Source organism: Pogoniulus pusillus, chromosome 22 (assembly GCF_015220805.1).
Source record: "Pogoniulus pusillus isolate bPogPus1 chromosome 22, bPogPus1.pri, whole genome shotgun sequence".
Lineage (NCBI taxonomy): Eukaryota > Metazoa > Chordata > Aves > Piciformes > Lybiidae > Pogoniulus > Pogoniulus pusillus.
The window spans coordinates 15,508,315-15,642,716 of NC_087285.1; the positions used below are offsets into that span (position 1 = coordinate 15,508,315).

Sequence of the window (134,402 nt, forward strand, 5' to 3'; positions counted from 1 at the left end):
GGTTGGGGAGGAGGAGGAGTGTGCTCCTACCACTCTCTCCTTGGGTGGAAGTTGACAGTCCCACACCACAGCCATGCCCAAGCCACTGTGGGGGTAAGAGAGGCTTACATGTGTCTGTTTTTCCACCTCTATCTTGATTGTGTCCCTCCTCCCCATCCTCAAGTGCTTATACCATAGGCAGCAACCCCAGCATGGCATGCCCCTTGGTGTGCAGAGTCCTACACCAGCAGCTGTGCTGGCACAAAATCACCAACTTAAGGCCAGAAGGTGAGCATAACCCACACTGCTGTGAGCCAGAGCAGGTGGGACCCCCTCCCTGGTGCAGCAGGGAGGACAGGCAGAAAGCATCAGCGCAGACATGCTAGAGGCAGAGTTTATTACACTACGCAGGCTAAGAACCCTGGGCAAGACCCCACACGGGTAAGAATCGAACCAGCTCTTTATCAAAAAAGTTAATACTATCATCAACCCCATTCTCCTTTGGTCATTACGAAGCAAGAGAAATAGTAAAAGAAAGGTATTTATACACAGAGGGAAGCTGAAGAGATTCTGTCCAGCCCTTCCCTCCCACCTCTCTCTCCCAGCACATTTAGGTGCCTGGTGGTCTTCCAGCTGTCAGGAGCAGCAGAGTATCACATCTTGTGAAGATTTCAGGTTGTTGGGGTTTTATTATTATTGTCATCAATAAAAGCAATAGTTACCAAGAGCTGCCGTTCCTGTTCCTCCCCAAGGAGGGTGGAGGGGCAACACCAGCTCCCCTCCCTCTCAGCCCTCCAAGTGCAGGGGATGGCCGTGTACATGGGCTTGTGAAGACGCTTCCTCTTGCCAGTGCACACACGCAGCACAGCTGGCATAGGCAATGTGGTCTCTGATCCCTCATTTGTACGCAGTCTTTTAAAAAAAATATTGTATTATAATAATATGAATTTCTCTTTCCATTTTTGCGTCTTCTGGAAAAGTGTCAATCGTCCGTCAGGTCCTGCACAAAGAGGACTTCCGTGTGGCTGAGTCCAGCCTCCTGCAGCGTGGGTGGGTTGGGCCACTCCTCTGTAGGAAGGCAGGGCAGGACACGGCGAGGGAAGTTGGCCTCAATCTGGAACTTTTCAGGGCTTTCTTTCAAGGAGAACAAGAAGTCGTGGATCACCTGAGAAAGCACAGAAAAGAACTGCCAGCTGGGGGAGCAGTCACACAGCCAGACTGCATCTCTGGCATCTCATAGGGTGCCAATTTGGTAACTTCCCCATCACTGCATGGTAGACACAGGACAGCCATTTTCTTAGCATGCACAAAACAGCACTTGTCACAGTGTATCTGGGGAGTCCTGAGACTTTCTGGCTCTTCCTACACCATTATTTCATAGGGAGCAACAAGAGTCTCACCTTTTCAGAAGGGGAAAAAAAAATTCTTCCGTTCTTAACTCTCTCTTTTCTAAACTGGTGGGTCCAGGTCCCATGACACTCTCCTTACCCAGAACTACCACCTGCTGAGGCTCTCAGCAGAGGTCACCATTTATTTGGTCACCATTTCACGAAGTCCCATGGAACCAAAGCTTTGCTGAGCCACCTGACCCTCGTCTGCTCTGGGAAGTCCACCAGCTCTGCCCCAAGCTCACCGTCAGTGACTGTGTGAAGTGGAATCGCCGCTCCACTCTGGAATCGTTAGGCAGCTTGAACACAATCTTGACGCTCTCAGGGTCATCCGGATGTGGCTCGGGAGGAAGGCATTCAGACTTCCGCTCCTTCTCCTCCTGCAGCGTCTGCAAAGTAGGGAACAGGAGCAAGGGGCATGCACCAAACTGACCTCTGCTTGTCCCTTGCAGCACAGCCGCTCCAGGAAGCTCAGAGGACACTCAAGCCCCAAGCAAGACAAGCAGCCCCAACGTGACAGAAAAGTCCTGCTGCAGGCACTGCTGCTGCACAGCACAAACACCCCACAGGGCACAGCAGCCACTGCAGCAGGCAGTTTGCTCTTACCTGTCGTCGCCTCTCCTCTGCTAGCTTTTGCTGCTGCACTTCCTCCTCTTTCTTCTTCTTCCTTTCCCGTTCCTCTTTCTTCTTGCGCTCCTTTTCCTGGTCTGCACGTAAGGATGCCAGATATGCTTCATCTTGCTGCTGTCTCAGAACCTGGGTTTGGTTCCTCTCTTCCCTGCAAAGATGAGAAGGGAGCAGTTAAGGCTCACAGGCCCTACAGTAAAGGCACAGCGGGCCAGCTGAAGAGCTGAGAGCACAGGTACCGCCTCAGATTTGTAGGAGCACACACATCTAGGTAACACCACGAGCTCCTAAAAGGCAAGCTGAGTTTCCACAGTCCCTGGTACTTGAACTGTTTCCCAAGGCTGGGTGAAAATAAGCTGAACACAGAAGACTTCTCACCCACTGTAGCCTGACAGGGTGGACAGACAGCACCTAAGCAGTGCCCAGGATTTCTGCCTCATGCTTGAGAATTAAGGTTTTATTTCTTTCAGACAATTCCTAGCACATGTCAGAAACAAAAGATACCAAAATGTGTTACAGGGTCCCCCCTCAGAGACTATGGGGAAGAGCTGGTGGGAGTACAGAAGACCAAAAGGCATCATCCTATTTCAGAGAGCCTACAAATCCCTACTGAATTACCAAGGACTGGAGCTTGTGCTGGTGAGGCACTACCAGAAATGCAGTGAGAATTTTTAGCCAATAGCCCTCACTCACAGACTGCTTGCAATGCCTCTGCTCCCACTTGTCTGCCATTGGCTACAGTCCAGCCTTTACCTGCAAATGTCCAGCATGCTAAGGGTGTGCTCCTACTGCAGAAAATAGTAGAGCACTCACACCCTTCTTCCAGTAGTGGGCCTGTGTGGGCAGCACATCCAGCTCTCTGGCTATAGGGTGGCCTGAATTTACAGACCAATGATCCCACTGGGAAAAGGAAAGCCCAGTCCATGGGCTGTGTTACAGAACAGCAGATGCTGAGCTATCTGCTTAAAAAAGGTGTCTGGAGGGAGGAAGGCGGCAAAGCAGAGCTTGCTTCCACAAGGTCCTGTCATACCTTTCCAGGCGTTCGGACACCAGGTACGTCTGGTTGGCATCCATGATGAACATCAGTTGATTAATGAGGTCATCAGCCTGGATGAGGCCTTCTAGCCGCCCAACTACTGTCATTCTACGGTCCTTCAGCATAATCACAGCCAGAAAGGGGTATGTGTTCTCTCGCAGAGCCTGGGAGACTGGGAAACAGGCATGAATGGCACCATACTTGCCCCATCCAGAAGGCTGAGCAAGGGCTACAGCACAAGTGCTTTCCACCACCCACAGCCTAGGAAAGCAGCTTGCACAGCCACACTCTTCTTCCAAGGCAGAAATACCTCAGGCTCCATTTTGTTAACTAAAACCTATAAATTAGCAAAGGGAGGAAATGGCTTGGAACATAGAAACAGACAGGGAAAGAAAACAAGCCTCCAAGTAACCAAAAATGTCCTTTAATTCAAGCAGGAAGTAAACTGCTCTAAACTTCCCTTCAGAATGAGACAAAAAGACCTGGGTTTAACTGCAGGAAGAGAAACACAAGTTAAGCACAGGAAAACACTTGCTAAGATGATTAACAGTGGCTGGACTCTAGAAGGCACTGTCATGGAAGAGATGAAAGACCATCTATCCAAAATCAGCTTATTTCTGCCAGAGGCAGGCTCTGTCTTAAGGAAGGGAACAAAGCAGATCAGATTTTAAGTCACCATCCACCTGTGGCTGCTGACCACCTCTTTAAGACATGCATGGCCCATCACACAACATGGAGCAGTCATTACCAGCAGAGTCCTCCAATCTAAATTAATGAAATGCCACAATTCTTTCCAGCTCTGCTTTCTGGGCTGCGACTCCAAAGCACTGCAGCAGTGAAACAACAGTAAGTAAAAGAATATCTCCTTAGAAAGGCATTCTTACAAGCTGTTGACAGCTGAGAGCTGAACAATGAAGCCAAGAATGACCCTGAACTCTTAGCCCCTCATGCTATGAAACAGGAAGGGTCAGAAACGACACAGGAACTTTGGTAACAGGCTCCATTTGCAGAAAAACTCTACCAACATGCTGTCAGGCCCAGTATCAACAGCTCTGGAAAGAACTGTACTCAGAAAGACCTCACTGTGGACTTCTGAGGAGACAGAGACTGGGTGTGGAACAAAGGTGACTGTCTCAGGAAGGGAAAGAATGCACCTAACAAGTCACTCCTGACCTCAGGCATAATACAAGCCAGTGCTAAGGGCACAGCTTGTTGCTGAACTCAATTTAATCCTTGCACACACCCAAATCCCATTAGCAAGGCAGTGAAAAAAACCTCAATGCCCACAGCAGAGAGTACACAACCAGAACTGCCTAGAAACATAAGGCTCAGTGGAGGTTAAGAGGAGAAGGTATTTCCCTGTGTCTTGGTTCTGTCTGGGACAGAGCTAATTTTTTCCCTGGTGCAGCACTGCACTTTGGATTTATTGTGAGAATAATGCTGATAGCAGACTGATGTTTTAGTTGTTGCTAAGTAGAGCTTATCCTAAGTTAAGGATTTTTCAGTTTCCCATGTTCTGCCAGCAAGCAGGTGCACAAGGGAGGGCACATGGCCAGGATGGCTGACCCTAACTAGCCTCAGAACATCCTGCTCAGCATATGAGGGGAGCTAGCTGGGAGCAGACTGCTGCTTGGTCAGCGCATGGTGAGCAATTGCCTTGTGCACCACTTAGTCTTTTGTTTCTCTCTCTTGTTGTAATTCCTTTTTATTCCTATTATATTTTTTGTTACTGTTCCTGTATTTTATTTATTCAACTGCTCTTATCTGAACTCATGAGGTTGTGGGGTTTTTTTCTGTTGTTGTTTTTTTTTCTTGATTGTCCCTCCCATCCCAGTGAGAGGGTGGAGGAGTGAGTGAGCAGCTGCATGGTGCTTTGTTTCTGGCTGAGGTTAAACCACAACACCCTGGCATCCAGACAGGCCCTTTGAGATAATCATGTGGACACCAACACACATTTCCCCATGCAATCCTGAAATCTTTTTTGCTTGCACAAAAACCCAACAGTATGGTTTGGACAAAAATTTGTCAGAGAGCATTTGGCTTGCTCTCCAGGAAGGACACACTCACCTCTGTATCCCTCTGGTTTATTGGTTGAGCAAGCCCAGAAGAGCATCCTAGTGTTTATGAGGGTGATCACCTCAGGTACGCACAGTGTGTTGCTAGAAAATGGGAAGAGATTGTGTGAATGAAACTGCATTGGAAGTGTGAAGATAACTGTGTGGAAAACTCTCCTACCTACCGGCAGAACTCGTCTGTGTCTTGATGGTCGTCTCCATGAAGATAAACCAACAGGAAGCGCAGCTCCCGCTTGGCATCGTTCAGTGCCTTGGCATAAGAGCAGATGAGGTTAAGTTACAGGGGGGCTATGCTAGAGACTTGTGTAACACAGCTCAGAAACATTTGTATGGGCCCTTACTCTGCCACAAGTGAAGCAGTAGTGCAAGATGAATCTCTCAGACCTTCTAACTAAACCTGCGTTTAAGGGGTCTACAATGGTGTTCTTCCACACTACATTCAGTACGTGGCTTTGGAGAATACCAAACCTGGAGCAAAGCCAGACTCGGCTGGCAGTGAAGAGCCCTCCTCCACCCTCAGACTCTCAGCAGCCAAAGTTGGGCTTTCCACTCTACCCTCTACAGGGGACAATTTTCAGACCATATAGAATGCAACCATTACTAAAAAAGATAACTCAGTAATGCTCCATGTCCCAACAAGACAAAGCAAAAATCCATCATGAAATCTTTTTGCATCTAGTGCCTGGATTCCACTGACCTGAAAGCACTTCTTAACAAGACCACAGGGTAAGTGCACAATAGGCTCCCTGTTTCACTGCTACTCAGTTCTGGTAGCTTAACCATTCTGTGGTTATTTAAGTTTGGATTCCAGCAAGACTGAGGAGCCTACAAGAGCTGTGGAGGCGGGGAGCTCCACTGCTCTGCAGCATGGAGCAGACACAAGCTCCACATTCTTCTCTGGCATTCGGGAAGCAGTGCTGATCCAAATGGCTCGTGGGGTGCACTGCAAGAGGCCCTGCCGTTGGCCAGGCTGACAGAAGCTGCAGAAGAGGCAGTACCCATTGGGATGTCCCTCTTTTACAGAGGGCCACCAGCCCACATCTGACATATGGAACTCTCACATCTTATAATTTCTTCAGGGACTCCCTCTCAGTTTTGAAGTCACACATCAAGTTATGGAGTTGAATTCTAATAGAAGCTCAAGCAATCAGTCCCAGTTTGGGGAGCAGAACAGACTCTGGCATACCACATCAGTTTATAAAAACAAAGACAGGACTACAAAGAATAGCTGTTGGCTACAGAGCCATACAAACAGCTGAGGAACAGTCAGAGCAGCTTTGCAGGCTTGGCATATCATCAAGCCTGGCAGACACTGGTTTTCCAATCCACTTGTTTGCTAGCTCTCCATTACCCTGTTACAGTCTGGGGACAAATGCTGGGCTTTTAGAAAAAAAAAAGAATTTTGCCGTGTAGACCCTGATACCATGTGGCAAAACCCCCAGTCTCCATTTCCCCAGGATCTATGCACCAACATGTGACACTAACCTGGCTGTAAGTTCCCTGGTAGAAGACAGGGTGTATCCTCCCATACTTCTCCTCAAACATATGAATAAATGAAATAATGTCACCCACTGGGTCAGTGACCCGACTACGAGGATCAGGGCGTATAAAACGCAGAGCAAACCTAGGAAGGAAACAAAGGACACTGGAAATTCAGCTTGCTGACTCTTTGAAGAGCAAGTTTTCTTTTCCAGTCAGTGGTATTCTTAAGAAGGAAAACAAAGTAACAGCTGAGACACTTGAACATTTACAATCACAACCTAAACGGCCACCTGCTCCTAACTGGTAGCACTGCTACAACTCCCCAGTTAAATAGTATCTCATGAATCAGCAAGTATCTGCATTCTCTGTGATGAGCAGTTTAGGTTTCCTCTGAAGCATCAAACTACACCAAGAGTTTTGAGAAATTTAGTCAAAGACAGGCTGTTAAAAGCCATGCAGTTTTGTCCAGATAACTTTGGAAAGGGCCTTTCTGCTAATCCAAGACTAACAACTCTGAAGTGCAAAGAGTTGCAGAAAGGGAACACTGCAGTAAGAATCCAAATAAGACTGAAGAAAAGGTCATTCCTTTGAAGAAGCTTAACTACAAGATATCAAGGTTGTTCAGTTCTGATGTGCAGAAGTTATACTGAACACTGGAAATGGTTTTAAGGGGTGGGAAAAGGGAATACAGCAGGGGAAATTGAAGAAAATGCAGATGGCAGGGACTGCTGAATATTCACCAGCTTTCAACGCTCCCTTTTCTCTCTGTCAATACTGTAAGGAGGCAATGAACTAGCCCTTTGGGGCAGTAACAGAAGACACACCACTGGGGAAAAAGCAGAAGTGTTTTGCTAAGTAACATACAGGGATTAGGACAGGTTAACCTGCAACCCAGCCCAATGGGACTTGGATTCTGACTGAACTGTTCACTCAAGAACACCGGTCAGTCTGACACTGTCTTTCATCCTTCTTTGTGTAGCACTCAAACTATAAAGCTGCCATGAAGTTAGAACTCTGAAGTCAGAACTGTTTCATTTACAGAGCTAGAAGATGTTCTTTTTCTCTGCAATAAGATTTATTTCTCACTAAACAGTGTAAGAACTTTACAAGGCTACAGAAATAAAACAGCAAATAAATGGAAATTCTTTGTTGGATATAAAGATCCAAATGACAGATGTATAGCCAAATCTCAGCTAGAGTGTGCCTTGAAGAAGACAGTGCATGAGTCAGCATAAAATGGTACTTACCTAAATATATCAAGTAACGTGTAATAGGTAAATCGGAATGGAAGCATTATAAAGTAGTAACCCCATCCTAACAGGCCCTGAAATTACAAAACAAACAATTAGGCCAGCCTCCGCCCCAGGAACAGGCCTATTAAAGCAAAGTGTCCATCAAGCACAGAGCACACATGGGATTATCAGTGCTCTAGCCACTGCAAAAACACTCAGCAACATTCCATGGCTTTGCACACATCAAGTTTCAGTGACTAACAAGTTTTAGTGACTAACATTCAGCCTGAAAACTGGCATTACTGACTGTTTCAAGGATCAATGCTTTTTGCTCTGTGCTAATTTTGCTAACTACAGACATCACCAAGTTTAAAGGGCTCAGAGAACTTTGCTTGTGAAGTGTTAATACAGGTAACTGATTCTGTATCAAGTTAGACATTTTAGGAGTGCTCCAAAAGGAAAACTAGAGGGGACAAGTCCTTTGTCCAAACTGATCAAAAAATCTTTACTACACCAGAGCACAACATTCTATGAGAAAGAAGGTAATCTCATACTGTAAATCACACCATGGAGGAAATACCTGCAGTAATAGCATAGGCTGAAGAAATAGCAATATGTTTTGTTTTCAGAAAACAAGAATGTTTATAAAGGAGGTAACAGCATAAAAAAACCCAAAAAAACTCAATTCCTTTTCCTGCTTGCAGGTTTTGTTTTTCAGAGTTACCCAAGAAGCAGGACAAAATCCTTTGTAAGATAACTTGCCCTTGGCTGTGGCCTTGAGACAACGTAGCTGTAGATCCTGTGGTCGGCTGTATTGACCTGCAATGGCCGCGATGGAGGAGGATTAAAGACACTTGGGACACCCTCTTGCTCATTCAGTCGGTCCTGTACTGCTGCCTTTGACACAACAGCAAAGAGAAGTTATAAACACATAAGAAGGGAAGAAAATAGATTTTTTAATATTTTGGACACTAATATTAGATATTATTTGTCCACAGCCCCAGAGCACTAGATGAGCACAACTCATTTCAATCTGTAACCACCAATACTCTTTTCTGCCTAGAGAGCCTTCTCGACACCACCCTGCATGCACCACTACAGGAAGTTGCAGTGTGCCAAGTGACTGTTCACAGCCCTAACAACTCTGCTGGGTACTTCTGAAACTCCAGATCTATGAAGGTACTTCAATAAAGAGCTACTAGTGTAAATTCAGGGTTTGAAACATTAAATTGGTAGGGCCCCTCCTCCCCACAGAGTACTCTATTTAATCCAGGTACTTGGAAATCGCTACAAATCTTATTTGCAGTGGTACCTCTATGTTCCAGTTGTGCTGCTCCAGCGTGTGACGGCATTGGTCCATGGACTCTATACCGGTCAAGTCCTAAGGAAGGGGAATAAAAGCAGATGAGTGCTGGGGCAGCACTGTATTTTCACTGTTCTTTGCAAGACATGAGCACAGACAGGAGCTACCACAACACAGTACCATAATACTCTCTTGGTCTAAGAGCACAGCAGTGTGAGCCAACCCCAGCTCATAAACAGAGAGAAGCCTCAAACAGACTTTTGCCCTCTTCCAGCATGAGCCAATTACCAGCAGTGCTCAGGTCTGTTACAACTGCACTCAACCCAGTCAAGAGTCTAACACAATACTGTCCACAGGTTCCACTCTGGAAGGATATGCCAGGCCTACCACCTCAAATGTCACCTCAAAACATCAACTTAGAAGACAAGGAAACAAGTTCTGAAAACCTACAAAGACCATTACTTCACTCACTGCAAGCATAAACAGAAAGCTAAACCCACAGACAGCCAGGCTCTAGTGAAGATAGGGTTTTCAGCATCACAGGGGATTCTATAGTAAATAAAAAGAAAGTCTAGTCCAACAGATAGGACATGAAACAGCAAACACAATCCAAACACTCCGTCAGACCTCAAAGTCACTGGGCTCTCACATCAGATTATTTTAACCCCATGCCAACGAGAACTTCTGCACAAGAGATCAAAAAGTGTTTGTTTTTACAGCAAGTCACATCAGCACCTCTAGAACACAGACAAATCTTTACTGAAGTGAACATTGCTGTTACTGTGTCGCAGAAACATCTCTCCCCACGCCACTTGCTGCAAGGTGTTTCAACAGACGTTTTGGGATTGCATTCTGCTCCCACCACCAGAGCTGAGGCACTGCCCCAGGAAAGCATACAGCCACCAATGTGCTGCCACCACTTATTTAACATCCCTTTGAAATGGGCAGTGAAAGATCACTACCAGTGACAACTTTAACAGCACTGGCAATTTTGAACAAAACTACTGTTATTTTTTAATTAAAATTAGTAAAATAGTATTTTTTAATAATTGGGCTCCAGAAAGCCAAGAAAACAGCTATACCATCAGAAACATACAAGACAGAAGAAGCAATGACAATAATGACCACAAGCAGTGTAAAAAATTCACCATAATGTCCTGCTGATATAAGGAGATTGTTGAAATATGACAGTTTCTCCATCAAGGTCATTCTTGACAAGAGAACTCCACAGATTTTTGATGCTTCATGCCCTCACCTTGTGGATTTCTCCAGACCCATCCCTGTCCTGCTGGGATAACTCTACAGCAGGTGAACCAAGCTTAGTGAAGCAGCTGTTTTCCCACTGGACTGCTGCACACTGACAGGCAGAGCATGCCAGGCTACAAAGCTCCTGTGAGCTGAACTACAAAAGAGCCTTCCCTGCCCTCTGCCTGCTGGTCCCACAGACTCATCCCTGCAGCACCTAAGAAGATCTCAGCCATGGAAGAGTTTGGCAAGGACAGGGAACTTTGGCTCCCTGTGTCTGTCAAACAGCACAGGGTACCTTTTCTGCCAGGGACAGATGGTGATTGTGAACACTTAGCAGTGTGTATGCAGTTTCTACTACACCTTATTGTCTATCCTACTTAACTCTACTTATCCTCCCCATTACTTGCTTAATTTAAAAGCCCACAAGGCAGCGTTAACAAGATACCATTTCAGAATGCACTGTATTTTTTTTTTACTGGAGAGAGGTTGTGCATCTATTCTTTTGCCTGCCTCCGTTCATACATTCCACACACTATTTCCACCCGACTCACACTGTGGACAAACGTCCTATTCAATCTCTGGATTCAAACTTCTGAGCATTACTTGGCTGCTTCATCATGAAGTCTCCACAGATCCCTTCCTCTTCCCCAATTTACTGTGCAAAAATCACTGTTTCTTTCTGCCCCAGACTGTTCAAAGTGTTGATGACACTATGTGATCGCAGTTGCTCAGGAAAAGAAAGCGCACTTGAAGTCACTGACTAGTGGTGTATTAATATTTATTACAAAGTATGTGCAGCAAGCCTTGCAAAGAAGCACTACAGAATGGAATTTTATAGGAGAAATGAAGCTCTCTGAACTCAGCTGCTGTTGTCAGAATATCTTTATCACTCACCTTCACAATTTAGTGTTTCAGTTTATCTTTCTTTAAAGAAGTGCTTCAACACAGTAAAATTTATGTTTTATGTTTTTATCCCCAAACTCCTACAGAAGGCACTTCACAATCCTTTCAGAAGGACATCTTAAAAGGCACCTGCCATTTACTCTGTGATTTGATTTTACAATGCAGTCACAATGTGTGTACTTTGAAGCCTTGTAAGTCTGACCATTTCTTAACACTTTGCAAATTTTGCAAAATTTACAGGATTCACAAACTCATTCAACACCTTTGTCTTTAAATGTCTGGATTATAGCTTATGACTAATAAGGCTTGAAAGCGAACATCTCTTTTTTTAAATATGCAGAATGTTTTAGCAGTTTTAGGTCAGAAGGCAGCACCAGAGTAGCAGCATGTGGAACTATCAAGAAGTCTTTAATGAGCACTGCAGAATTTGCAAAACCTACTGAGTCCTACAGAGACAGACCACAGGTCAGATAAGCTCACCCCTTCCTGACCACCGGTACAGCAACAGGCTCACTGCTGATCAGATCTGTCTTCTACAAGAGCACCTCTCCACGGAGGTGAAGCTACTTTTTTCTTAGCATTTTAACACATTTGCTCTCAACATGAAGCAGAAGTGACAAAACCACCCCAGCAGCATCATGCCTACTGCTCACATCACTCTTCTGATCAACAGAGCTGCACAATTAAACATCACCAGAAAGATAAAATTACCATGTAAAGGCAGCTTCTAAAACCGAACACTTCTTTTGAGTGTTACTTTGACATGCTCCGTAAGACAGACACACTACAGCTCCAGGCTGTTCTGGAAGACACGTTTGTGTTCAGAACAACTTGCACAAAATGTAAGGAACTGCAGGAAGAACTGCAGTCCAACTGTCAGTTTTGACAACATTTGGTGGTGAACACTGATACTGTTCAGCAGCACTCCCAACGACCATTTCTACTGTTATCTCAGTAGCTTCTATGGTCCCTGCTGCACTTTGCTCACAGAAACAGACTAGAAACAGCACATCATTTAACTGCATCAGTTCTGGTAAATCCCATGGCTAGATGCAAACTACATTATTCACAGGCAGACAAGCAAGCATGTTCTTCATATCCTCACAGCAAAGAAAACAAACAATATCTTCAAAACCATCAGTAACTGCTAGTTTCCTACTCCCTATAGTCTGTCATCATCTGCTTCAAAGAGCAGATATCTTACAGAAACATAGTAATAAAAAGGTATGAGTAAGACCACCAGTACTTAAAAATCTATCCCATTAAACTAGTGCTCTTGAGCCTTCAAATAAACATAGATCCAAGCTCAAGACAGTAGACAAAATACTTGGAAAGCAAAATATTAAATATCACATATGCCAGAAAAATTTCAATGCTGCTTTCTCAAACACCACTCAAAGCAGAGTGCTATCCTAAAATGTACTGAAGCTGCTGCTGGATATAATTATTTACATCTCTCACCTTTGTGACTGCTTAGAACACTAAAATCTTCTCAATGCTGAAGTAGAGGAAGCTGCAATTCCACGCTTCAAAAGCAGAAGGAACACCTGAGTGAACAAAGGTTGCAAACTGGGCTTTACAAAACCATCCCCTCTGCAGATACACTCCTGTACTGAAACACAGCACAAGAGATGCAAATCCACAGGGCTGACTGGCACTGCTCTTAATTCCCAACCCACTGCCAGATTCCAGAGAATTATGTTTCCAAGGGTGAAGTACATATGACTTCAAGCCAAAAAAAAAAAAAAAAAAAAAAGAAAGCCTTTACCAAGAGTTTCTCTGCACATTACAGCAAATGCCCCTGTGAGGGTTTTGATCAACACGCAATACACTGAGGAAAGATGCCTGGAGTTTCTTGCTTGCTCCTTCCTCATTAAATTAGAGATGGGTTTGTCTCTGAGCATTTTGTTTTCCCCAGTGGATGTCAGGGATGGTATCATGAGTACTAACTTTTTGCTTTGCCAATAACACTCCATTACTTTACATTAGCATATTATAACATGAGACATCAGCCCAAGTGCAATGGGCACAGATCAATAACAAGATCCTACAAAAGCTTTGCTGCTATTTCTTTCCTCTACCAAATGCAATTTACCTCCACAGCTTTCTTAAGCTGATCACATCATGCTTCTCTCAACAGATATCAAGACAAGTCTTGACAGATGTAAAGGAATAAAAGCATTAAATTTTTCATTAGCCAATGCTTCAGCAGTAAATGGGAGACTGAACGTATGCAAAAGTGCTTTGTTGCTTTTACTCCAAGTTTATCCCAATCATCTCTTCATAGTGGTACTTTTGTTTCTTCACTCCATTAACCTGCTGCAGCGGAGTGGCAGTTAACTGCCCTATTTCAGTCCTGTCCCTAGGAATAAAGTTGCTACTTGCACCACTCTACCAGCAGGGTTGTTAATATGAGCACATCATATCCAAAACACATCAAACAAACATCACTAGAATTAACGCAAAATACATATTGAAACTGTAACCCTGACAGCTTGGGCCACAAACAGGACAGCAGGCATTCACCTTTCTACCTTGGCAGGCATAGTTTGCAGCAGCAGGATAAACAGCGTGGGGCAACAGCATCTTCACTCAGAACAGCTGTTTGTTGAGTGAGTGGCAGTCGATAGCTCTTGCTCAATTCTTCCTTCTGACTCTGGTTTAACTGCAACACTACTAAGGGCTTTCTGCTACTGCTTTTATCCCCATTCTCTTCTTTCCTAGTCCACTTCACTGCTTTACTCGTTCAGAGAAGCACAGAATGGTTTGGAAGGGATCTTACAGATCATCTAGTTCCAAACCTGCACCTTCCACTAAATCAGGCTGCTCACAGCCCCATACAGCCCGGCCTTGAACATTTCCAGAGATGGGGCATCCACAACTCTAGGCAACTTACTCCAGTGCTGCACCACCCTCAGGAAGAGTTTCTTCCTAAGGTCTAACCTAAATCTACCCTCTTTCAGTCTGAAACCGTTGGCACACTGTTTTCTGTGGAAGAACAATGCTATACCACCACAAAATTTTGCACAAATTACTTATGATAGTGCATCACAACAGAAGTGTAAACTTATATTTGAAAACATTTCAGTGTTTCCTGCCAAGACACCAGGAATCCCTGAAAAGTCTACTCGCAAACTATAATAGTGTTTTGCACAACAGCAACATACAAATGATTTCGGTGAGATTTAGATACTCAAACAGCAAATCTAGCAAAGTCCAGCTAAACAAAACAAGAAAAAAAAACCTAGGTGGAGCAATTTACTCTATCTCAAAGAAACAAGCACGACTACATACTTGAGTCTTTTTCAACCAAGTGTGAGGTATCAAAGGAGAAGGAACCACAAGTGAAGTGTGTCATTAGCATAGCCCTGGTAAAAAGCTAGTAGGGAACAGAAAAATAAAGACCCTTGTATCAAAGCATTCTGGACTACAGCTTTCATATCAAGCTCTGGACAGTAGCTGTCTTCTAACTGAAATAAATCTCCCCTTTATAGTCTAAAGAGCATTTTGCTCTACATAGCTTCCTCCAGCGCTTAACACAAAGCTGGACTAAAACATGAATCTTTCCTTCTGGCTCTGACTCCCTCTTGTCCAGCCCCCAGCGTACTGACCATGGCAACACCAGGTAGTATTAGGAAAGAGGATTCTTTAGTTTCACAGCTGCCCACAGGGTTTTGAAAATAGCAACAGGGACACTGCTAAGTGCAGCTGGTCCTATCTGTCCAGATTCAGTAGATTAATACATACTACAGTATCTTACAGCAAGAGAATGGGAGCTGTAGGACAGCTTATGCACGTGTGAAGCATAAGACAACGGCTAAATCCTCATACATTTAAGAGGGAAATGGTAATCTTGGGAAAATAACTGTTAACACTGCTCTGCCTCCTTTAAGTTAAGATTGTCCAAATAGCTTAACTTGTAATGAGTTAGAGGGGAAGTCTGTTAAAAAGTCTCTTCATAGTTACAGTCATGGAAAACCACTGTAGTTACTTCAGGAGGGTGTTGAGCCCCTCTCAGCTCTGAGGTAAAGGCTTGACAAGTCTTTGGAACGATAAGAAACACATGCACTTATCTCACTGTGGAAGGCAGGGCTAGCGGGGGGCTCTCTGAAGTCCCTTTAAGCCCTACCATTGTACAGATAAGTCACCCCCCCCCAAAAAATGCTAAGCACAGTCTTAAAAAAGACAATAAAATCAGACCAAACACTCTTGAAAGCAAATACTATATTTGTAAAAGAACTCTGCAATCCAAGGGACACCACATGATGTCCTACAATCAGAAACAAACCCAAGACACCTTTAGTTAATTTTCTTTGACCAGCATATTTAATCACTTCTCACTGAACAACACTAAGTATTTCAGCTCCACAGCACTGTTTTCTCCCCAACGAGCCACATCTGCAGGTTGTTTATTTCGCAATTATTCAGCTGCTGTACAGCCTAAGGCCTCAGCAAACCAAAGGTTAAGTGACCTAGCCTATGTTAGGCAGCAGGCATTGAGATTGGATCATTACAATCCCCAGTGGCCTCCCCTCGAATACTCATTACCAAAACGTGTGGGTTAGGAAATTTTTTTTGAGAAACCACGTTCCAAAGAACCCCACTGGCCAATCCTCCCAAGGCGCCAGAAAAGGCTCTCCCATTCACTGCTAAAGACAACAGACATTTTTGCAGGCCACCCGATTAAAATGGCCGGGCCTTACCAAGAAGTTTTTCCTCTAGGGAGTTTAGGCGGTTTAATCATCAGTCACTTCCTGCCTCCCCCATCAGCGATGACAGAACACCATTCCTAATGAAGCACTCAGGGCACGGATAGCACAGGCCAGCCCCGTAGAAGCCCTGAGCCCGAGCCCCACAGAGGAGCTCCGCTCGCCCTCGCGGGGCTCACTTTTGTCCCCATCAGGACCAGGACTATGTGGCTCTCTCCTGAGCCCTCGTTGAGTCCCGGCTCGACACCCTCACACCCGCTTCAGGCGGGGTTTACCCCGGTTCTCAGTGAGCCCTATATCCCCGGCCCGGCGCAGGCCGGCAGGACCCCAGCGCCGGCACGGCGGGCTCAGCTCAGCCCCTTCCGTGCGGGCGCCGCTTCCTCCGCTCCCGCCGGCCGGTACGGGCTCCCCTCGCCGCGGCACCTGGAACTGCAGCAGCTTCTCGGTCTGCTCCGCCGTCAGCTCCCGCTCCTCAGGTGCCGCCATCTTCCTGCCGCCTCTGACCCGCCGCTCCGTCACTCTCCGGAACTGACGTATCCCATCCGCACTTCCGCCCCGGCCGCGGGGCGCCTGCGCGGGAGCGCCGCCGGCGGAGCCCGGGGCCTTTGCTTCGGTGCGACCGGAAGCGGGGCGCGCCGCCGGCAGAGCCCGGGGCCGTTGCTTCGGTGCGACCGGAAGCGGGGCGCGCCGCCGGCGGAGCCCGGGGCCGTTGCTTCGGTGCGACCGGAAGCGGGGCGCGCCGCCGGCGGAGCCCGGGGCCGTTGCTTCGGTGCGACCGGAAGCGGTCGTGCGCGTTCCGGAGGGAGCCGAAATGCCCTCGAGCCTGTCCGGCAGTCCCCGAATGCCCTTAACGGCGCTCGCCGCTCCCGGCTGTTCCCGATGAGCACAGGGATTGCTCCCAAGTGTGATGAAAGACTTGCAAACGTTTCCGCAGCTCGACGGGAGGCGGGCGGTTGCCTTTGGCTGTTGGAGTTGGCCCCGCTAGTGCGGGTCTGGAGCCCGAAAGGAAACGTGGGCCGAAATCTCCAGAAATCTGTTTGGGCTTGCTGTCACCGGGGCGGCCTTTCAACTACGGGCTGAGTCCTGCCCGGGCGCCTCCCGTCTGCCCCGGCAGCGGCGGCTCCACCCAAGATGGCGGCCGGCAGCCAAGATGGTGGCTGTGAGCGGCCTCGCGATCGCCCCCTCGGGAGCTATGGGTGCTGGCGTGGCCGCCCACAGCGCGGGTGTCCCGGCACAGAGGGGCCGCGAACGCAGCGCGGGTGCCCCGGCACAGAGGGGCCGCGAACGCAGCGCGGGTGCCCCGGCACAGAGGGGCCGCGAACGCAGCGCGGGTGCCCCGGCACAGAGGGGCCGCGAACGCAGCGCGGGTGCCCCGGCACAGAGGGGCCGCGAACGCAGCGCGGGTGCCCCGGCACAGAGGGGCCGCGAACGCAGCGCGGGTGCCCCGGCACAGAGGCGCTGCGAGCACGGGGAGCAACAGTAGTCCCGGAGCCCCGCCCGCCCCTCTCCTGCGCCGGCCCGACAGCAGTAACGCAGGCACAGGACCGCAGCTCGGACCGGCGGTGCGCCGGGAGGCGGGGACGCGAACGAGCCCCGAGGGCCGCCCTGTCGGTGATGTCATGCTACCGCCCCGCCTGCCGCCGCCGCAGTGACAGCTCCGCCCGGGCCCACTCGAGCCCAACCCAGCCGAGCCGCGTAGCCGGAGCGGGAGCGGGGCGGGCGGGCCGGCTATGGCTGACGACTTCGGATTTTTTTCCTCGTCCGAGGGGGCCGGCGCCGAGGAGGACCCGGCCGCCGCTTTCCTGGCCCAGCAGGAGAGCGAGATCGCGGGTATCGAGAACGACGAGGGCTTCGGGCCGACCGATGGCGAATCGGCCTCCACCCCTGCCGGGCAGGCTGCCCCACCGGAACCGGGTGAGAGCCGCGCCGCGCTGGGCGGTCATGGCCGAGGGCCGTGGCCCTGTGAGCACGGAGGGGGCTTCCTCCCCCGTGGGGTCTAAAATAGGGCTCTGCCCCCTCTTGTCCAGAGGGTAGGGAGGGATTCCCATCAGGCTGCAACCCCCGTGGGCCTGAGGTTCCCCTGGGATGCACGGTATTCCCCATGGATGATAGGGTTTATGGTACAGCCGCATTGGGCCGGCAGCGGGGTCCCCCAGTGGACGAGGCCGGCATCCCAGCAAGGGATCCCCATGACCTGTACTTCGTCCCAGAGGGCATGACGTTGGGGTTGCCTCTCAAGCATCAATATGTGAGGTGAATCTTGAGCTGGGACTTGCTAGCCGTGGGGTGGTTTCTGCCTCACATGTGAAGACTGAGTTCCCTGGGTTGGATGAACCCTTGTCTCTGTGTCTCAGTACTCCCAGTGTAAAGAGGTATCCAGGTGGTGCTGAGGACCAGTGTCAGCCCTGCCCCCACAGACAGGAGAACCCTTTAGGATGCAAAATGGAAGGCAAAATGGGGACATTGTGGCCCTAAACCCTGCAGGTGAAAAATGCTAATCCTGATCTTTGGCCTCCAGTCTACAGAGCAGAGACGCAAGGTCTGCTCTCTGCATAGGCTTGGGTGCACTGTTGTCACAGTTCTCTGGCTCCTTCCGCTAACCCAGGCCCACGAAGCCTCCTTATGCTGGCTGTGGATCCGTGATTTCACCTTTCCACATGCAGGGCCACGGATGCAGATCTGGGCCAGAGAGGTGCTGACACCGCAGTGATAAATGCAGTCAGACAGGCTGGAGCTGGGTGCAGTCAGAGCTGCACCTTGGGGGTGAGCACTGTGTGGCTGGCTCTTGCCTGAGCTGTGCTGTAGTCAGGTGGCTGGCTCTGCCCATGGCTAGCTGGCTGGTAGAAACTCTGTGGTTGTCTCAGGGGAGAGCTCAGGGGCTTGAATGTGCCTCTTTCTGAACCTCCTCTGTCCTGGCAACAGACAGCCCTGCGTGGGGCTGGCCCTGGTGTGCATCTCTCTGTTCCCTGGGTCCAGGTGCCAGATAAGGCTGTGCCCCAGCTGTGGATGTCAGTGGGGCCTCGTTCCCAGCCCTAACCCTACATCTTGTCCCAAGGGCATCTCCCTGGGTGGGTTCCTGAGAACCTGCCCTTCTCTGATCGGGGAGCACACTGCAGTGTTTCTGTGGGCTCTGTCTCTGGCAGGGTTGCCTTTCCTTCTCAGCTCTGTGCCTCTGGGAACTCAGCCAACAAGCTCTAGGTCAGCTCTCTGCATCCATTGGCAGCCTCTGCCTGATACTTGCGGGTTGGAGTTGGTTAGGTTGTCTTTGTACAGCCCGATCACTTGCCTGTGTCCAGCCTTGTGCCTGGAATAGTTTCCCTAATCTTCAGATAAGATAAAACTCCAGTGAAAATACCATGAAGACATAAATACCCGAAGAGGCTTGTCTGGGGGAGATGCTGGCTAAACTCCACCAAGGACATGAGATCATGGGGCCTGGCCCAGATGTGTGAGGCACTTGCGAACAAATGTGTTGGGCTGAAAGTGGCACAGACAAACTCCCATGAACTGATGTGCTTCATTTTGATGAACATCAACCCCCTCTGTGCTCAGTTGCAGCTGCCATAGTTGTGTTTTTCTGTTTGTTTTTCTCTAGCTGGATTGCAGAATGGGGGAGCCACTGTCAATGGAGATGTCTTTCAGGTGAGAGCTCAGCCCCTTGCCCTAGCCCAGTGCTGCTAAGGGAAATTGGGTGGGTATGGGGCCACCATTCTGCTCTTCTGCTCACAGGATTGACCATAGTTTGCTGTGCAGCCACAGAACAGCTATGATCCTGCTGGAAAGGGCTGGGTCTCATGAAGGAGTCCTGATTGCTCCATTCTTCCACCTCTTTGAAGAGAGAATTGGTCCCACCTTCTATGACCTGCCCCAAATGTATTTGCAGGTGGCCTGTGCCCTGAAGGAGCACCAAGGCCCTAAGAACAGATGATAAATCCTCCATTCCTCACAGAAGCCTCCACTCTTCAGCCTGGATAGCTCCTGGAGGCCCCCAAGCCAGTCAAGAGCATCTCTTGGCAGACACCAGAGCCAGGATAGGACTGCAATGGAATGCTTGCTTTGATGAATTCACAGCATCTTCCATTAAACCCGCTCACCCCATGGCCAAGAGTGGTTTGTGGGGACTGCCCATGGGAGTCTTAGCTCACTCTGGGAGCCCAAAGTGCACCTCTGCTGGCTCCAAAAGTTGTGCCAGCATCTGACAAACCCTTTAAGCCACTTGGTGCCCAGCTGTGTGGCATGTGCGCTGCCTATACCTTGTTTGTGGGATGATAATCACATCAGAAACAGGACAGAGTTAATTAGATTGGGGATCTCAAAGGAAAGCCATAATCCTATTGCTTAGTTCGGTGTTAGGCTGGGCATCCTGGCCAGCAGAAGGTGTTATGAGCGGTGCTGAGACATTGTGGTGCTGGACATGGTGGGAGCTCTGGGCAGCTCAGCTCAGAGGACTGAGAGAGACTCTTGCCTGCAGGCTGGTATCCTGACAGAGCCACGGTACCTCCCTTGGGCCTGCCTCTCACCTGGCTTCGTTCTTTCTCTTGTGACCAAGCCTACAATGATGGGACCAGGGAAGCTTGTTGCTGGTGGGGAGCGTGTCACAAGCCTGGGGGCTGTCCTCTGCTGTGGGGCAGCCCAGAGGATGTGAGAGTGTGTTGGCAGTAAGCAGCCAGTCAAGAAGGGCAATGCTGGGAAGTCTTTGTGGGTGACAGGCCCCAGGACTAGGACAGCAGCTTGGGCAGTGCTTCAGGGACAACATCCCAGATGTCCTAGGCTGTCACACTCCTTACCTCCTATATTAGCTTGTCTTGAGTGCTGAGAGTGTGGAGCCCTGCTCACAGCTCTTCAAGTTGGCTGGGCTGTGGGAAGAGCTGGTGTTGATGGTGAGGTGCTCACATCCTGCAGGAGTCCAACGGTCCTACGGATGCCTATGCAGCCATAGCCAAGGCTGACCGGCTGACTCAGGAACCTGAGAGCATCCGCAAGTGGAGGGAGGAGCAGAAGAAGCGCCTGGAGGAGTTGGGTGAGACCCAAGGCCATGCATGGCCACATTTGTAACACTTCATGGTGTGGCAGTCAGGGCTCTTAGGGTGCCTCACCAGCAGGTGATCCTGGTGGGTGCCTCTTCCAGAGATATACTGCTCTTGGGGCAGTGGTGCCTTTCACACAGTACTTGTGGGGGCTGGAGACAGGTCTGAGGCACTGTCCTGCCTGCTGAGGGGATACCCAGCAGACCCAGTGTGTGCAAGTCTGGCTGATGGTGTCTGTTTCGCTCTGATGTTAGATGCAGCATCAAAGGTGACTGAGCAGGAATGGCGTGAGAAGGCCAAAAAGGACCTGGAGGAGTGGAACTTGCGTCAGAACGAGCAAGTGGAGAAGAACCGGGCCAACAACAGGTATGCTGGGGTCAGCATGGCCACGAGGGTTGCAACACAAGCTGCTGTGCACCAATATCTGCCTTCCTGGCATATCTGGGTGCTTCTTTCCCCGTAATAGGGTCTAGCCTTGCAAGGATGGAGCTTTGCCAGGCAACCAGGAATGCCCCAGGGCTTTGAGCAGCTCCAGTGCCTGGCTGGGCCCACTCTGGGATCTTTATGCCTCCTTTCCCCTCCATGGGCCTCGCATCAGGCAGAGTTGGAGCACTGTCTGTGCAGTCCTGCTGTCACTAGGAGGTTTTCCTGGTGCCGTCTATGCTGTGATGAGTGGGTCACGCTCTGCAGGAGGATGCTAACCCCCTCTCTGTTTCTCTCTTTCTAACCCTCTGCCTGCCTGTCTGCTCTGCGCTCTTTCTCTGTCTGTGCCTCGGGGGCTAGGATCGCTGACAAAGCCTTTTACCAGCAGCCGGACGCCGATGTGATTGGCTATGTGTATGTGCCTCTTACATATCCTGCCCTGCAGGGTCTGGGTGCACTGGCCCCAGTACTGGCTGCCCAGCCAAGGGGAGGGGGGATGCTGTGAGGTCCTCGGCCTTGGTGAGGTCCTGGAGGGAGGATTATGCAGCTGAACGTCTCTAGATGGAGTTTCAGGAGGCATGTGGAGCTCCTAGAAATGCCCTTGTGGGGGCTGTTTGAAGAGGCAAAGCCCACAGGGTCTTATGCCTTTTGGAGGATGACTCTGGGGGAGGAGAAGTCTTGGAAGCAGGCAGATATCCCAGTGCTCCTGGATGAATGATGTCTTAGGTGAGCGCAGCCCTGTGTATTGTATGTCTCTGGATTCCAGAAGACACTAAGCTCATTGGCTGGAGCAGTGGGAGAGGAAGCGGGGATGCAAGGGCTTCCTAGAGAGGTGGGAGGGTCTGCTTGGAAAAGCTGCTGTCAGTGACAACACTCAATGTCTCCACAGGGCCTCGGAAGAAGCATTCCTTAAGGAGTCCAAGGAGGAGACCCCGGGCTCTGAGTGGGAGAAGGTGGCCCAGCTCTGTGATTTCAACCCCAAGAGCAGCAAGCAGAGCAAGGATGTCTCACGGATGCGCTCGGTGCTCATCTCCCTCAAACAGACGCCCCTGTCCCGCTAGCTGCTGCCTGGCACAGCCGGGAGCACAGCAGGGCAAGGCCAGGCTCACCAAGCCGGGTAGCTTCATGGGGCCAGCCCAGGAGGGGCCTCATCCTGCCTGCCTCTGCTACCTGGTGCATGCCTCGGCTGTCAGTCACCAGTTGTAACTCTCCCTATGGTTTTCCTTTGCTTAAAAGGTGCATCAGTCTCTTTTTACACTTATTTATTACTGTGGCATTTCCCTAGGAAGCAACACTGGGTGGCAGAGTGGAGTTAGTGGGGGAGCCCCAGCAGGAGGTTGTGCCCAAGGGCCTGGCTGAATGGGAACGGAACCCCCACCTAGTGTTCTGCACCTCACCCCTGTGCTGAGAATAAATCTGCCTGTGGCTGTCCCAGTGCTGGGCAGCTGCAGACATGGCAGTCCTGTGTCTGGGCCTGGGTTCCAGGCCTGAGACAGTGATCTTAGTGGGACCCCAGGCTGCTGCCTGCCTTTCCCACGAGGTTTAGAGCAGAGCTGGCGCAAGTTGGCGAGGGTGGAGGAACGGCCCTGATTCAGCTCCACACTGTAAAGTCTTGCAGGAAGCACAGCTGCAGTGTGATGCTACCAGGCTGGTGGGGACTGACAAATGTGAGTGCAGACCTATGCTGGGGCAGGACTGCCCAAGGTTGCCCCAAACCCAGCAGAACTCTTCACAGCCTGGCTTTGCACTCCAAAAGCTGTTGCAGTATCCGTGTCCCATCTGTCTTGTGTGCCAGGCAGCGTGGTGGTGCAGAGCAGTGAGTGTTCAGGAAGTTTTCTGTCCCCCCTCCAAGACCACCAGCAGTGGGGAATGTGATGTGACAGGTTTTGGGACCCTTGGCTCTGCTCTGTTCCTTAGGATGGGAGATGGAGGCTGCATGGTTGCAGGGAAGGAGGTAGGAAGATCTAGCTGCTATAGGGCAGGTCAAGCTCCTAATTCCCAAACCCAGGGCTCCAGAGTAGGACTGGGCAGCTTGTGCTGCCCCTGGAAAACAACCTGCACATTTGTCTGCAGTTGCCTTGTGGCTTCTCTGTGTCCCCCACTAAATTTACAGACCTGTGGTATTTTGGCAAGATGCCTCCATCCCACTTGCTGCCCCACAAGGCACACACTTTCCAACCCAAACACCAGCTTTCTCTCCTCTGTTTGGTGGGATTGGCACCAGTCCCTCCAGCTCAGATGCACAGCCTTGGAAATCTGCCAAATTCATGGCTAGCTGGAGAGGGTCAGGCCCGCATTCACCCTGCTGTGGGGTAGCCTTGAGCTTGTGCCCCAGATCCGGTTTAGCTGGGACTTGGGAAGAGCTTGCAGCAGCAGGCTGGGGGGACATGGAGCAAGAACCTGCTTGAGCCTCCCTGAAGAGCCTTGCTCAGCTAAAAAGCAGATATGCAGAGCTATCTCGCCCTGCAGTGATGGTTCCACAAGTCAGGAAGGTCACTTGTCCTGCTGCTGCAGCCCTTGTTGAGTGACACAACACCCTTGATCTGGGCATGGGCTCAGCAGTGGTCTGGGAAGGGAAATGGGTGTGTAGGGACTCACTCGGTGTTGGGATTATGCCCCCTTGTCTACAGAGCTGATCGCTCCCACTGTCCTCCTGCGTTCCAGCATGCCTTTGCAGCTGTGCTGTGGTGCGAGATAGGGTCGGGACTCGGCTACCTGCCTTTCAGTGCGGGACAGCAGGAAGCGCCCTCTGTCTGCTTCTCGGCGGCAGGGAGCATCACTGTGCTCTGTCCCTCCAGCCTCCACAGGCAGCCGGGCCTCCGAGTCCCCCAGCTGCAGTGCCCCCGTGTCAGGCAGGAACAGCCAACTCCTGGGGAGCCATGCCCACAGCTGTTCTACATCCCCTCGGCTTTGGTATCTGTGACTGTTCAAATTACCTGTTACAATAAACCAACATCTCCAATCCTAGAGGGCACTGTCGTCTTTCTGCTTCAGCAGTGCACATGTGTGTGTTTGGGACACAAAGCCCCCTGCAGAAAGGAGGGGTTGGAGGAGACCCACAGTCTACATTAAAAAAAATAAAAGAGGAGCAAAGGGAAGAGGCAGAGGGATAAGGGGCAGAGGGTTTGCAGTAGGCCAGGGCAGCAGCACCTGGGGGCTCTGCTCTGCCCGTGGGGACCTGCCAGCTCCTGCATATCCATCCAGGCTGAGCCGCTCCCATCCAGCTGTGTCTGTCTCCAGGCTACACTCAGAAATACGACCACCAGCTGCCTCTCACAGCTCTGTCACAAGCTGGCCGGGCTGGAAGTGCCAGCAAGGCAGCCTAAAGCAGCTGCTTTGGGGAAAGACGAGCAGGCAGCAACTGGGCAAGGCAGGCAACATTCGCTGCTCCCCAGTGCCAAAGTGGAGCTCACTTTGTGATGTCTTGTCCTCTACCCTCGTGTGTCAGAAGTGACCTCTGGTAGGTGAGAGCCTTCCCTCTCTTTGTGCAGGCCCAAGAACACAATTCCCTAGACAGGACCAACCAAGTGCTTGTTTGTGGGCAATACTGGGTTTCCCTTTCACCCCATCCACCAGAACTGCCTGTAAGGGCAAACCAGGCTCAGTCAGCTGGAGAGCCACCATAGTACAGGGAAGGCCAGGGTGCAGGCAACAACATGCAGACATTCAGACAGTCTGGAAACCCTACAGAAACTTGTGACAAGGGGGCACAGCAGCAGTGTCAACAAGTGGTTGGTGCCCTGTCCCCTGCAGGCATGTGCTTTACTTACAGGTACAGGCTGCTGCAACCACACAATAAAGCAAGCCTATGGCCAGTGTCCTCCCAGCCCTGTGGCCTTGCTTAACAAACACTCTCACTATGATCCAAATGATTCAACAGTGGGACTTGGAACCACCCACCACGATGTTTGCCGTGACTCAGGTGAAGCAGATCCCTCTGGGAAGGGAGCACTTGCTCAGCAGCCAGTTCCAGCTCACGGTAAGCAGCAAGTTGTGCAGGAACAGGCTCCCCAGCTAAAGCAACAGGAGCAGCAGCAGCACAACTTGGAGAGCCCCATGTTTGGAAATGTGAGCTCCCACATTGTTTTCACAGGGAGCTGCATCTTTGAGTCCTGCTTGCCATCACCACAACTTCGAGGTGTCCACATCTGCTCCCTTTCCCTCTGTGATGGTTTGAGGCTAATTGGCATATTTTACTGGGAGAAATTAAATCCTTAGCTGTGAGAAGAAAAAAAACCAACAGTACCTTATATCACCCATTCTCCTGCTGAGAAATGCAACAAGTCAAAATATAGATAAGACACTTTTCACACACTTCTCAGTCAGCTCTCACTTCTGGCTGTGACTTCTTTTGGTCTGGTCCGTGTGGCTGTCTCTCTGCCTCAACAGTAATCAGACCTAAGCCCTTTTTTACTCTAACCCCCTTGTCATCTTTTTGACATCTCAGATCTCCAGATTTATCATATGAGATACACGTGAGTTGATCTGGTTATTTCTGAAGGGAGGGAAAGAGGGTTTGGGTCAGGAGACCTCCTAAGGACTCTGATTTCTAGGAGGGGTATTGTGTTTCTGTATTACTATTAACTTGTATATAACCATATAAATGTATTTGTGTATATATATGCTTGTAAATTGTGCTAAGCTGTAAATATAGCTTCATTCCTTAACTTCCATCTGGTTGAGTCTAGTCTGAGTAATTTTTCCTAAGTGTGTGTGTGGGGGCAGGTAGCACCCAAACCATCACACCTTCCTGCACTCTCTTCTGGCTTCTCAGTGTTCTGCAATCCAGTATCAGACACAATTCATTTTATTACTCACCAGTTGCAACCAAACAGATTACATATTCTCCCCAAACAGCTTGTCTGCTGCTTATGAACTCTATCCTACCAGGATCAAGTCATAAACAGAGCTGTTTCTTCCAACCCAGGCAGATCATTTCTCAAATGCTGGTGCAGCACCTGACTAAAGCCACTTCTCAGTGCAGACCATGACCTGCAGGACACCATTTTATGAGACCACCAAGCACAGACAAGAGGTCTGCCAGATGTGGAGAGCCTTAGTGAAATGCAGCCTCCAGTGTTTCAGGAGGATAAGCCCTCAGGGAATTAACAAATGCCACAACCTGTATTTCAGATTCATCACAGAGGTGTATTACCTACATTTACACTCCTCTGGATCACAGAGCTTCTCTGACACTGCCTCCACCAAGACATCACAAATGTCTCTAAGAAAACTCCATCTGCAGTCAGAATCCATGCTGACAACTGGGCACCAGCACATTACCCACGGCTGCAGCTTCTTTCTTGCCTGACTTCACTTCCTAGACTTCATGGCTGTGACCACCATGCCTCCCAGGAGGGCCACGAAGGTTAAGCCCTGGGCCAAGACACGTGCCCGCATCATCTGCTGAGACCGACGGATGTTGCCTCTCTTGAAGCTGATCAGCCCATAGGTCAGGACGCCAACAGTGCAGAGGCAGCCTGCAGAGAAGGACGAAGGGAAGACAAAAGGACGCTGAGCAGCTCAGGGGCTACGAGGACGAGCTTACACCTCCCTGCCACCTTCACCTAAGCGTAGCTGGCTCGTTAGACAACACCTTCAAACATCAGACACGACCTCCCCCGAGGGCAGCCCCTTGGGGTTGGGCTCAGGAAGGGCCGAACCCTGCTCCCAGCCCTCCCCCGTCACCCAGCTCGATGGCCCCGGCCTTTCCAGTCCCTCAGCCCTCACGCCGTCCCTTCCTCACCGAGAGGCACCAAGGGGTTCTCGCGCGTCTTGCGCAGGAATTTCTCCCCAAAGCCCTCCTCGCTGAACATCGGCAGGCGGCTGGGTTCCAGGGGAGGAGGCCCGGCCGCCATAGCTGCGGCCCGCAGGGAAGGTGACTACCCGCGGCCCTGTCCGGCCACCGTAGGCCGGAAGCACCTCCGCGCTCCCGATGCCCAATGGGAGAGGAGAACCGCTAACTCCCCTCCTCTGCCGCGGAGCATTCTGGGAGTTGTAGGCGCAGCAGGAGAGCCCAGGCGGCGGCGCCCCCGGGTGAGACTACACTTCCCGTGGTGCCCGCGGGGCAGCTGGGCCCAGCTCTCGGAGGCAGCGGCAGCAGCGTGGGTTCGCCATGCCGAAGGCGAAAGGGAAGAGCCGGCGGCAGAAGTACTGCTACAACCTCAACCGCAAGCGTCTGTACCGCAGTGCCCGCCGCCGCGCTGCTCCGCGCATCGCCTGGTGAGGGCCGTGCCGGTGGGCACACGGCGGGGCGTGGGTCACTGCGCGGGCCCTGGGTCCGTGCGGGATGGGTGTCCCGGGAGTCTCTGCTGCACGGCTCGGTGGGCGCTTGGGGGGCGCTCGCCTGTGGGAAGTGGAACGCGCGGAGAGGGCAGTTCACGATGTCCCTGTCTTTCCCCACGCAGCTCGCACATCCGCCATGCCTGGGACCCGACCAAGTCGGTGGCTCAGAACCTGGCCGAGATGGGCCTGGCCGAGGATCCCAACAAGGCCGTCCCCATCCCTAAGAAGCTGTTAGTAAGTGAACGCCACTGGGGAAGGGGCAGTGGGCCTTGACTACTGCAGTTTTTCTGGGGACGCGGAAGGTAAGGTCTCCTCCAGGACACAGAGGAGAACCACAAAACTCATCAAAGGGCAGGAGTACCTCCCTCGTGAGGAAAGGACAAGAGAATCGGTGTTGTTCTGCCCGGAGAAGGGAAGGCTCTAGGGAGACCATATCACCTTTTAGCACTTATAGGAGGCGTACAAGAAAGACTGGGGTAGTCTTTTTAGCAGAGTCTGTTGTGATGAGACAAGGGGGGACTGATTTAAACTAAAAGGGATGTTCAGACTAGATATACAAAACAATTTTTTTACAATGAAAGTGGTGAGACACTGGCTCAGGTTGCTCAGAGATGTGGTGGATGCCCCATCCTTGGATACATTGGAGGTCAGGTTGGATGGATCTTTGAGCAACTTGATCTAGTTCAACATGTCCCTGCAAGAGGATTGGACTGGGTGACCTTTAAAGGTTCCTTCCAACTCAAACCATTCTGATGTAAGGCCAGAATTGGGAAAAGCAGTGTGTAGAGCAGCCTGCCTTGGAACGCAAAGCACGTAGCTCTGGATCAGTCTCTGTGGGTGGATGGATTTCTTATCTTTATTTCATATGCTTTTCTTGGAAAGATCCTGTCATGGGAACGAGGTATGGTGTCACAAGGAAATAATGACCTTTGGAACAAGTATAAACTACTTCAGTCTCCTAGGACTTGCCAGAGAGGTGGAGTTGGTAACACTGCAGCTGAGTTGCTCCTGATAATAAGGAAAGTCTCTGCCAGTCTGGCCAGCATTGCCAGTCTGACTTCAGTGTATCAGTGGGCAACACTTCCAAGCAAAGGGTAGCTCCACAAAATGTGAGACTTTTAAAACAAGCAAAGAGAAAAAAAGCCAGCAATGACTTGTTTGGTGTTTGTCTCTGTTCACACAATATTGCTAGCTTAATGCCATAAGTAAGGCTCTGTTTAAGTCAGTCCTTGGAGTCACTGTATAAGCAGTTTGGAGTTTTGGGAGCAATATGTGGGTTCACAGATCACTTCTAAATGGGCTTTTTTTGAGTTTCCTTCTTTCTCATTTTGCCCAGAGGATGGAAGTGGAAAGTGATGGAGAGGAGCAAGGAAAGAAAATAGTGCGGAAGCCCTACGTGGTGAACGGTCAGTGCCGCTTCCATCCTGCCCAGGGAGCACTTCACCATCTGCAGCCCTGGCGAGTTTCCTGCTGAACCCCACTGCTGCCATTGCATTTGAGTCTCTTCTAAGTTTCCGTGTGTTATCTTGTCTCATCTTATGTGCTGACAGACTGCTTTAACTTGCTGTACTGTACCAGGAAGGCTGTTTGTTAATTCTTGTCCAGGCTTGTGGGTTTGTAGGAGTGCCCTCTCCCTGGCAGCAGTCAGATGGGTGTTCCCAACCAGGTCACAGCTAAGCCTGGCCAGCAGCTCTGCCATTCCCTTGTGTCCTCTAACTTAACGATTTTATTTTTTGTTGTACTTGTGCTTCCCTTTTCACAGTATTTCTATCTGTTCCCCGACAGGGGGGCACCAGTGTGACTAGAAACTGTCTGCAGGACTTTGTGTGCTTTAGTGATGGGCTGAGCGGCTCTGAACAGTCTGCTCTGCAGCCTAAACAGAAAGGCTCCACTCATCATGGTGTGAGGCCTGGATGCTGCAGCCTCTGGGAAAAACTATTGTCTTATTTGTTTTCCTGCACTATCATGCTGGGAAGCGGCTCTGTGTTTGTAAGCAGCCGAGCTGTACTGCAGGATCACCTCATTTCTGCAGTACTGGTAGGGCTTGGTCTGCAGAAGAGGCTGGGGGTCTCTGAGGTGCTGCTTGCTTTCCTCCCCTGCTTGATGTGGTCTCTGTTCTCTCTAGAGATGGAATATGAGGCCAGTCTCCCTGAGAAGAAGTCAAACACGCTCTCACGAGACCTCATTGACTATGTGCGGTACATGATACAGAATCACGGGGAAAACTACAAGGTAAGTACTGGCTGTGCCAGATCGAGGGGCACTCAGTCCTGGATCTTCTGCAGGATGGGAATCACTAATCCTCTGCCCCGGATCCTGGTTTAGTCAACTGATTGTTAAGGGGAAGCAGCACTGTGAAACTCGACTTGGTCCCTATCTGAGTCAGCAGTGATTGCAGCTGGCCTGGGTGGGCCTTAGGGGTGAAGGCAGACTGGTTTGATGTTTACTCTTGGGGCCACTCCTCTTACCCTCTTTTTTGTCACAGGAAATGGCTCGAGATGAGAAGAACTACTACCAGGATACCCCCAAGCAGATTAAGAGAAAAATCAATGTATACAAGAATTTCTATCCTGAGGAATACAAGGATTTCATTGCATCACTCAAGCCAGAAAAGATGGTTGTGCAGTGACTGCCCTTTTTCTTGGATTTGACTGTTAAGCGTAGGCTTGATGTGGCCATTTCCTGAACCATGTGGGGACTGACAAGCTGTGCCTGCAAGCTCAGCTGTGTAAAGCCTCTGCTGATGGAGCAAGGACCTTCATTAGGCAGAGACAGTTATAACCAGGCATGAAAGACTCTTGGCTGTGGCTTGTAGAATTTGGACTGTGTTGTGCCGACTGCCACACAAAGGTAGCAGCACTTCTTTTGCCTTTTTGAAATAAATTGCTCTTTCAGGCTGGTATGAATGATGTGTTCATGAGCTCTCACTTGCCACAATCCCACTTCACTGAGTTCCTGGTGCCAACGTGTGGGACATGGGCATCAGGTGCTTGTCACCCTCTGCAGCAGTGGGGTTGAGGGCCAGCAGGGTGTGGGCAGAACTTGGGATTTTGCTGGTTTCCCTGTAGGTAGCAGTGGTTGGAGTAGGGCCATATGTTGCTTCCTTCTCCTACAAACAACTTTCCTGCCTGGAGCTTGGAAGACCAGGTTGGGGGCCCCTTCCCTGCCAAGGAGCTGAGATCAGAGCAGAGCAGAGTGGTCAGCTGTCTTTATTGACAAAAGAAAGAAGTAACTGTACAAAAGGTTTCATAGCAGAGACCAGCTGTCACATACTCTATTTCCCTGATGTGCTCCCCAGCTTCTCAATCTGTGTTACAGGATCCAGTGCTCCATGGCTGAGCCATCAGTCTCCTGCCTGCAGGTAGGGCATACTGTGGTTCTTGAGATTGGCTCCTTCCCCATCTCCCTGAGGCAGCTGAGAGTGAGACCAGGCAGGGGGGAATGCCTACTGAGTGCAGTTCCTACCAAACAGCCATCATCTTTTAAGCAGGATTTTGAAGAGAGAGTTTAGGGTATTGAAAGCTGTGCTCAGCCCCAGCAGAGGACAGCCTGAGCTGGGTATTCCCACTGATGTATGCTGTAGTGGTAGTGCTGCAGTGCAGGCCTGCACACTGGCAGCAACTCCTCATGTTTTTAAGGAAGAAGAGCCCATCTCCTGGGAGGAGATGTTCATGGCAGTTGGTGAAAAGGCAAGCTTGTTTTTTCAGCCCCATTCGTTCAAATCCTGCTGCTATGAAGGGCTTCACAGGGCTGCTGTGAAGGTGTGGAGCCCTGCCCCGCGTTCCACTTTCCTGCTCATCAAGAAGTAAGAGCCATGTTTATGCCTCCGTCCCAAGGAGGATTTTGTCCCTGAACTGGGGGAGGCAGCTACCCTCTCCCTGTGGCAGAGAACAGAGCCTGCTGTTTGTGTTCCCTGAGGGCAGCTGTGCTACAGCTCAATCCAAAACCTTGTGGGATGCAGCAAACGCCTCAGCACTGGCAGCCTGCTACCAACAAGTCTGAACTCCAGAGGTTCAGCAGCTGCTTTTATCTTTGCACCATGGGCCCCTGAGAAGCCGTGCCAAAGGTGGAAGTCTGTCTGGCCCCGTGTGGGCTTAAGACTGAGAGAGCAAAGTGACCAGCAGGTTCTTCACGTGGAGGACACTGTTAGTGGTGCTTAAGCTGTCCCAGGTTGCACTGGTGGGCAGGAGGAAGATCTCCCGCTCACTGTTGACCGTCTGCAAGGCCAGCTCCTCCCACAACTCTGCCGTGCTCAGGGCATTGCTCTTGTCCTGCAATGGAGAGAGGCAGCTGCTCAGAAGGGGAACAGTGCTGGGAGAAATGCTGCCAGCTGGCAGGGACCCAGTCCTGCCTGTGTGGTCCTGGCAGAGACTGTGCTCAGCCAAGGCTGCCTTGCTCTCATACTGGAGTTGCTTTGGTGCAGGCTAAAGGGAAGCAGCACGAGGCATGTGCTTGGCTCCTGCCTGGGGAACATATTTCTCCTTGGGGATTTTGCATGCTGCTGCCTGGGTGCTCTCCTAAAACTCATTAGCTGGGGCACTGGTAGTGGCAGCTTTGCTTCCTATGAAGACTGGAAAAGACAGGCCCCAAGAAATAAGACTCTGCAAGAGATAGGGAGTTTTGGGTGTTAGTGTTTCACTTAGGGGCCCTGGGGAGGGACAGTTTAGCTGGGAACAGCTACAGTCATCTGCAGGGGCACACAGATGGACACCCACCTGCTTGTTGGCCAGCACGACCAGGGGCAGCAGAGGCTCAGCATCCAGCAAGGCGTGCAGCTCCTGACGTGCCGTCAGCAAGCGCGACCTGTCCACTGAGTCCACCACAAACACCAGCACGTGGGCCTGGCTCAGGTAGTGGTGCCAGTATGCTCGCATGTTCTGACTGCCACCCACTGTGGGAGATGGTCAGGATTAAGCACTTGAGTGAGGGTGAGTGGGTCTGCCACCACCCTGCAGCACCCTGGGGAACCACATCTCTGGTTTCCCAGGCTGCTCCCACCACTTGGGATGCTCTGCATCCTCAGCCTGGTGCCAGCAGGTTGGTGACTCTCTGGGCTGTGCTGGCTCAGCTCTGGGGGCACAGTGGGGGCAGGCCAGACTTACCCTCTAGTAGGTCCATCTCCAGCCCCTCTACACAGAGCTGGGCAGAGTTAAAGGCATAGGTGGGAGCGATGTTCTTCCTGGCTCTCTGGCTGCAGATGTAGTGCAGAATGCTGCTCTTCCCCGCTCCATCCAGTCCCAGCACCAGTACATGCCGCCAGGTCACCTGTGGGGAACAAAACAGTGGGGGATGAGATGGGTGGGGCACCAGTCTTGGGAGCCTCAGCCCCATGCTCAGGCAGCTGGTTGGGTGACCAGTCCAGAGCAAGGAGTCCTGCCATTGCCCACTGCACGTCAGTCTCCAGCCTGGTGGGCTCCGGTAGGGATTCAGGCAAAGGGATGCCTTGCCCAGTAGGACAGGCTGCAGGAGGGTCCCCAGGGGCCGTCATCCTGGGGAATAACCTGTGGAATACACCCTGGCCGGCTCCAGGGCGTACTGGCCCTGGCCCTTCCTCTGCCCCACGTGCTCGGGGGGATCCCGCAGGCCATCCAGACCCTTCCCGTGATTATCAGCTTGGAGATCCAGACCTCCGGTCCCTTCCCCGGCTGGACGATCTCAGAAATGTGGGGAACCTGGAGGGATCCCGACGCAGTGCCCCAGACACTCCCTGATGGGTTTGGTGAGAGCTCAGTACGGAGCTCCTGGTGTAGATTATCCCGGCAAGATCCCAACCCTTCTCCTGCCCCGCGATGAACCGGCGGTTCCAGTGGGGATCCCTCCTACCCCTTACCGTGTCACCAGGGGCTTCTCGTTCCCGCAGCTCTTGCAGCTCCCGCTCCCACCACCCGCTCCAGTCGGTGCCAGTAGCGGTGCCACGGAAGTAGATCTTCCAGGCGATGAAGAGAAGGGAGCCGAGGGCGGCCACCGCGGCCACCAGGGTCAGCGTCAGGTCCCGGAGGGCGCGGGGCGCACCCATGCGGCACCGGCACTGTGCGGCCGCGGCGCAGCTGCGTCCCCGCCACCGGCTGCGTCCTTAGGCGGGGCGCCAGCGCCAGCTGTGCCCGCCTTTAACGTCACTTCGGCACTTAAAGGGGCCGCTCCGGGGAGAGCGTGGTGGATGGTGGTGACAAGGGACAGGGAAAGAGAGAGAAGGAGGAAGGAAGGGATGGTTGGATGCGTGGATGGGTGGACAGAGAGGGAAGGGGAGCTGGAGAGATAGTGGGATGTTAAGATGGAGGGACAATGGGAAAAGGGAGGAATACAGCAGGGCGAACTCAGCAACTGTGCTGGCAGATAAGCCGTGCCTGGACCCACACCCACCTGGCACCCAGCACAGCAAGAACCCACGGGCCCAGGGATTGTGCCTGCTGCCTGTCAGATTTGTTTATCATCAGCTTGGGGGAAGTGGCGCAAGCAGCCCGGCGTCAGGCCAAGCTCCACTAGGAGCAGCTGCAGGATCTCCTCTGGAATCACTGTGCCCGGCTGCCAGACCCACTGCCGGCGTACGGGTGGGCTGAGCACACCTCGGAGGGACCCACACGTTTTGCTGGCACAGCTGGTGCGCTGTCAGGCAGGCGCAGGCGGCGGGTGTGCCGAGGTGGGCAAGTGCAGGCAGCACCGCCTCGGTGGGCCCGGCCCGCGGCAGCGGAGCCCGCCAGGACCGAGGCGCGGAACGCGCTCAGCCCTCGTGCCCGCCCCTGCCTGGCCCCGCCCATCGCGGCCGCCCCGCCCATCGCGGCCGCCCCGCCCATCGCGGCAGCCCCGCCCCGCGCGGCCTGGACGCCACCTCCCAGCGTGCCCCGCGCGCTGCCGCCAGCTCTCGCGAGGCCCGCGCGCCGATAAGGAGCGCCCCCGGGGCCGCCCCTGCGCCGCTGCTGCCGGTGGCGGCTTCGCCATGGCTGCGTTCGGACTGCGCGCCCCCGGCCCGCCGCCCCCCGCCCAGCCGCGCTAGTTTCTGCTCGGGTGCCGCCGCTATGAACTCGCGGCAACCAGATGCTCCTGGTAAGCCTGCTCCCCTTTCGCTCCCGCCTTTCTGCTTACCGGCCCGGTTAGGCCGCGGCCGTGCTGAGCGCTGCCCTCTCTGTTCGCAGCGCTGGAGCAGGGCGGTGGGGCCCGCCCGGGCAAGATGTCGCTGCCCGTCGGTGTGCCGCGTCGGGCCTTCAGCTACGACGATGGCCTGGAGGACACGGCGCCCATGACGCCGCCGCCTGCAGACCTCTGCGCCAGCGTCCTGTGGAAGGAGCCGATCATCCCCGAGCGCAAGTACCAGGAGCTCTCGAAGGTACGGGCCGGCCGGTTGCCGCGGCTGCCCTGGCCAAGGAGTGTTGCTGCAGCCTGGCTCGGCAGATCTCTTACCTGGCTTATGTACGGCACCGGGCAAGCTGCCCTCCGCCTGCTGCATCGGAGACCTGCTGAGTACTGGTAGCCCTCGGAAGATGTCAGGGATAAGGGTCAGCCTTGTTGCCTGGTCCTGTTATGGGAACGCAGAACTGTGTTAAGCTCAGGTTGTTCTGGGAGTATGCTCGCTATGGGAGACTTTTTATTTCGGTGAAAGAACTCCAACCAACCGAAATAAATCGACAAGAAAACCCCATCCTAAAACCAAACAAAACTGTAAGCAGGTGTTATTAAACCAGAGCAAAAGGGTAGACTTAAGATGAATGTGTAAGCAGGTTGCCTTGAGCAGCTGTGGATGCAACATCCCTGGAAGTGTTTAAAATTGGGTGAAATAAAGCTTTGGGCAATCTCATTCAGTGCAAAATGTCTCTGCATGAAGTAGAGAGACTGGATGGTCTTTGAAGATCTCTTCCAACCCACACTCCTTGTAGAATGACCATGGGATGCTTTAAAACAGCTAAGGACTAGCTGGTTTAAATTTAGGTACTGCTTTCTATGGTTGAAGTGAAGTCAAATGTTTTTTTAAGGGAAGCAATTAACTCTGCATGCATTTGAGTTTAAGCTCCAGCTTTTAACATAATTTGGGTTTAAAATCATTCTTGTGGAATGTGCTTAACTTGAAGTTGTGCTTTAGCATGAAAAGCAAACTGACAAGTCAGAGAGCAGCATTTCTTGTGCGAGGAGGAGGAAGTCCTTGATTCACGGGATTTCATTTCTTGTTTTCAAGCATTCATTTGCCCTCTGTTGCTGGGGTCTTGTGATAAGTGCTGGGGCTATGACCAGTAGATGTACAAGAAAGTGATGCAAAGGATAAGGGGGAAAGAGTATGGAAACACCAGTGTCTAATCTGGGTGACTGCTATGCTGTAAATAGCTGTTGAGCTCTGTGTGGGAGGGTGCTCTTGCCTAGTTGACCTTGAAGTCCAGTTTGCCATTAGGAGAATTGGATTAGATGCCTTTTTTGTCCTATGACCTTTTTGTACTTAAGCTAACAACTAGTTGGCTCTGAGCCCAGTATGTTCTTTGCTAAAAAAAACATATGTTTCAAGCTCTAAATGTTCCTGGGCTGTAGTGTGAACATTGTAGGGGTTTCTTCTATGGGATACAGTCAGCTTACTGGAGCAGTTCAGCCTTGTGTCTCACTTGAGTAGTCAAAGATGTGTCTTGGCAAGCTGCTGAGATGTTTTCTCATCTTTAACTGTACCCTGATTCTTCCCCACAGATGGAGGAAGGAGATGCTAACATGAATGCACCTGTCATAACTCCTTCATCATCCACTGAGAGTGTGAACAGGGTACCTGTGGTGAAGGCCAAGGCCACTCATATCATCATGAACTCTCTCATCACAAGTAAGAGCTCTCGTCTGTAGTGGGGTGCGGGCACCTTAGTAATGCCTGAAGGGAACTAACTACCAGAGCGCTGGGACAGCTTGTGGGTTCAGACCACCTCTGCTCTTGAGCTGTAGGAAGTTTTTTGGAGGATCCTTCTAGAAAAAATGTCAAGAAACTAGGGGGTAGGCCATTCTTGCTGCCTCTGTCTCCAGGTGCTGGGTGATGAGGGAGGAGTGCTGGGTTGACTGCGTGCTGATAGGACACACCATCTGTTGCTGCTGTGCAGAGGCGGCTGTTACACTGTTTGCTTATTAACTTGCTCTTTCTGAATGGCAGATAAAGCTCCAGAGCCAACTGGTGTGGAGAGCTGAGATACTGTGTGAAGAGGGCACATGCTGGCAGTTGTTACTTAACAGCAGAACAGCTGTCTTGCTAACAGTAACCCTTTAAAAACCAAACAACATACCTCATAAATCATGATGCTTTAAAATCAAATTGGGTCAGTTATGTTTGCAGAGAAGACATGCTCATTTGCAATGAGCAATTATTCATGTGTTAATCTGTCCCTGCTGCCTCTTCTAGCAGCTGGGATCTGAGCTTCATCATTTCCTCTGAGCTGTGCTTGCAAAGATGTCTAGGTATTTTTTCAGACCAGCATTTTGGATTAGATATATATTTGCACTTATTTCAGTCTTGGCTCAGAAATAACCTACACATCAGAAGGTAACATCTGAGAATATGGACTTTCTTCTGGAAAGCAGCTCCTGTTCTAGTCTAATGATAAAATGCTAATCTAGTTATAACTGTGCCAGCCTAAACATAGGGTAAGAAGTTAGGAGCTCAAACTTTTACCTTTCAGGAAGAACACCTAGTCACAAACTGGAAATAAGCAAACATCCTCTAGGTTTCTCCTGCAGTGCTTTATCCCTGCTAATAACTTCAACATTATTGGGAGGTGTTACTTATTTGAGAGACATTGGGCTTTTCCAGTAATCTTTGTGCTCTGCTCCCTTCTGATTTAAGTCATTAGGGAGTGAACATCTTATACTGGTAGTGGGGGGAGAAAGTGCCTTTTTTTGAGAACTGAAGTTGGTACCAGTGGTGGCTCTGTATTTGGCTGAAACAGCTTATTTCCCCTGATCTGGGATCACGGGGAGGAAGTCTTCAGCACCTGTTCTGCAGGGATGTAATTGTCAGATTAGCTAGTGTGGGCAGCTTTTCAGAAGACCCTTTTTTGCATTTTGTTGCCTGAAACTCCTTTTGAATCTAGAGGGTCATTTAAAGTCCAGATTATTGAGATCTCTTCTATTTAGGGAGTTGCAATTAGGAGGGATTCAGCAAGCAAGATGGGTTTAATTTGTAATACATCTGGTCTAGGAGAAATCACTTGCTGTTTGTTTGCCTTGACCCTATGACTCGGGTGTCAGAGCTTCATCTTTCTACCCCTATCAACTCCTCACAACATGTAGATGTGAATGATGAAAGGGAAGGTCTTGTGTTCAGTTATTTAAATTGCCTTTTTTACTGAGACAGCTTGTGATGGCATTCCTGGTGAGTATGTGCTCTTGTTCGTTCCAGAGCAGACTCAAGAGAGCATTCAGCGCTTTGAGCAGCAGGCAGGCCTGAGAGATGCTGGCTACACTCCTCACAAAGGCCTCACTACTGAGGAGACCAAGTATCACCGTGTGGCTGAGGCAGTCCATGTAAGGCTTTCAGTCCATTGTTAAAGATGTTACCAGCTTCCATATTAAAGTAGTGTTAGCCTTTGTAGTTTTGAAAGAAGTCATCTTCACAAGTGGAAACATCCTGATGGAACCTAGTTTTCTTGCCCTGTCTTTGAATGGTGCCCTGTAATTGGCTCTGGCAATTGATTGTCCCAAGGGAACTTGTAAACAATACATGTCTGATGTGGAAGTTAGCAGATGAAACTGGGCTTGCCTCTTACTGGAAATAAAAACAGAGGTCTTGAATTAACATGTTCTTGATGAGCTTGGTTGACTACAGTGATCTTGCAGCTGGAGTTTAATAGCAAACTCTCACAGTGTACCCCTGTGAGGTCAAAGTTTCACTGACAGTGTTGAACTGTGTTAGTGTAGCTTGGGTAGCCACAGGGAATGTTCTGAGCGGGTGCCTGTGTAGTTGGTGTTTGAACTGTAACTGCCCTTCAAGCGACTTCTAAGTTCATTTTGTACTGACTTGGAATGGCTTGGTTCACATACACCCACTTCCTGTTTATCTGCTGGCCAGGTGTGCTCCTCAGATGCAGTTCATCTCAGTGTATCTTCTGAATGAGGTCTGGTCTTGCCTTTATTAGAGAACTTGTAGGACTGAGAGCTTTGTCACTCAGTGCTGGAGGACCAGTCTTGACTTTGATGTTTAGACTTGCTACCAGGTAGCTGGACTGATGTGTAACCTGGCTCTGCTGCATCTGCAGGCTGCCTATGAGTTCTGGTACGGTGCAGAGGATTTCTGCAGTTGCTCTGAGTTGCAGAGTGAGCTGTAGCTGTTGTTTTACTTCCTGTATCCTAGAGGATGTCTTGAGCATACATTTCCTGAATGCTTGTATCTGACAGGGAAAGATGCAAGAATTGCAATACTGACTTTAGCTTTAGGTAAAATGGCACTTAATACCCACTGTCACCTGATATCAGAACTGCTCTTTGTTTCATATCTTGTATTTAAGATCTGTTGCTTCCATGTTCTCATGTCTCAACAGAAGCTAAAAATGCAGAATGGAGACATGACAAAAGATGACAAACAGACTTCTTCTGCTCAGTCCACCCCAAGCAGCACACCCCACTCCTCTCCCAAGCATAGAAACAGGTAACTGTCCTAGCAGACTGCTGCCTTATTTGGATTTCTCCCCTTAGTCTGTCCTTGACTGGTTGAGAGTTATTTGTAGGATTCACTTCAGCAGCCTGTAGCAAAACAGAGTGTGCTATGGATTTGCATTGGATACATCCAGATGTTGAAAGCTTTTGGAACTTCACCATACATATATTCATCCTGGGCAGCAAAAAATCTGTTAAGATTGTTTAAATTGTCCCTGTTAACTACATGAAGTGACCTCACTGTGCCAGGAACTCTGCAAGTATTCATTCTCATGCCTCATCTCGTACACATCAATGATTTTTCTCTAGGGGCTGGTTTAGTCAGGGATCCTCTGCTTCTATCACTGGCCCAGACTTTGCCATGGAAAAACCAGGGGACAACTTGCCATCTGAAAGATGGAGCTTTTTTGGACCTAGAGCAATCCAGAAATCCACCACAGATCCAGGTATGTCCTCTTAAAATCTTCTGACCTGCAAGAGCTAGAGGAGAACTGTCAAGACACCAAACCTGTAATTGTTTGTGGAGCCTTATCCTTCTTGCCTTAATACTTTTGAGGACCACCTTTGTGATCATATGATTTCTATGTCTGAATAGGCAAAACTTATGTTAAGGATATGAAAGAAGTAAATTGCACTGAGATGCAGTGGAAGGACAGGACATAAAGACAACAGCTTTTTACTCTGCTGTCAGGTGGAACCAGGACTGGAAGTGCCACCCACTGATGTGGGATAGTCGTTAGACTGAATGAAACTTCTGGGTCTTCTGTAGACTTTCTGCAGTGAGACTGTCTAATCCTGGAAGCAGTGGGAGAAGAGTTTGGCTAGTTTTTCTGGCTCACTCTTGCTGTGATTTCTTTTCTTATCAGGAGGATTTACCATCCAATCCTATAAAGGTGCCCAGAAGCCTTCCCCGATGGAGCTGATGCGTGCTCAGGCTACTAGGATGTCGGAGGATGCAGTCACATTCAAGCCACCCAAAATGGACATTCCAGTCACAGAAGGCAGGAAACAATCTTCACGTTCCCATAATATCAAACCTCGGGATCTCAATGTGCTCACTCCCACAGGGTTCTAGGAAGAATGCTTCTGGTGTCTTTAGTGAGCTACAGAGTATTGTAGGTGCTGCTTCCTTACCCTGTTGTGCTGCACTAAACTAGGAAATTCTCCCTTCCAGCTCTTCGTCTCAGAAAAGGAAACAGTTGTGACTGTCCTCCTAAAGCCAGTCTTGGAATAACTCCTGTGCTAACACCAGACCTGCGCAAACCACCTTGTCTGCTCTCTTGTCCCACTTCAGTCTGCTAGGCTGCACTAGACATGCTTCCTGGCACACTGCACCACAGTAAAACCTTAAACCATATTTTGTGGGGCAAGACTGCATGTGGTGTGCAAGCAGGCTGGCTTGTCTACCTGTAGTCTGATTGTCCTGTTCTGCTCGGTGCTCAAATACCCTCAGGAGGATTTGGTTCTGACTGGCATGTACAGAACACCAGCAGAAAGTTATGAAAACAAGCAAGGACTGAAAAGTGCAGCAGTAACTTCCAGAAGGAAGTTGCTCTGGGTTTAAATGTGGCACTGTCTGTTGTGCCCTTGTAGTTCATCACCTGGTACTTCCTTGTCCTTGGAGCTTTTCTAAGGGAAGAGCAGAGTGATGATTCTAAGATGCTCTTGCTAGAAAGGCAGGGAACACAGTGTGATGACATCTGCAGTAGTGAGGAAAGATTGCTTCTCTTGCCAATCTCCATGTTCCTCCAAAAAATGTGGAAATGACCAGAGCTGATGTGGCTTGAACCAAGTAATCCTTTCTTTTCTTCAAAACATCACTGTCCTGCCTTCTGTAAAACAGATGACCTGATGTTATGGCACTCTGGATGCTGCTTAATTTGGGTGTTTTTTTTTGGTAGCACCTTGTATGAAGTGTATTTGGCACCAGGGACACTTCTCAAATGAGTCTTTTTTTAATTGGCATTAAATACATCTTTCAGGGTTAGGGGAGGGATGAGATCAAGGCTGGATATGCCTCCCTGCTGTGATACAGCTATATGTAATTTTTAGCCTAGTCAGAAGCACTTTTTTGGGACAACTAACACTTGCTTTCATGAGAAATGGAAAAGTACAAGAAACTCTGGGCTATTTTATAAGCCCTTAAGCACTATAGGTAGCATTGCTCTGTAATCTTCACCTGTCCTGTGGCAAATGAGTTTCCTCTTTTGATCTCACAGTTGTGTTGCAGACCGCCCTCAGCCATCAATCAGCAGGCTTTGTGTAGTGGTGAGGTGGCAGCAGCAGCCTTGCCTCTGGTACTGGAAGCTTCTCTGTAGCCAGGACATTATGCAGAGGTTACTTAACAGATAGTAGCCAGTGAGGTCTGGAGTTTCTGTTACCTTAAACCAAACATTCCCCCTCCAGAGGGTGAGGCAGGGTTGGCTCATCTCACAAGCTGCGGTCCCCTCTGAAGAAGCATGCTTTGTGGCTTTGCATCTCAAGCTCTGCCAATGATGTGTTGTATTGAAAGTCTCCCACCCAAGCAAGCAGTTTTCACTGCCACCACTCGTTTGCACCTTGGCAGTCAGTCTCTTGTTTGACATTAATTTATTTGTCTGCATTCATGTTGAACATGTGTGTGATTTTTTTTGTTTGGTTTATTACAAGAAAATAAAACTCTTGTGAATGGAGGTCCTTGGTGTGTGCTAGTGCTGATGAAGCATCTGTGGGAGAGATGTGGTGTTGAGATTCTGCCTAATAAGGCTTTGGCAGCGCATACATCAGGGTAAAATGTTGGCTCTAGCACTCCCTTTTGACAAGATAGGTTTAAAGCTAGTTCCTGCCTTGTCTTGGACTTACGTAGGTGAAGCTGAACATTAAATCCTTGTTTTCTTGAGCTATTCAAATGGAGCCTGCTTCTCTTGCAGCTTGTGTATTGTTTGCACTTGCATTATGGAGGTGGCACAGGTGTGGGAGCTAGGTGCCTGGCTGCTGGTGGTGGTGTGGCCATTTTGGCTTTATTTTCATCTGAAAAGTTCTGCTTTGAGTGCTGTAGCATTTGTAGCTGCCAAAGCAGTGCTGATAGAGCACATGGTTCTCTGGGGCAAGGGAGGTCTGAGCTGAGCACTGGAATTCCCTGTACTCTAGAGTGTTGGTATCACTAGAAGTGATGAAATAGATATTGAAACAAGCAGGTACTCAGGTGTAGGCAGCTGGTGCAGGTCTTGGTTACACAAGCTAATCTCATAGCTTTGTTTGCAAAGGATGGGTAGAAAGTGTGGCTTTTTGGTGGGATTCTCATCCTAATTTCTCTATCCTAGCATCAGTCGTGGGGATATGACCATCCCTACCTGTGGTTCTCTTGCTACAATGGAGCTTTTTATATTGTCTGGTGATTGAAGTCCAGTTTAAAGGACCTGACTGGAAAATAAACCTGAAGGAGCTCACTGTGTTGGGGGAGCAGCTTTCTAGAGCAGGAAGCACTTGAAGTTTGGGCTGTGGCAATGCTGCTGGTTACTACTCACAAAACAGAACTTCTGCATGCCTCCCTGGGTAGCTTATCCCTAGAATGGAGGGGTGGTGTTGTGCAGATGAATGGTTTGTTCTACTTCTGGCAGTTGGGAAGAGGCTTCTTAAAATATAAGGAGCAAATCTATGAGCCTCAGACCCTTCCAAAACTCCTCAGGGCTGACTGAAGTCAGGCTCCTGGGTGAGGCCTTGCTGTGTAGCAAGCAGTCTTCGGAGTGAAGCACTAACACCAGGACTAACCTGCTCTTGGCCATGGCTGTGTTGCTTGGTGTTCCAAGTCTTGGTCTCATTAGGGCTTTGCCAAGGGCTACCTACCACAGGAGCAGATAAAGCAGTTGTAGGCAATGACAGGACACTTTGTCCTACTCCTAATGTCTGTTGCTTCTGAGAAGGCCTTCTAAGTAATTGCCTCATTGCTCTGACCTCTGGTATTTGAGGGCAGTACTTTGGAATTGAATGTTCATGATAGCACAGATGCTGCCCTGCACTGCTGACACTTCAGTGCAGTCTGGAAGGCAATATGGTCTTCTCAGCTGCTTGCTATGTCCTCCCTCTTGACATGCTTAACCACCTTGGGGAAAGTCACATGTTTGGAATGAAAATGTTCTTCTCCTGAGGACTGTCCAGCATGACCTGGGGATCCCTGTGCTCTCGCTGCAGCCTACACCTGCTTTTTCCTTAGATACTGGCATCTTTCTAAACACCAAACAGGTGTTAGGGCATTTTGCTTGCTGTGCAAACTATTATTAGAGGTTATGTGTCCCCTTAGCTATCCCAAGGTACAGCTGACAGCTCTGTACTTCCTTTGGGTAGGGCTGGCACCACAATGGAAGAGTCTTAGCAAATACTAAAATAATTTATTTTGTGGTGTACAAAGTGCTTGGTAGAACTGCAGGATGAGGCAGGTTTGAAAGAAAACCAGATGTTTTTCCAAAGAAATGTATAAATAAGCCAACATAACATATGACAACTGAGACTGCAACATGAGGTTAGGTTTTGTAGAGGAAATCAAGCTCTTAGTGCCCTCTGTAGTGGTTGTTTCCTTCACATAGCAGCAACAATGAGGAACAATTCCTGGAGCAGGTGCAGCTTCTCTGTAATCTGCAGGGGCAAAGGCTGCCCCAGGAGCTGCTGCATTCGGCTGATGAAGTTGTCTGTCTTCAGCTGAACCTCCAGATGGTTGATGTCATCATCAGCCTGCAACCTGGGCTTCACCTTCTGGATGATCAAGTCCATCCGGTCATTGAGTGAGCTCCCTAAGCGGTCTGCAAGAGGAAATGCTGGTGGGAAGAGGCAAGTCACAAGGGGCTGCCTGACCTTGTTCAGAGTAGACTGCAGTATGCCATGGTGAGGAGCAGGTGGGAACTGTGGTAGTTGTCTTATGGTTATCCTTGGTGCTTCTGTGCAAGACTAGCCTGGTGGAAGAAGGACCTACCCCCTCCTTGGAGCTCTGACTGCACAGGGAGAGAGCCCAAGAAACAGTGAAGGGGCAGGGCTTGTGGCATCCTTTTCTTCTATGACAGTGGCAGATCTATCAGCTGTCCAGCTGCAAAGGGCTTAACAACAGTGACTTCCTAGGGCTTCAGGCAAAATGAGCAGCTGTGTGTGATGCTGGATGCTTCTGCATTTCTGCCTGAAAACCTTAACCCTGCGCTGAAGTTGGGAAGAGACTTTTGAGCATTTTATGGAGTGTTTTGTGACTCTGAGGCTCTGCTGGGGTCAGAAATGCTGCTCCTTCCATCACTACTGTGGGTGGTGTTACACCTAATCTGCTAAGCACTGTGTGTGTCCTGGTGTTGCCATCACTTTGAATTCTGCTCTTCCTCCTAAGCCCCATCCTATGCTTCCATCCACTGTGGGTGCAGCTGAGGCAACAGTAGGTACAAAGCACTTCTTTGTCCATTTCCTAGTGCTGGGATTGATCCTATGTGAAGTAGGCTATTACTAGAGGCCAAACTTGGCCAAGCAACTTGAGTGCTCTGATGCAACATCACTACTTGGCTGTGGCTGCTGGGAATAGCTACTGGCATGGATGGAGGCACATTATCTTTATAACACTCAGTGACTGTGAGTTCAAGAGTGATGAGCAGAGGGGAGGAAGGGTACTTTGGCTCTTCTACTGCAGCTTTTTAATGAGGTTGTGTCTATTAAGGCCAGAACAGGCTGCTTACCCAGTATTACATTTTGGTAACTCATCAGCAGCAAATTCAAGTACTGCAGCATCTCGTCCCATCTTTGCCATGTTGCTGTTTCATCCTATGAGACAGTATGTAGTTGTTATAAAAGGTTTTCTCAGGAGAAAAGGCAAAGGAGAGGTTGTATACCTGGTATGGCAGCAGCACAGAGAAGTGGTTCAGGAAGTACAGGATCTTGGCCAGAGACAGGGGCAAGGTTGTGGGAAGATCACAACTATGTTGGAACAGCTGCTCTAGCAGTTTGCAGCGCAGGAGTTGACTTTCCATGGTGTTTAAAAAAGCTTCCCTGGAAGACAAAAGGGTTTACTCTAGAGGAAACAGTATAGGCTGACCAGGGCAACTGCTTCAGTGTGTTCCTGGTCTCTTGCTGGTGCTGATCTGGTGCAGATACAGGGTAACTGTGAAGGCTGCCCAGTGGCAGAAAACCCACTAAATGTGGTTGAGACCTTTGTTATGCAGTCAGCCATAGATGTGTTTGTCTTTAGGTCTGACCTGTTGTAACTCAAGGCTAGTATGGTCTGTGAAGTAAGCTTAGCTGCTTCACTTCACCCTGCCCAGTAGCCTTTGTGGGAGTTTCCCATTCCTGCTGACTTGCAGGGAGCAGAGCCAAGCAAATGCAAAGTGGGGTCAGCAGCCAGCCTGATCTCTGAGGTCTGTCCTGGGAGGAGTGAGTTTGGTTAGTCAGTTTGGCTTGACTAGACCTGGTGTGTGCTTGGAAAGATTCTGCTAAAAAGGGTCTGAAAAGGTTTTCTGGAGATGACAAACATGGGTTTGAAATATCTGTAGGTCAAATGGTCTTGCATCTGTACTAGAGCCAGTCAGACCCTTGTGCTTTGGCTTCAGATGCTGCACTTCCTTAAGAGAAGCAAACAAAAGCATGTCAAGGCAGAGCTGCAAGAACTGCATCAGCTGCCCCTGGGAATCAGATGTGTTTGCCAGCAGTTGACCATGCTGATGCAGGCTGCTGCTTTTCGGACCCTCTTTACAGTTTTAAAGTCCTGCAGCTTTAACAGCTGAGAGAATCAACTATTCTCACACAGCAGCTGGTGATGTTCTCTTTCCATGGGATCTGTCAGCCCAACAGTCACGTGTTTGCTGAGTCTATTGCTCCGACCCCGTGGTACTTCGTGGTACTTCCACGCTACACATGCATGCGTAGCAGGAATAAGACTTACTGCTCACACAGGCAGGTGTTGCCTTGCATGTGTCTGTCTCACCTTTGGCTCCTCAGAGGAATATTCAATATAAATGGGAACATCACATCTGCGATCTTACAGGAGCTGCAGTTGGGAGATTTATCCACTTCTACTGCAATGGACAACATCCGCTGGAGCAGGAGCATCACCCTGGGTTAGAGAGACAGTCAGCATGAGGAGACAGTGCTCCCTGGCTTGCCAAGTAAAGCAGTGCCTAGTTCAGCATTGTGCCTTGCAGTGTGGGACACAGGAGAACATAGCAGGCTAGGTTTAGTACGGCTTTTGATGCTCTTGGAAGCAGAGCTAATCCCCAGATAGTACAGCAGCCAAGACCCCCTGAGCACAAGCCAGCCTGAGCTGTGGGCCAAGAGCTCCAGCCTTGTGCCATGTGCAAGTGGAGGGTATTTACTGACCTGAACCAGTTTTCTACCAGATGAGGAAGTCTTTTGCTCCCCAAATCTAGTTGTACTCCAAAGAGGAACCAAAAAGTTATAGCCTGGCTTCCCTGACCTGACAAAGAGGAACTCTGGCTTCTCTCTGACTTGGGTCTAATGATAATGCCAACAGGGAGTCAGGACTTCTGGGTCTTACTTCTGGGTGAAGAAAGCTGAAGACACCTCTGCATGGGCAGTGGTCTGCTGTGGTGCAGATGAACTGTGTTTGGCCTTTGCTTCTGGTGGAGAGTACGCAGTTTCTTGTGGCTGCTCTTGGGGCTGGGAGAAGCCAATTCCTGTAACTGCTGCAACTAACCACTCAACCACCTCCCTAGGAAAGAAACAGGAATTTTAGTGGAGACAAGCCTGCATCCTGACCTCTAGATCTACTTGGGAGTTTTAGGAAAGACCCCAAAGATGAAGAGTACATCCCACCCTCTTGGACAGATTAGGGGGTATCTCTGTTGAGCACCAGACTGCTTCCTTCTCAGTCCTGTCCTAGGCAATGCAGATCAGAGCTAATTTCTGGGAAAAGCCCACAAGGCTACGGCTGGAAGCACCTTGCATCAGCTCTGGTGGTTTGCTTATGTAAACCTGCTCTTGTTCTTTGTACTTGGGCCCAAACTATACACTTCCCTCTCTCCCAGGCTTGTTTCCTGGGAAGTCTGAAAGCCTGACCTGGAGTCATGACAGGTGTTTCCTGAGCCCCTGCTTCTCAGCACCTGGTTAGAGAAGAGGGGAGAAGGAGGTGGTGTCCCTTACTTGACATTGTTGAAGCATGTGTCACATGAAAGCACTTTCTTAGCAATTGACTTGTGTAGTAGGCGCAGCCTCAGGTTGTGCTGGAAGTCATCCTCCAGGGTCTGCACCACATACTGCAGGAAGAGGAGCCGGCCAGGGGGCTTCTCCTGAGGGCACATGGAGATGGCATAAGCATGGTGACCCATAGGGTGAGGAACACCAGGGAATTTGGCTGTCTTGGGTAGGGGCTGGTGTGCAGCAGAGTGGTAGTTCCAGGAGGGGCTTTCCTGGCTCAGGCAATGCCCTAAAGCTGTTGCCAGACCTGTTCTATCATTGCAGCAGTGTCTTACGCTTTGCCTTCTTCAGAGGAGACAACCTGCCTACAGCTGTGCAGCAGGTTAGGGAATACTGTGGATAAATGTGGGATACCCAGATGGCTCCTGCTGCCCTCAGCAGCTGCTGGGACATGATGGGTAAGTGTTCTGCAGCACAGCATGGCCATGCAAGGCCTAATGCTTGTCCTCAGACACTGTGTATGGGATGATTTCTGCCCGATGTGACAAGTGGTGCCAAGTACCTGGTCCTCCATGGTGTATTTCAGCAGCATCCAGTCCCATCCCACTGTAGCAGCATTGGCTGGATGAACCCTGCAAGGACAGCACTGGCCATTTCTACTGAACTGCCCAACTGCCTGCCTGAAGGCATGGCAGCCCCTGGTCCTTCCCCAGCCCTTCCTGGCCCCAGCTGTTCAAGGGCCTGCCCTGCCTTCTCCTCTCCACTTCTGCTCTCATTTTCCTCTCCTGACCACAGTAATATTCTGGGAACATCTGACTGGGCCTGTACTCCATGGAGAGTCACAGGACTCACAAAATACTGGTCCTCTCTGTAGGAACCCTGAGGGCAGTAGGGGAACTGCTCCAGCCTGTGTTCTCCTACTGCAGTCCAGGGCAGGTGTTTCTGCCATGTCCATGAATAATGTGATCTGTGCTTCAGGAGCAAGGCAAACTCATTCCTCTGTCCTAGAGGACGCCCTGGCACCACAGGATGTCCCTGATCCACCCTCAGGCAGCTTGGGCTGTTTCCTGTGCTGGTAACAGGAGGGAAGGGTGAGAGCATCATCCTAGGTTATATGGGCAATCGCTCCCTGTTCTGCAGGGAGTACCACAGGCAACAGCCTTTATGCCAGGCAGGCCCCCAGGAGCACCTGGGCAGCCTTAAGGCACCATGGCAAGGGGAACACATACATTTGGATCTTCATTAGCAGCATGTAGGTGTCTTTCAGCATCTCCTTTCGGCGAGGGTTCAACAGGATCCGTCTGATCAGGTGGGAGACGATTTCTTTGGGGGGATAGTGCTGGCAGGAGACGAAGTCATTCAGGAAATGCAAGGTGCCCTCCAGGAAGTTCTCCTCCATGGTGGTGCGCACCATGTTCAGTTTCCCACTGGGGATCAGCTCAGGCTTCTGCTGCATACAAGACAAAGCAATGAGTGAAAGCTGCCTCCCTCTGACACCCAGGATCCCACCTGTGATGTGGGGCCCATCATGAAGAGAACCACAATAACCAGATCCCAGCTGCCTGGGAAAGCTTCCCTGAAAAGGGAAGGCAAAGCAGGGGATGCCCCCAACTCCATCCTCTACTGCTGGGGCTGCTCTGAGCAAGCTCTGGCTGGGCTTGGCAGCAGCTGCTCTAAACTCTCTTTACCTGATGTGTTTGTCTGTTGGGTGCCACACCTTGCAGGAAGAGGTGCTGGACTCCGCTACTCCTGAAATACTGCAGTTTGTTGAGCCAGGCCTTGTTGTCAGCCTCAGTCCTGGTTGGCGTCACTTGCTGGATTACTTCATGTGTGTGTAAGTCACCTGCTTCCAGCAAAGGCCCTTGGGCCTTTGTAGGGATGGCCGAGGCAGGGCTTAGCTTCAGAGGGAGCTCACTTTGTTGGCATGTGTGGGGAGCATCTTCCTCTGAGTCACTGGCTCTGCTGCTGCTGTCCAGACTAGATGGGGATAAGGGCAGCATATCTGAGTCCAGCTGCTTGCTAGCCAGAGAGCCCAAGTCACTGTTAAAAGTGGTAGTGCTGCAATTCTCCTCTGGGCTGCAGGAGCCACGGTAGCTGAAGGTGGAAGGGGAGCAGCTCTCTGCCCTGTCCACAGTGGCACTAGGTTCTGCAGGAGTGCTGTGCCTGGGTGTTGCAGGGTATGGCCGCGTCACTGTCTCCATTTCCTGTGCTGGGGTGGAGCAGAGCTGGGGATGGAACATGTGTGCTGCTGGGGAAAGAGGTGCCTGCCTGGGGTCCTGGTCAGCCACGCTGGTGGTGTAGGGAGGGCTGTGTGTGTCCTCTGTCAGGTCAATGATGGTGAATCTGCTCTGTGGCACTGTGCTTGTGTCCTCATAGGTCAGATCAATGATCTCCTGTGGGGACAAAGGGACCAGCACTCAGCAATGATGGCATCAGACAAGTGTTGCCCCAGCCTAAGAGGAAAAAGGGGCATACTGGCACAAGCCCAGGAAGAAAAGCCACATAGACCTCACTGCCTGGCCAAGGTGGTAGGGCAGCTTGTGAGGTAGCAGCCCCAAGCTCTAGTGTCAGCCTGTCCTGGCTAGAAAGCTGAGCCTGACCTGGGCTCTTCTTGCCCACTCCCATCAGGGATCCTTATAGCAAACAAGTGTCCTCTGCTCCAAACCCGTCTTGTTTAGGCCCAGAGCAGGCCTGTCTGATCAGCTTCCTCTTGGAATGAGGGAATGCCTGCTGGGATGCCATGGGAGGGCAAGTAGAATGCAGTGGGTGCTCTTGTCCTCAGGGTACTCTGCCCAGCATTGGCAAGAGCAGCATAGGATCTAAACATTGATGCCCACCCTGCAGCTTAACCTCAAGAGCTGGACATGAGCATCAGGGAACAGAGGTACTTTCACATCCATGGCATCATGAACTCCAGGAGCCCTGGGAATCTGGGGACTCCTATCCAGGACTTGCTGGGTGGAGCAGCACCCAGAGCTCCAAGGAGGTGCCTGTCAGAGGGACAGCAGGAGGAAGCTGGGGAAGGCTGCTGTGTCCACATCACCGGCAAGCAGGAAATGGCACTGCTTGGGATCTCCACATGCCTGGGAGGGATCAGAGCCTGTTTGCTCTTAGAAAAACTGCCCCTCACTGTCTCAAATCCACAATACATTTTGTGGACAATTTATTTTTATCCTGAGTTCCACCTGCTGCCTTTTCTAAGGAGCTGCACAGAACGGGGGAAGAGGGCAGATCCCAGCAAGTGCTGTGTGCCTGGAGAAGACAGTAGAGCTGAGGAAGGCTGGAGACTGCCCTGGTTCCAGTGCAGGGTTCTGCACTTTGGCCACAACAACCCCAAGCAGTGCTACAGGCTTGGGACAGAGTGGCTGGAGAGCAGCCAGGAAGAAAAGGACCTGGGGGTACTGGTGGATAGTAGGCTGAAGATGAGCCAGCAGTGTGCACAGGTGGCCAAGAGAGCCAATGGCATCCTGGCCTGCATCAGGAACAGTGTGGCCAGTAGGACGAGGGAGGTTATTCTGCCCCTGTACTCAGCACTGGTCAGGCCACACCTTGAGCACTGTGTCCAGAGAGGTGCTGGAACGTGTCTAGAGAAGGGCAGCAAGGCTGGTGAAAGGCCTGGAGCACAAACCCTATGAGGAGAGGCTGAGGGAGCTGGGGTTGTTTAGCCTGGAGAAGAGGAGGCTCAGGAGTGACCTCAGTGCTGCCTCCAACTACCTGAAGGGAGTTTGTAGCCAGGTGGGGGTTGGTCTCTTCTCACAGACAACCAGCAATAGAACAAGGGGACACAGTCTCAAGTTGTGCCAAGGGAGGTCTAGGCTGGATGTTAGGAAGAAGTTCTTCACAGAGAGAGTGATTGGCATTGGAATGGGCTGCCCAGGGAGGTGGTGGAGTCACCATCCCTGGAGGTGTTCAAGAAAAGACTGGATGAGGCACTTAGTGCCATGGTCTGGTTGATTGGATAGGGCTGGGGGATAGGTTGGACTGGGTGATCTTGGAGGTCTCTTCCAACCTGGCTGATTCTATGATTCCTCTCCACTTGACTGCCCAGTTTCAAAGCTGCACCAGAACTGGAGCCAGTGCCTGGTGCAGTGGCTGAACAGAACATTCACCCCCGGCCAGCATGAAGCCCTCGCAGCAGCCTTGTTCCCTGAACAGCTGCTGCACCAGACCGCTGTTGCCCTGCCCATAGGTTGGCTGCCATATCCCTTACCTTTGCCACCCCATCATCGCCTGAGGTTGGGCCTCTACCTGGCAGCTGGAGCCCTGCCTCGAGGTGCAGCTGAGGGGACCAAGCCATTTCGTGGCTGGTGGCCGAGCTTTTCCTGGGAGGGCGAGGCCGCGAGGTGTGGGACACACTCGGTGAGCAGGCCTCTGCTGCGGGCAGGTGTCCGAAAGGCCCCAAGGGCCTCCTGGGGCAGGCTGGGGTGCCTCTGGGGGATGCGGCTAGGGCCAGGGCTGTGCTGTGAGGGCAGTGACGGCGGGCAGCGGGCTCCCCGGGAACACGCCGCTGTGGTTCTGTGCCCGCCGCCCCGGGGACGCACGCTACAGGCCCCGATGCTTTCTGCTCCCGAGCGTCTCCCGTCCCTGCCTGCGGCGGAGGAGCTGCCGGTTTTGTAAGGTGGTGCCGCTCCCGGGGGGAGGTTTCTCCGCCTAGCCCCGGGGGCCGCCGACTCACCGCGGGGGGTGGCAGCTGGCGCCGTGCCGGCATCTGGCAGCGGCGGTGGTGATCGCGGCGGCAGCAGAAGCAGCAGCGACGGCGGAGCGGGGATGGTGGCGAGTGCCTGCTCTCGGAGTCTGAGGCGTTCATGAGAGCGCCGCTGTCGGACATGTTGGCGGCGAGCGCCGGCTCCGCCCCACACGGGCCGGCAGCGGCAGCCTTCGGGCCGGGCCTAGGGAGGAAGCTGCGTCAGTGAGGGCGGCGGGGAGGGGCGGTGGCGGCGGCGGCTCCGGTGGCGGCCAGACGCCGCCGCGATGGCGCTGTCTCCCTACGTGCAGGCCATGCAGGAGCTGTTCCGCGCCAACACCCGCAGCCGTGAGTTCCCGGCGCACGGCGCCAAGGTGCACTCGGTGGCCTGGAGCTGCTGCGGCCGCCGCCTCGCCTCCGGCTCCTTCGACAAGACAGCTAGCGTGTTCCTGCTCGAGAAGGACCGGCTGGTGAGCAGATCCGGTGGGGGGCGGCGTTTCGGTGCCAGGCACCGAGGAACGGCTGGAACCGCCGCTTGGGCCGGTATTGTGGCATCCCAGGAGCCCGTGGGCTGGGGCTGATGATTCGGACTGGTACCAGGGACTCCCTCGGGGCTGGGTCCTCGGACCTAGGGCTCGAACCGGGAGTGGGCCCTGGTGCTCGGTACAGAAGTGGGGAGACTCGCTCTGTAAGCGTCACCCCGCAGGCACCGGCCCGGGCCAGGGAGCCGGGACTGGAGTTGGTGCCGCCTTGGCCGGCATGGGTAGGGAGCGTGACTGAAATGGCGGTGGGGCTCTGGACTGAGCCGCGGCCCCATCCCGTAAACGGCACTGGAGTCGCGTAGAGATGGGCTTATCCTTCTCGGTAGTGGCTGTCATAGAATCATACAGCGGTTTGGGTTGAAAGTGAGCTTAAAGATCATCTAATTCCAACCCTGCTGCCGCGGGCAGGGATACTTTTGCTAGACCAAATTGCCTAAAAGCTCCATCTAAGCTGGCCTTGAAGGTTACCAGGGGTGAGGTATGCATAACTGCCCTGTGCAACCTGCTCTGGTGTTTCACCACCCTTACCATAAATAATTTATTCTAGAATTTTATCTAAATCTACCCTTTTTCAATTTAAAGCTGTTAACTTTTTGTCCTGTCACTATATTCCCTGTAGTGACAGGATCCAGTACAGGTTCTTGTAGACCTCCTTTACGTACTGGAAGACCACTACAAGATTTCCCCAGATTCTTCTTTCCTTCTGGCTGAACAACTCCATCTCTCTCAGCCTGTCCTCATAGGAGAGGTGCTTCAGCCCCCTGATCAGCTCTGTAACCCTTCTCTGGACCTGTGTAATCAGGTCTATGTCTTTCTTATGCTGTCTTCTCTCTCCAGGTGAAGGAGAACAACTACCGAGGCCATGGGGATAGTGTGGATCAGCTCTGCTGGCACCCCAGCAATCCTGACCTCTTTGTCACCGCATCTGGGGACAAAACCATCCGCATCTGGGATGTCCGTACCACCAAATGCATCGCCACTGTCAACACCAAAGGTGGGTCCTTGCCTTCCTTGGGTCTCAGCAGGAGCTCAGCTGCGTGGGACTCATATGCAGTGGTGCAGTGCTTTTGGACTATGCAATTGGATCATCGTCGCTGACTGCATTTATCTTTGTGTTGTACTCATCTGTAAGGAGCAGCAATGAACGTGAGGGCCGATTTACTGTGGTGTAAGGACTAAAGAAGCTACCAAAATACCATGCTGGCAGTGAAAGTGTCCTGTGTATTCAGCACGAGAAGGGTGTTAACCTATTGAAGGGGGTGCAGAGGAGAGCCACAGAAATGATCAGAGGGCTGGGACACCTCTGCTATGAAGAGAGACAGAGAGTTAGGGTTGTTCAGCCCAGAGAAAAGAAGGCTCTTGAAGGCTTTCAGTACTTAAAGGAGTCTAAAAGAAAGATGGGCATCCTGGTGGGTCTTGAAAATCTCTAGAGAAGGAGACTCTACAACCTCTCTGGGGAACCTGTTCTAGTTCTCCATGACCCTTACAGTAAAGAAGTTCTTCCTCGTGTTGAGGTGGAACTTCTGTGCTGTAGTTTACATCTGTTGCCCCTTGTCTTATCACAGGGTGCAAGTGAGAAGAGGCTGTCCCTTCCTTCCTGACACCCAGTCCTCAGATACTTATAAACATTGATGAAATCCTCTCTCAGTCTTCTCCACACTAAAAAGCCCCAAGTCTCTCAGTCTCTCCTCATAGAATTGTTTCTATTGGAAAAGACATCTAAGGTCATGGAGTCCAACTGTTGACCTAACTTCACCATGGTCATTAAATCATGTCCTGAAATGCCATATCTAGAGTTGGTGACTCCACCACCTCCATGGGCAGCCTGTTCCAATGACTGACCACTCTTTCTGTAAGGAAAGTTTCCCTTATATCCAGTCGAAACCTCCCTTGGTGCAATTTGAGGCTGTTTTGTTTTGTTCTATGACTTGATACTAGTGAGAAGAGTCCAGCACCCACCTCACTTCAACCTCCTTTCAGGTAATCATAGAGAGCAATAAGGTCTCACTTCAGTCTCCACTTCTCCAGACTAAACAATCTCGATTCCTTCAGCCACTCCTCACCACACCTGTTCTCCAAACCCTTTGCTTCATTGCTCATGGACACACTCCAGCATCTAAATGGCCTTTTTGTAGTAAGAGGCCCCAAACGGAACACAGTTCTTTAGGTGGGCTCATGAGTGCTCAGTACAGGGGGACAATCACTTTCCTACTCCTTCTGGCCACACTGTTCCTAATACAGACCAGGATGCTCTTTTCATTTTTGCCCACTTGGGCACACTGCGGGGCCACGTTCAGCTGGCTGTCAATGGCACCACCAGGTCTTTTTCTGTCAGACAGTTTCTAGCCACTCTTCCCCAAGCCTGTAGAGTTGCATGGGGTTGTTGCAACCCAAGTACAGGACCTCACACTTGACCTTGTTAAACCTCTTACAGTTGTCCTCAGCCCATGGATCCAGCCTGTGCAGTTCCCTTTCCAGAGCTTTCCTGTCTATGAGCAGATCAGCAGTTCTACCCAATTTAGTGTCATCTGCAAACTTACTGAAGGGTCACTCATTCCCTGTTGGCTCCTGCTTTTTTAGGTCTTGAAGACCACTGGATTCAGAGGATCTTTGAGCTGACCCTGTTTAGTAGTTGTGGTGATCCCACCTCAGTTGAAATGGCAAGGGCAACAATGTCATTGTGTTGGCTTGAATCTGGTTCTGTTAAGTTTGATTTTCAGCATCTGTGCACACTTGGTGGACAGCTGCTGTATAGGGTTTATGTGTCAGATTACAGACCTGTCTGTCTTTGGGAGTGATTTTGAGTTAGTGGAGCAGATTGTATGCATGGATCAGGAATGAAAGTTCCCTGACTGCTTAACTCCTTGGCTACTGTGTATTGTTGGGTGAAAATGAGACCTACTGCCTTTCTGTCCCTCCAGGAGAGAACATCAACATCTGCTGGAGCCCTGATGGACAGACCATTGCAGTGGGGAACAAGGATGATGTAGTCACCTTCATTGATGCCAAGACACATCGTTCCAAAGCTGAGGAGCAGTTCAAGTTTGAGGTGAACGAGATTTCCTGGAACAATGATAACAACATGTTCTTCCTCACAAATGGGAATGGCTGCATTAACATCCTCAGGTAGGTGCCTCTGGCAGCTGGTGCACAGGGTAGCTGGGTTGGCTGCAGCAGGCATCAGTCTGCAAGCCCCTCTGCTGCTTTTAGGGAACCAGAGTCTCACAGTCCAGTGATTGCCAGCCCTCTGGTGGGAATGAACTTGTCTGGAGCTGAGGGGTCTCTGAGAGTGCTGATGCTTTGCATCATTTGCTCAGCAGTCAAGGTTTCCAAGAGCATGGCTTGCTTATAGTCCCAGTCCCAACTACTCTGCTTGTAAACAGGCCCTACACTTCTCTCACTGCTTTCTGCCCTCTCTGTTCATCTCCACAGCTACCCAGAGCTGAAACCCATTCAGTCCATCAATGCCCATCCTTCAAACTGCATCTGCATCAAGTTTGATCCCATGGGGAAGTACTTTGCCACGGGCAGTGCTGATGCATTAGTCAGCCTCTGGGACGTGGATGAACTGGTGTGTGTGAGGTGCTTTTCAAGGTAGGTACTGCTGTCCCAAAGTTGTTTGTGTCCCCTCTCTGGTGCAGGAGGTTGCTCACTGTCTGCTTTGCTCTGTTGCTGCAGGCTTGACTGGCCTGTGCGGACCTTGAGCTTTAGCCATGATGGGAAGATGCTGGCGTCAGCATCAGAGGATCATTTCATTGACATTGCAGAGGTGGAGACAGGTAATGGGGGAACAGCAAGGAAGGATTTGGGTGGAGAAGTGCTGGTGGTGCTGGGAGGGCACTGGGAGAATCAGTCTGCTAAGGGAGAGCCTAGTTATGTAGAGCAGAGCGCCGTGAGGGGGAGCCTCTGCCTAGACAGTTTGTGGCGGGCCTGCATGCCATGTCTGAGCCTTGCCACCAGGTGATTCAAAGTCGCTGAAGCGGTGTTTGTTCCTCTGCCCTGCATGGCACAGAAGAAGCAGGCGTTTGGCTCTGCCGTGTGCAGCATAGGGCTGCAGGTTTTTTGGGCTGATTTGACCCCTTTTCCATGCAGGAGAGAAGCTCTGGGAGGTGCAGTGTGAGTCCCCAACCTTCACAGTCGCCTGGCATCCAAAAAGGCCCCTCCTGGCCTTTGCCTGTGATGACAAAGATGGCAAATATGACAGCAGTCGGGAGGCAGGCACCGTCAAGCTCTTCGGCCTCCCCAATGACTCCTAGTGGAACCACACCAGGGAAGGCAATGCCTGCCTGCCCTCTGGGATGGGATGGTGCTTAGTTGGTATAGTTGAGGCAAGGAGATGGTTCCTCTCCTTGCCTCCTGAGCCGTGATGTGGCCATTTGCTCCACTCTGTGTGCCACTCTCAGGAGTATTTGTAAAAAAGCAGCTTCTGTTCTGGGCAGGATGGGGGAAGGGGAGCGCTGGTAGGGCCCACCTCACTGTCTGAGGGCTGCTGCTACCTCTCTAGGGTGTTGGGGGGACTGTTCCAAAGGGAAATGGCCAAGGAAAGTCAGTCACTAAAGGAGCATCCTGTGAAAGGAGCTCTGCTCTGGCCAGGCTCTCCTGCAGTGACAAGCTACTTGATTGTCCTTTTGTTCCTGGCAAGCTGGTGGCAAGGGCAGCCCTGGGAGTACAGCTTTCCCCTCCTGGATGCTTCATGACCCTTTCCCTTGGTTGGACAGCAAGGGGAGGGTAGAGGGATGGGAGTTGGATGTTTCCTCAGCTGGGGTTTTGGGGTTTTGTATGTGTGGTTTTTTTTTCTAATTTTGATAAATCTTATTCCATAACAAAGGTGTCTGTGGCTGATGGGGTCAAGGGAGGAGTTGCTGAGCTACTATCCTGCGCGCTTCTCTGCCTTGCCCTCGGCTCTGGCTGTGTGGCCAAGAGGTCTGTCGAGGATCTGTGCCCTTTGTCTCCAGACTATGGCCCGTGTTCTGCGCTGTTATCCCACCAGGGGGCGCTGCACCCCCACTTTGGGATCGGTGACACCAGGGACAATGCGCAGCGGACGCGGACAGCAGCAGGGACGCGTCCCTGCCCCTAACCCTGCTCCTACCTGGCAACACATGGAATAGGGCTGCGGCCGCATCTGAACACGCTGCTTATTACATGTCATGGCCACGTGCTGCGGGCAGAGCCCTACACTGAGCCCCTACCAGAATGGTGAGCACTGATCCCCAGGCCCCACTCCTTAGCAGAGCCGTGTGGCTTTCCTCCCACCTATGCTGGCATGCTGGGTCACAGGGGAGACACTTATCACAGAGGAGGTGCTTGTGCAGCCTGCCTGCAATGGAGACCTTGCCTGCAAGATCTCTATCATTTCCTACCCTAATATTTTCTACTGACAGAAGCTTTTCCAGGTGACTGCTCTGCTGATGCTGCCTGGGTAACAGCTGAGCTTTTTGCTGGTAAATGATGGCAAATGAGTCAAAGCTGAGGCTGGCTCTGGATGGAGGCATCCAGGGCTGTGCCAGGCTTGGGGACTGCCAGGAGCCTTGCATCACTGGGGGGCACAAGCTGTCCAGTTGCCCAAGACCTGCCACTAGCCTTATTCCCCTGCTCTGAGTGGGGCAGAAGGCTGTGACCCACCAGATCAGCCCTTGTACCCCAGGGTTATCACCAGTAGTTCTGTAAGGGGACCCCTAAAGTCAGGGAGAAGGGACAGAATGCCTTTCCACCGTGGATCTGTGGGATGAGGGCTCACTAGCACCCGTCCCTTTTATCTTGTCCCCAACCACAGAGAAGGTGCCTATAGGGTGGACGTGGGGGGGTGGGGAAGCAGCTGGACTGAATATGGCTCTAGGAGCTGCGTGTGGCTTCTGTCACCTGTGATCTGGCTTGGTGGTGCTCAGGGTGGGCCCTGTGGCCTTAGTTTGATGAACTGCCAGGTTTCACAACCTTAGGGGCATGGAGGGGCAAGGGAGCTGGCACAGGGTACCAGGGAAGCAATGCTTGAGAAGAGTCTGGAGCAATGTACAAATCCTTTTATTTTATTAGTTCGTCAAAGACTAGTTCGAGCAGGATGGTCACAGCATGTCTGCGGGGCCCTGAGCCACCCACTGCCTCCCAGGGAGAACAGCTGGGGGCTATGGCAGGGGAAGCACGGGGACGGGGGAGCAAGGGACGGGCCAGGGTGAGGGCATGCCCCTGCATCTCCCTGTTGGGGTGCAAGCAGCAGCTCCTGGGACACGGCTGGGGCACTTGCCCAGAGATCCCTTCCCATGCCCGTGAGGACCCCTGTGTCCAGCCTCAGCTGGGGAGCGGCTGGGCACTCTCAGCCTGGCAGCCCTCAGCCCCGTGCTGGCTTTATTGCAGGGGGCAGAGCAGGGGCCCCAGCAGCGTGACCGGGGACCTCTCAGCTCAGCGCTGCGGGCGGCCCCGGGGACAGTGGGGACTCGGGGGTGGGAGCGTGAGCGGCGGTCACGAGGACGCATGGAGCGATGGGGCGCACCCTGGCACAGAGACACTAACGCGAGAACGGGGGCCAGCAGGGCCGAGACACGGACGAGCGAGCGGTGGGGACGGGGCAGGGGGGGCGAGGCAGGGGAGTCCCTGCCCCGCGCGTGCCTTTGTACACGGTCGGCGGAGCGCGATGCCTGCTCCGCCCGGTGCTGAAGTATTGCAGTCTAACTGATATGGCTTTAACTATGGGGCCAGAGATGCGGGGAGGGGGGTCCCCTCCGACCTCCCGATGCTAGGGCACACCGGGCAGCCCCGGGGGACCCCCGTGCCCGGGGACCGGGGATGGGGGGGGAGCTGTGGGCAGGGCGCCTGGCTTTGTGCTTTGGGCTTCGCCCAGGGCGGGACAGGGCAGGGGGATGGCAGTGCTGGGGACGAGGGCAGGCGAGTAGCGGCCTGTCAGGGTCCCCTGGAAGGGCAAGAGGGGCAAGGCAGGGGGCACGGGGAGCCACCCCGGGGGGGCTGGTAGGGCCTTGGGTGCCCCCAGCCTGCCACGAGGTTACATCAGTGCATTTGGTCCCGGTTCGCCCTCTCCAGCCAGGGCCACTCCCCTTTGGCACAGCGTGGTGGGGGGCCCTGCCTGGATGGGACGGGGCGGGTTTTTGGTCTGATCAGGAAAGGGCAAAGGGGGCTGGGGAGGGGCTGTGGTGACCCTCCCCTGGGCCAAGGGAACTGATGAAAGGGTCAGAGAGGAGAGAGCGCCCGTGCCCCAGCACCCCATGACAGGTTTGGCGGTGCTGTTACTTCTTGAACATATCCTGCAGCGGGCCAGGCAGGTACTTCAGGACGGTGTCCAGGATGCTCTCCTCCTCCTCCTCTTCCTCATCTCCACAGCCTGCCGGGATTGCCTTCTTGGGGCGCGTCAGGCTGCCCTCACATGGCTGTTCTAGTGCAGCTTTCTCCTCTGCCTCCTTCTCCTCTTTCTTCTTCAGCCCATACTGTGAAGGCACAGGCGCTCAGCAGGGCACTGTGCCCTATGCCATCACCACTGCCTTGGGTCACTAATTCCTGTCTTTGTCAGCTTCCCATATGCAAGGGAAGCGTGTGCTCACCTTGTCGCGGATCTGCTGCCGGACTTTCTCCCGCTCAGCTTCCATGCGGGCGTGCTTGGCTTTCCGCTCCTCCTCCTGCTGGCGCAGGGCCTCCTGCCTCTCCTCCTCTTTCTTCTGCGCGTCGGGATCCTTCTCCTCTTCGCCCCCTAGCATCTTCCCCATGTCCTTGGTGGCCCCTGCACAGCACAAGAGCATTGGCTGGACCCCAAGGGAGCTGCAGCATGGTGCTGGCTGCTGAAGCCCCTGCAAAGGCAGGGAGAGCAAGGAGCCCCGCAGCAAAGACAACCAGGGGCTGGGACATCCTCAGCGTCATCCATGCCAAAGTCGGCTGCAGATGGGCTCTGGAGGCTGTGGGGTGGGGAGTACCGTGGGCTGGTTGTGCTGCCCTAGTTTGGCGTCAGCTGGGGGAGATGCCAGCAGCTCCTTTGGAGCTGGCACCCAGGGGACCCGTTGGGGAATTCCACTTAGTGGCGGTAGAGCCAGGATTCCCCAGCAGGCGCTGCTGGGGTTAGGAACAGGAAGCCCCAGAGGGCTCTAGCAGCGGCTCCCCACTGTCAGTGACTCTCCCTGTCCGTCCCCCCACCATGTGCCTCCCATTGCGCTTCTCAGGGTGCTGGGCCAGCATTGCTTCTGGAGAGGGGACTCTGGGGGAAGTCCCACCACCCACTCACCGCCCAGCGCTTGCTTCATGACGAAGTCCATGGTGCCAGTGTGTGTATGTGGCTAGGCCGGTGCCCAGCACTCATGCACTGTTGTCTGTGCTCGCTGACCAGGGCCACCTGTACAGGCAGAGAGGGACACAGTCAGAGTCCCCACAGCCCAGACATGAGATATCGGGGCAGTCTCTCTAGGGCTGCCATTCACACCCTCTTGCATCTCCATCCCAAAACGTCTTCCAGGATGGGCAGAGGCTGCTTCCAGGATGGACAGAGGCTGCTTCTAGGAGTCTGCTGGCAGTGGGTGGGTAGATATGCCTGCAGGTCCTTTCTCACAGCCTCACTGACCTTGGGGACCTGTGGAGGGACTCCAGAGAGACTTTCCACCCCAGCACTGCCCTCTTTGGGGCAGCAGCAGCCCCGAGGTGCTGCCTGGGAGCTGGAAGGATGGGGACCCATCACAGACTGTGTGCCCCTGCTTCGGAGAGGACAAGCCTTGCCTGGTAATGCCGGGGCAGCACAGCCGGACATGGGATGCTGTGTGCGTGTATGTCTAGCGCAGTGTATGTGCTCTGCAGAGGGATGGAGAAGCGGCTCTTGGCAGGTTGTGACAGTGTTCAGGGGTTGTAGGCAGCAGCGTGTGACTGTGTGTGTGATCCCTGCGGGTGCTGGAGAAGGGTGACAGTGTGCAGGCGACTGCGTGTGCAGGACAGAGTATGTGTGTGTGCACACGGGGTGTGTGGCCGGCTGCTTGTGTGTCCTGTGCACGTGTGTGAGCTGTATGTGCAGGATGTGTTTGGTCAGGAGGGGTGTTTGCAGGTGGCTGCTGGCTGTATTTACATGGTGTGGGGGGTGTGGCGGTGTGGTGTATAAGTTTGTGGGGCTGTAAGCTGCGTGTGCCTGCGGAGTGTGCAGGTCTGCAGCCTGTTTGCAAGCTTTGAGTGTGTGCGTGAGCTGGGGGGTTTGCAAGCTCTGCGGATGCGTGTGCAAGGGCTTGGGGTGAGGTGCGGTGTGTGTAAAGGTTTGCAGCTGTGTTTGTGTGTGCTGTTTGTGAGTGCTGCTTGTGTCTGTGCGTGCTGTGTGTGTTTGCACGTTGTATGTGTGGGTGCAGGCTGTGTTAGTGGGGGGGCTGTGTGTGCAAGTCCGTGGGTTTGCAGACTGCATGGGTTGGGGTGCGCGCACAAATTTGCAGACTGTGGTGCGTGTGTGTGCGTGTGGGGGTGTTACAGGCTGTTTGCATGCTCTCTATGTGTGTGTGGGGATTGCAGGAGGGGTGCATGTGTGTGGGTGCATGTGACAGGTGTGTGCCCGTGTGCCTGGTGTGTCTTGTGTGTGTTGGGGGGCTGCAGACTGCTCACAGCCTGTCTGTGCAGGTTTGCAGTGTGTGTGTGTCTGCGTGTGCACACACAGTGGATACTGCAGCCCCATGGATCCCCTCACCCCGGTTCCCCAGCACCCCGCCAGGTTGCCGCAGCGCTCTATTGAACCAGCACCCAGGGAAGTTTGTTGCTCCCAGGCCCAGGGCACCCCGCGGCGTCAGGGTGGGGGGGATCCTCCAAGCGGTACTGTGCTGAGCCGCCGGGCCGAGGGAGGGCTTAGGGAACACCGGGGACGTGGGGACACCGGGAGGCGCCGGGACACCAGTTCTGCATGGTGGGTGCAGGGGATAGCGGCGACTACTGGGACATGGGGAGGGGATCAGAATACCGGGACCGCGGGGGTGTGTGCTTGCGACATCGGGGTACATGAGGGAAAACGGGGGGTGCAAAGACACGACCGATGTGGCGCGGGGGGGCACAGCAGACGAGGGGTGCCAAGACACCGGGTCCGCACAGGCTGCAGCGACGCAGGGAACACGGGGGGGCGCCGGGAGGGCGGGGGACAGCGGGGACATGGGACGTAGGGGACACTCGGCATGCTAGGGACACCGACACCGCAGCGAGGTGAGGAGCCCGCGGGACACACCGCGGCGGTAGGGGGACACGCAAACACAGAGAGGACGCGGAGGGGGACTCGGAGCGGGGAGACACGCACCGGGGGCGCAGGGGACAACGGGGACAAGGAGGAGGACGCAGTGGGGGGACTCGCAGGAGCAGAAAGGGAGTCAAGGTGGGGGGTGGGCGCCAAGGGGACGCGGAGACGCAGGGACCCGCCACCCCCCTGCCCAGTGGATGCGGCGTGGGGCCCCGCCCGCCGCCCGGGGCCGCCCGGTGCCGCAGCGGCGGCGCTGTCCCTTCAGCACCGGCGCGGCGCGGCACTCACCGGCTCCGCCGCCGCTCTCCGCTGCCGCCGCTCCGCCCTCTCGCCCCGCCTCGCCCCGCCCCACCACGGCCCAGCCCCCTCCCGCCCCCGGCGGCACGCGTGGGCCCGCCCGGGGCGACACCCCCCACCCCGGCACTGCACAGCCTGGTCTCCCCCACGCCGGGGGGATGCGGGACACACGCCCCACACCCTTTCAAGAAAGGCTGCGCGACCCCCAGGAAAACGTCCCGGTTCCCCGGAGGGAGCGGCCCGTGGAGTTCCGCACCGCTCCCAAGGATGCGGACGGGGCTCCTCTAGACCCCTCCCCGCACTCCCGCAGTGGCGGGATGGGGAGGAGAGCGCGTCCTGCGTGGGGTCAGTGATTCACCTCCGCGGCAATTAATGGGCGAAGTGAGGCATTGATCAGCCGGGGCCACAAGAGAGCTGTGCCCCCGGCATCCCACAGCCCCTGCTGCCGTACCTGGCACTCCAAGCCACAGCACCCTGTCCTCCTCCGCAGCTGTGCGGGGCGGCTGCGGGAATGTAATTATAAAGGCCCTGATTAATCGCCTCAGCCCCAGTGCCTGTGGAGGATTCGGCTTCAGTTTTGGATTTTTTCGTTGCTGCCCACCCCGGGGGGAATCCCCGGGTGGAGGATGATCAGGCAGGACCTGTGTGGTGGCATCGAAGCCATGACACCCACAGAGTGCTGGGCCCGCTTCAGCGACGGGATCCTTGGGCTGGAAATGGAGGGCATCCCCTTCCCCCCCCCGCATTTGTCCAAAGCAAGATGGGCTCTAGTAGCCCCTCCTGCCCCCCTCAGCTGTGGGACAAGGCTCCCCCGGGTCTCCCGTACTCATCGCAGTGCATGGAGAGGTGCTGGGACAGGTGTGCACCCCATGGCCAACCCTGACACCCTGCAGAGGGGCTGCCACTGCCTTCTAATTAATCCATCCCTTTGCAAATCAGATTAGCAGTGCTCTGAGCTCGGCTTTGGGGGTAGCTGATGCTTAACAGTGAGGCTCTGGAGGAGCAGCCGTATGAGGAATCTTGCAGCTGTGGCTCAGAGAAGTGCTGGAGAGGCCCTGGGTGAGGAGGTGTTTCAGGGACACCCCCCCCCCATATTTGCATATGGAAGACTGTGGGGATGTGGGACAGGCTGCAGCTGTGGGGATGCTACTGGTGCTGCTGGACACTGCCAGGGCTGCCGCGGGGAGGATGGGGGTAATATGGGATGTAGGGAAGCATCAGGAAGCCATCCTACAGCCGAGGGCGGGGGGGAACTGAAACCAGTATGCAAGTGTCAGCCTAGCGTCTCCGCAGGGATACAGCACCAACAGACTCGTGTGTGCCACCGGTGTCGGCTCCTGCCCTGACACACAGCTGCTGCCACCAACAGCACGGGAACAGCACAGCAAGGACGTGGCTCTCCTGTTCATGGCCTATTGCTGCTCCCCAAAATACTCCTTGGTGCACCTTGTCTCGGACAGACCCAAAGTCCTCAGCCTCCTTCTACCGTGGCACAGACCAACAACTCATTTTTCCACCTCTACTGGAAAAAATGCCTGCTGTCCTTCAGCCTAGCCCTGCTCTGCCCACCAGCAGCTGGTGGGATGGGTGCGTGGGTGACATGAGCGGCCTGAGCACGGCCCGTTCGTCCGTCCGTCCATCCATCCGTCCTGCGGCAGCCCTGCTCCGGGCGCTGACGTCAGCGCTCTCGGCAGCCGGGCGGTGGGCGGGCGGCACCGCTCCTATTGTATTAAAAATAATACAGCGGAGCACAAATTCATTACAGATAAGTGTGACAGCCAGGAGGAATTAACGAGCCCGTCTCTCAGCGCCTGACAAACGCCTCCTTTTGTTCCTGGGATGGGTCTTTGAGTCGTTCAGTCTTTGGAGATGCCTCGGCTCGTTAAACCCATCCTCCTCCAGTAGCTCCCAGCCTGCCTGCGGACTGCTCCCAGTACGAGCTCTGGTCAAGCTAGGAGGCCCATCCCTTGTGCCAAGACCCAAACCTGCTAGGCTTGCTCCCTTTGGGGCTCGGTGGCCTGGAGTGCTGTCTCCAAGTGTGGAACCCCACGCAGAGTGCCAGGTGGCCTGGGGGAGGTGGGTGAAGCATCCCCTGGCCCTGCTGCTGCGGGAAGTAGGAGGCTCATGCGAGCTGTGGCAAACTGTCTCCTGGCACTCCAGCTGCTGGTGCCTGTAGTGCAACTGCAGCTGAGACGGGTTGGCAAATGCCCAGCTCTGCCCTGCTGGCGTCTCATGGGAAGGGCTGTGAGGGGCTTGTCACCAGCCCTGAGCCTCACTTCCATTCTCCTGCCCTGCACACTCCTGCAGACACTCTCAGTCCCAGGATGGGGAGGGACCGAGGGGACACTTGCACTCCCAGAGCCAGGCTGGCTCTGGCAGGTGTTTGGTGGATAATCCCAGTAATGGGAAGTCACTTGTGCCTGGCATGGACATTGCTTAGGCATCTCTCCCGTGGCAAGGTTTTGGGCAATTTCATCTGCCAGGTGGCTGCCTGGAGCTGCTGAGGGAGGATGGAAGAGAAGGGACAGGGAAGGATGTGAGGGATAGCGGGACAGCATCATTGTCATATGGCAGAGAAAGCTCTCAGTGATGCCAAATCCTGTAAGTTGCCTCCATGCTGGCTTGAGGAGGTTGCATGGCAGGGACAGAGCCAGCACAGGTGCCAGGGCCCCAACAGTGCTTGGGGAAAGGACGTGGGGCTGGCTGCCACTGACACATTGCCCACTATATCTGCCACTAGCAATGTCCTGCTTGCCCCACTGCTGACATCATCACCAAGCCCCACAACCACATGGGGACCCTGCAAGGTTGCAGCCTCTGTGAGCCCTTGCAAAGCTCCCAGGCAGAAGGAAATGGGTACCTGAGTATCTGCACCTATCCCTGTGGCAGTGCCATCCCAGCCTGCTGCCACCCATTAGCACAGGACAGGTATTTTACTTATCCAGACCTCCCCATCTCTGCAGAAAATAATTATTGGTCCTACTCATCTCACCAAGGAATTAAAAGTGGTTAACTCCGTTGCCAAAGGCTTTGTTATGTTGGTTTTTCCTCGGCTGCTGCACAAGGCGATTTCCACCGTGCCACTTAGGCAGCTTTTATCAGGTTGTCTTCTGAAGGTAATTGGGTTTTCCAGGAGCCTGTTTAAAATTCGTAACCCAGCCTCTTAAACAAAACAAAAACAGCATCGGGGAGAAAGGGAAGAGGCAGCACAAAACATGCAACAGCTGCAGCCTCCGAAGAGCAGTCCTGGCCCCTTGGTACTGGCACCTGGAGATGACAGGGATGGGAACAGACACCAGCGTGCTGTAGCATCAGGCAGGAGCTGGACCCTTCAGTGCAGTGCCTGAGGACAGATTGCAGGAAGAATCCTGGGACCCCTGCTGTCCCTTCCATCAGTGACACTGCATGAAGTGAGGGGTGGCAGCTCCCCCTGAGCTCACCATTGAGGGGCAGAGAAAACTGGTCAAATCTGCCCCTGGGGCCACTCTCACAGGGTGCCTTCTGCTAGTCTTATGCCCTGAGAGTCTCCCCAGCTCTGTGTTTTGCTGGCTTGATGCCTGCTGCATCCCACCTCTCTCCCCTGCTCTGCATAGGCACAGCAAAGCACCCCTGCAGCCAGAAGGGCTCTGGGCTGATGCTGTGGCTCTGTCTACAGTCCTGCATCACTATCACAGGTCCCTCTGCACTAGAACCACGGCCCTGTCAGCATCGGTATTGCAGACCCATCTGCATTGCTCCCATGGCCCCCTGGCTTTGCTCCCACAGACCCATCTGTCCCCTCCCGCTAGGCTCCTGCCTGTGGTGGTGGTGCTCTGGGCACCCCAAGCCCATCCCTGCCCAGATCTGTGCTGCAGGGCACAGCGTGGGCTGGGGAGTGGGTGGTGGGGAGCTGCTGCAGCAGATGGTTGGCAGGGCCAGATCACGGCACCACACGCAATGAGGGACGCGTGCATCCCCCAGTGGGGGCCATTTGCAGGAGCTGGTTGTGAACTAGTGCTGGCAGGGCCCCAGCATGCCCCTGCTTGTCCAGAGCGTGGCGGCCAGTGTGCAAGCCAGGGTGGCTGCAGCTGAAGGAGGGATGGGTCAAGGAGAAGGCCAAGCTCACAGCTTTCACCTTCCCTGCATGGCAGCATCCCGGGAGGATGCCAGAGAAAGGGTGCTCCCAGTGCTGCTTTGCCCTCCAGAGCTCCCCAAAAAGACAATCTATGCCTACATCTGTGCATGGTGCAGTGATGGAGGGACTGAATCTCCCAGCAAGAATGCCCAAGTTGACAGGGACCCAGCTCCAGGCTCTAGCTAAGAAGCATCCAGCATGGATGGGATGTCAGCTGCTGCACGGCCGAGTGCCTCGGCTTTACCGCTGCTGCTCTGTGTCCTGCGATGGGAAATTCTGCTCACTCGGCCTCAACCTCAGGGCCACCCACTGCCCTGAGGTGTCTATATGCTGTGAGCACTGGGGGATGCCGGGGAGGACCCCGCCAGTCGAGTGCTGCAGTGGTGACTCCTTGTCTCTGCAGCTCCCAGCGTGCGTCCGGTGCCTCTGTGCCATGCATTATTAAACAGAGCACTGCAGCCCCTCACTGTTTATCTTGGTGTGGCTGTGTGGGGAGCAGGCTCTAGAGAAGCCATGGTGGCTCGCTGCAGTCTCAGCTGGAAGATTCAGGTTCTCTGCAGATCTGGCCAAATCCCCATATGGGTTTATGGCCCCTGGGGCTACTCACCTGGCCACTTCCTACTTCCCCACCCTACACAGTATGGATCCCATCTCTCTGTAAAAGAACCACTGTGCCTTCAGCCTCGGCGCTGTCCCCTGCACTGCTTGCTTTCCCGCACAGCAGGTACTTAGAGCATTTACATCCCAATTGCTGTACATAAAGGCACACTTGTGCTGAGTCCACCCCATCAATATTTATGGCAGGCACGCACACCCGCGCAGCTCTGCAGGGGCCGGTGCAGAGCGGAGCTGGGCGCAGCACGCCAAGCACTGCTTAGGGAGCAGGAAAATGCCCTCCTGAACCTCCGTGCTGCCACCTTGTCATTCTTCACTGCCCCAGCCGTGGCCTTTGGGGAAGGAGCCATCCTGTGCACATACCGATTTCCATTCATGATGGGGGACATGCAGGACCTGTGCAAGCACCAATAATGGAGGTGGTTGGGACTGTGTGGGGAGCAGGTGGCTGAGGGTCCTCTCCTGGCTCTGTGCTGGGATGGGATTTGGGCATCTGCTGCCCAGAGAAGGTCTTAGAGAGGTTATATCTGCCCTCGTTTTACTAGTGGGGAAAAGGCAGGAAGGACAAAGCTGAAAGCTGGGCACTCAGGTCACAGCACAGCAGCAGCAGCCCCCACCCATCCTCCTTCCAGCTGAAGTACCCTCAGAAATGAGACCCTGAGTGCTGCTCCCCGGGGATTGAACTTTGTGCTGATAAAGCTATTCATTTTGCCAAGCTCTTACAAGTTCTTTGCAGCTCCAGAGATGAGGGCTGGAGCCTGAGGTGCTTTAACTCACACTCTGCACCTCCAAGGCTGGGGAGAGGGACGATGAGAGGAATGGAGATGCTGTCATGGAAGCTCCTATGCTACCCAAACTCCTAGTCCAGCTCTGGGAGAGTTATCTACCTTCCCACGCGGAGAAGGGCACATCACCGGAGAAGGGCACATCACATCCTATGAGAGGTTAGATTTGGGAGATAAGATGCCCCATGCCCAGGGCAACAGAGCCAGCTGAGGGCCACAACACTGGGGACACTCTGTCCTGCAATGGTGGCAGATGGCTGCATGGTGAGGGGTTCTGTGGCAGCATGGTGGGGGGACATCTGGGTGTCTGGGCTCCAGCCAAACTGCAGCTTGGTGGGAGCAGGATGAGCCTGCGCTGCCGTGGCTCAGGGCATGGGGAGGGGTGACAGCCCTGCACCAGGGGACAACTGGGACTGGGGGGTGGCGGTGTTTGCTGCTCACCTGGCTGAGCTCTCCCCCAGCCTGCCTGCATTCGGGGTTTCCACTGCAGTGTGACGCCAGACGGCCACAGCACCGCTTCAAGAGCTGCTGGGGTTCTGGCCAAAAAATTCATTCTTGGCTGCTTTCAGTGGGGCTTGGCTCGTACCTTTCCCATCTGGGGGCTTTCAAAGGAAAAAAAAAAAAAAAAAGAAAAAGAAGGAAGAAAAAACCCTGGCCCTAAGCCAGCTTCACTGTCAGGGTCGCTTGCCATGGTCCCCAGAAGGCAAGACTGCCCAGCATCCACCCCACAGCCCAAGCTGTTCCTCACTCGCCTAGCCTCAGGCTGGTCCTAAGCTGGGCCAGATGCCTCTTGCCCTACACCAGGGTCTTGCCAGGATGCTCATGATAGACTTCCTCATCCTGGAGGGCCTGACTAGCTCTGCTGAGGCAGCCCCAGGTGGTACCTCTGCACCCCACAATCCCTGCCATAGCTGTGCTGTGCCCCCTGTGTTGCAGGGAGTAAGATGGCTCCCCAGCAGCTGTGGTGTGCAAGGCCAGGGCAGCACTGCTTACCTTGGTGTGTGCAGCGCTGGCTGTTTGCAGTCTTCAGCACCTAATGCAGGGGGATGAGGACCTGGCAGGGGTGGCTGGACATTGCAGGGGGAGCAGGACCTATAGGAGACACCAACAGCAAAAGGATCAGCTCTGCGGTAGAGCCCCAGGACTGGATGGAGTGGGAAAAGCAGAGTTACTTGATGGGCGATGGACAAAGCACACCACTGCTTGCTGCCCTCTCCCTCAACCTAGGGGGCCCTAGGGGGGGTGGGTCTATGCACCCCTCCAAATGCTGGCCTCCAAAGATAGGAGCAACATGTTGCCAAGAGCCATCATTTCCCTTCAGATGGGAATGCAGTGGGGCATGCAGAGGATGAAAGGCTGCAGGAGGTGCCAGCCCATCGGGGTCTTTGGTCCTCTTCTGGATCAGGCACTGTACCTCCATTGCTGGCAGAGGGCTCCTGGCTGTTTCTGTAGACACTTGGCAGTTCATATGCCTTCATTAAATATTGAGAGGGCTCTCAACTATCCGAGGGCTTTAAAATTCCACATTAACTCTGCCTTCCTCAGCTTCCAAATGGTGAATTTCTTCTTTGGAGAACATAACAGCAAGTTAAAACAAGTCACTAAAAAAAAAAAAGCCTTTGCTCAGACACAGGAGTTTGTGAAAGCCTGGCCTTGCTCTGGGCTCTCCACTTCTGATGGACCTTAGGGAGCTTCTGCACAGGCATCTTGTCTCTTCCCTGAATGTCCTTGAAATCCCCTTGCAATGTTTGGTGAGATGCAAGGGGTGCTCCTGGGGGTCACTGGCCTGGGCAGGGCTGTGGAGAGACCCAAGTACCAGGATGTTGGTGCCATGCTGGAACCTTCTGCAGTGGTCCATCCCTGCAGTGCGTCTGGTGGTACTAGAATGGGTGACACAGATGTGATTTGTGCTCTGTTGCTGAAGACCAGGTTCCTGGGGAAGTTACAAATTCATCCTGACTTCAAGCAAAGGCTTTTCCTCCACCCTAGGGAAGGAGGGAGGCTTTGGCAAATTGGAGATAAATATATGACCCAGGGGAGCCAGGGGAAACACAGGCAAACAGCGACACTGGAGGAGCAGGGACTGGGCTGGATGGAACCTGCATTTTCAAAAGCATCACAGAGCAGGGATGCTTCATCCCAGCCTTGTGGGCAGAAGACACTGCTGGCCCCTCGGTGCAGCGCGGAGCTTAGAGTGGGTGCAGGCTCACCCCAGGGACCCCAAGCACTGGAGGCTATGGGGAAGGGGCAGAGGGTCCCTGGTGGAATCCCTGATAAGACCCCAGAACAGCAACTGCTTCCCTGGGAAATGCAGTGCTTAGAAACTCAGCCTATAAAGTGTTCAGCAGCAGCATGAAGGTGACCTTTGCTGGGGACAACCACTGCCTCCTTCGGGACATGGGAGGGTTCAGGAGCGGGGTAAGATGGCTGCAGAGTGCTGCAGGGATGCGTGCCGGGGGGGTGGCTTGTTTCCAGACAGCTCAGTGCCAACGAGACAGGCTGGGCTGGGACAGGATCAGTCTCCTGCTTTGCCAGCCATGGCCCAGGCTGCAAAACAGCTGTTCTTTGCTGAAACCCCAGAGGGTGGGAAAAGAAGGACCCCCTGTCCAGGTACCTGAGAGGATGCAGAGGGTCATGGGGGAGTGTGCTCCAATCTTTGCAGGGTATTTATGCTCTGTGCCAAACCAAAATGTAGTTTGTGGTTTTTTTTTCCTTGCCTTTGCAACCAGCAGAGCCTGCCAGTACCACAAAGATGCATCTCACCTGGACAGCTGGACTAGCTCAGTCTGTCTGTCTGTTTGTCTAGGCAACCAGACACTCAGCCAAAAGCAGAGGACAGGGTGATGGTGCCAGGACACCCGCAGCTCTGGGCTGTGGTGTCTTTGGGCTGGGAGCCTTTTGTCTAGTTTGGACATAAGACATAGTATTGATGGAAAACTTAGCTCAAAATGAGACCATTAGTGAGTGCACAGCTCTTGTGCTTTGGCACCTCTGGCTCTCAGCATCCTACTTCTATAGCTGAGCTTGTCCAAAGATCTGCAGAGAAGAATGTGTTGGAGAAGGGGAGCAGTGGGGTGTGCAGGCTGGCAAACTCTGGGTCACATCTCAAAGTGCTTCTTCTGCCAGCAGGTCCCATCATGGGACTCAGGGATCTGGCTGAGAAGAGCCTCTGGTGAGTGTTACCACAGGAGCAGGTGGTATCAGCTAGGGAGGGACGGACCTGCTGACCTGGCTGCCTACAGGAGAGACTGGCATGTGTGGTGCAGAATGGCATGGAAGAAGTGACAGTGGCTCCTGGTGATGCACAGGGTGACCTAGCAAGACACTGAAGCCTGGATGCATGGCCTGGAGAGCCCACAACTGGATGTGGCAGATGGTCTGAGTATCCATGGCCAGGAAGGCTTGGTGGAGCTGGGAGAGGTGGAGGGGAAAGCTCCTGGGACGAGTGAGCAGAGAGCTCTCACGCGAGAGCAGCCTGCAGGAGCACAGCTTGTTTACCCTGGCTGAGCAGGCCTGATTGCTCTCTATAAATACACCCGGCAAGTAAACACTGAGGAGGCAGAGGGATCGTTGAAACTCAAGGATGATGCTGGCATAAGAACAAATGAGGAGGTCTGGCCAGGAGCATGTGGAAGCTGTGGGCAACAGCAGAGATCCTCCATCCTGGGAAGGTCCTGCTTTGGGCAGGTGTCCAGCCATGGCCATTCAGGCTGTGCGTGATGTCTAAAGGCTTGGGCTTGGTGGTGGCAGGAAAGGCAGCAGTCTCAGCTGCAGTGGCCATGCCCACCTGCCAGACCAGACCTCTCGAGCTCAGGGACATGAGGACAAGTTGGTGCCCAGTGGTGGGAACCAAGCTGTGCCATGCTGCCGGTGGTCACATCTCCAGGGGTTCTCAGCAGTACCAGCCTTCCACTGGGACCTTTCATTTCCGGTGGGTAAACTGTGGTGGGCAAGCCAACGCGGCTGCCATTGGGTCCTGACACACCTCCCACTTATTAGCACTAGGCCTGGCAGGCTGCACCTGGTAGCAGCCTCTGCAGAAACCCAGGGAAGAGCCAAGGTGCAAACCACAATCGTCCTCCAGCACTGTGAGGTGTTAATAGCCCTGTCTGGTTGAGGTCACTTCAATACTAATGTTATCACACAAGGCAATCGAAGAAACAAACAGCCCATAGCCAAGGGAGACGTTTTCTGTGACAGTTTGTCTCAGCTCCAGTTTCCCCAGGATGGTGAGGGTTGGACACAGAGAGTAGTGTTGCTGGCCAGGGGATGAGCTCCCTATTTTCTCCTGCCTGCCCTGGCAACTGTCAGACTCCTGTGTCCCCCAGGGAGAAGGAGGGCAAGTTTGGCAGAGAGGACACCTCTCTGTACTCTGAGCCTGGCCTGTCTTTACTCATCCTCTCTTTGCCAAACCCAGCAGTTTTTCTCGACTTGAATTCTCCACTTTCTTCACCAACCTCAGGTAGAGGTTGCTGCCACCCGCAGAGCCTGTCTGGTTGCATGGAGAAGCCCTGAGCTGTCAGCCCTGTCTTAAGTGGAGGTGCCAGCCCTGCTTCGCTGCTCTGACTCACCGTGCTGCCTGCCTCGGGCAGCAGCTGCCCGGTCACGCTCATGCCATGCGGCTGGCAGTGCCACTGTGTGCTGCCAGGCCTGGATCACAGCAGCCACCTGCCCTGTGCGTGGCAGCCACGGCAGTGGGAGCACAGTGAAGGCTGGGACATGGGGTGTGAGAGTGGCCTCCTAGGGACAGTGCAGTGGGGAGAGGGGTTGAAGCCCAGAGAACTGGGGAGTGTGCAGCTGGGATGCTCCATGAGTGGTTGGACTTAGCCGTGGAGAGCTGGATGGATCAGGGAGCCTCTGATGGGAGGTGCCCGGAGGGTACCAAGAGCTTCCCATAGCACAAGGCTACTTGGGGCCTCATCGGGTGCAGGCAGGGACGCGGGGGGAGCAGGTCGCCTCTTCTCCCTGCCCATGACCCCACTCTGCAGAGCTCCCTCTCCACTGGGTGGCCGGGTACGGGGGTACGGAGGGGCTGAAGGCGGGGCTGCAATGCACAGCTCAGAGGTGATAGCCCCTCTCCTGCCATCCCCTCCACACCGGCGTGTCCTCCACTCCCCAGCCCTGCCGGAGGGGCAGTCTGAGGCGCGCTGCTCAGCCCTGCATCTTGCACTTGCATCCCGCACCTGTCTCCTACATCCCGCTCGCATCCTGCATCTCACCCGCATCCTTCTCCGCATCCCGCATGCCGCATCCCCGCATCCCCGCGGCCGCCGCCCCGTTACATAAGCCGTCGGCCCCGGGAGGCTCGGCGGGCCGGTTCCCGTGCCCGTGCACGGCCCCCCTCCCGCCCCGGGCTCTGCGGCACGGTGGGCCCGCCCCCGGCCCCGGCCCCAGCCCCGGCCACGGCCGCGGCCCAACCCCGCACCCACCTGGCTGGGCTCGGCACAGCTCCGGTCCGCCCCGTCTGCCCCCGGCGCAGGGAAGGAACCGCCGCCGGAAGGAAGGCGGGAGCCTTAACGGTACGGGCGGGGGGGCCCCCGGTGCTGGCTCCCCCTCTGCCGCACGGCCTCCCGGGCGGGGCCGGCTCCGCGCCCGCCTCCGGCCCGCCCCGCGCCCCCGGCGACAGCCCCCGGCCGCGGCCTTCCATCACCGCAGCCGGTAATTGCCCTCCCGTACCCGACGATTGCTCCCGCTGCCCGGCAGGTCCTCTTGGTTCCCGACAATTTCTCCCTCGGTGCTTAGCCACCCACCTCGGTACCCCCCCATTGCCCCTCTGCTATCCAGCCCACCCCACCCCTCCACTACTCGGCTATGCACCCCAGCACTCAGCAATTGCGCCCCAGTACGCAGGCCTGCCTCCCAGTACCTGGACATGTCCCTGGACCCCAGCAGTTGCATCTACAGTGCCTGAAAACACCAATTCCCTCTATCTGGCTATGCCTCTTAGTATATCACACGTCTTGGCTGCCCCTGTTTCCCCAGTACCCAGCAATTCCTCCCAGTACATGGCAATTCCTCCTGAATCCCCACCTGCCAGTCTCCACAATCTAGCAATTCCCTCCAATATTCATCTTCTACCCCCAGGGATCAGCACTTCTCTCTCCCAGAGTCAGTGATGCCCCTCCCATGGCCCCCTCAGAGGACAGGACATCTCTGAATGTCTGAGGGTGCTAGCAGTGGTCCCCAAATCAGAGACCCCCATTGCACCTTGCCCAGGCTGGGGGTGCAGGATGCACCAGGGGCTGCAGAGCCTTGGCACTGGAGGTGGGCAGGCTGGCATGGGAGAGAGGAGAACAGCAACAATTTGTTCCCAGCAGTTTTAAGAAACTAAACTCTGTTTCAGGACCCGGTGTTTGGTGCAGAGCATGGCCGAGAGGATTCATGAGAGGGGCTGGAACTCATCCTGTCCTTGCTCGCTCTTCCCAAGCAGACAGGCAGGGTGCCCCTTTCCCTGAGCTTTGCTTTAGCTTTGTGTGTCTGGAACAGCCTCTGCTGAGCTCTGAGGTTGCTCTGGCGTTGGTACTCCTCTGGGGTTGGCTCCTTGTTTTTGGAGTTGATTCAGCCATGGAGATCTCTGATCACTCTCTGAAAAACGAGCTCCTGCCTTTCTGTGCTGAGATGCGGGTGCAGGATAACCGTGCCTTAGAGCCTGGGACGGGTTCTGCAGTGTGGCCCCGGGGGAGTTTGCCGTTCGCATTTCCCACCCCGGGGGCGTCCTTCCGCCAGGCACCATCGCAGGTGGGTCAGGCGAGAGGCCCCCAGGCGGGGTTAGCCTTCCCTACTCCCCGCCGTGCTGCTCGGCACATCAGACAGCAGCTCACTGCACCACTCCGTCTTGCAGGGCTGCTGCGGGATGGAGAGGATGATGAATAAATCAGTCCCCCTCGGTGCTGAGGCAGCAAAACTTGCATGTGAGCAGAAGAGGAGAGCCGAGGCCAGTGGCCTGACGGCCGGGGTGGCTCCACTTGTGAATTCCTCCCATGCAGCTGCCGCAGACAGAGCAGCCTGCAGCCGAGTGGGCAGATCCCGAGTGGGCAGATCCGATTGCCTTCTTGCCATGTTTTATTTATCGAAGTGCTCAATATGCAGGCTCACTCCTGCTGTCCCAAATTCTTACTGGATTCTCTCGTCTGGAAATGGGAACAGCGTTTTGGAGAAGGGCTGCAGGGCACTGTCGGCTTCTCCTGGGCGTGGGGGCCACCGGAGACTCTTTGCCTCCCCACAGTGGGCTCCCATGAGCTGTTGTCATCACTCTGTGATGCGACTATCACTCAGCCTCCACTGTGCCGCTCGCTGCGAGCAGGACAGCCCAGTGCGAGTGACCTTTTCTGAGCTCAGGGGGCACTTCTAAGGAGCAGCCAGCCTCTCATTAATCCTCCCATGTTTCGCCAAGAGCAGCAGAGTCCCAGGCTGACGCTGAACGCTGCAGGAGGCAAAGATGATGTCTCCATGCCCATCAGAGGCTGGTTTTGACTTGGTCCTGGCCAAATTGCAGTCGCGTCCACTATCACTTGCCCAGTCCTGGCCATTTTCTCCATCACCTCCAGCTGCCTGCGCTGAAGGAGAGGGAGCTGCAGTGAGCGTTTCTGCTGCTTCGCTGCTAATGAAATAAGCCCCAGTAATGACTTGGGCTCTGGCGGACAGGCAGGTAGTGGTAATAATCCCCCAATTAAGTGGACGAAGCAGACAGTTAAGTGCAGAAAAACCACAAATAAAAAACAGGGAGAATAATTTAGGAGCAGGGAGGAGCTGGTGGCTGGGTCCCTCAGCTTTGCCCCTGGCGGCAGGCAGGGCCAGGAGCACTCTGGGAAGTGTAGTTCTGCTTTCCCTGCCAACATCCACTTATGGAGGGACGGAAATACCTGATTTTCATCCCCTTCTGCACGTCGTGCCAAGGCTGGATGTCCTGTCTAGCACCAGGACAGCTGGATCTGGGGATGAAGAGCAGACCCAGAGCATGTTTCCAATGGGAATCTGTGTGCTTGGGACACTCCTTACTGAGAAGAGAGTCACAGGGCTCCAAAAGTGAGGGTTCCTGGGGCTGTCCCATGCCATAAGCGTGAGAGTTGAGGGGATGGAGAGGCTCTGGCTGTGGGCTGACTGTTTTGCATGCTCACCCCTGCCACACACAAGCGAGCATCCCTGCTCTTCTGCCTCCTACAAATGGAAATACTAGCTCAGAGAGCTTGGCGGAGGATGCACCATGGAGGAGGTGCTGGACGGTGATATGGCATAGGCTTCCTCCCAGAACCACAGATGGACACACAAACCACAGTGAGGGCAAGAACAAATGTCTCCCCAGCACTATTGACTGCAGCTGTGGGCTGTGTGTGCTTTACCGCTGAACTCACAGGGACGATCAATACTTGTTTTTCTCCCCAGGCTTCACCTTGCTGATGGGAGCCACTGGCTCTGTTATTTACTGGAGCCAGCCATGGTTGGGCTAGAGTGGAACCTGCTTCTCCTTTGCATTCACAGGATTATAATACCAGGCACTGAGGAGCCGGCAGCACTACCGAGGCTGCAGGAACAGCTGACACCAGTCCCTGGCTGGGCGTGCTGGCACTGAGGCAGCTGCTATTAGTCATAAGCAAACACTTCAGAGCAAAGGTCCCTGGGCTTGTGATGTGCAGGAAATCTGCTGCCTGCAATGACCAGTTTCACTCTTCAAGGCAGCCTGCAGTGGCTACATTGGTGCACGAAATACAAGAGTAGATACTCAGCTCCGCAGCTCTGCCTATGCCACTGCAAGTGCCATAGGGAATGTATGTGCTGTGCACAGGTGATAGAGGGAAGCTCATGGTGCCAGGAACTAGGTTGTGATGCCAGAGGACACGGTGTCATCCTGCCTGGTGGCAGTGCTACTGACAATGCCACTGCAGGGATTTTTTCCGTGCTGGCAGCAGGGGGACGACGACACAGGACTCAAGACAGGCACAATAATCCCCACGTGAAGTATAAGAAAAGAAGCTATTTAAGCATTACCTCCTCTGCCTGGTGAGCCTGCAACCAGGCCCTTATCAGGAGAGGGAAAGCAGATAAATCAGCCATTTCCATTAGGGAGATGAGCTTCTAACAATCACGTGGCACCCAATCTTGCAGGAAAAGGTGCCAGTTCCTGCTGAGAAGGTGATAGAGGGGATTCTAGGGGCTGCCAGGATGGAGCCTGTTCATGGGCCTGCCAATGGCCAAACACGGGGCAGAGTGACTGATATCAGCTCAGCTGCTGAGATCTCTGCCAGGAATTTCCCAGGGACAGGAGCAGCTCCCAGCGATTTTCATTTCTGCTCCTGCGCAGGCAGTACTTGGGAGCTGAAATCCTTGGGTGGAGGAGGGGGCAGAAAAAGAGCAAAGGGAAATCAGGGCTTTGATGCTTTTCCCTTTGAATCCAGGGGCTTGCAGAACCAGACAGTGGTGGGCGAAGGGTTCCAGTGTGAGAGCTGGATGGAGCATGGATAAGGGTCCCTTCATCTCTTTTGCATTTGGGAAAGCCAAGCCCCCATGTAGCTACTGTCCCATTTTAGAGGGCAGGCGCTGCCCTTCATGGCAGACTGCAGAAGATCGATGTGTTTTTGAAGGCAAATGGGAGTTTTTGCCCTGAAACAGCACGGGCGTCTGCTCCGAATGCTAAGCAGCTCCTTGGAAAGCAGTTTTGAAGCATAAAGGGCAGCGGGACGCAGGAGCAGAGCGCTCAGCCCCCTCCTGTGGCCCCTGGGGACTGCACTGCCCCTTCCTAAAAGTCACAAGAGAGAATTAAACATCCAGGGAAAAATAACAACCCCAAAAACAAGGAATCCAGCCCATAATCTGGGCATCTGGATAGTGAATTCCCCTTTGAGAGGTCATTGCCTGTTTCATGGTGGCCATGGTGGCATCTGCTGCTCAGGAAGCAGAGCTGCCAGACCCACTCCTGGAGGATCATGTGTGTGGGCTGCAGCAGTGGCTTTATTTTGCAGGCAGTTGCTACTGGTAGGAGCTACTCTGCTGGTGGGACAGCAAGGAGAGAAGTGCAGGGGACATATCCCAGGGGTGTCACTGTCTGCAGCCCTCTCAGCTTTGTTGACAGTTAAGTCTGTGCATTGCAGAGCATTCTTAGGACTGATACTGCCTGAGTCTGGTGGCAGGTAGTGCAGCAGTGTTTGCCCCAGCCCGAATCTGTGTATGGGGATGACACAGATGCATCTTATGTGTCTTCAAACTGCAGCCCCATTGCTAAGAGTACTGCAGGGCAGTGGGCTGAGACCTGTCATTCTCCACAGATCCTCCCAGCTGCCTCTGTCCATCTAATGGAGGTGATTTTCACCTCCTTTCATCTGGAAAACCAATGGCAAAACTCATATAACAACTTCTCTGGCAGCAGGAGAGGTGAAGAGATGCACTTGCACATTCACAGCAGGTGATTGTGCTGCTAGTTTGAGGAGGGTTGCTCCTATTTGAGATACAGAGTAGTGCTTGGGCACCCCCACCCCCTGGACCCACACCCAGCTGGACACTGGGGTGTGCACTGAGGCAGAAGTCAGACAGCCTCTGTTGCTGCTTCTGTTTCAGACTCCCTTGTGTCTGCCCTGTGGAGTTGAGGGGCAGTGCAAAAATACTGCAGCACTGTCTTTGAAAAGCAGACACCCCAGACGAAGGGATGAAACCCAGGGTGGTGCACATATAGGGATCCCTCCATGCTGTGCCCAAGTGCAGCCTCTTCCCACGGCAGAGGTGCCCAGAAGCATCTGATGGTGGATGCTCCTCCAAGTGGGGACTAGAGCATCACCATGGCAAGGCAGAGGCCAGTATGGGCTTCTCAGGAGCTGCTGTAATCTCATTCCAAGGGCAAATCACATTCCCAGCAGCCAAGGACATGTTTGGTCTTAATAAAAATGGTAATTCCCAGCAGATTGAACGGAGTAGTTGTTGCTTTCCCTTGCAAACCCTTGCCAGTGCCTGTGGACAGCCAGTTAGTGTTGAAGGACACAGTGGCTGCATCATAGGATGCAGCTCTGACTGGAAGGCAGGAGCATGGAGAGCAGCTGCAAAGCTTCAGCTCCTCTCATCCTCCAGGATTTGGCCTCAGCTCCTTGCCCGCCCCTTCTCTGCCCCGTCGCTCACCCGAGCCACCCAGCCCTGAAAGCCGGAACTGTTTGTTTGCAGTTTCCTAGGAGAGAAATCATGTTAAAAAAATTAATTACACACCTGAAAACAAAATCTGGCTGCTCAAGTGCACATCAGGGATAAATGGTGTGCTCCAAATGAGACAATTTACAGCTAGGGTAAGTAATGAAGGAACTCAGCCAGGCGTGAAAGTGGAGAGGGAGAGCGACCTTGGAGGGGTGCAGGGCTTCCCCTCACCAGCTTTTCCATCCCACTGACACCCTCTTCACTGTTGTTTGCTGAGAACCCCAAATTTATTCAGCACAGCTGTCTGGGATAGCTCCTTGTGGCTCTAACCTGGGTGGATTAGCAGAGATTTTGGGTGAGTTTGAGCCCTTTTAGAATTTGGAGATGAGAATGGGGCAGATGGGGCAGGTAATGGAGCAGAGGGACGAGCTGTGCATACCAGGGTGAGAGGTGCTACGCGGGCCCCGCCACCACTGTGGCACTCCATCAGGCAGGGGTGTCCATCACGGGGATGTCCTGCTGTGGCCCGGCCCCCCCTCGGCATCCCCCAGCCCACGCTGGCCTCTGCAGTCCTCCACCGCACAGTGCGTGGGAGGGCTGGCAGCGTGCTGCTGGGGAACGGGCAGCTCTCCAGGCTTACCAGTGAGAAGAAAATCATTTCTTTGCTTTATTTTTCTCTTTATGGTGTCCCAGCCGGGTCTGCGAGTGCAGGGATTTAAAGGGGCTCTACCCTGCTGTCATCACTTCAGGTTAGTGGCTGTGGGGATGGTTGATATGCCTGGATCTGTGTGGTGGAGCTGAGCTCTCTGTCATGCATGAGCTGACGACTGTGGGTGCTTCCTGTCTTGCCCGTAGAGAGGGACAAGTTGTGGGGACCTTTACTGCCCCAGGCAACACCCTCGTCAGAGCTAGAGTGTGGGCAGCACCCACAAGAAGTGAGGGGTGCCCTGTTCTCTTGACAGTGCCTACAGAGGACCCACTATTGTGGGACCTTCAACCATGGGGAGCTTGGAGCACAGCAGGACTCCTCCACCCACACCCCTTTGCAGCCTCCCATCAGGCTGCTGACGTGTGATGGTGTGGCGGGCTGGGACCAGCTTCCCTTCTCCCCTCTGCTCAACTCCCCCCTCTGCTCAACTCCCACCTCTGCTCAGAGCCACCTCGGAGAACAGCCAGCTAATGATGCGAGATGTGGAGCAGATGGGGGACCTGAGCTGTACTCCCCAGCAGTGGATTAAATATGCAAATGGATGTATAGCAAAACGCAGTGCCTCTTGGCCTGTATCCTTTCCACCCCCACCACGCATATGGCATTGCAATTCCCCCTCCCAAGCCCTGCTCGCAGTGCCCTTGACCTGGCCTGGAGCCACAAGCGGAGGGCAAGGACGGATGGAAAGATGCAGGGCTGTGGATGGTCCATGCAGGGCTGCCTGCATGCAGGATGGCCCCTGGCTTGCAAAACCTTCTCTAACCATAAATCCCTTCCTTGCTCCTGCAGGGCAACAGCAGGGACAATAAGCTGCAGGGGATGAGCTGATTTGTGGTACTCTTTCCTCTGCTCCCTTTTTGTGCTCCTTTTGCAGCACTGATGGGTGCTGCTGCCCCATGCCCTGTTTCTGGGGGAGATGTTGTGCAGAGATCTGGGAGCTGGGCTCGGGACCCAGGTGCTGCAGTCTCATGGCTGTACTGGCCTGAAGGGCATTGCCAGCAGCTGCAGAAAGGATGTTCTGGGCTGCTGGCAGAGCCACTGTTCTCTGGAGAACACCAAGGAGACTGCCTTGCCTTCTACAACACCTGTGACCACTTTTCAGCCCCAGAAAGGCTGCAAAATGAGAGCTGGTAGAGGCAGGACAGTCTGCCTGAGTCCTATTCCACTTCCAAAACCTTCAGGGAGGTTTTTGCTCTGGGGAGGACCAGTTCAGGGGAGCGGGAGCAGAAGGAATGTCCTGCTGCAGCCCAGCCTCTTGTCCATAAAAGCAGCCCCGTCCAGCAAAAAGAAAGGAATGACACAGCCTCCACCTGCAGCACTGCTCTCTCAGACCGTCTCTGCCACCGCAGCGCAGTGCAGTGCTGTTATCTCCAGTGCCTGGGAGCGGGGAGCAGATTAATATTCATCACAAGGGAGCGGAGCATATGGAATATGAATAATGCTAATTGTGTCTGTATAGATTTAGCGTAAGAAGCTTCCGTGCATTAAGGAGGGAGGGAATTAGTTCTTCTCTGAACCGTTTCAGACTCATTTGTGAGGAAGGAGTTCCTGCCTGCCTGCCTGTGGGGTTTGAGAAGGGGGAGAGGATAAAACTTGTGTCCCATGCATGAGTGCTAGAGAGGCTTGGGGATGTGGGTGGGCAGACTCCCTCTCTGCCTCTCAGGGAAATGAGTGGTGGAACAAACTCAGTCACTGCAGATGTCAAGGGAAAAAAAGGAGCTGTCTGTACTGTGAGCCTTGCTGCCCTGGGCTGCCATGGACAGAACCCCCCCCACACCCTCCATAAGCTGCCTGTACTGTGGAAGTAGCTGTGAACCTGCTCTGCCTGGGCTGGTTTTCCACATGCTTGGCCCTGACTGGGGTCTTTTTTCCCTAGGGCCAAGATGCAGCAGTGCAAGGCTGGCAGATGTATTGCTCTCCCACCCTGGGTACATTTACCTGTCCCTGGGGGCAGGCAGGTGCTGTGTCTGGCAGGAGGGAGCTGATAGGAGCCAGTGCCCTGTGTATAGTGGGACTGGAGTGGATAATGAGGTGCTAGGGGCAAGAAAACTTCATGTCTTAAACATTCATCCCATTTGCCTTCCGGGGATGAAGGTTGGTGTCCCGTTTAATCAAATCAGCTCATGAATTTAATAAGGTGAAGAGGAGAAGGCTCATGTGCTTGGCTGGGCAGTAGAGGCAGGTGGGGAGACCAGGCTGTGCACTGTGGGCCCCCCTAGACTCAGGCAAGTGTGTTTTCTCTTTGTGTGGCACGGGCTGACACAAGGCAGCATCACCTTGGTCTTGGGGGATATGCAGGTGCAGTGGGACCAGAGTCCATCCCCATCTTGAAGGGCATGTTGCTAAGCCCACCCCCCTCATTCCCTTGCACTGTCTTTGGGAGTCCAGGCTGGGTACCCTTCTTCTGCTGTGCTACCCAGAGATGGCCCTGTGGCTGTGGGGAGCTCAGGAAGGCACTGGGTCATCATGCTTCTGGGGGCTGAAGCTGGCCAAGGAGGTTTTGGAGCTCCAGGAGTGGGTGGAAAGCACCTTGGGTTTGGCTGCTCCCTGAGATGCCTCCTGGCATCCCTGCAGATGCAGGGTGAGGAATGCTCCATGATTTTCCCTGAGCTCTCTGGGGCCAGCAGCCGCAATCATCTCAAACTTGACCACTGGCCTCTTTCTCTCCTCTCATCCCCAAGAAGGTGGGATTCTTCTTTCTGCACTTTGATCTTTCAAATTTTTAGCTCATTCTGGCTGCCTTATAGGCACTAATCCCTCTGCAGGCATCGGGGAAGAATCCACCTACACTCCATGCAGCAACCACGTAAGTCTTATTGTGTAAACAACACCTCAGACACGAAATCCCTAATCCTTAATAGCTGAAGCCTCCAATACCTGCTCCCCCGTGTCCTGTCTGATGGAGGCTGGAAAAGGGGGAAGGTCACTGACATGTTTGCTCCCATCATCAGCCTCAGCCCAGATTAAACATCTGTGTATGCTTTAAACCTTGGCTTTTTCCTTTCTTCCCAGTGGTCCACATCGGCGAGCCTCCCCTGGCCCCCTCCCTGCTCCATTGCATTTGTTCAGCTTAGGGGATCAAACTGGGTGATATTTGGAGTTGGGATATTTAAAATGCAAATCTCTCCTCAATAGATAAGTGGAATTTGCTCCCTCTTATGAAGGGAACCTCGGGGGAGAGCTGAGCTCCGCAGCTGGCCCGCTCTGAATGTGAAATCCAGGCTGGGGGTGATGGTGGTGGGGGTATAACTGTCTCCTCCCCCAGCCCAGCACTTCTGGTCAAACCCTTGTGCAACACCAATCTCCATCGCTGTGAAAGTGGCTGATTTTCCCCTAATACAGAGGAGAGATAAGAGCTGTGGGGCCACCAAGGAAACCTGCAGCACTTCTGTGTTACAGCCGGGGAGGGAGAAATCTCGGTGGCCGCTGGTGTAATCCCAGAGTTGATGTTTTCTTCCTCTGTGCCTGGGGTGCTGCTGATGTATCATTGTTTCTCCCTCCCAGCTTGGAAATTAAAGCTTTCGCCACTTTTTTTTTTTTTTTTTTTGCTGCAGAGGAACAAATATGTGTCTGGGAGAGAGATCTACACTTTGCTTTGCCTTTTGGAAGTGGAGTGTGATTTTCCAGTGACTGCAGATGCTAGGCCAGTCCTCATACATTGAGATGGGTTGCTGGTGAGGGGAAGAAGGAGCCCCTCACCTGCACCCCACCCCAAGCCTGCCTAGAGCAAACCAGCTGGGCTTCTACCACATGGGCTTGGCTGAGAGAAGGCTGGTGTCCTTCCTTGCCCCCTCCCCACTTCTGTAGGTGTCCCTCTTTGTTCCCACCTCCCTTGCCATCTCTGTCTGGGCATGCAGGCTCTAGGCTGGGCTGATTCACCTCCTGGCATGGCTGTGATCACAACCTGCTAAGCCTCCCTCAAGGGAGGAGAACCTGAGCAGCTTTAGGAAAAAAAATCACACAATTTGCTGCCAACCCCAACCAGAATGTGCCTGCAGACACAAGGCTGCAGCTTGTTTAGGGGGTGGGAAGGGTGGGGGGCAGGGGCTGTGTAAATTGCAGCAGGACTGAGGTGGAGAGGAACAGCCCTTCGTGGGGAAGCCCTGAGAATGCTGGGGAGGGGTTCACCAGCCCTAGATCCAGGCACGGGCAGTGGCTTCTTCCCTGCCTGCAAACGTTCTGCTTGCCCCCAGCCTCCAACTCTTCCAGCAACAATTTAAGCAGAGGGGGAAAATCCTACAGCAGAGAAAGCTGAGCTGATTCTCTGCATTGGTCCCAGGCTCCGGCAGCAGCTGGGGGCTCCCTGCAAACCGTGATGCACTGAGGAGTACCAGGAGCCTCATACGTGTATTCTGAGAAGGGAGGAAAAGGGATCTGAATTTTAACTTTGATGCATAATGTGGTTTCTCTAAAAAAAAAATCAACAGCCTTCTTGGCAGCGACCAGACAACTTCCCACTAAATCTCCTGGAGGAGCATGTTGCCAGTAGCAGAGATAAAACCTCAATGAAACACAATTAGCTCCCACTTGGATTAGCCAAACTTGCCTCTCTCCTCCCACCCAGCCACCTCGTCCCGGCTGTGGGATGGCAACTGCTTGGCACCAACCTCCAGTGTTGCTAAACCCACCGGGAGCAGGGCAGCTGCTCTGTCCCAGAGGGAGGATAGCTCTCTCTTCACAGTTAGGGGGAACAGACGTGTGATGAATGCACAGACGTTGGAGCACTGCAGGGCAAATCCTGTCTTCTTGCTGAGGACAGCAGCTTATCACGGCTGCTTTGCTGTGGTTCCCTGTGGTTTGGAGGCTGGTGGGAGCCTGGGGCAGGGTCTCTGTGTTGTGCCCTATGGTCTAGTCAGCACAAGGTCAGGGCACGGCACTGTTGCCTGCTTCCCTGCTCAGTACCAAAGAGGGGAGAAGGCGGCAGAGAAAACTTACCTTCAGCAAAGGTTGCTGAGAGATTTTTTCCCTTAGGCAGGAGTATCTTGACTATTGATTTATTTTTTGTTAGGGCTTATAAGATTGGCTGTTTTCTGCTTCTTGGGGTTTTTAGGCTTAAGCATCACTCACAATGGGAATTTCTCACCCTGCTTGTCCCTGACTCCCCGAATACTACACTGAGCTCAAACGTGTGTCAGCCTTGCTTGTGCCCCAGGCACCTTTACAGAGCAGGCTCCCACCTCCGGGCTGGGTCATGATGGCCCAGAGCCAGGCTGGCAGGGAGAGCGTGCAGAGGAGGTGGGAGAAATGCCTTGGAGCCATGCTGGGGAGGGGGTTGCTCCTGGGACCCCACTGCTGGAGGGACCAAAAGATGCTGACAGGACTTGGCGGGGAAACCAGCCCTTTAATTAAGAGCTTAATTACCCAATAATGAATGGTGGACTTAGCTCAACCTTGAAGCAGGCCAAGTGAGTGAAGTGCTGCTGGGGAGGCAAGCGGGAGGTGAGCTGAGGGCACGCTTCCCCTTCCCTGGCGTTCGCAGATATCCACAAGACCTCCACATGGAGACAATAAAATCCTCCAGCCCCCTCAGTATCTCTGTCCCTCTGCACCCTCCTGCCATACCCCACATCAGCCCCATCATCCTGCTCATAGCTGCTGGCACCCAGATCCTGCCTGGGGAAAAATGCTCTGGCCTTGCTGCCACGCTTGGGAAATTGTGGGATGCCCTGCAGAACAGGATGGCTGCACATATCAGCCTGGGGAATGAGGATGGATGACTCAAACGCAGCCCAGAGTTGGCACAGCCTGGGGACATGGCGCCAGCAGCAGGGATGCAGGATGGGACCATTCATCCCTTTGGCCATACAACATACCCTGGTGAAAGGGTGGCCTGTGGGTTTGGCATTTCTGCTGGTGGAAGAGGGAGGGGAGTCTGTGAGCTGCAAAGGGAGAAGGAGTTCTCTGGCCTGACACGTTTTGCTGCAGAAAGGCAGTTTCAGCTCCAAGGGCAAGGGAAATGAAACAGAAAAATGCCTCCTATTAAGCAAAAGGAATGGATAACCCTGTGTAACAGTGCTGTCTGCAGGGGCTTCTCACTCTGAATTTGCATCCAGAATGGCCTCATGCCAGTTCCTGGAGGGAGCCGTGCTACAGCGAGATGCTCTCTGTGCTGCTGCTGCAGGAGATAGGATGAGCTGCTGGCCCCACAGCTCTGGGGTGGGGATAGCTGCATCCAGCACCCACCCCGTGGATAATTGGCAGTGCCTAGGAAGAGAGCAGGTGGATGTCCTCTTTACAGATCTCTGTGATTCACCAGGTAGGTCCCCTGAGGAGACTGGGACCCCCATGATGTGGACTGAGTCAGAGTCATGAAGAGGTGATGGAGAGGGTTTGGTCAAAACCCATAGCCATTGCTAAGGGTGTCCTAACTGCTGGGACATGGGCAGTGCCAGCACACCCTCTCACCCTGCCTGCATCTGCATGGCCCCAGGGAATACCACCCAGCAGAGAGCCCAGCCCTGGTAGACACCCCAAGCCCAGGCAGGATATGGCTGCTGCATGTGTTCACCAAAGGGTGCTCTTTCCATTCCCTTTGCTGCTAGGTTTTTTTTTAATCCCAAGTAGATGCACTGGGTGTGCAGCAGGAAGAAAATTCACTCTGGAGCTTTCCTGAGTAATTTATCCTCTGAGAAATTAATTATCAGTTCTGGCGCTGCGTTTAATCAGCACCAGTCCCTGTGTGCCTGGGGTCAGAGGGTGTTGCTGCCTTTGCCTCCAGCAGCTTTGGGTTCCTGCTGCCAGGGAGGAGATCTGTTGCTGTCGCTGGAATGAGAGCTGGAAGCAGGGACAGAAGATCAACAGGGAGTGTGTGGCCCCAGCAGCTGTGCAAACACCACCAGAGCAGCAACACTGTGCCAGCTCTGCCTGGGTGGGTGCTGGGCTGCAACAGAGCAGACCTGGTGCTGGGAGCAGCTCAGACACCCACAAATTCCTACCCAGGGTGGCCATGGGCTGGGAGCAGGAATATAGCCTGGGAGATGGTAGCCTGTGACCTAGCACTCTATCCTGCCTCAGGGACAGCAAACCCACCCAGGCAGTGTGCACATATGCGTGCGTGTGTGGATGTTGCAACGTTTGTTTGCTGGGGGTGGGACATGGGGGCATCTGTTCCATCAGAGCTGCCTCTGGCATCCATCTCCCTGACAAATGGTGTTTGGTTTGGTGGTGGAGCCTTAATGAAAGCGGTGCCTGCTGCAGGCACGGGAGAGGAGCGCCTGCTTGAAGGACACTCTGGGGAAGTAGGAGAAGAAAAGGACAAACGGCGGCTGGACACGGCTCCCTTGCAGCACTTGTGTCTCACTGCCTGGTCGGGGCACCTGACTTTCCACGGCCAGCCCTGCGCGGGGGTCTCGGGACGCTGGGAGAAGGTGAGTTGCTGCTGGGAGTGAGAGTCTGGGGGGGCTCTTCAGCCTGTTTTCTGGGTGTGAGAAGGTGCTGGGTGGGGTCTGGCTGGTGCTGGAAGGCAGAAAGCTGGGAGTGCTGCCTGCATGCAGCATGCGCTGCCACTGCTCCAGGCTGTGGGTCTTGGGCTGTCTAGGATGTTGCTTTCCCACGGGGGCCAGAATGTGGCATGTCCATGGCTGAACAGAGACAAACATGTCTCTGTTATGCAGCACAGGCAGCTCCAGGTGCAGAAGTGCCACCCCAGTGCCTGCAGAACCGAAGCCCTGGGGCCAGCAGGACTTCAGTGAAGGGCAGACCTTTTGGAGAAGGTGTGTGATGGGGAGTTTTGGGGACCTGTAGGACTGCTGCCCTGGTGGGGAGTCAGAGGTCCCCTGCTATGGGGACATGTTTGTGTCATACTTGTGCCCCCTAGTGGCTTTGTGGCCTCTCCAGTCCCACTGCCATGCCCCTGGTCCCATAGCCATTATCCCAGCATCATGCTGACCCTCCAGCCTTAGCAGTCACAGGTGGTAGAGAGCCACTGGGCAAGAAGAGCTTGGGTCAGGCCAGGAGGGCACCTCAGCACTGTGTAAAGCCATCCCCATGTTCATCTCCTTGAAGGATGGGCTTGTCCTTAGTTTCAACATGATTTGGCATGGAAATGTAACTTTTAGATCTGTGGGGAGGCAATGGACCCTGAAAACCTTTCCAAGAGTCTTTAATCCCCAGGAAAAGCTTCTGGGTGAGTGAACTCAAAATACATTTTATTGCAGAAAATCAAATCTTGAGATTTCTAACACAAAGTTTCTCATTTTTTGACTGCTTGGGGCTGTTCACTACCTTTCTGTCTCCCCTGTGTTTAATCACATGACAGCCTAGAAAGAAAACAACACACTTTCTTCTCATTCTACTGATGTTTCCCTTTTATCTAAAGGAAATAAAATGCTCTTTTGCCTCCAGACCATGGCAGCCACTGCTTTCAGCTGTGCTCTTCTGGGAGGGGACGCCTGGATGCCCTGCAGCTGCTCCTGCCTCACTGCTGCAACAAGGGTGGAAAGAGTGGTTTGGTGGGACAAGCCCAGCCATGCAGTATGGGTCTCTGGGTTGCCTGGTGGGACACAGTCCCATGTATCAGGGCATTGTAAGCTTCTATGTCTCCTAAAAGGGCAGGGGGTGTGGATGTCCCTGTTCACTTGGCAGCTGTCCTTGTCTGTGCTTCAAGTGCTAGCAGGATATTTCCTATCTAAGAAAACAGATGCTGGTTAGGAGCTTCCTAAGCATTTTCTCTTTCCTCCCAGAACTGCTGGAGAGAGAATTATATTCTCTTCTGTTGTCAGTTTAGAGGAGAACAAAACCAAACATCACCTGGAGAGGTTCCTGCTGTTGCACTCCCAGAGGCTGGAACTGCTGCCCCAGGACCAGGATCTGCCCATTACTGAGCAAGCTGCCATGGTCAGTGGTCCCTGGGGTGATCAGGTGGATGATTAACGTTGGGATTAGCTTGTATAGTGGCTGCTGCAGCAGTGACCTGGAGCAGCAGCTTCGCTCTGCCTGTACTCACACTGAGTCAACTCATTGCTGCGGCCTCCAGACTGGTCCATGCTCTGGGTGCCAGCCCGGTGAGGGGCTCAGGGGGAGCATTGCTGCAGACAGCATCACCACAGATGCTCTGCATTTTTGATTGCTTCCTCTTCTAGCCTCCTTAGTATTGAAATTAAAAGCAAGTGTTTGTGAATCAGTAGCTGTTCTCCAAGACCCTAATTAGCAAATCTTTTATCCCTTGGGGCTGCAATCTAATAACCAAAAAAAAAAACCCCCGACACCCAAACAAGCCCCAAACCTTGTTTGATGGATCAGGAGTGCTACTGGAACAGTCGGAAGCAGCTCCTTCTGCTTAGTGTGGTAATTAAACACATCAATTGCAATTATTTTTGCAATTAGGTAAGTCTCTTAGTTGTTATCATAGGTGGCAGAGGTTTGGGTGTGTGTTTGCCAGTTCTTCCTCTCTGAGCTGGAGTGAAGATGCTACAGGCAATTCAAGGCCTGTTCCCGCCTGGTTGGTTTGGAAAAGATGAATCCTCTGTGTGCTTTGCTGCTGGGACTCGGTTCCTGCCTCTTTGCACAAGGAGGTGCTGATGAGGTAATTTCTCCTGCTGTGGGGAGCTTACCTCAAAGGGATCTCTTATCTTGCTGTCCACAGGCCACAGAAGGTAGAACTGGGGTGGGGTGGGATACACTGCTGGCCAGAGCATCACTTCTCTGCAGGTCTCTGCTGATGCTTTGGTGGGACTCAGCGCTGGCCTGGGCTGGGTGCGGTGGGCAGCTGGGGCTGCAGCCCACGTTCCCCGCCCTCCCTGCTCTCTGGAAGCCATTTGCTCTCTGCAGCCGCTAATTAGCAGGAGTGCAAGTGGAAACAAGACGCGGCGGCTGCTCAGGGAGGGAGGAGGGAGCCGGAGAACGGAGCGGAATCCGTGGCGCCGGGCCCGGGGGAGCGCTGCCCCAGCCACGGTGAGGGTCTCAGGGCACCTAGCTCGGTGTGGCCGAGGGTGTGAAGCGTCGCGGTGGGGCCGGGGAGGTAGGGGGATGGTCTGGCCCCGGCAGCAAGCGGGGGGAGGAGCTCCGAGCCTGCGTTGCCGCCTCGCAGCCCCGGCTCCTGCCCCCCGGGCCGGACTGGGCTCGGTACTCGCCCAGTCGGTGTCAGTCTCCCCGGCTTGGCCCCGTGCTGGGAGCCCCTTCCAGGCATCCCCACCCGCCGGGAGAACCTCGAAGCCCGGAGCAGGGGCACCCGAGCCCTGCCATCGCCCGGTTCCCACCCGGGGCAGAGCCCGGCATACACCAAACCGGCAGGCTGTGGGCTCAGCACCCTCCTTTCCCGGGGGCGTCCTGGAAACGGAGGCTTGTCCGTCTCTGCTGTGCCCTGGGGGTGCAGAACGAGCGCGGGGGTGATGAGGGTCCGGCTTATTCCGGGATGGAAACTCCCATTCCACAGCGAAGGATCCTTCTTTTTCCTGTCCTTCCTGTTCTTCACTGCCAGCTGCCCCCTTCTTCCCACCACCTCAGGGACTAGGCGGCTGGGGATTGTCTAGCTGGTCCTACAGGGCAAGGTGCTCTCTGGGGCGGGTGCCAGCCTTGCCCGGGGTGGGTGCAACCTGTGCCTGGGGACTCATCTCTGTGTGTCCAGCTTCTGTCTCTCAGCAGAGGGATGGAGATGGGACAGCAGGGTATAGTGCGACAGAGCATGCTCAGGTAAATCAACCATTTCGTTTCCCCTGCAGGTTAAATGGATTTTTATACCTTTGATGACTTCAGCACAGGCTCAGTGCAGAAGCATCGTGCTTTGGCAGTCTTAGTGTTGAGCTGAGGGCAGAGCCTGAGGAAAAACCTAAGCTTAGTGTCTCCCCATGGCTCAGCAAGCTCCAAGCTCTTTCTCCTTCTTGCAGTGGGGCTGGGGCATGAAAAGCAGACACAGCCTTGATGATGCCAAAGCTGCCTCAGAGTGGAGGACAATCTTGCCCCAGTATGGATGCTGCAGAACTAAGTGTTCTGTGCTTGCACATCTGGCTGCTGACACCTGCTGTGTCGGGCCCTCCTGCCACATCACCCCCCTCTTCTGCCAGGACCCCTGCCCCCTCTGACTAGTGGATTGTCCCTTGGATAGGGGGTCAGGGAGGGAAGTGCTTGTGCTACCCTTCTCCCTCCCTAGGCTGATCTGTCTGGCACCAAGACCTTGACCACAGCCCCTTTCCCCCCCATCCTGTGCCCTCTCAGCTTGACCCACTGCCTTGGGCCTGGGGAGGGCAGCTCCATCCTGGTCCTGCCAGGGCCATGCACTTCCTCTTGACCTAGCTTCTCAGGCACCACTCTCTGCTGGTGTGGGGCTTGATGCTGGAAGTATCATGGCCCTGGTGGTGCAGGGCAGACTCTTTTACAGCTTCTCTGAGGGCTCTTCAAACACACCACCCCCCGGGAAGAAACAGGCAGCCAAAGGCATCTCCAGCAGCTTTTGGGGTGGAGCAAATACCTTGTACCAGAGCAGGGATCCTGCAGGAGAAGATAAAGGGGTTTCAATGGCTTTGCGAGGTGCAGGTGGATCCCTTTTCCCTCCTTTCCCACTCCACACCTGCTGTGCCTGGGAGGGGTTGTGGTGTGATGCTGTGAAAATGCTTTCAGCAGAGCACAACTGTATGCTGAGTGCTGACATTTGGGCAAAGCTGAGCAGGCTCATATCAATCTGGGACCCATCATCTGCCATCTCTCACTTGGGTTTGTGGCTTTCTTTGCTTGCTCTTCTCATTTGCTTGGGCCAGCCTCTCACGGGATGGCCAATATTTCTCCTTTGTCTCATGGAAACCAAATATGTTTCAGAACATACGAGCAGCAGAGAGGGGAAGCAGGAGGCAGAAGAGCTGAAACTGGCATCCCCTCAACCCCTGCTGTCAGGCAGTGACAGCGGCAGAGATGACCCAGCCTTGCGTCTGCACTGCTGCTGGCTGAGCACCGTGCCTGCCTGGGAGGCTGTACTCTGCAGCCTTGGGATTTCATGCTACTCCCTCCCGTGGGGCAGTGTTTGGGGCTGTGGTGATGCCATCTCAGGGAGCAACGTCTGTATTGTGAATTCCCTTCTGAGTGATGCTTGTGGCACTGAGGGACTCACAACCCAGCAGGGTCTGGTAGGGTCATAGAGACCTCAACTACCCTGTACTGTTTCTACCACTTTCTCCACACCTTAAGTTATTCTGCTGATGGGCACTGGCATTTCCAGGGAGATGTATGGGGAGTTCCTTCAACAAATGCAAGCTGATGCTGTTCTCCAGGGTGGAGGGGGATTGTGCTTTCCTTAAGCAGCCCCAGCTCCCACTCAGCTGTGTGTATGGGCAGGCAGCACTGGCTCTCACCATTGCCATGACCTTGGCTGAGATTAGCAGTGCTCAGTGTGCAGCAGGGACAAGTGTACCTAGCTTCCAGCATGTAGGTGACTGTATTTTCCCATTCAGGGTACAGTCAATATGGGAGAGCCTGGGTTATCAGCATGCAGCACTGGAGAAAGAACATGTGGAGGTCAGGGTGACCTTGCCTGGCTGTTCCTGAGAAGGGCTGCACAAAATGGCTCCCTGGAGCTGAGAGGCATCCTCATGCAAGGCAGCCATGTCCTCTAGCCCAGCACTGCTGGGAGAGAGCAGCAATGCCCCTCACCCTGGGAACCCTGCCAGCTGCTGGCAATTTATGTGGAGCTGATGTAGGCTTGCATGAAAATGAAGCATGATGCAAATCCACGCTCTGAACACAGCTGTCTCTGCAGTGTGTGGAGACAGGCAGGATGCAGGCATCTTCTAGGGCATCACAGGATGGCTGTGTAAGCCCATACCTCCAGGGCAGCTGCATGTGGCACAGCTTTGTGCACCTCCCCTGGGCTTGGGGCTGGGTTTGGAGAGCAAATGGTGCTGGAGAGAGGAGGGAGGACATACCTTGGATAGTATCACCCTCTGTACCAAGGCAGTGCCATGGCTGGACCACGGAAGATGCAGCAGGTACCAGAGCAGGGAGAGCTGCCTCCTGCCCTTGTTTTCACCCATCCATCCCAGGCCAATACTCACCCTGCAGCCCTTGCCTCTGCTGTTGAGTTTCTCCCCAAGGAAAATTGAGTGTTGCCTTTTCATCCTCACAGGATTTTGAAAGAGGCCAGCCAGCAGTTGAAGGCTGGGAGATGAGGGCCCTAGTGCAGCAGGCTGGCTGAGACTCATGGGAAAGCTCCGGTGCTGGAAAGGATTAAATTTCACATGCAGACAGAAAGAGAGGAAAATAAGAGATTGGTCAGTGCCAGCCTGGTCAAGCTTGGCTTTGCTCTGTGGAGAACCAGGTAGTATTATAGAATCATAGAACTGACCAGGTTGGAAGAGACCTCCAAGCTCCTCCAGTCCAACCTAGCACCTAGCCCTGTCCAATCAACCAGACCATGGCACTAAGTGCCTCATCCAGGCTTTTCTTGAACACCTCCAGGGACGATGACTCCACCACCTCCCTGGGCAGCCCATTCCAATGCCAATCACTCTCTCTGTGAAGAACTTCCTCTTAACATCCAGCCAAGACCTCCCCTGGCACAACTTGAGACTGTGTCCCCTTGTTCTGTTGCTGGTTGGCTGGGACAAGAGACCAACCCCCACCTGGCTACAGCCTCCTTTCAGGTAGTTGTGCCCAGTGCCAGAGTAATACCTGCCTGGTGTCTGCCCCTGGGGCCAGCAGTTGTGGCAGGCAGGCTGGGACAGGCACACTGTGACTGGGACAGTGATCCTTTCCTATGGGAACTGGCCTCTCTCCTCCCATACACTGAAGCCGCAGTCCTGTCCCAAGCTGCCCAAGCACTGCTGATGTGCATAAGAGGGCGATCCAAAGCCACTCGCTCAGCACTGGTGTTTTCTGCCTGGCACCATCCCCTTAGTGCTGAATGGTCCTTTTGGGCTTTTAACCTCTCTGGCCCTCAGGGACAGGTCTTTCAACCTACAGCCATGCCCAGTGCTCAGCATGCTCCTGTTCAGTGCTGTCCCAGTGCAGTGGAGCAGGTTGCTGGGGCTGTGTGTACCAGCAGTGCTTTCCTGTACTGGCTTTGGGTGGGTGGTCTTGCCTCTTTGCTGGCTGATGGGGACACAGACACAGTTGTCTTCTTTTGCATCCCTGCTTGGCCTTTCACTCCATACCCTATCTGGTCCTCACCCATGGAAATGCCTCCAGTCCTTTAATGCTGCAGTGCTCCCACAGCATTTTGGTTTCCAAGAGCAGTGATTACTCTGACTCCCTGTCTGTGCTTCTGACACCCTAAGACCAGCTGCAGTTTTCCAGTATTCCCATTCTTGTTTGCTGGTCTTTCCTCTGTGCCTTGTAACAGGAGAGAACATTGTTATTAAGGACAGCAGTTCAAAACACTGCCAGTTACCCTTTACCCTTGTCTACTCTGAGTGAGCCCATGGAGCTGCTCAGAGCAAAGCCTTTCCAAGCTCTGGTCATTCCTATTTGGGGGGTTAAGAGTTTGTGGAATGACTCATGTAGGTCTTTCTCTGTTAACACAGCTGCAGCAGACAACTGGGAAGACTTTGAGCAAGAGAAGGAGGAGAGGAACCAGTTTGCTTTGTGCTTGGGGGGGAATTGACTGCCAGGCTTTTGGTGTCCAGGTAAATCCTGTGCTCACCTGTCTCATGTGGTATTAGCTGATCCAGACCATCTGCCAACAGCAGATGTTTACATGTCTGTGGAAAAAAAAAGGTTGGAAGGGGCACCATGTGATCCTTGGTGCATCATTTTTGTGCAGGTAGGCAGGCTTAGAAGAATAGTAAAACAGTAACTGCTTGAGGAATCTTGAGGAATTACAGTCTTGTCTGATTGTGAGCAGAAACTGCAACACTGATGCTGTGTAGGATGGGAAGAAGACCCCCAGAGTTATGGGGGTCAAGAAATGTCTCCTCTCTCTTCCTCTTTCACTTCCTCGTGGTTCCTGTGTCTTGTGTAACTGCACTGCTGTGGCATTGGCTGCTGGTCACTCTCTTCCCTCCAACCTTACCCATGGGGGCAAATCTAGCTGGGAGACTCCATGGGATTGATTTTAGTGCTGGGGTAGCTTTACCCTGAAAGGGTGAAGATAGTCTGGGCCCATGCACCAAGTCCTTGCACTGAGGCTTTTGCCAAGACCTTTTGGCACTGGGCAGCTGCATGCTGAGTTTGGGGATGGAGGTCCCCTGGCTGCTGTTGACCTCTGTGAGCTTTGGGTATAATTCCTGTAGCAGGATCAGGCTGTCTGGAAAACCAGGGTAAGGACCTTGTCGACGTGGGAAATTCAGGAGGGGGAAAGCTGAGGTGTCAGTGGCCCTGCCCTCTGCCTGGGAAACAGAAATCCATTTTTCTTCCCCTTTTCTTTCCCTCTATGTTATTATTCTCCTTTGTGGTAATGCAGCACTTTGAGAAGTGGTTGACATTTTTCTTCTCTTCTCCTCAGCTGCATAGAGAAGTCTTGAAGGCCTGTTCCTTGTTGCCAGCTCTCCCTGTCTGGTTACAGACTCCTGGTTTGCACTTTTGTGTAAGTAAACAGCGCAGCTCTTTCTTTGTCTCTCTGTATTTCTAGAAGCATCTCTACCACATCAGACAGTGCTCTCCATATGTTTTTAAATACAACCTGCAACTACGTTTACCAAATGCTATAGCTCTGCATTCTTTATTAGTTACCCAGGAGCTGAAAGTGCTGCCCTGGGATCTGTGTTCTTGTATTTGTTCAAACACATCCACCTCTTTGCATCTCATGGAGCAGAGTCCCCTGCCCCAAGCTTTCTCTCTGCCTTGGGTAAAGACACAGCCTTCTGGATGGCTCTGTCCTTTGGTTCACCTCCCTATGTTCTCCTCTGTGGGGCTTGAGACTGTGTTTCTGGGACAGGACCAGGCATGTGCCACAGGAGAGCACAAGTGCAGCTTCTTTTGCTGGTGTTCTGGGAACAGGGAACCAAAGGACTCCTTCATCTATGGATGGAAAGTTTCTGAGCTGCTTCTCAGGGGTGCTGTCTAGAAGTTAAAGTCTTGGGAGCAGCAGTTTGCACTGTGGCAGCCAGCGTGCTTCTCTGTTCTTTTGCTCTGGTGGGTGAATGTCTCTGGGTGAGGCAAGTGGCCCAGCCCTGCAGGGATGTGGATGCCCAGGGAAGGCACTGGTGCCACAACCTGGCACAGACCTCACCAGCTTTGCACCTCTTCTATTCCTCATAGCACCTGCACCCCTCAGAGGAGCTTGATGCCTGTGGTATGCTTGGGGAGATGCTGAGGGAATTTTTGACACTAACCTTTACATGGCTATATGTATTTCTGAAAACATGTGCCAACCTAATTTTGGCTATTCTTGCTGCTTTCGAGATGGGAAAGGAACTTTCTGTTGGCTGATTCACTGCTGATGCAAAGTGACAGACAAAATGGTAAGGGTGCGTGGCTCAAAGGGAAAGGAAACTGATGAGCTGCTCTGCTGGGAGCCGGGGATGCAGATCTTTCCTGGAGGGACTTGCAGCCCGACAGCCTGGCAGCAGGTGCCCCAGGGCTAATACCCTGTTGTCCTCCCCTGGGACAGGCAGTCAGCTTTCCTGGGCCCCCTGCAGCTCTGCTGTGTGCCCAGGCTTTGCTGACCACCCACCACTGGAAAGTGGGACTTGACTATTTTCTGGGAGCTAATGGCTGCACCTTGTTCTCTTCAGCAAATCCTGAAGACAAAACTGTCCCTGTACTGTCCCTATTAGCCAGTGAGACCAGGCACGTGCATGTTTTGTGCTCCCTCCAAATGAGTGGTGGCTGCAGGGGTGTCCAGCTGTGTGAGGCTGGAGTAGCTGGACCCATGCTGCTAGCATGGAGGGTCACAAGCTGGCAGTGGGGAGTATGAATGGCTGCACAGAGCAAGAGTTACCTGGGCAAGGATCTTCTGGTAGGGAGTCTCCTAATTGCTTATAAGTTCATAAACAAGGTGGAGGCCTTAAGTCTGCCTTCCTGCCTGAGGATGGACCCACCATCAAAGCTCCACATGTAAGAAGGCTCTTACCTCTTGAGGGCTTCGTCAGGCAGCAAGGTTCCCTTCCCGTTCCTCATTTCCAGTTTCAGAGGTATACCCTCCTGCCTGCCCTGGCCCTGCCTGCAGGTCCTGCCCCTGGACTGCACCTTCTGGAGGGGAGGCAGGCAGGAGCTCCTGGAGCTCCCAAACTTCCAGCAGTGCAACAAGTGTTGGTATGCCACCCGAAAATCCCTGTTGAGCGTCCCATAGAGGATGGGGTTCAGGGCTGAGTTGGCGTAGCCCAGCCAGAGGACAACAGACATGGGTGTGCCTTTCACCCTGCTGTCCCCCCACATCCCCCGGTACATAAACACTGTGAAATAGGGGAACCAGCACACAATGAATGCTCCCACCACCACTGCCAGTGTCACAGTGGCTTTGTGTTCTTTCACCATGGGTGGCATGGGGCTGTTGCTGCTGCAGCACCACGTATGGTTTATTCTCTTGGCTTGCTCCCTTGCTATCTTGAGGATCCGGTAGTAGGTGATGCACATGATGACCAAAGGAATGTAGAAGGTGAGCAAGGCATCCACTAGCCCATACACAGGGTTCACCTCCAGTGTGCACTCCTTGTTGCAGCTGGGGACTGTGTTTTGGACTGCTGTCCCATTGGTGTTCCAGCCCAGGTGGATGGGTAGGAAGGAGACCATCAGTGAAACAGTCCAAATAACAACCAATCCCATAGTGACCCGGGAAGGAGTGACCACCTGGCTGTAGCGGAGTGGGGTGGTGACAGCAAAGTAGCGGTCCAGGCTGATCATGAAGAGGTTGAGGATGGAAGCCGTGCACAGCATGACGTCCAGGCTCATGTAGATGTTGCACAAGGTGCTGCCAAAGGGCCACTCTTTGGTAAGCTCATAGAAGGCAGAGAATGGTAGCACCAGGAGGCCCAGCAGCAAGTCAGTGATGGCCAAGGAGACAATGATGCAGTTTGTCAAACTGCGGAGCTGGCGGTCAAGGGTGACTGCCAGGCAGACGATGATGTTACCACAGAGAGTGATCACGATGAGGATGGTGAGGCAGGACCCGACCAACAGCTGCAGGGGTAAGTCCATCCCTTTTTGAGAGCTTGTGTGATTGTAACATGGATCCATAGTGCAGCTGCGTAAATGGAGCAGTCCTGCTCTCACCAGTTCCAAAGCTGCTTGGAAAGAGCCCCTGCTAGGCAGCCCTAGAGCCCTTCCCACAGCAACCTTGTGCATACAGTGACCTTGGAGAGCACTGCAGAGTCACTTCACGTGTTCAGCCTTGCACGCTAGGCATGACATGGTCTAGGGAAAGACGTGACCCTGTGACTGCTTGTGCCTGTTGGCTCCATCTCGTAGCTTGGTGCTGCAGCCAATCCTCTGTGGCGGCTGCTAGTGGGTCTCAGCTACTCCTTTCCTCCCTCTGCCTTCTCTGAGGGGTCAGGTCCTGCGAGGTCTTGTGTACTTTGTGTGTTTGGTGGGTGACAGCAGGCACAGAGCTTTGTCCTCTCAAGGACAACCTGCAAAGAAAGCACCAACTCAGAGCTGTGGTGGGCAAAGGGCCTTTGAGCTGACCCTCAAACTCCTCTAGAAATGGAGCATTTGCACCTTCCTGTATGCTCCAACCCACTTACACCTAAATTGGAAAGTCCCTTGGCAGCCAGGGAATCATGTTTCTATCAGATAGCCTGCCACAGCCCATGTAACATAAAGACATAGAGAGAAAGGCAGGCATTTCACAGGCACTGAGTTCCCACAGGTTTATGATAAAAATGAGGACCAGGAGGGCATTTTCCTGAGAAAGCAGTGCACTCTTCTTCTGCATTGTAGCTAAATTAGCTACCACTGCACAATTTCTGGAGCTTGGCTGTGGCTCTAAGTCTCACTAGACTTTGCCTTTGTATCTGCACTTTGGAGCAGCCCCTTCCTTGTGTGAGTCCCTGCCCTCAGCAACCATGCTGGCTCCTGCTGCCTGGAGAGGAAATTCTTGCTCTGCTCAGGGTCCTGGGAGGAAAGAGGAATCCATTTATCAGTGGTGCAGTGTTCTGGGGAGGAGGTGGCTGGAAAGGGCTCTGACAGCTTCATCAGTCCCATTCCCAGCAGCTGAAGTGCAGCAAGGAGGTTTGTTTTTCAAGAGTCTGGATGGAGCTGCTCCTGCTGTGGGATAGGGACACAGAGTGGAGAACATCTCTTGCAGACTTACTTTTTATGGCTATTTCCTATCTGGATGTAAATAATTTTAAAAAGCAAAGGTAGAAACAACACAGCAAACTTCTCTAACCTCCAAAATAGCTGTTAGCTGCTCATTATGGTGGTCTCCAAGACCATGGTGCTGCTAGATTCAAAGGGGCCTTGCTTCCTGTGTGATTGCAAGCAACATCCACATCAGGACAGCACCTAAAGGGAAACTGAGGCACGGCAGGGACAAAAGAGAGGGGCTTGGGAAGTGGCTGAGGAGCCCAGCGGCCTTTGCTGGGACCTCCATGGAGCTGCCTGTGCTGAAGCTGTGGTCTCCCATCATGTGTTTTCAAGATGAGGTGATAGATCTTCCCATCCTCCCTGGTGTGCTGGTGGGAGAGAACTGTGCCAGTCCCCAGGGGTGGCACACAGACAGCTCCCCAGTCTCCCTGCAACCCATAGAGTGACAGTGTTAAGCCTTCTTTGGTGGAGCTCAGGCTTGTGCAGGAAGGTAGAGCTGTTTTGTTTCTATTTTTTTTTTTTTTTTTTGCAGGATTCAACAAACTGCAGAGGTGGAGCAAACAGCAGAAACTCCAGGAAAGCAAAAAGTCCAGCCTGGGCAGAGGACAAAGGTGGGATTTTTAAAGTAAAACTTGCCCTGCAAGAACAAGATAATGATGTGGAGCAGGCTGAAGTACTCTTCAGATGATTTATGTCTTTGAGTCAGGGTTAAAGGCGTGGGGGCTAAGGGAGAGCATACACCAGGAAGACTGTGTGGGTAAATAACCACTGACTGCCAGGAGCCATTCGATGCAGAGGTGAGGGCTGGATTGGTGAGATTAGAGATGATACCTGTGGCCCTGCCGCTTCTAAAGGAATTGAAAGTGAATGGCAAATGATGGCCTGGCCTGTGGGGAGCCTTCTGCTGAGCACAGCAAACTCACTGGCAGACAGAGGGTCCTCTGAATTTGGGTGCTGGGATTAAGGCTGTCAGGAGAGGGATGCAATGCTTTCAGGCACGGCGGCAGCGTGCGGAGTGGTTTCTCACCTCCTGCTGCAGCGCAGGCTCTTGCCACGGAAAAGCTCTTTGTTCGCGCACAAAAGCAGCGTGGAACAAGCTGAGCGCCGCATGCCCGCTGACGGCAATGACAAGAACAGGTTGTTCTCAGAGAAGGGTATTTCCAAGTGAAAGGGATATTTTTTCCTTGCTCCCAACATGTGGAAATGGTAGGACAAATTATAGGGGGAGTAGCACACTTAGAAAATGCTGTGGGTGGATCTCAGTCTCCTACGTGGCTGCTTCACCATACATCAACAACCTGCTTCTGCCACCAGCTTTTGCAGCTCACGTGGGCTCTGCCAGGAGTCAGCTTGAGTTCTGCAGGTGGGTCCCAGCCCTGAGCATGTCGGGGTGCTCGGCACCTGCAGTGGTGCAGGCAGTGCCACAGGGCAGCCCCTGGTGCACCCCTGCACTACAAGTCTAGCCAGAAGTAGCTTTGTTTTTCTTACAAGCTTAGAGTGACAAATGGGCATTTCCCTCCCCCCCTGCTCCCAGAACGGGCAGGGAGTAGAAAGTATTTCCAAGTGAGACATGAAGCAACAAGGCTGAGCTGTGGAAGGAAGGAAGAGGAAGTCTGTGACTGAAAGGGATAGAGGTGTCCCCCCCCTTGTATAGAAGCCCAAGTATCACTCCAAAGCCCTGGTGGCTCTCAAAGCCCTGGCACAGGCACCCTCCCTGCGTATGTGACCTGCAGGGTTCATCTGCCTGCAGATCCCTGGGACAGGGCAGGCCCTGCTACCTGCCAGCTTAGACCCAGGATATTGCAGCCCTAGCTGTGGTGGGTATGTGAGAGACTGTCCTGTACTTCTTGGCCAAATTATGGCAAATTATCCTCCAAGTGATCACAGCCTCTGGACATGGCTTCGCAAGAAAAGCAGGCTGGAGGGCTGACACAGACAAGTGGCTGTGGGGCCAGCCCACTGTCATCAGAGCGCTGTCCCCAGCACTTGGGGCTCTCTCCTGGAGCACTGACCCTCTGGAACTCCACATCTGTCCCTGGCTTTCTGCCCAGGTCACTTACATCCACCTTTAATGCCAGGTCCTGTGCTCTCTGCTCCTGTTGTGCTTTGGCAGAGCGAGTTAATTTCCTCCTTGATGTATGAGTGGAGCAGCTGTTTCCCATGGCAGCCTTTCTAGCAATAGTCTGAATAAATGATACCCTTCCAGCCCCATCTCACCAGGCAGCTTTTACGTTTACCTGATTATCCTCATTATCACAGCCTGGACCTGTTCCTGGTTCCAAATCACCTTCCTGACAGTGAGGTACTAGAGTAGGGCATTGCTGCTGGGTCATCTTTCTAGTGCCTTTTCCAGCAGCGCTGGTGCTCTGATGGACACTATCTCTGCTGTGAAGGCTTGTCAGGTTGTATTCATTTTGTTGCAACCATCCTGGCATTTCCTAAAAGCCAGATATTTTTCCTATGGGTTTGTTTTGTTGGCTTTTTTTCCAGCTGCTTAGAGTAACAGGTTTTTTTGCTGTTAGTCACTAAGCATATGAATTTGTGCCAGCCCATTGTGTTTCTGTCAATCTTTGGATCTTCTCATTCTTCTCCTGTAGGATGTAACCCCTTGGCCAATTCAAAACTTCTGCAAAGTTTCTCATCAGAGCATTTTCTTAGAGAATCTCTCATTTTCTCAGCCAAGATCACTAATGAAAACCATTAAATAAAATGTATCTGTAGGCTGATTTTTAAGGAACTCTATTAATAGCCTTCTCCAGAGCATTAATGATCCCTCTGTTGTAATGTTCTATCATCTCCCCATTAGCCTCCTTAAAATTATCACAGTAATTCCTGTCTTCTCCTGTCTCGGTAGATACTTTTTTGCTTTGTTGCAGCCCATGTTACATTTGATCTGCTGTGTTCCCATTTAAAATGCCAGCTGTCTCCTCTGGGGAGGGGGCTGTGATTTATCCCTGTGATGTTTCAGTTGCATTTTACCCTTTTCTTCCTCCTCTTCATCTTTCAGCATCCTTTTCTTCTGCATCATTTACTCCAGCACTTTGCGCACTTTTGCAGCAAGACTAATGGGATGCAGCACCCGCTCTGGCAGCACAGGTGATGCATTTGCTGCTCTCTGTTTGTCTGCTTCTGCTTCTGCTTTAATAGGTTTGTTTAAAACCTCCTAAAAGCCTGGGCACACCAGCACCAGGAGTGGATGCATGGGAAGAAAAGAGCTCTTGGCAAGTGCCTGAACAAGACAGCCTGTCTTTGGGAAGCCTTTTCCACTACCCAAAAGAGCAAAACCAGCAGTGGCTGTGGGCTAAGGAGAAGCTCCACGTGAAGCCTTTGAACCGCATCCTTGGGGTAGGGCAGCTCTGCTCTGAAGCAAACCTGAAAAGTGACTCTGCTTCCCGTGGTAGTTTCTTTTTGAGCTAAGTGTTGGCAGAAGTCACTTATGAGCAAAGCATATTCCCAGGTCCTGCAGAGCTTGCAGCAGAGTGCCATGGCTCTTTCTAAAATTATGTTCAAGTGCTTCCAGAGATTAAACATCTGGGCATGCTGTGAGAGGGACTTCAGACAAAGCTGTGCGATGGGCAGGGGGGGTCGGGGCTTCTTTGGGTCTGAAAAAGGATGTTTGAGGTTTGATGGTGGGGAGTGGGCAGATCCAGGAGCTGCAGGGACCCTGCCAAAGGTCTGGTTTGAGTCTCTGTTAGAGCCATGAAGCCTGCCACACAATGGGATAAGACCACATTTGCCTGAGTTTGGGCTTGAAGGCAATGTGAAGAATCTATCTTACTCTGCTGCCTGTGGAGAGCTCTAGTGAAGTTCTAGGGTTGTTCCTAGCTTATGAGCAGCCTTTCTGGAAGGCCTGAGCTGCTTCCCGTGTGGTGCTGCCTCATGTAGCATTCCCCAGTTATGCCTCTGCCCCTGCACTCAATAAGTCACATCGCTGGAGCTCTTCTTTCTTTGTCTCCATCTCTTCCTTGCAATTGCTCATCTGCCCTCTGCTCCCTGGGGCAGGACTGTTGGATGCTGCTAGTGGATGCTCACCCAACCAAGATGCCCCATGTCTTCACCTGAGTGTGTAGACACAGCTCCCTTCTGACCTTACAGGTGCATACAGACAATTGTAATCTCATTTTTGCAGAGGCCCTTTGCAAACTCTCAGGAGCTGGAGTTGGGGAGGGGACATCAGAGTCCCTCGCAGCTGCATCCCCAGACACTTTTGGCCCTGATTCTTGGTCTCCTCTGCTCCATCTCAGCCTGGGCTCTGACTGGCAGCAGAATTTTCTGTCTCGGGCATGAGGGGAGAGGTTGAGAGAGGCAGGATCCAACCCCCACCATGGCCACCAGCCCTCCATCATGCTCTCCAAGAGAAAAAGAATTCTGAGAGTAGGAAGGAGTTTGGGACCCCTGAAAGCAGAAAACTCAAAGAGGTATGCAGAAGCCAGCAGGCAAGCCAGCATTTTTGAAAGTTTGTTTTGCAGAGAGAGCCAGAAGGTGGAACTGAAAATGGAGGCACTTGGATCATACTTGTGCTTGGAGTTGCATTGAGTTCCCAGCAGAAGTCACAGGGTTCAGCTTCCTTCTGAAGCCTGTTCTGGCTGGAGGTCAGAAGGCACTGCATACCCCTGGGGACTAGCCAGCCCTCCTGCGCCAGTGCTACAGCCCAACTTGAGGATACCCAGCCCTGGAGGTACCCTGCCCCAGGGAGCCTAACCTCTGCTCCAGCAGATCCCACAAATTGCTGGGGTAGGGAGGGCAGGATGGAGGCTCTGAGGTGCTCAGAGAAACGGTTCGGGGAGCTCAGTGCGAGAAGCTGTTTTAGCACACCTCGTGGAGAAGCTGCTTGGGCAGAGATGCTCACACCTGCGGATGCTTGGATGGGACAGAGCTCTGCTTCTGTGCCCTGGGCACACTCCACCTGTGTCCTCCCTCTGACCCCGATGTCCTCTGCTCAGGCAGTAGGCAGCATAAGCCCTCAAACTGTCTCTGCTCCAGGCACAGCAGGATGATGATGTAGCAGGTGTCGGAAGTGTGACACCCTCTTGCTCTGAACCTGGATGTCCCATCGCAGGTTGCATAGCACCCCCCAAACTCAGTGAGGCCCCACCACCCCCTCTGAGGTCTCACCTAGAAAGTTATTTACCGCCTTAACAACGAAGTGAAAAGTAAGGCAGAAGCTTTACCTGGGAAGGTGCTGCTTTTCCCCCAGCCCCTGTTGCAAGTGGGAGCTCTCGGTGGCTGCGCTGCCTCCAACTTTCCCCGGCGCACGGCTCCGAGCGGGCGCTGCGAGCGGCGGCTGCCTCCTCTCCGCCCTTCCTCCCTCCTCGCGTATCAATATCCAGGCAGCGGTGACTGCAACATGAGTCAGACCACAAGTGGGTGGGATTAGAGCTGTGAACTCAGACACCGAGGTTATCATCCGGCAAATTTGAAACGCTGAAAGTGAGCCGTACGCCGGGCACGCCGTGTGTCGGGCTGCACCGAGCCGTACCAGGCACGGAGAGGAGGGTGGGATGCCTGCAGCCTGCTGCTGCTACCCTGTGTGCTACCATCACCTTCCTTGCTTGTGTCCTACTGACCACTCTCCTGCTAAAATTAAAGTTTCAGGGCCCTTGTTGCTTGCTCACCATGTGCAAAGCCTCCCTCTTGAGTGTTTCTCTGCTGCAAGCACCCATTTACCTGCAGCCAGAGGTCCTGATGCTGAAACTTGCTCCCAGCACAAGCCTGGCTCTGCAGCCAGTGTCAGCCCCCTGACAGCAAGCACAACTGAGCCTGGAGCTGGGCCATTTGATGTGGCTCAGAGACTGCAGGAAGGATCAAGGCTTTGGGGTTACATTTGGGATAGATGAAGAAAAAGGGGAGTAGCTGCCAAGCAGGAGGTAGAAACCAGAATCCAGCCAATGCCAGGGTACAAATTTGCTCCTTGTGCAAGTCAAGGCAGCACATCATGATGATGTGCTGGGGGTTCTGCACCATGGCAGGGAAAAGTTTCACATGCTCTGAGTCAGTGACAGGGATACATACTCTGGGCTGAGCATCTTTCCTGCAAGGCTGCACTCACCTCTGTAGAAAATCATCCTCTGCATGTCTGATGGCAGAGAGAAACCACACCAAATGACAAACAGACAGTGACAGCTTTTCCTGTCTCTCAAATCTTTTATCTTGGGGTTTCAAGTAACAGCTGTGAACAACCTGTTTCCCCCTTTAGGTCTTCCTCTTGAGCTGAGCTTGCCCCAGCCTGTCAGAAGAGCTCCAACAAAACTTGATTGCCATCCTGACTCCACACAGCCCAGGTACAGCAGCACTGACAGTGATACACTGCAAGTGAGGTGCCTCAGTCCCCACCAGCCATTTCTGAGCCCTGAACAAATAGCCAGGGATGTACTGCGGTCTGGATGTGGCCCTGGGCGCCTCAAACAGGAAGGAGATGGATCCTGCTTCTCACCAGCTAGGGTGAGCTCCCCCAATGCCTTGCGCTGGGAGCTGGGAGTACATCCCAGCCTCCATCCCTGCCAAATGGGGATACCAGCAGCACTGGCACACAGACCAAAATGCCTTTGATGTGTCTATCTCTGCAGACCAAAGCACAGATCCATCTTTAATAAGCTTATGATCTGCTGAGCTGGAGAGTTTTGCCTGTGATGTGCCTGCGTAGCAGAGCTGTGAACTGGCTGTTGGGAGGTTCTCAAGTGGCTGCTGTGTGCAGTGTGTGACTGGGGAGGGATCCCTTCTGCAAAACAAGATTTAAATCTGCTCAGGAATGTCTGCGTCAGCAAAAGCTTCTGGAATGGTGATTTATTCCAAGGCCTCTCGCTTGGCTCTGATCTTGGAGGGAACTTTCATCTGGAAGTCCCAGGATGGGAAGAGTGGTGTAAGGATAAAGGGCTCTGATTGCCAGGAATGGATCCTATTCCAGCCCTTTTACCCTAATGTCTCCAAATAAAAGGTCCCACAGGGAAGGCTCTGGGCTCAGTATGCTCCATCTTACTAGTGCCTCTGGAAAACTCTGAGGGTTCAGATTTCTCACTTGGTTCTATCAACCCCCATGTGCAGCTAGCAGAGAAGAATGGTTGCACCACCCATGCTACACTGCCTTATCCAGACACTGGGACTGTCACCCTAATTCATCCCACACAGAGACCAGGGTGGTGGCTGGAGCTGGGGCTGGACTGCTGTGGCTGTCCCCAGTCTGGACTACTCAGTCCCAGCTCTGCAGAGGAATGCTGTGGGCAGGGTGCTGGGGTTGTGGTTGGACAGTGGCCTAGAGCTTTCAAGGGCCTCTGGATCGTGGGGAAATCCACCACTTCTGCAGCCTCCTGAGCACGGAAGATCCTCAAAATCTGAGCTTGAGTACCCAGAGCTGAAAGGAGCTGTGCAGGGGCATTCATGTTGGCATGGGCTGCTATCCACAGCCCATTTGCAGAAGCAACCTGGGAGGTGGCAGACGGAATAGCTGCAGAGACCATAGCTGGAAAACAGCGGAGGTGGCAGACTCTGAAAAAGAAGGATGCACTTGAAATCCATCAGAACCAACGACTGACCCACCATGTGTGCCAGGGCAACATGGTCACCTTGACCAGGCTCACCAGGCTGCATGGAGAAGGCAGCCACTAGAGACACTGATAAAATGAGACATTCCCCAAGTGGGCTGTGATGAGTAACAAGCCAGGAAATGGCAAGGAGAGGTCTTCTGACATCCTCTGTGTGTGTGAAGCAACAGTTATTAAAGACTACAGCAATGCAGGGAGCTGGGAAAGTGCAAGAGAAGCCAGAGAAAGCCTGAGACTCTAGGAATAGGAATCTGAGACTTGGCAAACATGGGAGCTCCTGAAAAGCCTCAGATGGTGAAGCTGTGCCTGGAAGGTGGCAGCCAACCTGGTAGATCACGTATGGCAGCTCAGCTCTGAGAAGGGCTCAGAGGCACAGCTCTGCACTGTTTTTCTCTGCCTGGGCTGGCTGTGGGAAGTTGAAGAATGAGGGGGAAGAGAAGTATAAAATCAGGGTGCAGAGCAGCTGCTTGGACAGTGGAAGGTAAGAGAATCCAGTGGGATGTTCCATTGGACTTCAGAGACATCTGTGTGAAGTCTGGCAGAAGGTCCTGGGTGAGGGAAATGGGACTCATGCTGAGTCAATTCCTCCGGGAAAATGAAAAGCAAAAAGCCATGGAAAGGTCCTGACCCTCTCAGGCTGCTGCTCTTCCTGGCTAAACAGAGAGGCCAGCAGCTTACTTGCATCAGCTGAACACTTTTATTTCCAGTGGGTTACACATGCATGTTGACAATAAAAGACAGAGACCTCCCTGATGCGTTAATATGCTTCTTCCTTTTTAAAACAAATACTCTCCAGTGAAATCCTGCCCTGGATAAAGCAGTAAATTGTAACAGAAATCTCTGATATTCCATGCTGGGGGCTGTGTAAGCCAGAGCACACTTGTGGGAAATAGGAAAGGATGTGTAAAACAGCTGCGGTGAGACCAATGTGTGGACTCAGCGGCTGTGCAAGGAACCACTCCTCCCAGCACACCAGGAAGCTCCCAACGCTGGTGGGAGACCCCCACTGGGCTCTGGCTGAGCTTCAGAGTAACATCCTGCTTGTGTATATATTTTTTGCATGGTGTAAATCCTGGCTATTCCAGGAATATCTCTGTCCAAAGGCATCTTTCCTGTACCAGGACACATGTGGTGGAGAAGGATGCTCAGGCCTTTCCCACCTCCTTGGTTGCTGTGATGCTGATCCCAAGCAGGCTTTAGCAGGATCCCATCTGCTGTGATGCAGTGTCAGACTATAGACACAGTCTGTTTCTTAAGTTTCTTAACTTAAGAGAAGAGGATGTTAGAAGTTTATTTCCAGGTTGCAGGTCTATTTGTGCTATCCAAAACTCTCCAAGCTCAATGAGGACTGGAAGTTCTGCCTGGCTTTGCACTAGCATAGAGCATCCTCCGAGCAGCTGAGGGCTCACATGCTCTCCAGTATGCCCAAGGGCCAAGGAGGGTCCTCAATTTACTTGAACACAGCTGTTCATAGGATAAACTATACTAGACAGAGAGCACTTTGTATGACACCAGTACAAAGGTTTTCATCTCTCTGACTTACTGTAAAGTAAAAAACGAAAGGCTGATGTCTGTGGGAGGAGGTGACAATCATTCTCCTCGACCACAAGGCTGGGAGGGGAGTGGGAGACTTGGCACAGTGTGTACCCACCCGCTGATATACAGGAGGAGTCCCCAGGAAGGGAGCAACTGGCTACAGCTAGGATAAGTGGGTCTTTTATGGGCTTTAGAACTAATCCTGCCAAAAGCAATTGTGCATGTCCTTGTTTTCCAGATAAATATTTAATCCTCCTCCAAACACTGCTGAGATCGTGGTCTGGGTGATATCTTGTGGCACTAGGTTAATTTGGGGTTGTGCAAAGCTGTTGCCCTCTTTGGGCGTGAAGGAGATTGAGCCGCCGGCTGTTCTTGATCTAGGAGCAGGGTGGGAGGATGGGATGCTGCGGGCTGCAGCCCTGCTCAGACCCCTCCAGCATTTCTGGGTCGGGAAGGTCAGTCAATTTCCGCAGGAATGAGCTGTCTGGTTTCAGCTTGGGGCCAGTGAAATCGGGTCTGCTTAGAGAAGCGCTGGCTCTCGGGCTGTCTGTGTGGTTTAGGATCTCTCAGGGCTGGAAGCCAGCTCCTACCCTGTGCTTTGCAGGGGAGGCTTGCCTGCTTGGCTTCCAGGTGCTTCTGAAGCATTTCCCTGCAAAGCTGGCAGGAGGCTGTGCTCCTGGACACGGGGCAGGAACAAACGGATTAGCAAAATGCTCTCCTGCAGCGGCCACCATGGGGCTGGCAAGGAGCGCGGAGCTCGATGCACGGACCTGGAGGCAGGCATTGCCCAGGCAGGCTGCCGGCTGCTGCTGCCAGCTCACACCCTGCCCGCAGCCCGTGCTGTGACCCCGCTGCGCCCCTGCCTGACCTGCCAGCACGGGCAGATGGGGCACGGAGAGGCCTGCAGGGACGGAGGGTTGGAAGCCAATGTGGTGCTGAGCTGCTCCTAGCATGAGATGAAGAGCTGGACACCGGTGTGGATATGTGGCTCCGGAAGGCCTCTGCATGCAGACCCTGACAGTGAGGGCCACCTGGGGAAGGGAGCAGCATTGCCTCCCTGGAGGCTCCTCCCAGTGATGTGGGCAGGCTCAGACCAGGACAGAAGCTGTAAAACCCTCTCTGCAACGAGCTATTCCCGTGTCAAGCTTCTGCAAGCTCCATCTCACGTCCCACTGCAGGTAACTTTGTGAAACTGGGGGCTGGGGCTGTGGGATGCTGCTCCCTGGCTTGCAACGGCCTTGCAGCTGCGTGTGGGAGGGGGTAACGAAGTAGAGAATCTTTCTGTCCTGATCCACAGTGCGAATGACCTCTGCTGCAGGTGGGACTCCTCACGGTCCCAGGCTTGATCCTGGCTGGTATGAGCCTCCTTCTTGTCACCTCTGTGTAAGAGGACCTGGGGCATCTCTAAGGGCATGCAAAACCAACTATGATCTTCCTCTTCGTGGAAGCTTTTCTGTCTGAAATGCTCCAAGGAAGAGGAGCACAGGTGATAGTCCTGGAGGGCTTGTCCTTTGAGAAAAAAACTGACAGGGTTTTAAAGAAGCAGAAGTCATAACCTTCATGTATTTCCAGTTTTGTCACAGGGAAGGAGAGCAGGAGCTCACTACTCCTGAAAGGAGAAATAGCAGTCAAGAGTGTAGACTGCAAAAACAGAGATTAATTTAGACTTACTCATCATGAGGATGGTCCTACACTGGAAGGAATTTCTTAAGGAAGTTTAGATTGGGCAAAGTAAAAAAGCCAGCATGGAGCTGGAGCCACCTGCAAGAGGCACTGCTAGCAGCAGCCACTGCAGCACCTGTGCAATGCTTTCACATCCTCTATATATACAGCCCCTAAACACCATGTGCTTCTGAGACCATCGATGTGGGAACGCCCATAGTGACAGGCTAATAATAGTCACCCACGAAAAAAAATGAAGGCAGGCAGTGAAACATGCCTGTGAGCTTTCCCTCTGCAAACCACAAGCTGAGGCTCGTGGCAGGCACCGGGGCATGGCCATGCTTGATGCAGATGGGCAGACACTGCTGTGCTCAGGATGGGCTCACCCCAGGTGGACTGGTCAGACCCATTTTGCCCTGTATGGGAAGAGCCAGTGTGGTGAAGCAATAAATTCCCAAATATACATTCCCCTCCCACCCCTTACACAGCCTGGAATGAGGCCAAAACTGTAGGGCTGGAATCTCTCTCTAGACAATTAATTATTGCAGAGACAATTTGTTAAGCAAGAGAGGCTTTTAATTTGTAAGAGCTCATCTATTCTTATTGTATCTTTTAAACTGAAGGAAGTGGAGCTGATCAAAATAGACTTGAAATAGAAGATTTTAATTTGGAGGCTATGTTCAATGTGCTGACAAAAATAGGAAACAGCTCTCTCAGAAGAGCATGTTCCCCTCAGAACTCGGATGGACTCTGCAGGAAGTGCTCCAGAACTGCCCAGGTCGTTGTAAAACCACTCAAACATTTTTTGTGGGATTCAGCTGTTGTTGCCTAGGAAAGGCAGGATGGTCTCTGTTACCTGGGCACTGATTCCCTGCCTGCAAGCCTGTCGCTGGCACAGCATGGGACATCTGAAAGGAGGTAGGGGATGGGGTTTGGGGAACCCAAAGTAACCTTTGTGACCTTGCAAGTGGTGGTGGGATCAGAGCTGTGATCCACCACCCTTTGGGAAACCACATCAAGTTTAGGATATACAAGGAATGAGGCAATTGCAAGGGCTCTTGGCCAGGTGGCTGAGCCAAGTGCTGCACTTGCCTTGTCCCAGGGTATGTGTACCCCACAGTTTGACCCCAAACTGCCAGGTAGGGAGTGAAGAAAGTGGAAGAGAGCCATGATGGGCCTGGGAAAGGCTGTCAGGCTGTCATCCCATACTCAGCAGCTTCCCCACTCAGTGCTGGGACAGAACTGGCACAACCCCCTGCCTCACAGCATTTGTGACTGAGGCTGTGGCAGTTCAGGGACCTATCCAGGGAACATTTTCAGCTCAGCATCTTTCCATCAGAAGACAGGAGTTCTTCAAAGCTGCCAGTCTGCACAGAAAAGGATACGTTTTGACCAATGTCCTTATTGCACTTATTCTTTTGAAGTATCTATATTTAGAAATCTTTATGAAGTCTCACACTGACACTTTTCAAAGGAGAATGGATCAGGTTGGGTATTTTTTTTTTTTTTTTTTGCTTTGAAACAACTTATTTAGAAATCTGTGCTCATCTGCAGCATAACAAGTAGACTGGGCTGTAGAAAAGGCTGGGAATGGGAGTGAAATGACCCTTGCTTTTACTGCTCTGGGTGCCTCACTTGTGAAATATGTGGAGATCTCAACTTTTTGTCCAAAATCAAGCTGGGAATTGCTTCTTTTTTTAAGTCTGTGTATGAATTTCTTTTCAAGTTGCAAAGCTGCACGAAACAGCCACTAACTGGAAATTAATTGCTTTTTTTTCTGTAAAAGATGAGGGGCTCTTTGTGTTACTCCCTGAAGACTGCAGGTCTGTTGAGAAGGAGCTTTCTCTAAAGGTTGTCAGCAGGCTGGAGGAGAAGAGCTTGCCCGTGGGCTATTCAGTTGGATGCAGAACCGACTCTGTTTGCTCCAGTTTAAAAAATAATCATCTATAATGAAGTGGAGGCAAAAAGGAAAATGGGTAGAAATTGAATTAGAGCTGTGGTTGTTCCAGTGTACCCCTGCAACCCTCTGTAAGCAGAGCCCCCAGGACCCAGCTGTCTTCTCTGCCATCTCCAAAGCCTGGAGCAGCATGGGCAGGTGCAATGGGGCAATTAGTGCTTGGTGGTGTTGGCTTCTTGGAAGATGGGTGAGAAATTCAAAGGTAAATCACTGAAATAAACGTTGCTGCTAGGCTGTGCAGCAAGAGCCTGTTAATGATGGGAGCTGAGCATGCTGGCTGTGCATGGCAGTGTTAGATTAGCATAGCTGATTAGGCATGCTGCAGCTTTGACTTTCTGCTTAGCAGAGCTGGGGATTTTCCTAGAAATATCTAGAAATCAGATGGCAAAGTTGAGTGCTGCAATTACAGGAAGGAGAATTAGCACCCACACTTGTGCCGCAGGCAAGCAAGAGCTGAAGGGAATGAGATGTTCCTCCAGTATTTTTGGCTGGCAACAAAACTGGTCCCAAGCTGCGAGGCTGGGGTAATCCCACAGTGATGCTCAAAGACTCTTATTTCTGGATCTCCATTTACCTGGGACATTTCGGTGCTGTGTATGCTGTGAGCCCAGTCCTGCTTTTTGGCTGAGATCATCCATAAGGACCTGCCCCAATCCTCTCCCAGCCCCATGCCATAGCTGTGCCAGCCGAGAAGCAGGGCACTGGCACTGAACTGCCTAGCAGCTCCTAGCCTAGCCCTTGTCTCCCTGGGCTATCAGAGATTTAGAGGCATTGTGCTCCAGCAAACACTTTGCTGCAGTTGAGGCAGATTAGATCTTCATTCCTCCCGTTTACAGAGGCAATATCTTATCTTCGAGTGGTATCAGGCTGTCTGGCTCCCTTTGGGGAGTGGAAACCAGCCTGATACCTCCGAGCTCCAACTCCTCCTTCCCTCGGACTTTGCTCTATGCCTTGCATGTGGCACAGGATACCTGAATGGTCTGTAGCTGGTCGACTGTTTTTTCCTTAAGTCACAGTGCTGTCTTTTCTGTTCTCCTTTCCCCTATGCTTGAGCGTTTCAATGGGCACGTTTCAGTGTCAGTTGTTCAACACTGACAACTGTGCCCATGATGTGAACTTGCTGGCCTCTGAGTCTTGATCTGGAGGGACGTGACATTTCCACATCCAGCTCCTCATTTCTGCTACCCTCGTGCCCTCTGCACACTGGCAGGATGCACACATCCGCTAGGATGCCTTAGTTGTGGATCACACTAGGACTAACTTTAATCTGTACCTCATCTTCTCTGTACAGCAGCTCCATTTCTTCATTACTTCTTTTACTCTCATGTATACACTAAAAATTCTCTCAGTATTTTTCTTGCCATCCTCTGCAAGAACCAATTCAGCCTGACCTTTGCCGGTTCTCACTTTATGTCTTGGGTGTTTCAAGACAGGGGTAGGCTGCCTTTTTCCTTTTACCCCACTCCTTATCAGTTCTCTCTGTCCTTTTATGTAGTTATTTCCTTGGCCAGCACAAAAGCCCTTTCTGGGCTTTAAATACGTGTTTCAGAGATCAAAGGTCCAAAGCAGCTAAAGGAGACTCGCAAGACTCTGTGTATAAATCCCCAGACTCACTGCCCAGCTGGTTCTCTACTTAGGGACATACATGGCAGGGTGCTAGGCTGGGGCCCCAGCAGCAGTGAGAGGGTGGAAGAAAGATCACAGAAAAGGAACTTCCTCGGTCCCAAGGATCAGGAGGAGAAATGGTCCCAGTGGTTTATTTTTATCTAGTGCTCTTCTATTTCTGGGGCACCACCATGTACCAAGTGATGTTCAGCACTGCAGCTTGATGGCCATTCTACTCCAGTCCCTCTGCAAGCTTTGCCCTGCTTTTACACTGCAGGGGGGGAATGGAAAGAAATATCACTTGTCCTTCCTTGTGCTACTTTGTTTCCAAGTGTGGAAATGGAACATGAAAATCAGCTATGGCACTTTTGTGGGACAGAAACAAAGCATGAGAGTTGTGTAGGATTTGGGGCTTGTGGCTCCCAGAAGATTCATTAGGGAAGGAATGGCAGTGTAAGGCTGAAGGCAGCTGGACAGCACTGTTTTATCTGGCCACATGCCAAAAAAGGAGAAAAAAACCCTCAAAAGGCCAAAATTTTCCTCCACAGTTTAGGGAAGGCCAGACCTGGGATTTGGAGCTGTGTCTTACCTGGCTTGTTAGCATCTCCCCTGGGCATGATGTCCTGGGAAAGGCATGGGCTGCAGAGCTCTTCCAGCTCTTCCATCACGGCCAGGAGAGATGCTAACACACATTCCCACCCCACTTCCCCATAACGATCTGATATTTGCTACAGGTCTAATCCTACCCTCTCCCATGATGATGGTGAGATACTGGCAGAGTCAGGAAACTTGTGGATGCCTCATTACCAGAAGTGTTAAAAATCAGTTTGGATGGAGCTTCACAGAACCTGATGTAGTGAAAGAATTCCCTGCCCACTGCAGGGCAGGTGGACTTTAAGGTCCCTTCTAACTAAAGCCAGTCTAAGCATCACAGCCCTGACCCTTCTGTTCCTTCGCCTCCGCAAAGAGATGTGACATCCCCTGGCATCTTTGACTCTGCTGCTAGCACATAAACTCCTGTTCCCAGCCCTCCTTGTGGGAACTGGTGGTTTTGACTCCTGCCTCATTGGTGAGGCCAGTCTAGTTTGACACAAGGATCCTGGAGCAGAAATTGCTGGAGTGCTGCGGGGTCAGAGACATACTCCATCTGCCTAGGATCAGAGGAAACATCCACAGGGGCCAAAGGCTTCTTCAGGAGACAGAAGTTCTTCACTCTGCTGCCAACATAACTGTTTTTCCAAGGCATAACTCTTGCCAGAAATTCATGGAGTCAAGACCTGCTATTTCTTCACTTCTGAACAAAACAAACCCTAGTCTGCTTTCTGCCAAGGAGAAAAGCTCTTGTCTCAGAAAATAAAACCAGGCAGAAAGAGAGCAGGCTCTTAGTACCTCTCTCATTCAGTAATGCTAAATTTTGGAGAGGGGAATTACCTTGAAGGACCTGGGAGATGGGTGCACGGCCTGGACATGCTGTAGCCCATGTAGGGAAGCCTCATCCGTCCTTGCAAGACGTTTGAAGCATCTTCCCAATCTGATCATTCTTTGGAAGCAGTTGAGCTTCTTCTCCCTGGTGCCTTAGGCGCCGTGAGCAGCATGACGAGCTGGCTGCCACGCTGCTTTGGCAGCTCAGCAGAACCACCATGCGTAAAATCCCCAGGTAATTTACCCTGAGTGGGATCCTGTGATTTGCTGACATTCCTCATAAACTGAGGCGAGCATAAAAGAAATGAACGCCGAGTCGCTAATTTGGAAACTCATTTCGAGTAACTCCTTGCTGGTGTGGTGGCGGCGGTTAGCAGGGAGCCCTGGTGATAAATAATAGTTGCTGAAATCCTGAATTGGCTATAAATTGGCATGAAGGAGTGGAATCCCCTGCGTGAGGCTCAGCTCAGTCAGTTGCTCTACGCTACGCTCAGCCGCAGGTGGAGGCAGAGGTAGTTTTAGCTGTATCAAGTCGTAGCAGCAGATGTCCTGACATACGTGTATGAGAAGATCATCTGCATCCTCAACTGTCAGCTCTGCTTTACATTGCTTACTGCTTCTGGGAGCTGCAGGGCTTTACACCAGCAGATCATCCACCTCCCTTCTCTGCTGAGCATTCCTCCTTCTTAGCTGCTTGGTGTAATTGCGTATAAACTGGGAGGATCCCAAAGGGATCATTACTTTTCTGCACAAACTGCTTCTCTTATTCACATTTTACATCATCACCTGCAGGCATTCCTGAGACCAAGCAGCATTTCCTTGCAGGGCAGGGTAGTTCACACAGAGCAGCAGTAGGGGCAGGCAGCAATCTGCTGTGCCCAGAGCTGGATGAAATGATGTGGTCTGACACCTCTGTGGTAGTACCCAAGGTGTTGGTGGAGTATGACTGTGGGCAACAGGATTTCCTTATGGACAAATCCTCCCTGGTCACTTGCCCTCCCCAGCATCTCTGCAAAATTTAGACTAGGGGAGGTGAATGTAGGATTTCTTCTCCAAGATGCTTGAGATGTATCAGTAGAAGGACCATGGGTCAGGAGCACGGTATCAGCTTCTCCCTCCCACAAGCTTAAGGCTGAATTGGCAGAGCTGTTTGGTGAGCAAAAGCCACCACGCTGGATCCACCCCCCAGCACTGTGTTCCAAGGTATAACAACCAGTGGCGTCCTGGCCTGCATCAGGAGTGGTGTGGTCAGCAGGAGCAGGGAGGTCATTCTGCCCCTGTACTCTGCACTGGTCAGACCACACCTCGAGTGCTGCGTTCAGTTCTGGGCCCCCCAGTTTAGGAAGGACATTGAGATGCTTGAGCGTGTCCAGAGAAGGGCGACGAGGCTGGTGAGAGGCCTCGAGCACAAGCCCTACGAGGAGAGGCTTAGGGAGCTGGGATTGGTTAGCCTGGAGAGGAGGAGGCTCAGGGGTGACCTTATTGCTGTCTGCAACTACCTGAGGGGTGGTTGTGGCCAGGAGGAGGTTGCTCTCTTCTCTCAGGTGGCCAGCTCCAGAACAAGAGGACACAGCCTCAGGCTGCGCCAGGGGAAATTTCGGCTCGAGGTGAGGAGAAAGTTCTTCACTGAGAGAGTCATTGGGCACTGGAATGGGCTGCCTGGGGAGGTGGTGGAGTCGTCGTCCCTGGGGCAGTTCAGGGCATAACAACAGCTGGGAGGCTGGAGGATGTGCAAGGAAATGCTAATGATGAGAGCAAAGCTTGGACATAGGCATTCTCTGCTGAACACGACTGCTTTTTGGAAGCAATGAGTCTGAGATATAATGAGGATGAAATTAAAGTTTCTTATCACCACAGTTTTTTTTTCTTCCAGAAGAGCTGCTGCTGCTTGTAGGTGGCTGTGATTGCAGTAACACCTTCGTGATGTACAGAGTTTGCTCCTCAAGAGGGGAAATGGTGCTGCTAACATTGCAAGTTTTGTTGATTTAGGTGGTAAAGGCATGACTCAGCCAGCAGCCTGCACAGTCAGTGGTCACACCAGCCAGGTCCCAGAGGTAGCTCTCACCAACATCATCCTGCAAAGCAATTGCAGAAGCAGACTGCATTTCTTTCTAACCACAAACTTCGATAGATACATCTTTGTCTTTCCGAACCCTGAGACCGCAGCAGGCAGTTGTTAACAGGCGCTGGGTATGAGTCAGAGCTCAGAGGGCTGTTTGGCTTTTCAGATGCTCATCTGGCACTCAGCCCTAAGACTTCAAGCTTTCTCTTGGGTTTCCCCAGGCAGACCCATCTACTGAGATGGCAGAGACCTGCTCCTACTGATCTGAAAGGGAAGTTGTCGTACAGGAGCGAACTGTGGTAACTAGACCACGAGAGAAAAGCGGCTTGTTCAGCACAGAGATGAGGAAGATCTTACCAAACTACCTATGTGCCAGAGAAAGCTGTACGGGAGTAGTGTCTCCTTTGGTTAAGGATGTTCTGAATTTGCCAAAATTGTGGCATCCCAGTGGTTTGGATTTTGGCCCTGCTGTACTGATTGCTACTGCCTGTGGCAAACCCGCAGCTAAGATCCCTCCATGTAACTTTCCCCACAGTGAGTTATTTCTAAGAGTTTGTTAATTCAGGGAGGTTTCTTCCTCCTGCCCCTTCCCAGCAGAGGTTCTGATTTATAACAGAGATTTGTATATTTTTAAATGTCCCTTCTATGTGATAAACACTCTTGAAATATGTTACTATACATGACTCCAGGGAGATTAGTCCTGCTTGAGGCATCCAGCTCTTGGCTGCGTGTTCCTCTGAAAGGCATGACATATTTAAGAAACACCTCATGTTAGACAAACTGTTTCCAGGCTGAAGACATCCAGCAGTAGCCAGTGATGAATGTTTTGAGCATCAGAAGATGTAAATCTTATTTTAAATCCTGTCTGGCTCACGGCCAACTTGTCTTGAGCTGAGCTCAGGGCTTGCTGCCTTGTTTTCTGAGTGCATCTCAGCGGGGCAGGGGGTTGGCAATCCCTGGGTCACAGAAGAGCAAAGTCAGCCTGATGCTGTCAACTCAGAATGACTCAACGGCCATAACTTGGAGCAGGAGGCCTCCAATTCAGAGAGATACCATGATGGACCTCCGCTGACTGGAATACCTTCTTGTGCCTCCCCCACCCAGGGTGGGTCCCCTTATCTGGGACTTTGGTTTCCATGAGCTCCAAACAGGCTCATAGAAACAAGGCTAGGAGAGCTGCAGCTGTGATTATAACCAGCTCGACCTTTCTAAATGCTTCCCTTCCTCGAGCTGGGCTTGGAACACAGCTTTCCAAGCCAGAAGGCTGATGTCAGGATTCCTTCATTCAGCAGTGTTGAGTAAAGGCTAATAAACACCACTAAGAGCTTGCTAATAGCACCAATTAGGCTGCAGCTGATGCTTCATAAGTGGTTCTTTTTCCTTCTCCACCCCTTCCTTGCAGCTATTTCCTCGTGTAGTTGAGGAAGGTGAGTTGGATAATGCTACTTTGGGAGACAGTCAAAAGTCCCAGCTGCGAAATAACATTTTTCTTTTAGCTTTTTTTGCAGTGGGTCTGTCAGAGGTTTCTCAGGGCAGCCATCTGCTTCTGCCTGGACTGAGCTGAGATGCTCATGATGCATTTGTCTTGTTAGTGTGTTGCTGGGGATAAGCAACTAATTTGGGAGTTTGGTAGACCAAAGGTAGAATGAAAATGCAGCTTTGAAGAGCTACTCACCTTTCCTGTCTGTGAGGAAATTAGTAAGTTCTTTCCTTTAATACACAGGCAAAAGAAACTGTGATAAAAGGTTTGAAGAAGGAGCTTATGGAAAAGACCCCCAAACTTTGCTGTAGTTTTTGTTTTATTCTATTGTGGTGGTCCCTCTCCCCCCTCCCCCCTCTTTAATTTTCTTTTGATTTTGGATATTTGCTGTAATAGATGACATTTGTATGCCAGGACTTCAGCTGTCTTGTGTCACACGATATTTTTAAGCTGCCTTATTTATTTGTTTGTTTGCTTTTGTTTTTATTGGCTAAGAATTCCGACTGTGAAGGCACAGGAGGTGCCTGGTGTTGTGCAGTATGGGTGCTCAGGGGCTCAGAGCTGTTTAGCATCATTCCTCAACTCTCTGCCACTGCAGACACAGGAACCCAAGAGTACCCCCAGTCTGGGCCTGGGGGGTCATGTCATCGTGCCATGATGCTTCCACCATTATCTCAGAGCATTGTGTGATCCATTTCTTATCTCAATCCTCTGTTCACAGACTCTGGGTCTTTCCTTCGTGTGAGTTGGCTTGAGCTGCAGAATGGACACAGTCTCAAGTTGTGCTGGGGGAAGTATAGGCTGGATGTTAGGAGGAAATTCTTGACAGAGAGAGTGATTTGCCTTGGAATGGGCTGCCCAGGGAGGTGGTGCAGTTGCCACTCCTGGAGGTGTTCAAGAAAAGACTGGGTGAGGCACTTAGTGTCATGGTCTAGTTGGTTGGACAGGGCTGGGTGCTAGGTTGGACTGGATGATCTTGGAGGTCTTTTCCAACCTGGTTGATTCTATGATGTGGGCTGCTACAGTGGTGTCATGGAAAACACCATTCACTGCATTGCAGAGCAAGGTGGGCTGTAAAGCCTTTGCAGAGACCCAGGCAGCAATTCTGCTTGAGGATCCTAATTCTGGCTCTTTGCTCCTACACCTTTGATTACAGTTCCTATAATCCATCTGAGCAACCTGCTGTGCAGACCTTCCTCCACAGGGTTTCACGGGCATATTTTGAAACCATCTTTACTCTAAGCCCCCACAAAAAAAACCCCATCAAACCAAACATGCTTGGAAATAAAGCACCCAAGCAGATGACTTGGAAATAGCTCTTGTATAGTGCTGGTGTGTGCAGGCATATGTTCCCTGATTCTGTGGACTCAAAAGCAAGTAAGCACAGTGATTGTGTTAGCAGATCTTGTTTTCTTCTAATAGAGATAAAAGCAAGAAGCAGCCTGGATTCTTGTGGGAGAGAGCTTTTCAAGACATGTCCTCACTGAAACCTCTTACAGAAATAAAGCAAACATCTACAGCTGGGAAGCCTAATAAAACCTGTTCCTCCCACAGCCCTGGGCAGTCACTGTAAAGCAGGGATTTGTTCTGTTTGTGTCTTGAGCTGAGGGGTGTGAGCTCCCTATAGATAATGTCTGGGGGAGGGAACCAGTGCATTGCACACAAAACCCAAGCATGGGCCACTGGAATTGCTGCAGTGTTTTTTGGACACATGCTAAAAGGTGGGGGAGGTAGAGGAGAGTAAGATGAGCATATAGGGGCTTTGGTGCTAATAAACTGCAGCAAGATGTAGGTATGAGGCTGGTGAGCAGCTCTTTGTGGGTTGCACTGCAGTCGTGACAGTGCTGGCTATCAGAGGTGAGGAGGGTGGGCTGGGGGACCTGTTTGCCTTCTTTTAATTGACTCTACTGGTCTGTGCTGGTGGCCCTGGGGCTGAGTTAGCCTAGCTACTTGGCCGAACGGAGCGGCGTCGGTGGCAGGCAGCAGGGCTGGTGCTCGGGTCCTTGTCAGCTGGCTGTGAGTCTGGTGTTTCAGCCTCAACATCTTCCTGAAATTCGAGAGATTTCAAGTGGTGTGCACGTTTCTGAAGATCCAAGTGAGGATTTGCAAAGAGAGGGATGGCTGTCAATCCAGGAGGGCAGTGTTTTGTGGCAAGAATTCAGTTACATTTAGGACTAACACTGGATCCATTTTTTTTCCCAGCTGCAGGGCTGGGAGCATTGGGATCACTTCATTTTCAGCAAACAGAATACCTCATTTAGGACTCAAGGGGAAAACATTCCTTGAAGTATGACCAGAACCCTGACACGTTGTGTGCTGGTGATGGCACCTGCTGAATGCAATAGAGATGAGCTCTCCTTATTCCTGGTCTCCCTTCCCAATTGCTCTTGGACAGCAGGGTTATTTTTTAGTGGAGCCAAAGTCACATGGGGCAAATCAAAGTGCCTGGTAAAGATGGGTTCTGCCTGGAAACTCAGCAAAGGCTTTCTGTGCTTCCTGAAAGCCATGCTGCCTGCATCCCATGGCAAGGGGCTGTGGTTCCTGGCCACTCAAGCTGGTGCAGAACTTTCTGCCAACTGCCTGCATCCAAACCCTGCCTGTGCTGGGGAAATGGGTGTGTGAGTCCTGACTATAATGTTTAAGCAGCTTCTATCTGCCAGCCTCTACCAGAGTGTCTTGGCAGAGTGACTTTGTGACATTTGGTCCTTTTTCCCAGGAGGGTGGAGGGCTCTACAATGCCCTGACCCTGGTGTCACATCTGCCATGGCTCTGAGGTGATGGTGTGTGCTCCACTAGTCTGAAAGTGAATGCTTCCTCCTGTACTTTGCACCAAACTGTGGGGAGCATGACTGACAGAAGTGCTGTTGTGGCTTTAGGTGGAAAAAAAAAAGACCCAGCACACAAAGTCAAATGAGCAAGCTGAGACACAGAAAGGATGACACATTTTAAAGAGGACAAAACAGCCCTGGGTGTGCTAGAAGCCACATGCTGGCTCCTGAGGTCTGGACTTGTGCTGTCGGGAAAGGCAAAGTTTTCACTTGGTTGCTCTGGGGTCATCTGGGCCAGTTTCACATGTTCCTGGGAAGCTGGAGTCTTGTATGCTGTAGGCCAGATGCTGGTGGCACAAGCTGGGAGGTGCCTGTCTGGCTGTTGAGTGTAACTAATGTTAACAATTGCATTTGGGAGTCTCTCTGGATCTCTCTGGAAAAAAGCAGAGCAGATTAACATTGCTCCCAAACAAATGCCACTGGACACCTCCCGGCAGTGCTGGCAGATGATCCCACTGATGAGGCCCTCCTGGCTGGCCAGACCTGTGGGCAAGGCTGAGCTCTTGGTGGGAGGCATTTTTCTGCTCCTTGCTAATGCTCCCTACTCCAGCTGCTGAGCACACTCCAGTGCAGCCCTGTGCGGTCTCCAGCTTCCCTAGGTCTTTCTGCAATGCTTCAGCTATCCTCTGGGCTCCCAGTGTGGCCAGTAGGACAAGGGAGATTATTCTGTCCCTGTACTCAACACTGGTCAGGCCACACCTTGAGTGCTGTGTCCAGTTCTGGGCTTCTCAATTCAAGAGGGATGTTGAGATGCTAGAACATGTCCAGGGAAGGGCAACGAAGCTGGTGAGGGGCCTGGAGCACAGCCCTGTGAGGAGAGGCTGAGGGAACTGAAGTTGTTTAGCCTGGAGAAGAGGAGGCTCGAGGGAGACCTTATCATTCTCTAGAACTAACTGAAAGGTTGTAAGGAGGTGAATATTGGTCTGGTTTCCCAAGTAACAGGACAAGAGGAAGTGGCCTCAGGCTGTGTCAGGGGAGGTTTAGGTTGGATGTGATGAAAAATTTCTTCACTGAAAGAGTTGTCAAGCCCTGGAAGCAGTGGAGTCACCATACCTGGAGGTACTTAAAAGATGTGTAGATGTGGTGCCAAGGGACATGATTTAGTGGTGGCCTGGCTGTGCTGGGTTGATGGTTGGACTTGGTGATTTTAAAGGTCTCTTCCAACCCAAATGATCCTATGATTCTGTACAGCTACATCTCCACATACAAGACCAGGTTTCCCTCCCAAAGCTCTCCATCTTCTCACCTCTGGAGCTATTTTGGTTTGGGTTTTTTTTGCCTCTTTCAGGAAAGCTGTGCACAAAGCAAGGTGCTGCTCTGCAATTGCCACTTTGGGACCCTGTCAGGTTCTGTATGGGCATTTTGAACCCTTCTGCCTTGCTTTTTTAGGACTTTCAGATCTTCTGCCTTAAGGAAACTGTTACTGGCTCAATTCCGTGCTCATCACTGAGTTAGCAAAGAGCCCACTTGCTCCAGCCTTCCCCCTGCAGCCGTCCTGGGGCAGTTTGGGTGATTCGGCAGGGCGTCCTGTGGTGGGGAACTTTGGTGCTTAATTGCACCATCTGTTTTTCCTCTCAGCTAATGTTTGCTTGACGACTCTTTAAATGCAAACAAGGCCAATCTACACAAATCTAGAGCAGTGCACTCAAGTGAGGGCTGCTGGAGCTGGTTTTTGGATTATCCCATCGTTCCTCCTTCTTCGAAGCAAGCTCATGAAGCATGAAATGCTATGCACAGACAGCTGGAGTGCTCAAAGAGCTGCCTCGTGTGTGCAGAGCATATGCTTTGAGTGTCCTGAAAGCACTTAGAAATGGAGTGATCGTGAGGGTTGAGGTGAGGCAGGGCATGGAGGAGCTGGAGCACCTCCTGATGGGATGTGGAAGTGTCTGGTGTGAAATGGCAGGAAATGTCCCATTGTAGAGGTTCCTGGGAATTCCGGGAGAAGGGAATCACAGACTTACAGAAACATCCAGGTTGGAAAAGACCCTCAGGATCACCAAGTCCAAGCTATAACTCTACTCAACAAGATTCACCTTAAATCATATACCCAAGCACCACACCCAAAGAACCTTTAAACACCTCCAGGGTGGGTGACTACACCTCCCTGAGCAGCTCATTCCTGTGCCTGACCACTCTCTCCCTGAAAATTATTTCCTAATGTCCAATCTAATCCTGGACACCCTTGACTGATTTAAAGGAACTACTTCTTTTAAAGACATCTAGGTTGATTTGTTCTCTTTGTTTTTTGTTTGTTTTGTTTCTTTGGCTTTGTGTGGTGGTTTGGTTTTGTTTTTTTAATGAGTTTTAAAATCTTTAAATCTAAGCTGAATCCTTTAATGAATAGGGTTGGTGAACTATATGGCAGAATAATACAAGGCAATTTCTGGAGAAAGAAAACAGAGATTTCAGGAAAATTGATCAGAAAACATTTCCATAGGAAAAAAAAAATCCATTTCACAGAACAGCCTTTCCCGTGGGAAGCTGCACAGCTGGTAAGCTCCTGGGAATAGGTGCCTGAAGCAGGCAGAGGGATGTGTGGAAGGAGATGCTGATCAGCTGAATGGACCTAAATTTTGGATGACAGAAATCCTCCCTGCTCTTTTTTGGAGATTCAGGGTGGCTTTGTCTGTGCATCCAGGAGACTGGAAACAGCCAGGGGCTGGCAGGAGCCAGGCAACGAGTGCTGGATGAATTTTCAACTGTTGTTTAAATGTCACTTTGTCAAAATCCTCATGGACACTTTGCTTTGTAGCTTGGATCCTGTCTTGGTGCATGATGTCTGAATGCCTCCAGAGCTGCTCTCAGCAGGGTCTGGTATGGAGGTGAGGTCTGTTTTGCCTGGCACCAGCCAAGCCTGTCTGATTATTTGGAGGAGAATTGGATGTCAGTGCCGAGTGATAGCTATTAAACCAGGCACCTGTGGATCCTGCTCAGTATGCCTGTGTGCTGCAAGCCTACACAGGTTTCCAGTGTGTCTAGTACCAGCAGGCAGTGTTGGTGTCATATCTTGGACTTGGACAACATAATTATCACCACACCCCACCCTCCTACCTCAGTGTGAGTTGCTGCCAATGCTGTATTAGCAAAAGAGGGAAAAAAAGAAGTCATGTTTCCAGTGTAGGTAGTAGCAGAGGTGTTTGTACGGCAGTTGTGACTGGTGTAATCTTGGTTGTTAGACAGCTTTAAGCAGGATTTAAAACTGCCAAGCATGCCAAAACAAACAGCAGTGAGATAGATGGCCTATTAGACACACTTTGTTTGAATCATTTGGTGCAGGAAGACACAACCTGGTTTGTGATGGATTAGCAATGCCAAACAAGGGGAAAAATGAGTATGGCCCTGGTGGGACATGCTACAAAGAAATGGGCTAGCCTCAGTTTTTAAGTATAGCATCAGGCAAAACATTTAAAGGAACTGTATCTGTTTAGTACTTCCTTGGCTCTTGGGTTTCACTTTGTTCAGTATGGAGGTAAGATTTGGCACTGTGCTCCGAGCCTGGAGTCCAGCCATGCCCATCTGATGAGCTAGAGAAAAATGATCCCAGACACTGGTTGTTATGCTTTCATCTTGATTGATTGCTTGGTTGATTTTGATGTTTTTCCAGAGCAAGACCTTTGTCTTGATTTTTCAAGTATCAATAAGGAACGTAACTATCAATAAGGAACATTCACCCTTTGGTCCTGGTCTAGCCTACCAAAATCCCCAAGCTTGCAGTGGACCTGCTCATTTCCAGTGGCTGCTGTCTAATGCTTGGGCCATTGGAGCTGAGATGCCATTCACACCTTCCACGTGGCTATATTGTGCAAGCAGCTTTTATCAACACCATCACATTTCTCACGAAGTGCCAATGTGAACCCTAGCAGGAGGACACATGGATGTTGGGAGAGGGGCCACAGCAAAGCAGGCAGCCAGAGGCAGGTGATGTGTGGGAGGACACATGCCCTGATAGCAAAAGGACAAGGAGGTTTCCCATTCTGGCCAAGTGTGGCACGCATTCGTGCCTCTTCTGGGAACAGAAACCCCTTTCCTGTCTCCAGCAATGACCTTTGAACATGTGACATTCACCAGAGAAAGCCATAATTGCATAAACTAATGATTTTCAGAGCATGAGCTTTCCCAAGGCTATATAAAAGTGGCTGGTGTTTATCAGTGAAGGGTACATGAGAAAAGCAGAAGTTTCAAGGCTGGCTGGTTTATGTATTTTTAGGTCAGTCTGCTGCTGGTAAAGCTCTAATTGACCAGACTCTGCCCTGGGAGTCTTGACTGTGTGAGATGGCTGCCTCTTAACAGCTGTCACTTGCCTCAATTTCCACCAGTCAGCTGGAGGTGTTCTCTCTTATACTCTCTTTTTTTTTTGCTAGTTTTATTTCTGCCCACGTAATTAGTTATTCCCTTAATTCTTAAAAGAAAAACAGAAGTAAAACCAAGCATCTTGGATGGAAGACAAATGAGAGCATCTTCTGTGCTGAAGATCATCAGGAATTAGTTTCTGACATCCTTGCCTTGGTACAGTCCAGGCTTCATTAAAGCATTTGCAGAACTCCTCCTGGCAGTCAAACAGGCAGCAGAATAATTTGCGTCTCCCTATAGATTGAACTGGTATCTGCCTCTGGGTTTGGCTGGTCTCATTTAGGAAATGTTTGTGTTGCATGCTGCTGCGTGGAAGGAACTCCTTGTACTATCCTTTGCATAACAAAATGTGTATGCTTTCAGCAGCAACAAACCGGCTGAGGGGGTGGCGAGTCCCTGCTGCAGCTGGTTCCGTAGATGGAGAGGCAGAGTGGGAAGATGATGGGACAGTGTTCATGAAAATAGGGTATGAGCTTGGTGCTTGGGTTTCTAGCATAGGAAAAAGACTTTGGTCCCTGAGGTGAAGGGATGGAGCCCATAGATAGGCTGCCTTCCCCCTGGAGAGCTGTACCTGTGTGTGATGTGGTGCTGTGGTCACTGAAGGACACCCAGAGCCTTATGGGTTGTTTTCTGATCTTGATCAACCAAATAAACAAGATGAAGATACAGCGACCTAGGTGTGACAGTCTGACCTGGGGAAACTGCGTCGCTGCCAGCACTTGGTGCTGCCAGACATGTGAGCTCCCCTGGGAAGTGACCGGGTGGAAGCTTCACCAACATGAGATTTAATTTTGTTCTCATCAGAATAGGTGGGAGCCTGTTAGGCTGCTGTGAGACCAGCAAGATGAGCCAATTGTAATAAACACTTCCAGGAATTTAGCTCTCCTCTTGAATGGATAATGTGCATGCTGCAGGTCCACTGGAAATCAGCTTGCAGCAGCTTTGGTGGGGTGGGCAATTACCTGCTAGTGTTACACTGCAGGGGAACCTGTTCTACTTTTGCTAAATATAGCAAACAATACCCAAGGCACAACAAGTATCGTGGGATGGAGATGATGATCAGCTGATTGAATATGCTGCTGCAAACTGGCATTTTGGCCTGGGCACAAGCTGTGGTGTTAACCCTTTCAGATGTCTGCTGGGAAAGCATGAACTGCTTCCCCCAGTGTACAGGGAGTCCTTGCAGTGCTAGACATGGCATTATTCTCACATGCACATAATTATATGTAGCAACTTATTTTAAATAGTTTGAGGCAGTGTAATGACTGTAATTAGGCTGCCAAATACAACATGAAAAGGAAAAAAAATCCCCAGAACACAGAATGCATTGAGCCAGGACCTTACTAGTAAGAGAGCAAAGCTTTGCAAAAGCCTGAACATTTATTATGTGCTTGGTGGAAACCAGTGGCCTGACAATGATTGTCTCCTCCCATGTGTTTTGACAGCTTCAGGTATGACTGGTGGTGGAGAGGTGATGGGGCTGCAGCTGGCCCCTTCTGCTCGTTCCCCTTTCACAGTGTACTGGTGCTGAGCTGACTGCAGGTCCCTGTGGGGAAGGTGTCCTGGGCAGACTCTGCTAAAAGCTGGATAACTCTTCTGGACAGCTTGAGTTTTTCTGCAGAGCTGGTTCACACTTATGGCCAAAAAGAAGCTGTAAACAGCCAGTGCAGTGGTGTAGGAGCCCACAAAAGTGAAGAATGCCAAAGGCTTTTGCAGCAGCAAAGCCCAGCCTGTCACTTTTACCTCCCTTGGAGCCCCACGCTAACATTAATCCATGTGTGGCAGCCAGCCCAGGCTTTTGCAAGCCACAACTGCTACTGTGGGTTCATGTGCAGGTTCCCATGGTGCTGCCCTCCCTGACCAGCCCTTGTGGCCCTCCAACCTTCCCAAGTAACTGGGAAAGACTGCTGGGTACTTACAAGGAGCTGTTTTCCCATTTCAACTCCCAGGCCCACGATGAAAACACCAGCATGAGTGGATCTTTATATAAACAGGCAGGCACTGGGGGTGGGGGAAGGTAAGAATGCTGAATGATGCCTGAAATGTCAGCCATTTATTATTAAGTTGGTCCTGACGTTGACAGCTGAGCCCATTAAAAGCATTCTTGATCAAAAAAGCCAAAGGCAAACTTGCTGCTTAAATATCCCAGTTGTTTTTTTATGGCCTAGTTTTGAAAGCCTTAAGAAGGAAATAAAAGTTCAGAAAATATTTACAGATAGGAGAAATGCAGGATTTCATCACGGCTGCTGGCTTCACAGGTCTGCAGGCACCAAGGACAGCAATTAAAGAGCAGGAGGGCAGAGATAGTCTCACATCTCCTCTGCAGAGATATTGTCAGTCTTAGAAGCCAAACTGTGTCGTTAGGGCTGGAGGAGCAAGAAGTCACCAGGTCCCGGTGTGAGGCTTTGAGGAGCTCTGAAGGCTTCCAGGATGTTAAAGGAGCAGTTATGAGCAAGGCTGAGGTTTGACAGACTTTGCTGGCAGAGCTATAAAGGTGAAATAATCGGTGCCATGTTGCTTGTCAGTTAAGCAGGAATGACAAAGGACTGCTCTGAATAATTCATGGGCTTTGTGGGTCAAAGTCTTTTCTGAGAGGACCAGTGGAAAGGGCTCCACGAAGATTACCCTGAGCATCAGCTGTAGATTTCAGGTTTGGATTAGGGTAAGAATTGAGAGCAGTAGCAGGAACCAGCAAAAAGGAGAGAAAAATCTGACCTAGCAGGAGAAATAGGAAGAAAGAAAGTTGTTTACTGAAGATTGAGGAAAAACAAGGTGAGTGGTGAAGCTTTTCAAATGTGTAAAAAGCTACTGAAAAGAGGAAGAAAATGCTTCTTTTTGTCTCTGTCTCTCGTGGCTAGGAGGTGTCATGAGTCTAAGTGAAACCAGGAAGAGACAGATGCTGGGAAATTGTTTCATGGGGAAGTTGTAGAAATGCTGTTACTGAAAGCCTTCAAAAGGAAACTGGGAAAATACCTGACAGAGCTGCTTCTGGTTAGACTTTCTTAGGCTCCTTCAAGGTTTTTTGTTCGTTTGTTTTAGTGTGTTAACTTGTGGTTATTACTGTGACATTATCTGCTGGTGGGCTTCTGAGAGGATGCAAATCTAGAGCTGCAGATTTGGACACTGACAGAACTGGCTCCAAGGGCAAAGTCTTGAGCTGAGACAAGAGCTCTTAGTGGCTGAGCGTTGGGTAGAAAATGGAAGCTGTGAACAGAGAAAAGTGTCTCTTGATATTGAATTAGGTTCCTTGAGAAGCAGTGGGAGCACACCAGACACTTCACTCTTTTCCCCATGGCTGGGCACACACAGATTTGGTTTTGGTTCTCAGGTTCAAGAAGGGTGGCAGAATGTGACCAAGACTTCCAACCAGATGATGTGATCCAGGCAGGTCTCTGGAGCCAGTTAAGCTCCTCTATTCAGCCACATAGATGGGGGCATGGCTGCCCTTCCAGGTAGCAGCTTTCTGCCAAGACAACTCCTTCCTGACTCTGCTAATGAGGACATGGTGCCCCTGAGTGTTTGTCCAGGACCTGGAACTGAGGTTGCATGAGAGTTGCCAGACCCCCAGGTCCACCAGTAGATCTACCCAGATAGCCTAATTTTGAGGTTGAAGGAGGAGCAACTGGAAGGATACAAATAGATGGCAGTTCCTTGTGTGGCAGTTCACATCTCCAAACTTCTCTCATGTTCCCAGTGCCCCTGGGAATTGTACAGCTACGTTCTCCTGCTGAAGGACATACTGTGCTGGAAGCATGGTACTTGGCTAGAGGAACTTTTGGAGCTAGAGCAGCCATTCCTACAAACTCAGTTCAATTTAATTGATTTTTCTCAATAATTACTTTCCCCTTGATAATCTAGAAATAAACCCTCTTGCCCCAATTGGTGCAACAACCTCCTGATTCCTATTTGTTGACAAGGTGTTTTTCACACTCTGCCTCAGCATAGGCAGGCATGCTTGATCACAGAAAGAGAAAATTAGATTCATGCACCTCCTACCATTTCCCGTTTCACTTCTCCTCCTGGCTTCCCAGGGGCAGGTGTTCATGCAAGATCCCATCTATAAGTTGGCCAGTGAGTTACCCAGCATTAGGATTTGACAGGTGCATTGCCAGGCTACAGGTTTGTCATGGTACTTTTTTCTGAGGCTCCTTTTTTGTCTCTAGCCAAAGCAAACCATCTTGCCTGGCTGTTCTTTGTGCCCCAGTCTGATTTCTGGCTCATTTCCTATGGTGCAGCCAAATGTGTGCAAAACAAGTGAGGACAGGGAGTTGTGCTGACCCTTTTGTACAGAGCACATGGGTCAGGCTGGTGACCTGGAGTCAAGGGCTTGCTTGAAGGACTCTCCAGACTAAAATGCTGTGAGTAGCAGCAGCAAAGAGGGAGTGTGGAAGCTCATATGATATATGGCGCATGACAGCAGGCTTGCTGGGCTACCTGAGGATAACGTGACAGGAGTGCTATTTTCCAGTGGAAGCTAACTTTGGTTAGGACTTTTTTGGGCATTCTGCTTATATTAGATGCCACTGCATATATGGGCCAAGACTCTGAAGAGGAAGCCTCCCTGGGTTTCAGAATTGCAGCCGTGCTGTTTTCAGTACATGCAGTCTCCAGCTGTGATCCTTGAAGACTCCGCTCTGGAACTTGTTTCTTTTGTTTGTATTTCAGTGGGTTATCCCAGCAGTATTTTTTTCAGGAGCACATAGAAATTGTGGACTTAAATTATCCTGAAAGTGATGTCATTGTGTGGAGGCTGTACACATCATCACTGCCCCCATCAACAGAAACTTGTTTGCATGGGAAAATGCTTCTGCTGTTGGGACTGGTTACTGGGGGTGACTTTGCTCTCATGAGAGCCTTATTTCTGACAGTGGCAGTTCAGCTATGCAGCTCTAAATATATGTTTCCTTGTTCAGATGTCCTATTTAGGCTAAAGCCTGCTCATCGCCTATAAGAGCTGGAAAAGCAAAGACCTGCCTTTGCAGTCAATTAGCTGCCTTCAAGGCAGGAATTATCTTTAAAAGGAGTTGGATAGGGAACACGTGGGATCAGAAGATGCTTGTCTGCCTTGGTGACTGTAGAGGTGAACCGAACTTCTCCTAATTGCTTTTGGGGAAGCTAACTGTAAGCAGATAGCTACTTTTCTTTGCCAAGAACTTGGGGAAATTTGTAGCTCTGGAGTAGGAAGGAATAGCAGAAACGTTGGGGTGCTCCTTATGACTGAATCAATTTATGCTTAATCTTTCAAACTGTTTTTCCAGAGAGAACAGGTTGAGCCTTGAACTTTCAGTTAATTTGCTGTAAACTCACAGTTTATTTGCTGTATCCATCTCTCTTGCACTGTCAGGCAAACTGGAAAGCTCAGGCGTGTAAATGACTCCTTCTAAGCACCACAGTTAGAGTCTCTCATTCAACTGGGTGGCTAAGTGCAGGGCACTGGGGCAGTCAGCGACCAGGGAAAGGTTAGAGGGCAGAAATGTGTGTGGGTGTGTCCCAGGCTGTATTTATTTGGTTTGCTTTAAGAAATCATGTTCTGCATGTTTCCTGGAACTTTCCAGAGGGGGTGAATGTGTGTGCTATCCTCTAAAACATCCAGTCCCCAACAGCAGGGCAAGACCTATGCTCTTCTCCTGCCCTGCGCTTCATCCACTCAGGCTCTGCTGCTAGCTGGGGGAGAGGAGCACTTATCCAGATGTTTTGCATCATCACTGCATGGCTGCTGGCTGGCAGCAATGCAGGCACAGTGTCCTAGAACTGTCCAAGAGGGTCAGCAGAGGCTAAGAGGGTCACATCTGGACAGCCCCTTACTTTTGGCAATGTACACTGAGCAATCCATTTGGTTAACAAATTCCTGTGTGCTTGTGACCAGGAGCAGGATGAGGAAAGAGGAATAACTGCTCAAGAGCTGGGGCACTTTTAGCTCAACAGCAACTACAGCAATGCTGCTGCAGCTACCTTTAGTGCCTTGTTGGGATGGATCCAAAGCTCCTTCTTCCCCCAGTGGACCCAACCTGAGACATGCTTTTAGGGCTTGGCATGCCACCACTAGAGTTAAACACCATCTGTGCCTGCAAGGACATAGGTGGGGTCACAGTGCCCCAGTGCATGCTATAGGGTGTGTAGAGAAGGCTGCTGCTCCCCTTCCCCTATATGCTTGCTGGCTTCAGAAGAGAGAGCTGATCTGATTAATGCATCCCATTTTGGTCTCTGAGAGTGATGCCACCTGCAAGCTGGCCACTTGCACTGACCTAATGCCTTTGTGGCTTCAAGCCACATTAGTACCATCTGTTAGCAAAGGAGAGCTTCCCAGCACTGGGTGAAGCAAGTGTGGGGGTGGATCTTCACAGGCTTTTATGCCAGGGTGTGCTGGGAAGGACCTGACCTTCTCCCGAGGGCCAGCAGCCTCTGCTGGGTTTTGAACCACACATGCTCTCTACACCTACCTGAAAGGAAGCTGTAGCTAGGTGGCTGTCAGTCTCTTCTCCCTAGTAACAAGTGACAGGGCAAAAGGGAATGGCCTTAAGTTCCACCAGGAAAAGTTTAGGTTAGGTGTTAGAAGAAACATCTCCATTGAAAGGGTTCTCAGACACTGGAATTGGCTCCCCAGGGAGGTGTCTGAATCCCCATCCGTGGAGATGTTTAAATCACGCATAGAAGTGATGCTGAGGGACATGGTTTAACATTAAACTTGCTAAGTAATGGTTGAACTTAAAGGCCATTCCCAACCAAAACAATTCTGATTTTCTGTTTGTGGCTTGCTTCTGCAATGAGAAAAGTGTTGAAGTTTTTGGAAAGAAGCTGTAATCCAGCCCCACTGAGCCCAGCTACAACAACAGATTATTGTTCTGGAGAAGGTGAAGGACAAGACCTCTGCCTGGGAGCTTTCCAGGAGCTTTGCTGCTTAGAAGGAATCAGAACTTCTGGGCATTGATTCCACCCACAGTGCTAATGCTGACTGCAGTGCCAGGAGGTCTCCAACAGTGCAGAGCGTGAGGAATCCAGCTTCGTGCACCAGCGTGGTGCAGAGCTGGTGCTCCCAGCCCCTCCTGTCCCTTTCTGTAAGTGGAGGGTGCAGGATGAAGGCCAGAAAACTAGTGCAGAAGCATTGGCAGGGCTGCCTCACTGTCTGTGCTGAGTGCAGAGCACTTTGGATGCTCCCAGTTCCTGGAAGCTTACTGCCTTTTGACAGAGAGGAATACAAACTATTACAGTCATTTGACTTGTCTGTAATGGCTCAGAGACATTAGAAAGCAAAAGCTGAGATCTCACTTCAAATTTGCAGCTCTAGTTGTGGCTATTTGCTCCATGCCTGTAGTTATCATGGTGCTTTCAGCTTGGCAGTGAGAAGTGTCCACTCTCTTACTTAGCAATGATCCTGCTGCAGCCTTGCTAAGCCCTGTGGACAGCCTGGGTATCGTTTCTTCCAGCTCATTCCCATACATTTGCCGAGGACAGCTTTTCCCCTAGGTAGCCTGAGCTGTGGTGTAGATGAATGGAAATTTGCAGTTTAAAAGCATTCTTCCATTTCAGTAAGACTTTTGCTTTGCAGAGAGTTAACTCTGTCATTCCCCTACTCAGAAGAGATTGGTGTTTCCTTCTCTGGCCTCAAACTTGGCAGCATGGCCCTCTAAGACAGAGGAGCTGCTGTGCTCTGCCAAGCAACCATCTCTCCATGATGATCAAGCTGTTTGCATTTGCTGGCACTACTGACATCTCTTGTACAGGTTTTCACAAAGGCAGCAGAAGTGATTGTGTAGATCTGGAGCACAGATCTGACCTGTAAAGGTTCTGGACCTCTGCTCCACTCTGGGCACAGGGATGTCGCTGTCTGCACACTTGGCAAAGGGCCAGATCCAGGAGGTGACATGTGGCAGTGATGTGGCACACACAGAGCCTTTCACTGGCAGCAGGTGCGTTCCCATGGAATGTCTGCAATGGGAAGCACTTTTTGCCAACTGGGCAAACTGGGTTTAATTCAGGTCCCTGCCAAAAAAGTCTCCTGGAACTGAACACATCCCACAGGAAATGCCCTCCAGCAGCTGCAGCAAATCCAAGGAAAGCTTTGCTTACTTCCAGACTAGAAAAGCAAATCTGATGTTGAAAATGTGGCTAAAATAAAAGCCTGCTTAGCAGAGAAAGGCCAAGAAAGTCTGCAGTGGGCAAAGGCAATGCCAGTGCTGCCTTTTCCATACAGGCCTGAGGAAAGGAATGTTTTGAAACTACCAGAACCCCAGAGTTCCCTCTCATCTATGGCCCTTGTATATCACCGAAGCTGCTTGGTCCAGTTCTAGTCCTGATTTTGCAGTTTGCTGGCATAATGTTATAAAGTCAAATGCCACCAGTGATGGAAATAGATATTGCCTCCCAGACAGGAGCTTCAGTGAACTGTTCCAGGAGGCAGAGGGGGAAGGGCTTCCCCA

General features: G+C 52.2%; 10 protein-coding genes and 1 long non-coding RNA gene across 23 annotated transcripts; 5 read left to right on the forward strand and 6 right to left on the reverse strand.

Annotated features, from left to right (window-relative positions):
- Positions 1–359: 359 nt before the first annotated feature.
- FAF2 (Fas associated factor family member 2) lies at positions 360–16,804 on the reverse strand. Of its 2 annotated transcripts, none has more exons than XM_064161904.1 (12): positions 16,742–16,804; positions 16,406–16,585; positions 9,132–9,200; positions 8,582–8,716; positions 7,835–7,911; positions 6,591–6,729; positions 5,270–5,355; positions 5,098–5,189; positions 3,025–3,202; positions 1,974–2,145; positions 1,613–1,756; positions 360–1,144 (listed from the first exon to the last, which is right to left on the reverse strand). In XM_064161904.1, the coding sequence occupies exons 2-12, from the start codon at positions 16,466–16,468 to the stop codon at positions 962–964; spliced, it is 1,338 nt and encodes a 445-aa protein (XP_064017974.1). In that variant the 5' UTR covers positions 16,469–16,585; positions 16,742–16,804; the 3' UTR covers positions 360–961. The 2 variants fall into 2 exon arrangements, with proteins under 2 accessions (XP_064017974.1, XP_064017975.1); XM_064161905.1 differs by lacking the exon at positions 16,742–16,804 and adding an exon at positions 12,735–12,820 and having other exon boundaries at positions 16,406–16,482.
- Positions 16,805–17,617: 813 nt separating this feature from the next.
- Positions 17,618–22,693, forward strand: CLTB (clathrin light chain B). Of its 2 annotated transcripts, XM_064161915.1 has the most exons (6): positions 17,618–17,896; positions 19,578–19,624; positions 20,885–21,002; positions 21,264–21,375; positions 21,793–21,846; positions 22,322–22,693. In XM_064161915.1, the coding sequence occupies exons 1-6, from the start codon at positions 17,713–17,715 to the stop codon at positions 22,491–22,493; spliced, it is 687 nt and encodes a 228-aa protein (XP_064017985.1). In that variant the 5' UTR covers positions 17,618–17,712; the 3' UTR covers positions 22,494–22,693. The 2 variants fall into 2 exon arrangements, with proteins under 2 accessions (XP_064017985.1, XP_064017986.1); XM_064161916.1 differs by lacking the exon at positions 21,793–21,846.
- Positions 22,694–26,559: 3,866 nt separating this feature from the next.
- Positions 26,560–27,355, reverse strand: HIGD2A (HIG1 hypoxia inducible domain family member 2A). The gene is made up of 2 exons (XM_064161918.1): positions 27,179–27,355; positions 26,560–26,912 (listed from the first exon to the last, which is right to left on the reverse strand). The coding sequence occupies exons 1-2, from the start codon at positions 27,288–27,290 to the stop codon at positions 26,746–26,748; spliced, it is 279 nt and encodes a 92-aa protein (XP_064017988.1). The 5' UTR covers positions 27,291–27,355; the 3' UTR covers positions 26,560–26,745.
- Positions 27,356–27,473: 118 nt separating this feature from the next.
- Positions 27,474–30,623, forward strand: NOP16 (NOP16 nucleolar protein). The gene is made up of 5 exons (XM_064161917.1): positions 27,474–27,654; positions 27,840–27,951; positions 29,054–29,123; positions 29,843–29,949; positions 30,203–30,623. Exons 1-5 carry the CDS (start codon positions 27,548–27,550, stop codon positions 30,344–30,346), a joined length of 540 nt encoding a protein of 179 aa, XP_064017987.1. The 5' UTR covers positions 27,474–27,547; the 3' UTR covers positions 30,347–30,623.
- A 287-nt stretch (positions 30,624–30,910) lies between these two features.
- ARL10 (ADP ribosylation factor like GTPase 10) lies at positions 30,911–34,399 on the reverse strand. 2 transcript variants are annotated; one of them, XM_064161912.1, is made up of 4 exons: positions 33,548–34,382; positions 32,820–32,982; positions 32,433–32,608; positions 30,911–31,988 (listed from the first exon to the last, which is right to left on the reverse strand). In XM_064161912.1, exons 1-4 carry the CDS (start codon positions 33,731–33,733, stop codon positions 31,812–31,814), a joined length of 702 nt encoding a protein of 233 aa, XP_064017982.1. In that variant the 5' UTR covers positions 33,734–34,382; the 3' UTR covers positions 30,911–31,811. The 2 variants fall into 2 exon arrangements, with proteins under 2 accessions (XP_064017982.1, XP_064017984.1); XM_064161914.1 differs by lacking the exon at positions 30,911–31,988 and adding an exon at positions 31,995–32,318 and having other exon boundaries at positions 33,548–34,399.
- A 183-nt stretch (positions 34,400–34,582) lies between these two features.
- KIAA1191 (KIAA1191 ortholog) lies at positions 34,583–41,987 on the forward strand. Its single transcript, XM_064161925.1, has 7 exons — positions 34,583–34,758; positions 34,848–35,038; positions 36,376–36,502; positions 38,063–38,187; positions 39,201–39,307; positions 39,625–39,761; positions 40,182–41,987. The coding sequence occupies exons 1-7, from the start codon at positions 34,731–34,733 to the stop codon at positions 40,388–40,390; spliced, it is 924 nt and encodes a 307-aa protein (XP_064017995.1). The 5' UTR covers positions 34,583–34,730; the 3' UTR covers positions 40,391–41,987.
- A 1,675-nt stretch (positions 41,988–43,662) lies between these two features.
- On the reverse strand, positions 43,663–52,265 carry SIMC1 (SUMO interacting motifs containing 1). Of its 3 annotated transcripts, none has more exons than XM_064161922.1 (10): positions 52,082–52,265; positions 49,095–49,799; positions 48,636–48,853; positions 47,969–48,038; positions 47,413–47,558; positions 46,808–46,981; positions 46,238–46,366; positions 45,150–45,306; positions 44,997–45,081; positions 43,663–44,090 (listed from the first exon to the last, which is right to left on the reverse strand). In XM_064161922.1, exons 1-10 carry the CDS (start codon positions 52,232–52,234, stop codon positions 43,870–43,872), a joined length of 2,058 nt encoding a protein of 685 aa, XP_064017992.1. In that variant the 5' UTR covers positions 52,235–52,265; the 3' UTR covers positions 43,663–43,869. The 3 variants fall into 3 exon arrangements, with proteins under 3 accessions (XP_064017992.1, XP_064017990.1, XP_064017993.1); XM_064161920.1 differs by having other exon boundaries at positions 48,636–48,856; XM_064161923.1 differs by lacking the exons at positions 47,413–47,558; positions 47,969–48,038 and having other exon boundaries at positions 48,636–48,856.
- A 53-nt stretch (positions 52,266–52,318) lies between these two features.
- On the forward strand, positions 52,319–57,459 carry THOC3 (THO complex subunit 3). Its single transcript, XM_064161924.1, has 6 exons — positions 52,319–52,560; positions 53,470–53,626; positions 55,554–55,758; positions 56,065–56,226; positions 56,311–56,411; positions 56,725–57,459. Exons 1-6 carry the CDS (start codon positions 52,378–52,380, stop codon positions 56,886–56,888), a joined length of 972 nt encoding a protein of 323 aa, XP_064017994.1. The 5' UTR covers positions 52,319–52,377; the 3' UTR covers positions 56,889–57,459.
- A 1,178-nt stretch (positions 57,460–58,637) lies between these two features.
- On the reverse strand, positions 58,638–74,184 carry CPLX2 (complexin 2). 2 transcript variants are annotated; one of them, XM_064161926.1, is made up of 5 exons: positions 74,050–74,184; positions 69,614–69,712; positions 60,851–60,958; positions 60,180–60,355; positions 58,638–60,065 (listed from the first exon to the last, which is right to left on the reverse strand). In XM_064161926.1, exons 3-5 carry the CDS (start codon positions 60,879–60,881, stop codon positions 59,868–59,870), a joined length of 405 nt encoding a protein of 134 aa, XP_064017996.1. In that variant the 5' UTR covers positions 60,882–60,958; positions 69,614–69,712; positions 74,050–74,184; the 3' UTR covers positions 58,638–59,867. The 2 variants fall into 2 exon arrangements, with proteins under 2 accessions (XP_064017996.1, XP_064017997.1); XM_064161927.1 differs by lacking the exons at positions 69,614–69,712; positions 74,050–74,184 and adding an exon at positions 63,098–63,158.
- Positions 74,185–89,033: 14,849 nt separating this feature from the next.
- Positions 89,034–107,831, forward strand: LOC135185301 (uncharacterized). 5 transcript variants are annotated; one of them, XR_010306438.1, is made up of 6 exons: positions 90,111–90,329; positions 94,883–94,984; positions 95,803–95,883; positions 100,078–100,156; positions 105,742–105,986; positions 106,112–107,831. It is a non-coding gene; the product is annotated as an uncharacterized LOC135185301 (long non-coding RNA). The 5 variants fall into 5 exon arrangements; XR_010306437.1 differs by lacking the exon at positions 90,111–90,329 and adding an exon at positions 89,034–89,273 and having other exon boundaries at positions 105,742–107,831; XR_010306435.1 differs by having other exon boundaries at positions 105,742–107,831.
- On the reverse strand, positions 91,388–104,844 carry HRH2 (histamine receptor H2). 3 transcript variants are annotated; one of them, XR_010306434.1, is made up of 4 exons: positions 104,717–104,844; positions 97,372–98,866; positions 93,416–93,577; positions 91,388–91,862 (listed from the first exon to the last, which is right to left on the reverse strand). XR_010306434.1 is itself a non-coding variant. In XM_064161929.1 (3 exons), the coding sequence occupies exons 2-3, from the start codon at positions 98,580–98,582 to the stop codon at positions 93,559–93,561; spliced, it is 1,230 nt and encodes a 409-aa protein (XP_064017999.1). In that variant the 5' UTR covers positions 98,583–98,866; positions 104,717–104,844; the 3' UTR covers positions 93,082–93,558. The 3 variants fall into 3 exon arrangements, 2 of the variants coding, with proteins under 2 accessions (XP_064017999.1, XP_064017998.1); XM_064161929.1 differs by lacking the exon at positions 91,388–91,862 and having other exon boundaries at positions 93,082–93,577; XM_064161928.1 differs by lacking the exons at positions 91,388–91,862; positions 93,416–93,577 and adding an exon at positions 94,273–94,691.
- Positions 107,832–134,402: the final 26,571 nt, after the last annotated feature.

Bases quoted from the DNA above. Each gene is read 5' to 3' on its own strand.
- ARL10 (XM_064161912.1), bottom strand. From the start codon at position 33,733: ATGGGTGCGCCCCGCGCCCTCCGGGACCTGACGCTGACCCTGGTGGCC. The intron at 32,983-33,547 runs GTAAGGGGTAGG...TGTTCCCCACAG, and splicing joins GAGAAGCCCCTGGTGACACG to GTGACCTGGCGGCATGTACT. The intron at 32,609-32,819 runs GTAAGTCTGGCC...CATCTCCCACAG, and splicing joins GGAGATGGACCTACTAGAGG to TGGGTGGCAGTCAGAACATG.
- THOC3 (XM_064161924.1), top strand. From the start codon at position 52,378: ATGGCGCTGTCTCCCTACGTGCAGGCCATGCAGGAGCTGTTCCGCGCC. The intron at 52,561-53,469 runs GTGAGCAGATCC...TTCTCTCTCCAG, and splicing joins TGCTCGAGAAGGACCGGCTG to GTGAAGGAGAACAACTACCG. The intron at 53,627-55,553 runs GTGGGTCCTTGC...CTGTCCCTCCAG, and splicing joins CGCCACTGTCAACACCAAAG to GAGAGAACATCAACATCTGC.
- KIAA1191 (XM_064161925.1), top strand. From the start codon at position 34,731: ATGAACTCGCGGCAACCAGATGCTCCTG. The intron at 38,188-39,200 runs GTAAGGCTTTCA...ATGTCTCAACAG, and splicing joins GTGTGGCTGAGGCAGTCCAT to AAGCTAAAAATGCAGAATGG. The intron at 39,308-39,624 runs GTAACTGTCCTA...ATTTTTCTCTAG, and splicing joins TCTCCCAAGCATAGAAACAG to GGGCTGGTTTAGTCAGGGAT.
- NOP16 (XM_064161917.1), top strand. From the start codon at position 27,548: ATGCCGAAGGCGAAAGGGAAGAGCCGGCGGCAGAAGTACTGCTACAAC. The intron at 27,655-27,839 runs GTGAGGGCCGTG...TTCCCCACGCAG, and splicing joins GCTGCTCCGCGCATCGCCTG to CTCGCACATCCGCCATGCCT. The intron at 29,124-29,842 runs GTCAGTGCCGCT...TGTTCTCTCTAG, and splicing joins GAAGCCCTACGTGGTGAACG to AGATGGAATATGAGGCCAGT.
- CLTB (XM_064161915.1), top strand. From the start codon at position 17,713: ATGGCTGACGACTTCGGATTTTTTTCCTCGTCCGAGGGGGCCGGCGCC. The intron at 19,625-20,884 runs GTGAGAGCTCAG...CACATCCTGCAG, and splicing joins TCAATGGAGATGTCTTTCAG to GAGTCCAACGGTCCTACGGA. The intron at 21,847-22,321 runs GTATGTGCCTCT...ATGTCTCCACAG, and splicing joins GCCGATGTGATTGGCTATGT to GGCCTCGGAAGAAGCATTCC.
- FAF2 (XM_064161904.1), bottom strand. From the start codon at position 16,468: ATGGCGGCACCTGAGGAGCGGGAGCTGACGGCGGAGCAGACCGAGAAG. The intron at 8,717-9,131 runs GTACCACTGCAA...GTTGTGTCAAAG, and splicing joins AGCACAACTGGAACATAGAG to GCAGCAGTACAGGACCGACT. The intron at 1,757-1,973 runs GTAAGAGCAAAC...CCTACTTTGCAG, and splicing joins CAGAGGAGAGGCGACGACAG to ACGCTGCAGGAGGAGAAGGA.
- CPLX2 (XM_064161926.1), bottom strand. From the start codon at position 60,881: ATGGACTTCGTCATGAAGCAAGCGCTGGGCG. The intron at 60,356-60,850 runs GTGAGTGGGTGG...TGTGCTGTGCAG, and splicing joins CATGAAGCAAGCGCTGGGCG to GGGCCACCAAGGACATGGGG. The intron at 60,066-60,179 runs GTGAGCACACGC...GTGCCTTCACAG, and splicing joins GGCAGCAGATCCGCGACAAG to TATGGGCTGAAGAAGAAAGA.
- HRH2 (XM_064161928.1), bottom strand. From the start codon at position 98,582: ATGCACAAGGTTGCTGTGGGAAGGGCTCTAGGGCTGCCTAGCAGGGGC. The intron at 94,692-97,371 runs GTAAGAGCCTTC...TCCTGTTACAAG, and splicing joins CCTGACGAAGCCCTCAAGAG to GCACAGAGGAAAGACCAGCA.
- SIMC1 (XM_064161920.1), bottom strand. From the start codon at position 52,234: ATGTCCGACAGCGGCGCTCTCATGAACGCCTCAGACTCCGAGAGCAGG. The intron at 49,800-52,081 runs GTGAGTCGGCGG...TTGTCCCCACAG, and splicing joins GCCAGCTGCCACCCCCCGCG to GAGATCATTGATCTGACCTA. The intron at 48,857-49,094 runs GTAAAGAGAGTT...TCTTGTATGCAG, and splicing joins CCAACAGACAAACACATCAG to CAGAAGCCTGAGCTGATCCC.
- HIGD2A (XM_064161918.1), bottom strand. From the start codon at position 27,290: ATGGCGGCCGGGCCTCCTCCCCTGGAACCCAGCCGCCTGCCGATGTTC. The intron at 26,913-27,178 runs GTGAGGAAGGGA...CCTTCTCTGCAG, and splicing joins GAACCCCTTGGTGCCTCTCG to GCTGCCTCTGCACTGTTGGC.